At 37.4% G+C, this 144,179-nt stretch overlaps 1 protein-coding gene across 3 annotated transcripts; it reads left to right on the forward strand.

Annotated features, from left to right (window-relative positions):
- The first annotated feature begins 13,228 nt into the window (after positions 1–13,228).
- On the forward strand, positions 13,229–107,897 carry TBC1D32 (TBC1 domain family member 32). 3 transcript variants are annotated; one of them, XM_087972643.1, is made up of 34 exons: positions 13,229–13,403; positions 16,215–16,369; positions 17,872–18,033; positions 22,647–22,824; positions 25,602–25,673; positions 29,784–29,909; positions 32,056–32,134; positions 32,225–32,328; positions 32,421–32,482; positions 33,574–33,721; positions 36,174–36,233; positions 36,712–36,811; positions 38,147–38,284; positions 43,409–43,498; positions 44,553–44,695; positions 45,849–45,979; positions 46,750–46,951; positions 48,258–48,340; positions 53,599–53,737; positions 54,344–54,431; positions 57,363–57,481; positions 60,128–60,244; positions 61,078–61,166; positions 67,060–67,182; positions 68,054–68,162; positions 70,829–70,922; positions 74,112–74,237; positions 79,871–79,954; positions 89,517–89,583; positions 93,406–93,521; positions 94,754–94,908; positions 98,274–98,414; positions 103,685–103,873; positions 107,154–107,897. In XM_087972643.1, the coding sequence occupies exons 1-34, from the start codon at positions 13,401–13,403 to the stop codon at positions 107,271–107,273; spliced, it is 3,912 nt and encodes a 1,303-aa protein (XP_087828769.1). In that variant the 5' UTR covers positions 13,229–13,400; the 3' UTR covers positions 107,274–107,897. The 3 variants fall into 3 exon arrangements, with proteins under 3 accessions (XP_087828769.1, XP_087828779.1, XP_087828774.1); XM_087972648.1 differs by lacking the exons at positions 13,229–13,403; positions 16,215–16,369; positions 17,872–18,033 and adding an exon at positions 24,415–24,447 and having other exon boundaries at positions 22,696–22,824; XM_087972653.1 differs by lacking the exons at positions 93,406–93,521; positions 94,754–94,908; positions 98,274–98,414; positions 103,685–103,873; positions 107,154–107,897 and adding an exon at positions 89,919–90,070 and having other exon boundaries at positions 13,230–13,403.
- Positions 107,898–144,179: the final 36,282 nt, after the last annotated feature.

Raw genomic sequence — 144,179 nt, forward strand, 5'->3', positions numbered from 1 at the left:
CATTGTTCAACATAGGCAATTTGTGTTAGATAAAATTCCCATAGACTCTCCCCGCCCCCCAGTCCAAACAGTGCATTTGACTGATTTCTACTGGGCTGAGATTGCAGTGGGCACAAAATATTAAAGTTCCTTCCATATGGATTAAGATTCCAGTCTGGGTCATCCCTTGTACACCTCTGATCTATGTTGAACTCAAATTCCTTGACTGATGTCTTAGTTAATTTTGTTTTCAATTGGGCTATTGAAACTTCCCTAGTTAGTATTTGCAATGCAGATTGCCAGGAAACATTAAGGTTGTAAGTTACACAGGATGTTGAGAGATATCCTAGAAGAAGGATATGTAAGTAAGTAAGGAGATTTGTACCTTTAAGTACCTTGTTGCATGCAGGCAACCTTTCTCACCTGCATGAGACAAATAGACATTGAAACAGTAAGTTGATAATTGTCCAAAACATTCAGAACCAGGAGAAAAAAGAATGAAAGAGAAAATTAAAGCACCACTGCCCAAAATAGTCTCACATGATGAGCTTTTCCCATCAGCTGCACATTTTACAAACATTAATGTGGCATTAGACACATTTTTCTAACCTTATTCTGCCACCTAGTGTTTATATATTTTACAAGTATCATTGCAGCGTATTACATATAGTAAGAAATACTGTACTTATTAAATAGCAGCAACCCATTTTGGTAAACATGGAAATATAAAACATTTCAGATTTGTCTTTAAAATATCACATATGAAACAACCTTAGAATAAGATCTCAGATTTCAAATTATTTACTTTTTAAATCTTCCAAAAAATTCCAGGATTGTATTTCAAGAACACAAATCTATGCTTGTCTTAAACCAGCTGTACCCAATTTGGCATATAAAAACACTAGGACTACAATTCCCATCATTTTGAGCCTGACCCATATTTTGATACCAGAGTGGGGAAGGTTAGTCTTGAAACAAAATTGTGAATGGGAAGAAATGATACAGGGCTTGAAGTACATCTTTCCCCTACTATTTATATTTTATTTTATTTTATTATTTTATTTTATTTTATTTTATATTTTATTATTTTTTATTTTATTTTATTATTTTATTTTATTTTATTTTATTTTATTTTATTTTATTATTTTATTTATTATTTTATTTTATTTTATTTTATTTTATTTTATTATTTTATTTTATTTTATTATTTTATTTTATTTTATTTATTTTATTTTATTTTATTTGGTTTGTCAATTGCTTACAAGATAACAGGTATAAGTAAAAACATAGTTACGAATACATGGATACATATAAGAAAAATAAAAAGAAACAATAGGATAGGGACGGTAGGCAGGGATTGGTGCGCTTATGCACGTGCCCTACAGGCCTCTTAGGAAAGGGATGAGGTCAATAGTAGAAAGTCTTAAGATTTTGATGGAAGTTCTCTTTATAGCAGCCAAAATGCACTAATATTATTAGCTTTATCATAGCCATCTCGATTCCTACCATAGGAAAGGACCTCATCCACTAGACTCACTTCCTTTCCTTCTTCACAGATAGAATTCCGGGTTATCCCAAAGTCTATTCTCATACCTGTGACAAATGGTGTGAAACAAGGAGAAAGCTTCTCCTTCCCTGTCCCTCTTTCTCTCTTTCTCACACACATACGTTTGTGATTCTTAGATCACACTGTTGCTGCCCACTATCCTTACAAAGACAATATCAGAGTTCTTTCTTTCTGGAGTATTTATGGAGCAGAATATTTGGGGAAATTTAACCTGTATGTCTTGATTTCACACATCCACTTGTACTCCAGGTTTAATGACAGGACTGCTAAAAGAGCTGTTCCTAGCCAGTAGAGGGCAGGTCCAGTCTGTCAGTGTTGTGTCTGGCCATATTTCTATATTGTTCTATATTCTAATGAGGTTGGGTTAGGAATCATTCTAAACACTGAAGTCATGATACTTTTGACAATGAAGGTGGTTCATATATGTTTTCTACTCATACATCGAGACTTGCCAGTACTTTCAAATTATAGGGCTAGCCAAAGTTGTCAGCTGTTTATGAGCAGTATGACACCTTTCAGTTCTGGCTAAAAGAACTGATAGTTGTAAAGAGAGAGTTCCTAAGAACTAAGATATGAGACCACAGGGATTATAGACTACCCTAGCAGTCCTACATAGTCATTTGCGTTTCTAACCTACTGAGCTAGATTGGTTCTGAAAGCTAGCAGCAAAAGCAGAAAGCTCAGTGAGAAGACTTCACTGTATTGTCATGCCAGTAGGAGTCAGAATCCAAGGAGGAAGCTGAACAGCTGACAGGGAGTGGGAGTGTGGCTCTGTTAGCTGTGGAGGAAACTGGGGAAGGGCAAAGTCTGGCTGGGCAGAGCAGAGGTGAGGTAGAAGAAGAGAGGGAATTCAGAGGAAGACCCAGGCCTACCCCTTCTTCATCCTAGGACACGCAGGGAGGAACGGAGAAGAGAGCAACGTAGGTTGTGTGGCTTATGGGGGAGGAAAGGGCCCCAATTCCCTTCATTAGCTGCAGCTGTGAACAGAGTTTATTAAAAAAAGGCAAGCTGCAAAAGGCAGGCTGTTGGGAGCAAACGTGACTTTATCTTGTATTATCGTGGCTTATCTGTGTTCATGGCATCTTTCCAACTGTGTGAGTTTTGCCATGCTTTCAAGTCTGAAATTCTTACTCCTGCCATATCAAATTAATTACTTTAGTTTGGCTTGTTTGGACTTTAAGTTACAGTTTGTGTTTACCCTGTTTTGGACTGAATTTTCTGCAATCAAAGGTTGTTCCTGGAAGGTTTTTTCCAGCCAGAAGGTAACCTGGACATTGGGGGCAAAGTTGGAGCTAATAAAGGCACTTTTATTGATTTTCTGACTGTGTTGCCTTTGTGCCACACCCCGGGTCATCACAATTGTGTTCAAACTTTACATGTCTAGCTCATCAGGTATGTTGACTATGCAACTGCACCACAATTGCAATACCCAGGGATGGCCAGTCACAATTATACTTCCACTGGCCAATTAGCTCTTGCTGCTTGCCAAGCCCAATATTTTGCTGAGCTGCAAAAAGCAAGGGATGTGAAGCTGAGTTATCCAACACTCTGAACTTTCTGCTTATTAAGTACTATTGTTAACATAAGAGTCTGCCCAAAAACAGTTACAATTATCTTTCTAGGCATTGTACGACTCCATGACTTGCAACCATATGATTCAGAAAGTAACACGCTTGAACGCATCTGTAACCCAGGATTTAATCTTTATGAAAATGCTGGTCTGGCAGAAAAAAAGAGGAGGAAGCTACATCACAGGTTTCTTTATGAAACAATAGATTTCAAGATTGACGAGTGGGGAGACAATGTGGCAGTGTCTACAGAACTTTAATTCTACCGAGAAGGGGTGAATTCACAAATAGATATTGGAGTGGTTGAGCAACCTTACCTTCAGGAAACTGAAAAACTCAGAAGAACTTAAATGGATAGCTTTACCCCTTTCTTCTATTTTTAAAAAGATTTTGTTGTTATTTTCCCATTTATTTTAGTACCTAAAATATACTCTGAAAGCAAATGCATCGAAACAAATTAACTTACATTGTGTACATTAAAATACAATGTGTACATTATATTAGGAAAAATGTCCTAACAGTAAGAGCAATTCAAAACAGAAACTAATTTCCCCAAGACGTAATGGGCTTCTCACAAGTTATGTTCAAACCGAGGCTGGATAGTCATCTGTTGAGGATGCCTTAATGTGAATGCCTGTACAAAATAACACGTGGGCTCAGTAGCCCCAAGGGAGCCTTCCAGTTCTGAATCTATCAGATTTTGAAAATACCCTCTTCTTTCATCCCAGTTTTCTGTAAAGCAGCATTGGAATTCACCCATAAGTTTCAAATGTGTAGTTCACTTTTCCTTATTTCCATTTCAGTATGTCACTATTTTATTAGTTGACAAGCTGCTACATGTTGTGGATCACACTGTGGCAGCACACTATAGAAATTACTGCTGCAGGACCAGGCCTATCACTTCATCTTTATGCACATGCTGAGACAAACTGAAGGGTGACAGAGTACTTATTTTATAGGCAATTTCCTCGAATTGAATTTCAAAGCAGGATCTTGTATGATATCCACTTGCAACTTTAACCAAGCCATCAATCCAGCTAATTTGAAAGTGTAGATACACAAATGGTTGGTTGACTGATGACTGAAATACACAATGAGATTATGATGGAGGTGGTAATAAATCAATATGCAACAGCTTACTGCCCTCAAACTGCCCCATAGGAATTCAGGAGAAAACTGCTCCTTGATGCATCCCCAAATGGTGAACTTTAAATCTAAAAAGATAATGCACTCAATGCAAAGCAAAGGAGCAGACCCACTAGCTGGCAAAGAACTTATTCAACATCAAAATTCAAAATGACCTACAAAAAATTGCACAGATCTTTTCCTCATTATTAAAGCACTTCAAATAAGCACAGCAACTGAAAGTGGCATTAAAGAAATATAGTTATTATGGAAGAACACAGTATCATTATAAAGTACATAAGAGTACTGCATGGGCTTAGCCATTGCAGTTTCGAGCTCCTAAGAGGGAATCTTCTAGCTGCTTTTAAAAATTGTAGCAACATCAACTAATTCTCCCTGCCCCCCATAAGTTACTCAATTTGTCATGTTTTAACTGAAATTTGTTAAGCTATAACTAATTAAAGTCAAAACCAGAAGAGGCATCTTATAATCTAGCTTTGTGCAAGACTCTATGGTCTCGTAACAGAATGTTCCACTGTTCCCTAGAATGCTCTATCTTTCTTTTGGAATGCACTGAGAAAGCAGTTTGCTACACTATTCTGGAAAATGAACTGCTACTGGAGCAGCCAAAATGATATGATATGGCAGAACTCTTGTATTACCAAATAGTTTTGGGCATCTTTATTGCCAATTCAATAAAACAAGCAATCTCCACCCATCTTTGAGGCTGATGCACAGAGGGAATTGGAATGATGCAGTGGAGATGATTTCCAGGTAAGGGGCCATTGTGAAATAACACACCCACTACTGTGTCATAACAAACTGCTGCTATCTCCATTCTTGAGAATTGGACTGGAAGAGATGTCCATACTCTGATGCACATCCAAGCCAGACACAAGAGGAGATGCAAATTGATACAAATCCACGTCCTTGGGGCCATAGCTCTTCCAGTCCACTAAATATTGCAGATGTCCCTGGCAAACAGGGGAATCCACAATGTGTGCAAGCTCATATTCCAACTATCCTGCACTATCACTGGTGCAGGTGGTGGTTCTGACATCTGGTGGGAACTTGGTGGTGCCACAGGTACCCAACAGGGAGTGATGGAATACTGGGTGGACTTGAAGCTGGATAGGGTAGAGTCGATTGATAGGCTATCGGGTTGACAATGGCTTCCACCAGAAATGGGCTCAGGAACCGGTTGTCCAACTGTGAGGGAAGATGCTGGGTGGAGAGCCAAATCCTGTCACTGACCACCAGGGGAGGGACATTACATTGGTGCTGGTCTGAGAATTTCATGTAGTCCCCTTTGGTGCAATTCAACTGGTCCTGCAGCACTCAATGTGTGGCTGCAAGTTCCTGCAGAAAGTCCGATGGTGGCCAGTACTAGAGAATCTGAAGGCACCAAAGGGAGCAAGTGCAATGGAAGCCATATGTTGCCAGGAATGGGAACATACGTGTCAAGGCGTGGTGCACATTATTGTTCACAAACTTCGCTAACACCAACAGGTCCGCCCAGTTGTCCTGCTGAAAGTTAATGAAGCATTGCAAATACTGCTCCAACACAGCATTCAGATGTTCTCTACTGCCATCTGTCTCCAGATGATGCATGGATGAGAGGCACCCGCAGAAGTTATTTTAGGGTCTCACAGAGTTTAAGGACCCCTCAAATAATATTCTAAATGAAAACCCAAACTTTCTGAATGCTTCTGTAAGTTTCTTTATAGACCTCCATTTGTTCTTCAGACTACTAGCTCACCAACGTGCCTTCCGTCCCTATCCTATTGTTTCTTTTTATTCGTATCCATTTCATGTATTCATAACCATGTTTATACTTATACCTGTTATCTAATACTTGCTGGACAAACAAACAAACAAACAAACAAACAAATAGATAGATAAATAAATAAGTAAGCTCACTTATAAGAGCTCTATAATGCAGTTGGAAAACAATTCACCACTCAGTTTCTTTACTGCCTTGACCAATTCATCTATTATACCTAAGCTTAATTGTCTTTCTGTTCTAATACTGAATTGGAGCTTGAAATCGTCAGCAATTTTCAAACAGATTTCAGTGACTCTGTTCTACATTCTTGCTGCCTGCTGGGATTTAAAACATAAAACTAATAAACAGCACTCGCAGCATTTGATTAGTTAAGCAGACTTCTGCAGAAAATAAATATAATTTTAAAACTAGGAAATAACTACCATCATGCCTTTCTGACATTTAACAGCAAACAACATGCCTCAGATTCAATTTTCTTTAGTCCTTTGAAATTGGCACAGCTCAATAATATAAAGGTATTGAGGGAACAGGCCTGCTGTCAAAACCTTAAACTCAGACCGTGAATCTCTGTAACGCATTACAACTGCTGAAAATTGTCCTCAAAACATTTAAAGCTACTACACACATACGTTTCTACATCGATCTCGTGGAATAGAAACAAAGAGACTGGATTTATTGCACCTTCAGAGTCAGCTAAGGCTGTAAGAACAAAATGATTTCAATTTAATAAACTCTATCATTCTTAGGCATACTGGTTTACAGCTTTCCTTATGCTACTCATTTCCAGCTTACACAGTGAAGATCATTTGCTAAGGATTAGTTTTCTTTAACTACCTCGTGATAGGTACAGCATGGTAGAATAATGAACACATTCCTTGACTTTGTTATTAAAACTTGACAGCTTATGAATAAGCGTGACTAAAAGCATCAACTTGTTGAAGCATGTTTTAATGCCGTATTTACAAAAAGCTTTCCTTGGATGTGCAATAGTCTTCATTATCTTCTTTGAAATATTTGTCTCGGTTAAAACATCAGCAGCACAAGCTGTCAAAGTGAGAGAACGCCAATCATTCTTACAGACCCAGCCCATCTGGAAAGATATAAGATTAGAGTAAATGATTCAGTGTGGTTTCTTTGGAAGAATACGACAAAGGATTTCCAACTTAAATGAGAGAATGATATAATTGATATATCTGTATTTTGTTGTCCTGGGTGAAAGCTACATGGAGCCATTAGAACGTGCCCTGACTTCACCATCCATTGATCTGATGATGCAGATGACCAGAGTAGCAGGTCAATGCATATGAACCATTTCTGCTTGCCTTTCAACACAATAAAAGAGTTTATAGAGGACTTCACCCCTCAATACTCTTTGAAAGCAACACAGGAGTGGGTAATATAATCTCCACCCTGTTTCTCTTGTTCTTGATCTCCCAAAATATTTTGGGCAACAAGAAAGTGGGGGTGGGGGGAGAAGAGAGGCAATTTGGCAGTATTCGGCCCATGAGCAATTAAAGAGAAATACTTTATATGCTTGTGCACACCCAAACACCTGCAAAACTATAACAGAAATTAAAAGCGCAATAACAGACTATGGCTCAACCGGCTTTGGAAAACATTCCCACTCAGCAGGGATTGATCTTTGAGACAGAAAGGAGGGGGGTGTAAGGGAAAAAAATTATTTAGGCTACTGTATGGCTGGCTGGGTAGAAATAGACAATTCAGCCAAAGGCTTTAATGGCTTTAATGACCTCACAGGTTTAATGACAACTTGGTAAAATGAAATGCAGCCTAATTCCTTTGTTCTGAATCTTGCTTTCCTCCCCATTTGCTGCCGCTTGCTAGCTGGGGTTCCTGTGTGATGGTTCAGCCCTTAATTACAGAGTTTGAAAACAGAACAAGCGAGACTTGAGGCTCATCCATATCTTGCTTGCTCTGGTGTGAGGACAGGTCACTTACTGTTTTGTAAAAATAGCAACACACATTGCCTTCAACCCATGTCAGACACCATGAAGGGAATCTCCATGCATCTTCCATTTCAAAAGTGTTTTCCAGCTGTTGCAAGTGTTGGTCTGGCTGCTGCATTCTAGCTTACTGAACAAGCTCTGGTTCCATTGTGGTGGGTGGGACTGTGCTGCTACTATGTTCTCTACTCCTCCAGCATTTGCTGCTGGATTTCCATGTGTTCTCATGTCTCCCATGTCTCATGTCTGGTGCTCCTAGGTTTTCAGCAGACACAGAAAAAAATTGAAGACTTTTGTGTGACCTATGAACTTTCCACCCCTACTCAGTGAAGACCTGCCATCACCCTGTGGCTTGTCAGGCAGTTGCAAGCATACCATTTTAGTATTGCCATGTGCAGTGTGATGGATGGAAAAGTCACTTGCTAAGATGGGTGGCTATTATGAATGAAGCTTGCATTGCACAGAATGGAACGTTCCTGAAGGTCTATGGGGATTCTCAGTAATCCAGGCCATGGTTGTCCCAGAGATGGTTTTTCAAGAGGCAACTGGACTCCCTGTTTTTTTCACATTTTTCACATTTCACTTCTCATCCAAGAAGCTTCTTCAACAGAAAAGCTGAAGAAGCTTCTTGGATGAGAAGCAAAATGTTTTCAAAGAAAAATCAGAAAGTCCAGTTGCATCTTTACCTTTGGGACAACATTCCTGAGGGCTCATACAACTCTGCCCACAGATGATAACAAAGCAGCCAAAATATATCTGAATAAAGATGGTCAGGGAAGGAATAGCACTACATTTGCACATGTAGCCAAAGTAATTTCTTGTTCAAGAACCACAAGAGGTATTTATTAAGTAGAGAATATCCGGAAGAAGTACTTCTAGTGAATCTTTCCTCAACATTGGTTCCATCTTTTGGTATGCAAAAGTAACAGTAGATAAGTGTTGGATATCAGCATATAGATCTTCATGGCAGCAGTTAATTTTACACTGTGGTACCATTTGTGGGTGGTTTTGTAGCAACAAAATTATGCCTCGATAATAAAAGCAAGGAGTGAACAGTTAAGGACAGTAGAAACTAAGAGTGAAGCAATAATCCTAACATTGTCCTTAATAGCAACACTCTCTTCTCTTCACAAACTTTGTGTTAATATAGCATTTCATATGTTGGTTATTGGATAGACACAAGCCTATATATACTCATACCCAAACTCCCACACATAGTGCACAGCTTCAGTAATCAATACATGATCATGGTATGCCTAGTAAGATGTCCCTTTTAAATGTTTAACTCCATAATATTAGGAACTAGAAATTGAGGATGCGGAAAGAGAAACATTAACCTTTGTTATTTGTTATGGTTGAGACCTGGAAAATTTAAAAACAAACCAACAAATTAAACTATATGGTGAAAACTATGTAAAAAGCAAGGTTTCCATGGTATATTATTTCCATTATTTTTATTTAAATGTGTATGGCTAACTAATTCACCTGTGGTTTTGGTGGCCCAACAATCAATTCAAATATTCGTAAAGAAAAACAATTTCAAAACAATTATCCTTACCCATACCATTTTTCTTTAAAGAGCAGATTATTTACTGGGTGTCAAGAATAAATTTGGCAAGTTTACTTGCAATGACTGAATTAGCAGTTGTGCTTAAACCAGCCTGAGAGAAAAGGAATAGTCATTAACTAACTACAAGAGCTATCACCTGAATTAGTTTATACTCATTTTAACTGGGAAACAGATGGAATCTTAATTGGCTTGCTTTTAAAGTATCACTGCAATGGCCTTAAAATGTGAATGGATTTATGGGAGTCAGACAAAAGTAGGCTGGACCTTAGCTTTTAGTTGTGTGCAACGGTTGCATATTTGTTTTATCCAGAAACAGACAAAAAAACCCTGTTTGACTGCATAAAATTAGAATTAGAATTTTACCAAAGAGCAGTGCTTTAATATCTCAGGGACTGCCACAAAAAAGGGAATCAAACTATTCTCCAAAGCACCTGAGGGCAGGACAAGGAGAGAAGCAACTTAGAACTAAGGAGAAATTTCCTGACAGAACAATTTATCAGTGGAACAACTTGCCCCTAGAAGTTGTGAATGCTCCAACGCTAGAAGTTTTAAAAAAGATGTTGGATAACCATTTGTCAGAACATTTTGGTATTAAGTCAGGGATCCCCAACCATGGGGCCATCGACAGGTACACATCTGTGGCCTGTTAGGAACTGTGCTGCATAGTTAGAGGTGAATGGCGGGCAAACAAGCGAAGCTTCATCTGTATTTGCAGCCACTCTCCAGTGCCAGCATCACAGCTTCAGCTCCATCTCAGCACCAGGTCCTTATAGGAGCGCAAACTCTACTGTAAACTGTGTATGTGAGGGATCTAGGTTGGAGCTCCTTCTCCCTCCTCAGCCCGCAGTCTGTGGAAAAATTGTTTTCCAAGAAACTGGTCCCTGGTATCAAAAAGATTGGGGACCGCTGTGTTAAGTGAAGCCATCATTTAAAAAAAAAATTCTGCACTTCCCTAAAAGAAAAAAAGTATCTGAATTTAAGATAATCCTCCCACACAAAAAGGAACATTAGACTGAAGAAAGTTCATCTGTTTCCACATTCATTATTCTCAGTCGAATATAAACAAACACTTCCATTTAAAAAGTAAGTTATTTGGGGGAGAAACCCAGTCTTCTTTTTGTGTAAATAAAAATATACCCATCACCCAAATCTACGCCAGAAGTTGCTGCCAATAAGCAGAACAAGATTTTGGGGAGGAAAAGGGGTGAGATTTTGTTGTTTGGACACAGGTTGGATTTCACACTAAATTTGGCAACATGCATTCACATATAGAAATCAGTTTGATATGAATAACATTGTTCAGTTTGCTGATTTAAAAAATAATTTTTTAAAATATCTTGGATATCAACATAGTATCAAAGATAATTAGACTTCCTAGCTCTCAAATTTTATTGCTATGAGACTTTACACAAGCAAAAAATGAAATAAAAACTAATGATAGATAATTCAATACCTGGAATGGAACTGTGTGCTGGTAAGATATTCAATTCAAAAGTCTCTTTGTGAGCCTTAGTTTATGTGTCATTCTAAGTTCACGTGATTACCAATAATTATCTCTTGATAGAAGACAGACAGAAACATACATGGAAGTCAGACAGATGTGGATATACGCCTATAGGCAAGCATAATTTTTCATAATATCCACATCCCCAGTCAAAAATTTTCATTCTGGATTTCTCAAGTAAGCGAATTTTAGCTCAGGAGTGACTCATTGAAAACAAGTATATTAACAACACAGTAGCAAAGCAGAGTTCTGGATTATGCTATTTCTCCATTGTTTAGGAAGAACAGAAAATACAGAAACAAACAATATGGCCATAACATTGCACCATCTGTTGCAAATTTAACGGTGAAAACTCACAAAAGACATGGAATTCAAACATGCATTGCCTCATTTTGGTACTATTTGTAGTTAATATATCCGTGAAATGAGGGTAGTCGTTGCATTCTGTTCTTCCTTCAATACATGTTAAAGAAGAAATATCAACAATTTACAATATTTTGCTCATATCTTTTCCCATATGCAACAGAAACATCTGTTTAAATGATGAAAATCAGTAGCTTGGTATTATACTGAGTTATATGCAATCTAATATCTAACACCACCATAAGGCGAATAAACAAGAAGTGAAATGTAGAAGCAATATAATTATTCAGTGATTTAGCAAAAAGCAAAAGCTAGAAAAATAGAGAGGCAATATAGCATCTCATTAAAATCTTGTAAAAGGAAAACAGAAAAGGAATGCTACTTTTGCTAAAAGTAGTTTTCTTAGCATCTAATATAGTGTTTTACTTTTTCAGAAGATTGGGATATTTTTAATCGACATTTAATGTCCAGAAGCGTCTTGAGTATTTTAAAAATACAGCATATTGCTCTCAACAATCTGGGTCCTTATTTTACCGACCTTGGAAGCTGAGTCAACCTTGAGTCAGGGTGAAATTCCAGACTTTGGGAAGAGTTAGCCTGCAATACAGCATTTGAAGTATGCTACCAGGGTTCCTCACTTTTTGAGACCTATCTATGTTTCCTGGTAAAATATATGGGAAAATTCCATTAGAAGGCCAACATACCTAGGATTGATTACATGATCTCGGAGAACAAAATGTATGTTGCCAATGGGTTCATAGCACATCGATATGTTTAAAAGGGCACACTTTCCAAGCCCATCCTATCTATGTTTCCAGGTAAAACATTTGGGAAACTTTCATTGGGTCACTTAATTAGGATGAGGAGCAGTGGTGGGATTCAACCCTTTTTTACTACTGGTTCTGTGGGCGTGGCTTGGTGGGCGTGGCAGGGGAAAGGGACTGTAAAATCTCCAGAGAGAGGTGTTATTTGCAGGTTCACCATTATGCTTACGAGGTCACTGACTTTTTGAGCATGGCCATCTACATTTCCTGCAAAAATACATACAAATATCCCATTGGGGGCAAACCCACTTAAGTGTTAGGTTTAGGTCACCATGAACTCTGAGCAAAATGGATGTCACCAATGGATTCATAGTGCATCAGTATGCTTAGGAGGTCTCGTTTTTTTGAGCCAGCCCTATGTTTCCTGGTAAAATACTTGAGAATCCCATTGGCGTGCAAATCCACTTAAAATTAGGGTTAGGTCTCTTCTGAATTCAGAGAGTAAAATGGATGTTACAAAATATAGTATTAAATGAAAACAATTCACAACATAAGCAAAGGAGCCCAGAAGAAAAAAAACAACTATTAAAACATGAATGGTTAAGAAAACCTTATATGGAAAATAAAATCTATATTTTGTATACTTTCTGATCACTACCCCGCCTGGATAAATTGTGTTCTACCCAGAGTTGAGAGTCAGGTAGCATACACTGTTACATTATCAGGACGAGCATTTGGCTAAAGAGGGAGGGAAACCTAGAAACTTGCGCTTACCGTGGAGTAAATCCACCATAGTTTCAGTAATGATATAATACGCAGGATTTCTTTTCGAAGGGGGTGGGAGAAGCCTTACTATTGCACAAGACCGCCCGCCACACTTAACATTAGCTACCCAAACCCTTAACTCGCGGTGTAACAGCATCCTTATATCCAAGTTTTATGGCCACTCCCCCACTCTGTTTGGACCAATAGGAGACCAGAGGGGCGAGGCGTCTGTGCCTGCGACTCTGGCGCGGAAGCACTGCCCCCGTTTCTCCTTCCTGAGTGCCTCACTTATTTTCTCATCCGTTTCTGTTGCCGCCGCCGTTGCCGCCATCGTCGGGTCCGCCCAGCCTCACATCCCGGGCATTTTCCTGGGATCTGGACTGTCGGCTGCTGGCTGGAGCGGTCCCCCTTTGAACAGAGCTTCGGCCCGGCAAAACACAGATTAATGGTAATCATAATTCCCCCCTCCAAACCGCTTATATATAGGTTTATCCGTATTACAGAGATTTTCAACATTGTAGTCCTGTTTCCCGTGTCCAGGGCTCCATAACCCTACCGCACCTGAGATGCTTCTACATCTACGCATTTAAGAGAGCGGCAGATTCTCATGTGCCAGCGCCTTTTTACCCGATCTCGCATTTCTTGCATTTGTTCCAACGTTGTGTTAACGCCAAGCCCATCCCCTTAAAATCAAGAGAATGTCAGCACATTATTTTGATGCTTCGTGCATGATTAGGTATCCTTGGAAGGAAGTTTTATTGAGCTCGATAGGATTTACTCCAAATTTAGCTTTGCCCCTTTTGTAAGAAATACAAATTACGGATACTAATTCGCTGGTTGATGGCAGCAGGTGGCAGTGACTAGTCAAAGGTGGCTGATTTGGGAAAAGCTAAACGGGATTAAGCTTGATTAAAACTCGGATGGGAAATCATTCCTTAAGACTGAATAGTAATATCTCCAAAAAATGAAAGGGCAAATTACTTGTATGTTGTTGCCACCAATACCCATCCCCATCCCACAACATGTATGTGTCACAGTAGTGATCAGGAATCAAACTCAGATCTTCGTAGAATTTACTATTTTTGTACTAAGTGGGTTCACAAAGAATGCCCATAGCTGGTTATGGTTGTATGGCTTTACTCAAATAGGAATTTCATTCTGTGAAATTAAACTGTCTTACTGAAGTTTTTATTCTCTGTTAAGTGAATACTTTTTGTACAACATATGACTTCAGCTCCTGTAATTCCTGTCAATTGGGGCAGACTGTAAAAAGAGTAACATTCCAAATGAGGTTCCTATAAAATTCCTTGGTCTTGCATAAAAGTTTTTGCTCATTTAGGATATACAATACAACAAATCTGAAACAAACATTGGTGGATGTACTCTAATTATCCATATCCTGTAAAAACAATTATACTCTTAATTGTTTCCCAGCCAGAGGCAAACTGAGATCATATATTCCAGTTATTGTACTACATATTCAACTACATTTTTAAGGAAGAGACAGTGTCCTTTTTTCCATTTAATAGTTACAAATGAGCAAAATTTGATAGTTGATAAGTGAAATCTTATCAAATTATTTTCATCCCACCTTTTATATTTATTTCAAGGTGGCAAACATAACTAATACTCCTGCCACCTACCCACAATACTGTATTTTCTCCACAATAACCCTGTGTTGTGTGTTGGACTGAGAGAGAGAGTTTCTGGCACAAAGTAACCCATTGGGTTAAGAGAGGCTGAGAACTCATATCTCTTGATTTCTAGGCCAGCACTTTTAACTATTCTACCAAGCTCTCTTAATTAATTAGCAATATATTTACAAAAATGCAAAATAATAAAAATAATGCAGGCTTCAAGAAATCAATTGGCTAGTGGTGGAAAGGAACCTCAAATTTTACTTTAATAAGTGAAAAGAGGCACAAGCAATCTTTAGTTGGGATTCCTCCCTATTAGCCAATTAAGAGAATTTGGTACTCTAATAGTATCTGTGACATGTTTGAGAACAATCTAAATTTTTCATGTACTTGGCTTGTCAGGCAGTTGCAAGCATACCATTTTAGTATTGCCATGTGCAGTGTGATGGATGGAAAAGTCACTTGCTAAGATGGGTGGTTATTATGAATGAAGCTTGCATTGCACAGAATGGAACGTTCCTGAAGGTCTATGGGGATTCTCAGTAATCCAGGCCATGGTTGTCCCAGAGATGGTTTTTCAAGAGGCAACTGGACTCCCTGTTTTTTCACATTTTACTTCTCATCCAAGAATCTTCTTCAACAGAAAAGCTGAAGAAGCTTCTTGGATGAGAAGCAAAATGTTTTCAAAGAAAAATCAGAAAGTCCAGTTGCATCTTTACCTTTGGGACAACATTCCCAAAGAGGCACAAGCAATCTTTAGTTGGGATTCCTCCCTATTAGCCAATTAAGAGAATTTGGTACTCTAATAGTATCTGTGACATGTTTGAGAACAATCTAAATTTTTCATGTACTTGTTAGGCAAAATTTAAAGTGTTGGTTAAGAATCCCAAGTTTATTTGTAAATATTTGGTATTTTAGACATTGTGAAGCAATAAGTAAACTCATAGAATTTTGGCTTAGAATTACCTGGGAACTACATCAATTATATTAGCAGGCAACATTTTGAATTCCATTTTTTCACCCTAAAGTTGAACACATGGTTCTTTTTTTTGCCTTATGCTCCCTTGCTGCAGAAGGAGGTAGAATATCTGAGGTTAGAGATAGTCCATCGTTGTGACTTCCTTGTTAATCTTTAGGATATTATTCTTTCGTTTGCCTTCTATGTTTATACACATAGTATAATTTAATTCTTTACTTCATTTTTATACCTAACAGACTACAGAATATTTATAGCGTAAGACAAAATATAACTAAATGATAAACTGAAAACCATATATCATTAAATGTACTATTATAATTCTTCAATATATGTCACAAATTCAACTGTCTAAAGTAGTAATTCTCCTGAAGAATCACATCTTTAACATTTTCTTTGATACCAAGAGAGAGTACTATTTATGGAATTCTTAGACAGGATATTCCAGAGAATGGGGCCCTAAATTAAAACCTGTAATTTCTAGTTTCTCTCATCTGACTTTTTAAGAAGGGGTAGAGTGTAGACTTTCAAGATCCCCACACAGTATTTACAAACCAACAGATAAATTATGTTTACTTTATAGCTGGTTAATAAGATCTTGCAGGGGTCGATCACTCATATTTTGCTTCTGTGTTTCTCTCTGTAGATGTCTCATTTTTCTATTGAAGATGAAGCTCTCTTGCAACCTATGCTCAGACAGTTATTGCAAAGTGTCAAAGAAAAAATCACAGGAGCACCATCTGTAGAATGTGCCGAAGAGATTCTACTCCATTTGGAAGAAACAGATGAGAACTTTCATAAGTAATTTGTTGACATGATTTTGTGATATTGTGGTAATTTTAAAAGGGAAACTCTTCCTTCAGAACTCTTCCTTAGTGGTTAAGGCACCAACCTAGAAACCAGGGGCCCACAAATCCTAGACCTGCTTTAGGTACAAAGTCAGTTGGGTGACCTTGGGCTGTTCATTTTCTCTCACCCTAGTAAGCAGGCCAGGGCAAACTACTTCTAAAATTTTGTCAAGAAAACAGGACTGTATAATTATTGTAAATAATGTGCCTAATAGATATTAATTGCACTATTTCAAGCTTTGGAATATGGCATAAAGTGGGTACTTGTATTTACTTCTTCTGTTATTCCAACCATCAGTTTCTCTAATCTGGTGGCCCGGCAGGTTGGGGAAGGGGAACTGGGTCACTGTTCTAGGCTTCCTAGGCTTCCTTAGAAAGCATAGAACACAATCTTCATCCCAGCAAAACCTTTTATTTCACAGCTGTGAATTACGTTCATTCATAAGACTTCACATACAGTCTTTCAGGGAATGTTGATAAACACCCACTTATCACACTTGGAATGCAGCCAGAGAACTAATTGCCAGAAGCAGGGCAAACAGCGTCAAACAGGATTTTTCAAAGTGTGTGTTCTGGGCAAACAAACTAATTGCTTCCTGCAAAAGCTCACGTCCCGTTTGCTCCTCTTTTATGTCCTATGGGAGGGGCCATTCATCTCTGAAGTGTGGCCTTACTCCTGAGTCAACCCTGCTTTCTCAATTGTTCTTGTCTTCTACTAGTTCTGTGCATTTGCAGGCTGGGAACCGGTTCCATAAGCTCCCCCACCTCACTGCTGTCTGAGTCTGAAGGCAGCTGCTGACTTCCAGCCTGCCCTGGCCCCATCTCTGCCTCTGATGCAGCACCCTCCTCCAGATCTTCTTCATCCTCTGGGCCAGGGCCAGGTTCCTCCCCAACCTCCTCACTACTGTCTGACTCTTCTGCCAGCTCCATCAGCTGCTGGCAGGCCACAACAGTCGCATGAGCTGTGGGCTGGTGTGTGTACGTGTGCACACATAACCCTTGCATGAGTGATGGCCCGGTGTGCATGTGCACAGCTCAACTTGCACAAGCAGCAGGCTGGCATGCACAAGTATGACTGCCTGCTGTCCCGCTGCTTCTACAAGTTGAGCTGCACATGCGCACACACTGGCCAGCCACTTTTGGGCCAAATCTGAATAGGCCACGGCCTGGTAGTGGGCCATGGCCCAGAGGTTGGTGAACTCTGCTTTAAGCAATCATTTTCTTTAATTAGGGGAAAAGACATTCAACATTTTCAGTTGACATACAGGTCTCAGATGCTATTTGGTGTCTGAATTTAATGTCCAGTTTCACTTAACCTCTAAAATTCTTCCAAAATGTCCATGTAGTCTTTACCATAGTTATCGAATATACTTATAGTTGCTTGATGAAATATGTTTATTATTAAAAACAAATTGACATTAAGCATAATGTTTTACATTTTAATTGTTATTACAGCTATGAATTTGTAAAGTATCTTAGAGAATATATAAGTAACATCTTGGGGTCCGTAATAGAAGAAGAAACTGAAAAATGTACATCAGCCCAAAATCAGGGGGAAGGTTCGAATTATGACACTCTGGTACAGCATGTTACTAAAAAGACCCGGGAATCAAAGGAGTAAGTATATGTAGAAACATATCTAAAACTCAATTTCCAAAAGCAAATGCCTAATTACAGGTAGTCCTCAACTTATTACCACAAGTGAGCCCAAACTTTATGTTGCTAACTGAGAAATTTGTTAAGTGAGTTTTGCCCCATTTTACAACTTTTCTTGCCACATTTTGTTAAGTGAATCAGTGCAATTGTTAAATTAGTAGCACCATTGTTAAGTGAATCTGGCTTTCCCCTTAACTTTGTTTGTCAGAAGGTTTGCAGAAAGTGATCACATGACCTCATGTCATAAATGTCAGTTGTCAAGCATCCAAATGTAAATCACGTGACCATGGGGATGCTGCAGGGGTGGGATTCAACTGGTGTTAACTACCGGTTCGGTGACTGTTTTGCTGCACGCGCGTGTAAAAACACTTTAAGCTGTGCCGCCCGGAGAGCTGAAAAGTGCAGCGCACAAATGCGCAGCGTTTGAAAAGCCTCTTTTTTCCTGCTTTTTCAACCTCAGCTGTGATGCGCAAAGCAGCTGAGGTTGAAAAAGCAGGAAATAAAGGTCAGGTAAGAGCCCAAGCGGGCAGGTGGGCCAAACAGCAGCAAACACAGAACCAGTTCGGTGTCTGCTGCCCTTCAGAGCTACCGGTTCTAAAGAGCAGGGCAGAACCAGTAGCATCCCACCCTGGTGCAACGTTCATAAGTGTAAAAAATGGTCATAAGTCACTTTTTTCAGTGCTGTTGTAACATCAAAAGGTCCCTAAGTGAGCTGTTGTAAACCAAGGACTACCTGTAAATTATTCCTTTCTACTTGTTTTTGAGTTTGAGTGTCTTATAACATTTCTTATGGTGTTTTTTTTTTTTTTTTTTTGAATAATGTAACCACTCTTACAAATTTCTTGTTTACCTTGCTCCTTGTTTTATCAGATTATTGTTCATTTTACATATTTGGAGAAAGCTGCCTCTTCAAATCAATATGTAGCTCCTATTTCTCTCTCTCTCTCTCTCTCTCTCTCTCTCTCACACACACACACACACACACAAATAAATAAAATATTTGTGTGCTTTCAAAATAACATTCTTAATTTGTGAACTTCAGGCAGGTAGGAACTACTGAAAAGTGACACGGCTCTGGCCTTCAAACTTGCCATTAGGCAATGCGATGCTTTTCTGCACTGAACAAAGGATTAGTATTGATTGTTAAAATAGCCCCACACCAGTTTACGATTCTATCCCTGTTTTCCTCTTAAGCAAATTCCAATGTTCAGCTTTACCGTTCTTTATTACATAAAATACCTTTAGGAAAAAGCAGTGTGAGAAATATAGTCAACTTATGCGATACAAGATTCCTTCCAAATAGTAGTACAAAGGAAGGATGTGTTCTGAATATAATCCCCTCTGGGTTGTTAAGCAAACATAAAAATGTCTTTAAAAAATAACAGAAGGACAAAGATTAAAGCTCACTGAATACTAATTTTTCAACATTAAAGTTCTGCCTGTCTTTAACAATTTTATAGTGCAGGATATCTTAAAGAAGTACAGGATAAAATAATACTACAGGTCATCCTCAATTTACAATAGTTCATTTAGTGACAATTCAAAGTTACAACAGCGCTGTAAAAAGTGATGATTTATTATTTTTCATACTTCCAATCATAGTAGCATCCCTGTGGTCACATGATCAAAATTCAGATGCTTGGTAACTGGCTCTTATTTATGATGTTTGCAGTGTCTTGGGGTCATGCGATCATCTTTTGCGACTTTTTGATAAGCAAAGTCAATGGGTAAGCCAAATTCACTTAGCCATGTTATTAATTAAAGAACTGCAATGATTCATTTAATAACTGGTAAGCAAGGGCGCAGAATGGGGCAAAATTCACTTAACAAATGTCTTGCTTAGCAGCAGAAATATTGGGCGTAGTTGTGGTTATAAGTCAAGGACTATTTGTACTAAGGGAGATTTTCATTTCTGAAGATAATGCTAACGGATGTGCTGTTGTTTTCTGAGCTTGGCAATACAGGCCACACATTAGTACTTTTGCACACATAGATAATCTTTTGATTAGAATTTAGATTTTATGGTTTTAGTAATATATGGTAGCCATTTAAAAATTGAAACTGTATTAACAAATTGCTACAACTGATAACAGAAAGAAAACAAATATGCTTAATGAAATGTTTCTTTCCCAACACGCGAGGAAATATTTGTGTCAGACAAAATATAATGGGAAAGGTGTATTGTTTTTAGTAAAATCACATATAAAACTGTCAGGCAGTAGTTCATATGATAGAAAGGCAGAAATATCAAGAGCGAAAGGAACGCTGTGCAGGAATGTTCAATGTCCAACTCTAATGATGAGATCAATCTTACAAATGTTTTAATAGTTAATTGCAGTGATATATGGATGGCCACATTCCGTAAAAGGAAATTAGAAATGTCATTGTGAAAAACTCTGTTACTTAATCAGTACTTAATTGCTTTTATAAATTAGCATGTGTGGCCTGCTGTATTTTTAATAAGCCATTTATTTACATTCAGGAATTGAGCTAGCTAGGCAAGGTTCTTTTTTTTTTTTAATTGAAGTCAGTCCTTAAAAAGCATAAATATTATTTATCTTCTAGTCATGCAGCATTCATACCTGTGTGAGGGCCTCTAATTATTCAATATCCAAAGCAAAACCTAAAGCCTCTGTAAATATATATTTGTAATTTTTAATTCCTTCCTTCCTTCCTTCCTTCCTTCCTTCCTTCCTTCCTTCCTTCCCTTCCTTCCTTCCTTCCTTCCTTCCTTCCTTCCTTCCTCCCTCCCTCCCTCCCTCCCTCCCTCCCTCCCTCCCTCCCTCCCTCATATTCTACACTTGAAAATGATATACAATATCTCAAGCTTTCTGTTCAATTCATCATTTCATAAGAGTCTTTGACAATTTCTTATGTTTTACATAATCTCACCAGAATTATGCAAGTGTGATGCATTCATACATTTCTCCTTGGTTTATTAACACAACATACCATTCTAAGAGGTGGAAATGTTGTTTAGAGAAATGCATAAATAACAGCATTAGAATCTGCTAGAGCATAGTAATACAGTTGTAATCACAAGTTGATATAAACAGTAATCCCAACCAAAATGCACAGATGATTACAAGTGCTGAATACATTCACCTAAGAATTACAAGAATTGCTACTAAAAATAACCTTGATGTTTTGTAATGTTTAGGTATCATGCCTGTATTCTGCTAAATAATTGGGAATCTAAAACGTTGGATGGTGTTCTTCCAATACTAATTTGGATTTTTGAATAAAGCAGGGTATTTTTGTTTAGGAAATGAGGTATTCGGGTAGTCCTTGACTTACAACTCACAACTGAGCCCAAAATTACTGTTGCTAAATGAGACATTTGTTAAGTGAGTTTTGCCCCATTTTACAACCTTTCTGGCCGCAATTGAATCACTGCCATTGTTAAGTTAGTTATTAAGTGAAACTGGCTTCCCCATTGACTTTGCTTGTCTGAAGGTTGCAAAAGGGGATCACATGACCTCAGGACACTACAACCATCATAAATGAGTCAGTTGCCAAGCGTCTGATTTTTTTATCACATGGCCATGGGGATGCTGCAATAGTCATAAGTGTGAAAAACTGTGATAACCCGAAGTATAACACAAACGTAACAAAATCCAAAACGTAAATAAATGTCCTTTAATGCCTCCAACTTGGCCCCACTGTTCAATAATTCTCAGTTGGAGATAAAACATACTCAAAAATAATCTTCAAAAGAAAGCAATACAGTCTGAATTTAATGAGCAGATAGAGGTGAAAATAAAAACCAAACAAACTACAATGATGAAATTTCCACAATGGAACAGAACTATTTACTAAATTCAAGGAGATAACAAGGCACAGTCTGTTGGAAGGATGCCAACCAAGATAACCTCAAATCAAAATAAAACACGCTTTGTCTCCAGCGTTTGCCAGAACACAGGTCCAAACTCTTATGCAGTTCTCACACCTGCAGCCCATGAAGAGGATCAAGGCCCTCTCCTCCCGAGTAGACCACGTCTCTCCCTTATCCTCTCCTCCCTGCGTGCCCTAGGATGGATAGGGGATGGGCCTGGGTCCTCCTCTGACTGCTCAGCCGGCCTCTGCCCTTCCCCAGCCTCCTCCACAACCTCCAGAGCCACACTTCCACTCCCTGCCGGCTGTTCCTCCTCTCCCTCAGAGTCAGTCTCCACCGGGCATGACAAAAACAGTCATAAGTCACTTTTTGCAGTTCTGTTGTAATTTTGAATAGTCACTAAATGAAATGTTGTAAGTCGAGGACTGCCTGTAATGTCCATCTTTATATTATCTTGAACTGGTCTAGTGGAAAATAATATTTTGAATTCAGAATGACTTAGGATGCAATTCTGAACTCATATATGGTAATTAATCTTGCTGGATTCAGTTGGACTTGGTTCTAAATAAGTATATGTGAGATTGCATGTTTATATCTCAGTGTATACTTTTCTTTAGACAGTACTCATCAGTTTCAGTAACATTTTCTTCCTAACTTGGAGTGTTAGGAAGTTACTTTGTACATGATACAACACATGAATTTTAATAATTTGTTTTTTTAAATAACTTTTTAACTGAAGGTATAGAGAAATGATGCATTCGCTGAAGAATGTCATGATGGTTGTAGTTGAATCGCTAATTAACAAGTTTGAAGAAGATCAAATGCGCTACAAAGAGATGCAAAGAAAAGTGAAAACAGAACCACCCAACAGTTATTATGCAGATAACTGTTCTGATAGCGATTCTTCCTTTAACCAGGTATGCAATTATACAAAGGAATGGATGGAGAGGGGGGGAGAGAGAGAGACTGACTGACTGGGACTATTTGGAGCTATGCAACAGTCTTAAAGATAATATTTTCACAAATTAAGTTTCTATCTCCTTTGCCATTTATTTAACCTTCTAGTTCTTCTGATCCCCTTCTTATGCTTCTTTTTCTTGTTGTATCCCAGATAACAAAAAGGAATCAAATGAAGCCTAGACTTTGTTGTCATAGCCCAGCAATAAGTTTTTCTCTAGACTCAGAGTTAGTGTTTTGAAGACTGTAAAGGAGAAAAAGGGAATTCACCATTCAGTTTCCAAAATGTAGTCCTTTTGAATATGGACAAAGCGGTTGGTTGTTTCTTTTTTTAGGTCATGGTTGTTTAAAGCTGGAAAACAATTATCCTGAAAAACCTGCTTTGAGTTGCAATTATATTCTTAACAGGAAAGGATTGGCAAACTGATGTAGTCTCATACTGAATACAAACACACATCAACATTTTAAACTTTCATCCTTTGCTCACTTGTATATCAAATTAATAAACTGCATATATTTCAGACAATGAGAAAAATGAGTTGTCAAAGACTACACACTACAGATTCATGCTGTATTATCTCCACGGATGTCTTAAGTTATCATTCATAACCAAACTTGCAGATTTTATTTCCAACACGTTCAGAAGCATCTGTATTTCAAAAGAGAAAAATGGCTCAATTAATATATTTAGTTTCTATTGCTTGGACTGGTATGCTGTTTTTTTCATTGCCCTCCTAGGGGAAAAAAAAAGATGGGTTTAGAGAAGAATGCATATGCCAAGGAATGAGGCAATGTGGAAATGACAGGGCGCTCTAACCAGTAAAACTAAAAGTACATGCGCACACAATTAGTTTGAAAAATAGAAATTTTGAGAGGAAAATGAACAATAGGGCATAATTGTTGAAATTATTGTGATTGATAGTAAGGAGAACAGAAAACAGGTCCCAGATAATTAAAAGAAATGTCTGGAGCATAGGTTGTTCATTAGATTCCCGCTGTTTATCATTTTAAAAATTGGCAAACACTTCACACTTCTTAGTCAAATTAGAGTACTGTATGTTCCCATTAGATTAAGAGATGATGTATCTGAATATTCTGAGACAAAAGTTGCTTGTGAAGACAGGAACAATCCAAAGCTTAAAGCTTTGAAAGAACTAGAGAACAAAAAAGTTGAGAACTAGAACAGAAAAAACAATGCTAGGAAAGAGTAGCACAGATCTTAATTACTAGACATGACCATACTGGCAAATGCCTCTATAGAAAAGAAAATTATACCAGTATCGAAGTGGCATGTGGATTATCAAAGGGAGATACAGCTGATCTATCTTGGAGAGGAGAAAAGATTAATTCTGAAACAATGTTTTCAGTTCTATACTGAGTGTAGTTTCTTTTAATCCTATGTATGGTGAAGGTACATGCTTTTCTTTATTAGTAAATAGATCTGAATTTCTACAAGTACTTATTTATATTGGATGAAAGTTATGCATCTGCAGCTATGCCTTATGATTGTTGCTATCAATATCTCCAATTTCATCCTTTGCCATTTTCAGAGATAAGCTGGCATCTTGAGGCAGCGAGTCAAGGTACTGTCGGGAAAATATGTGAGGTTATGAGTGGATTGCTTCTGATTACAGTATAAATAGTTTTTTTTGGGGGGAGGGTATTTCTTACACTGTAAAATCAAAATGAGCAGAAATTGGGATGTGATACGGAAGACTAGGGTGGTCTATATCATACCAGGTTTTTCACTCACATAAATTTATGTCAGCATGATAGAAGATTTTGCACCAAAGTTAGTGGAAAATAGGCATTTCTTTCTTTGTGGTTCTTAGCATTTACTGCTGACAAAGGCAGTGAGAGATTGTTTTCTCTAATTTACACTGCTAGACTTAAAGTTGTATTTTCTTGAAACTGTTATGATAAAATCAATAAATAAAATCTATTCCATTTAAAGTGAAGTCTAGAGGCCTATTGATTTTTAGAGACGTGCATTTTCTTTGGCAGAAGACAAAATACATGAGAGTGCCTTACAGAAACTCTAGGGCACACACAATATTCTCCCATTTAAAGATTTCTCACTAACTGCAGTGCTGAAGGGAATTAAATTGCATATCTTCACTATAATGTAGAAGAGGCATCCAGATTATCCATAGCTCTTGCCGCCATCAACTGCAGTGGCATAAACAGTTCACAGGATAGGAGAGGAAAAAATGGACAACTGGGAGAGAGAATGGAAAGGAGTGAGTAAAAGATGATAGATAGATAGATAGATAGATAGATAGATAGATAGATAGATAGATAGATAGATAGATAGATAGATGATAGAGGTCCAAAGACCCATAGAACAAAAGAGAGGCCTACAAACATTGGAGATATCAACTCTTAAAATATGGCTGCAGCTAGCTCACCAGCTCTCTAAATAACATGGGTGATGGTTTTACATTATATTTATAGGAGAGTGCATAAACTGAATTCATCCTGGAGGAAAATGTAGCAGTTTATGGCTGCTTATGGATCCATCCATAGATGTGGAAGTTCAGTAATTGACTTTGGGCCCATCACTTATCTAACCTATTTCTTAATGGGGTTATTGTGGAGGAAGAGACTGCTTTAAATCATCATATCACTTTTTTTAAAGATTTAATAATTAAAATGTTCTCTTTCTTTTTTAAAATCCTATAAAGTCAGTTTCCATTGATTGTATTTGGTTAGTGAGCACTTTTACAATGTATTGCAGAGTTACACATTTATGAATCAAGAACAATTACAGCTGCTTGTAGAAAGACTCGATCCGGCGCAACCTAAGGAGGTAAGTTAAAAAAAAAATTGGGAAAAATATCTTACCCTTTTGCGCTTGCATGGACAAATTAAGTTTGGTTTTGTCACGTGTTAAGCTCATATTTGGTGAACTGCTTCTCAGTCCAGTAAAGCAGTTTCATTTTTGTAATTTAAAAAACATAAAACTCAAGGAAAATCAGAATAAAAGGGGCGGAGATGTGATCAATGATGTGAGGACACTTGACAGATGGATGGAAATATGTCTTCTGATCTAATGGGACAGAATCTATTTCCCACTGGATTAACTGTTTCTCTTCTCAATCTTATACTTTAAGCATAGTCTATTTCTAATCCTTTCTCTGAGATGGTTCTTCATAAGTCTCACTAGTATCAACTGCTTTGATAAAAGTTTTCAGCAGAAATGGGAATGTAATATAGCAAAACTATGTGCATACATTTGAGACTAAAAACAGTTCTGTATTTTTTCAAGAACATCCCTCCCCCTCAAATCACATAGCATTGATTTTAGTTTGCTAAGAACAACTCTTTCTTCAATTCCATTTAATGAAATAAACATTGCAGTTACCCAGTTTGGAAACAGAGAACTGCGGATGTTCAAAACAGATACAGAAGACAAAGAATGACTAAAGTACATGATATTATCTCTTTTTATTTTTTATTTTTTTCCCAAAAAGTTTTTAATTTTTTAATTTTACACATCTCTTTACGTGGGCAACATGGTTCAGATTATAACACTTGTACATAATCATACTTTCATTTCCACCAATCTTATATAATATCATCTCATACCATTGTCCATTTCACTCATCTTTAAATAAGTTTCCGCTTTATATTTCAGTACATTAATTCAATATCAATATCATTTCATCCACATATAGATTCCCAGTTCTTTATCCCCTACTATTTCCATTTTCAGCTTACCACCTATTTTATTCAACATTACACATCATTATTATTCTAAAGTTTTGCTAGGCCAATTATATAATCAACAATCTAGAAAGAATAAAAATAAAAACCAATATATTTAGGATCCACATGGTATGTCCCCTCAATCTATCTGATTTAATAATTCATTCCCCGACTTTAAACATATTAACATTAAATAATCAACTGTATATTTTAAAACATATATATTTTAAGGTACCCCCCCCCTGAAGTTGCTAAAATAACTTCTTAATAGATCTCATTTTTAATCCTCCAATATAAGGGTTCATAACAGCATAATTCACATACAATTTATATATATATATATATATATATATATATATATATATATATATATATAGTATAGTTAGTTAGTTAGTTAGTTATAGTTATAGTTATAGTTATAGTTATATATAGTTATATAGTTATATAGTTATATAGTTATATAATCCTAAAATAATTTCCAGCAATTTTAAACTAAGTGCCAGTATACATTCCCATGTGAAATCCCCCTTATACAATCCCTTATCTCTAAATCTCGTAACTTTATCATTTCTTTTAATTTTGGCTAGGTTTCCCTTTTCTAAGTTTCCCCAATCTTCCTTCTTTTTCCCTTCTAATTTTGTTTTTGTTTCCCTCTGCCTGTTAGCCATGTTTTCCCCTCCCCTTTTCAGTTCTCTTTTTTGGGGTTTCTTCTTACATATTTCCTTCTTCCTCTTAATCTTGAGTGTCTTATCTCTTTTGTTTATTGTCTCTAGTGTCGATGTCTCTGTTTTAAGTCCTTTTATATTCTTGACAATGGTCCTTGTTCTTCATGCTCATCAAGGCTGTTATTTTCATTGTCTCTGAGCTTCCTTTGTTCTTCTGCGAGCTGTGACGCCATTACTTTACTCAGCATTAACTCCACCAGTTTCATTCTTTCTTTAAATATCTCTCTCACATTTGAAGCTCCGACTTAAATTCTTTACTTATTTCTTCCATTTCTTTGGTCTATTGTTATTCTTTATTTTGTTAAAAGTCAAGTTTTTCTGTTATAGTCCTTGTCAAAAGTCTCCTTTTATCTCACTTTCTCTTTCTTTTGTTTTCTTGTCACAATCAACCTCTAACAGTCCCAAAGTATTGCATTCTTTTATGTTTAACTGTAATTCCCCCTTCTTTTTTTTATAAAGCTTCCAGGGATCTTGTTATATTAATAATCTTTTATTCCATTTCTTCTCTATACGACCAGTAATTTCCATAGAAACATAAAAGAAGGAAGTCTTTAACCCTTAGGTGGTGCTCTGTGTAGCTTTCTTCTTAAAATTCTTTTATTTTTAATTCACTTTTCTGTAGTATTAATATTAAATTTTATCAGTTCCAAATAAGTCCAGCATTTTATCCAATGCCTGATTAATGTCCAGTTCTATATGTTATTTCAAATTTAGTCTCTAATCACATATAATTCTTTATTTCCGGTTTTTTCTTTACCTTATATTTTCCTCTTATTTCTCGTTTGCCGCTACCTCTCTTCCAAACGAGGACTCTTTCTTTCCGCTTTTCGAGGTTATCAAAAAAAATGTTCAAAGTCTTTTATCTGGTTACACGCCGCTCACCACTTTCACTCTCCAGTACAAACTTGTGTCCCGGCAGCTTCCCGCCTTCAGGGCAGCCATTAAAGACTGCTGCTTCTCCCTGTCTTCTAGGGGAGTTTGTCAAGCCAGGGAGGGGAGATGCGGCTCCCCTCGATCCAGCTGGCAGTCTCCCCCTCTTCCCCCCACCCCTACGAGGTGGGTCAGATGGATCCGGTCCTTTAAAGACCCCTCCAACAGGGTAAGCACAGATCAAAGCCGTGCACAATCGCGGTCTCCGATCCGTCGTCGACAAGAACGCCACTGGAAGTCGATATTATCTCTTTTTAGAAAATATGCTTTTTGGGTTTGAAATTTATGTATCAGGACCTTTCTTACAGCCTGAATCTCATTTGTTAAGCATTTATGTACTAATATATGGGAGGCTGTAAAATTTCACCTTTTCTATTTTAAACAGGTACATGATTTATTTCATTGACTGCTGCACTCTACTCCACTTTATTAGAGCCTACCTGCTTAATTTTATTTTCCATAAAAAAGCAGAACAATGGTTGGCACTGCATTCTTAGATTGAATTGAAATTGCAATATTGAATCTTCCCAATGTTGGGAAGAGAATGGGAAAGGATAGTCCAGGTAGCTTACTTGACAAAAGCATGGCTAAGGAAATGGTCTGCCATTGACTTCTTGGATGCTTTTTGACTTCCCATTCTACCCTACAATCTTGGAATCTTCCAGTGTCTGAGCTTGATTAGGATAGGATAGAATAGAATTACAATAGAATATAACAGAACATTTTTTATTGGCCAAGTGTGATTGGACACACAAGGAATTTGTCTGCAGCAAATTACCACTCAGTGTACATACAGAGTAATATAATCATAAGATACCAATAGAAGAAGGTAATAGGAAAAATGAGAAGGATAATAGTAATACAACCCTACTATATGAGTTTTCTTTAGACATAAGACAGTGCTGTGGGAATTACATTTTCAGCCTAGAGATGGCACAAGGGAAAAATTATTGTGTCTAGTTGTGTTGGCATGTAATTCCTTGTAGTGGCATCCCCAGGGGAGGAGTTGAAACAGTTTATGGCCAGGATGTGAAAGGTCCGTAGATATTTTCTCAGCCCTCTTTCTGAACCATGCAGTATACAGGTCCTCAGTGAAAGGTAGGCTGGATACAATCATTTTTTTCTGCGGTCCTAACTATCTATTGAAGTCTGTGCCTGTGCTGTTTAGTTGCTGTGCCAAACTGGACAGTTTCTGAGTTTGATTAGCTTTATGAAATCAGACCAAGGTCTGTATGACAGGAGAGGAGAGGAGAGGGAGAGGGATGGGGTGGGATGGAGAGGGCAAATAAAATAACCTGTGACAAAGACAAGCTGTGCAGAATTTGGAAGGACAAGCTGAGAGGAAAAAGAGTCTATAATAGAAGGCAAGTAAAAATTATAGCAGAAGTTAGAGGTGTATAAAGGAAAAAGGTAAAGAAATAGAGATTTTTCCATCATTCTTAATGATTAGGGTGATGATGGAGAATTAAATTTTTGATATAGCCTTCATTGTAGGTTTATATTTCAATTTTATTCTTATAGTGCAGTTTTCTTACTCAGTTCTCCTTGATTTTTAGGTCCGCCAAGAAGCCATTCAAACCTTGTGTTCTGCACCCCCATCTGATATTTTAAATTGTGAAAGTTGGAGTACCTTGCGTAAATATCTTGCAACAGCACTCTCAGATCCTGATTCCAGTTTCAGTGTAAAGATACTAATAAGCTTTTTATTCTTAACCAATATTTCAATTGACTGTAATTTATACAATATATAAGTTTCAAACTTTTTTATCATCTGCCTAAGAAATTGGTAATTCAAAGTATTTCTCACTAGTTGGTTAAAGAAGCAGACGTACTGTTATGACTTTTTCAGGCATTACTCAAAAAATATTAGTTTCCTGAATAATGCCTGAATAAATAATGCTCGAATAACTCCTGGATAAATGAAGCCAGAAAAAAATGTTATTCATATATGATAATATAGAATTTTCTTTGAATTAGAGAAGTGTAACATGCCAAAGCTCCAGAAATATTAGATGCTAAATTATTAATCTGTTAGTAATATGAAATAGATAATGCTTTCTGTATACATAAACTTGAATGTAGTTCTAATTAATTCAATGTAGCTGATACATTTGCACAGTAATTTTCATTTCTGTCATTTTCAGCAACCATTGGACAGTATTTAATTTAGTTTTAAAAAATATACTTTATTTAGGTTTTAATAAAGATAAATACTAACAGAAACTAAAATTTAGAAGAAAGGAAAGAAAAAATTCAAAATCCAAAGTGCTGAAAAAAAGAAAAAAAAAAAACACATAGAGAAGTAGCTTCTCAGCTTCTTTACAACAGTTATAAATTGATCTCTTATTATCTATTTTATTGTTAATTACACCATGACTATAATTTTTTCCTATAACCTTATTTTTTCTTATAAAAACCATTATAATTTCATTTTTTCCCAGAAAATAAATTTAGATTATTTTTTTTTGTGGTCAAATTCTGTCATTTTCACCAACCATTCTCCATTGTAGGAAATTTTGAATCTTTCCACCTGTGCACATGGATAATCTTGTTACAGGTATCCTGTATAAAAAGAACATTCCATGACTTTTTTCCAACTATTAATCAGGCTTAAAAGAAAAGCCTCTGGTTTTAATTATATATTAATTTTTAAAATCTTCTGAATTGATGTGTGTATTTGAATCCAATTTTTTCTGGTTTTGTTGAACATCCACCGAGCTTGATAAAATGTCCCGCTTCGTTGTTTACTTTTCCAACATAAATTTGATCTTGTATCTTCATATTTTGTTGTCATTTTTGTCTTCTGTTTGTTAATCTTAAAACTTGCTAATGTGCCAAATTATTTCCCATTAGTGTTTTGATTCCCTTGAAAGGATCTTCCAAAACCACCTGCAAAATCCCTTAAGTTGTAACTCTTTTTAAATTTTTGCTCCCACAATCCTCTCATCTTATCTTATATCTCCACTCAGAATTTCAAGAAGCAAAATCAACAGAAGGGAAGACAGTGGGCAACTTTGTCTTGTTCCTTTTTGTATCGCACATATATTTGTTAGATCTCCATTAACAATTTTTGTTTTCTGTGAAATATAAATCAATGTTACCCATTTTATAAAATTCTGTCTAAAAATGTATATTTCCCAAGGCATTAAATAGAAAAGTCCAATTCAAACTGTCAAAGCATTCCCTGCATCTAATTTTTTTTTTAATGCTTGTTTTTCCACCATGTTGTTCCAAATATTCTAGAATGTCCAATTCTGACATTGTCTTTTAGGTGAAAATCAGCATTGCTCTTTGGGAATAATTTTTTTGCAAAATTAGCAAGGATAATGTAAGGGAGAAGAGGCTGAATTATAGGATGGGAGGCACACATTCTAATACATCAGCTAGGGAAGCTAACTGGATAACTTTGAATTAAAATCTATTTCAGCTCATTCTAGCTTGGAGGGGTTTTGCTTCTGAAGGAAAAGAACACAATCAATCTCAGTACGGTAATAATAAAGATAATAATTTAAGAATCCTCACATTTCTTGAAGGAGAGTCAGGATATAAATGGGGAAAATAATTAAAGAAACCAGCAGTATATATTGTGGTACAAGTTTGGTTTGGATTATATGAACCCAGTAATGCAGATGAGTTGCGGGACCAACAAAAGGCAAACAACTAAATGTGCATCACAGTTGTTACATACTTGTACATAGTGTCGTGACACATGTACAAAATGGTGGAGCTTGACTTCGATATTACATCTCAGATGTCATCATTTTGAAATCATCAGTGTTAGCTGATGTCCATTCCTTGTAACTTGTGTTTAATTCATTTTTTTTACAGGATAAAGTCTTGAAATTTTATGCCAAGACATTTTCCTCCTCTCCATTAAATATGACAAGAGAACTCTATACAAGCTTAGGTGAGCTCAAATTACTTCTTTTCAGAAACAAACGACCACAATTTTCACTGGGTCTCTTAAATTAATTGGCAATTATTTTTCTCTTTATAGCAAAGTACTTAGAGGCATATTTTCTTGCTGAAGATAATTACATTCCTAGTGTGTCAATGGGTATTGACATAAGTAACCCAGACATAATACGTTTACTTAAAAAGGTACAATATACTTATTTTCCAATGTTATTTATTTATTTAAGATGTTTTTGATCAAGGATTTTAAAATAGAATAATTATCCTTTTATTCATAGATGCGACTCCTGAATGAGTACCAGAGAGAAGTATCTTCTTTTTGGATACGTCATCCAGAAAAGTATATACCTTTTTTTTTAATGTGGTTGTGTTTGTTTTCATTTGTGTTTTCAGTTTCCTTATACTAATTGATAGATAGGGATGATAAAGTTTGCTTAGGTTATCTTATGCTTTGCCTTTACCTCGATATAACTGAAAAAGCTTTGTACCTGAAGATGCAAAAAGCTGTCATACTTTTATATAAAATATGATCATAAGTAAGGGGAATAATAAGAGTCTTGATTTCTTTTTCCTGCCTCCCCCAATTTTTCTCCTTTGCACTATTTGTCTATTTGCAACTTGTTTCACATTACATGTTTGAAGATTTGGACGCAGTTTTGTGTTTTACTTAGGAATGTATCCCATTGAAATTTTATGTACCTATTTTAATCTTATGAGATTGTTGTCTGGATTCCGTCAGTTACTCCAATTAAATCATGAGCCTCGAGCCACACTCCCAAAACTGAAAAAGATTAATTTGAAGGTAACATTCTACATCCGGCATTTACCTGGGTGTAGCCAACTCTGAGATACATAATTCACTGTCACCCTTGATCCTGCTTCCCCCCCCCCACCCCTCTGGGTGTATCATCCAACGAAAAACGTCCATAGCCAAGAGTCATCAATCATGCTCTCCAATTAGATTTTTGTGCGGCAGAAGCTTCAATCATCTAATCAGTGTTTGAAGAAAATATGAATGGAATGTACTTTTGATTCCACACTGCCTCCTGCTCTTTGAAACTCCCCCCCACTTCTTTCTTTTGTCAACTATAAAACGTGTATACAAAATGTTTTATGAGTTTACAATTGTGCAGTTAGAATCAAAACTGCTTTTCTTTTGGTTTGATGTTAGGTTTGTTTCAGTTTGAAATTATTTTTCTAGCCTAACTTCATACATTATATAAGCACTCTTTCCCAGCAAGCCTCACAATATTCCAGTTTTTCATAAAGCAGTCTACATTTTTTAATTCTCATTTGGTGGCTGGTCCAAGGTGTAATGAGAGAGTTTCTAGAATTTTAAATTATATTTTACCGGAAAGCTTAGGCACAAGTAGCACCCATACCAACATTGTGAGAGATCTATGAAGCTGTTTTTCTCCCCAATTTATTTAGGTACATGGAAGAAATAATGGAGAGTACTTTATCCCTTCTGGCTGTAAAGCATAATAATTTAAGTCAAATGGCTTCTTCTGAATTTTGGGATCCACTATACTTTTTGGCTTTGGTTGATCTCAAAGCTGTGTGGTTTAAAAAATGGATGGTAAGGAAATGTGTACTTTTTTGATATTCAGACTTATTATTTTGTTACTTTTTCAACATTCTTACTTTGGTGCAAGTGGACCGAGCAAAATGCATTGAAATTTGTGTTTAGCTTTATACGATGGAGAGGTTATACCAGCTTTTCTTCACTTATGGATTTAATGAAAGATTGTTCTGATCCAACCGGCTTCCTAAAGAACAAATACAGACAAAGGCAGCAGTCCCCACCTTTTAAGGTTTAATAACGAATTCTGTTCTGAAGGCTGCTTTCCACTAATTAGTTCTGACAAGAAAACGCCTTGCCAAGTTGTTTGTCAAGACTGCCAAAAACCCAGAGATAAGAACTAATTTACAAGATTCTCCAAACATGAACTCAGATGTCCACCAGTTGAGCTTCAGAGCTTCTTTGCTTTTATCTGGCTTTTATCCTCTTGAGGGAGGGGCCATTACTTTACAGCCTTATTCCTGAGTCGCCTGTGCTGTAATTGTTCTTTCCTCCAAGCAATCCTTCGTGCACGTGCACTTGGCACAGGCTCCTCGGGAACCTCCTCATCACTGCTGCCATCCCCCACAATCTCTGAAGGCAGCAGTCAACTTCCTGAGTTGACTGCTTCATCAGAGTCCTCGCTCTTCTCAGCCATCTGCACCTGCTACCGGATAACCACAACAAACATGCACTTTGTCCATGCAATTGCATTTTGTACAATTATATGAAGATATTTATTAATCTCAACACTTCTGAATGCCCTCAGGGAGGGTAGCATCCAGATCTCCAAGGATAAAATGTACTGGAAGGAGCACAAATTGGAAAATTTTGTCCCTTCATCTCACTTTCACTAGCCACATTCAAGACAAAAACAGGTAGTCCTCGACTTACGACCACAATTCAGCCCAGAATTTCTACTGCTAAGTGAAACATTTGTTAAGTGACTTTTGCCCCATTTTACGATTTTTCTTGCCACAGTGGTTAAGTGAATCAGTGCATTTGTTAAGTTAGTAACACAGTTAAATAAATCTGGTTTCCCCATTGACTTTGCTTGCCAGAAGGTTGTAGAAGCTAATCACATGACCCAAGGCACTACAACCACCATAAATATGAGTCAGTTGCTAAGCATATGAATTTCGATCAGGTGACCATGGGAATGCTGCAATGGTCGTAAGTATGAAAAATGGTCATAAGTCACTTTTTTCAGTGCCATTGTAGCTTGGAACGGTCACTAAATGAACTGTTGTAAGTTGAGGACTACCTGTATGCCAGAAAGGTCCGTTTTGTCTGAGAGGCAATTCTGTAAGTACCAATGTCCAAGTCATAGAGGGCTAAAGACGGTGGGATTAAAAAATTTTTTACTACCAGTTCTGTGGGCGTGGCTTAGTGGGTGTGGCAGAGGAAGGATACTGTAAAATCTCCAGTCAGAGGTGGTATTTGCTGGTTCTCTGAACTACTCAAAATTTCTGCTACCGGTTCTCCAGAACTGGTCAGAACGTGCTGAATACCACCTTTGGCTAAAGAGATATAATCAATGTTTTGAATTTAGCTTCAGTATGGCCACACTAGGCCCATAACTAATCCCTATTGATGTAGATCTTTTGGGAGTGCAGCAGAGGTGGTATTCAGCAGGTTCTGACCAGTTCTGGAGTTCCACCGGTAGTGGAAATTTTGAGAACCGGCAAATACTACTTCTGACTGGAGATTTTACAGTATCCCCTGTAAAATCTTCCCCTGCTATGCCCACCAAGCCATGCCCACAGAACTGGTAGTAAAAAACATTTGAATCCCACCACTGGAGTGCAGCAATGCAATTCGCTTGCCACAAAGCAATGCGGTTTGCCACCTCATGTTGTCTCCCTGAAAAGCTGAGTAGCTGACATAGCTTCTCTATGACACAAAGTTAAAAGCAAATTTGCGTATCCATTAATAATTTATGTGTTAGCAAATTCAAAAGAAAACAGTGGCTAGCTCAGAAACTTGCTAACAAAGGTATAGTTGCATCCATAGGAGACTTTGGCTGAATGCAGCCAAATTGATTTGTAAATCTGCAGTGTTGACTGGAAATAGTATCAGTGACAACAAGAAATAGGCATGAAAATAAAAATAGAACTTTTTGGGTGGGAATTTTGCACAATCTTTTTAAGCAAATGTGAAATGATCATTTTTTTAAAAATGGAACATTTAGAGGAAACAAATCTTTTGTTATTGATTTCAGACGTAAACTAACTACTAGTTTGTGCAATTGTGCAATATATGTTCATTTGGCTTCCTCTAAAGGTGAGAGTTTTCGTTAAAATGGCTTGTTTTCTCATCTTGCACTGAATAGAATTTATGTTAGAATGTGCTACTTCCTCTTTATACAATGTTGTTGCAAAATGTATCTTAATAATTGAAGAAAGAATTGAATAATATTTTGTTCAGAAACAAATGCTAACTGTATTATACCTTTGCTTTGTGATATTAGCATGCCTACTACAGCAGAACAGTAGTGTTAAGGCTACTTGAAAAGAAATACAAATCTTTGGTAAGTCTGTGCTACCCAAATTTTCAGATATTGTAGCTTTCAAAAGTTCTAAGTATTTAGAATGCTACTTCATTTAATCAAAATGTCTTTGCGAATTATGTTTTGCGAGCATTTTGGCACTGGATTTAATGAAACCCAGAGTTAAGGCATTTTTGTATCAATAAAAGAAATAAGATGTATATGATACCAATTTCAATGGAACTAAGAGATACAGATAATTCATCATTTCTATTTGCATATCAATGTGAGCCTATAGGCAGTTGCCACATTTTAGATATAGTTTTTAGAGAGACACTGTATATTTCATCTTATCACTCATATGCATCTTTTATATAAAAATGTATCGGAGTGAAGCAAACCTACAGTAACTTTGCTAATGATCTAAATGGAGTGAAATATTGTTTGGAGGGTCTACAAATTTGTACAATACATGGTCTCTGTGGTGAGATTTGATATGATTTGTTATTTTACGTTTTAGATCATTGCAACTGTTGAGCAGTGTGCCACCTATTTGGAAGCTTGTGAGTCAGCAGTGAATGGATCAAGAATGTTTAATCTATTTTCCACACCACATAATAGTACGCACTATTTCTATTTGCTGTATAATATTTTCTTTAAATCCTTTTATTATTTACACTGTTCTAAAACAGTGAGTAGTGCTATATCAACAAGACTTTTAATAGCAAGTTTTATTTCTTTTTTAATCATCATTTCTAAGCCATCCTAGTCCTGAAAGTCTCTATGCTGCTCATAATAAAACACCCACACACCCACAAATTGTAACATTAAACCAAAAATGTGGAAACTGCAACAAAACTTAATGAGAATAAAGAAGCTAAGATGTAGAAAATAACTAAGATAGATGCTCACAATTTGATCAGCCTGTGTCAAAGGCTCGCTGGAAAAATACTGATTTTAATCATTTATAGACTACTATAGATAAAGCTACTATAGAAAAGCAGTGTGGTGGCTGAGTGGTAAAGAAGATTGAGAGCTCAATCCTAGGTAGCGGCAGATGTTTCCTATGTTGCAAAGATTAAAATATCTGCTATGAACTCAGGAAGGGCATCCGGCCAGTAAATTCTCAGCTCCATCCAGTCGCCCCAACTCTGCCCTGAATTAAGGGATTCCAAGGTCTTAAAAGGGACTCAGTGGCTAAGATGCTGAGCTTGTTGATCAGAAAGGTCGGCAGTTCAGCAGTTCGAATCCCTAGCACCGTGTAACGGAGTGGACTCCCGTAACTTGTCCCAGCTTCTGCAGTTCGAAAGCATGTAAAAATGCAAGTAGTAAATATAGGGACCCCTTTGGTGGGAAGGTAAAAGCGTTCCATGCGCCTTTGCCATTTAGTCATGCTGGCCACATGATCACGGAGACTTCTTCGGACAGCGCTGCCTCTTCAGCTTTGTAACAGAGATGAGCACTGTCTCCTAGAGACGGAAATGACTAGCACGTATGTGCGAGGGGAACCTTTACCTTTTAAGGTCTTAAAAAGGGAGGTTTTTATAGGCTACTACAGGTATAGGGGACTGTGAGGGCTACTATAGAGTAGGCCTGTTGTTTCCCTGCATGTCAAAGGATGTAAATCTTAACCAACCCTCTATATAGTCCTTGACTTAACAACCATTTGTTTAGTGACTTCAAAGTCACACTGAAAAATGACATGAATATTTTTTCATCGTTACGACTGTTGGGATATATTCAGTTTCAAAATTCCTAAATCCATTTTTCTGATTGTTTTTCTCTATTTTTTTTTAACGGTTTCCTCTTGAAATTTGAAACCAGCTGTTGCTAACAGATGTATTTTGTATAAAATTTATAAATTTATAAACTAATGCTAATCAATAGGAGCGTGGTACTCTATGCAAGGGGAGGGAAAAAGTAAGCACTTTTACTGATGTTTCTTTTCTTTCAAGGTAATAAACAGAAGAATTTCTACACAGGAAAAGAATTGCAATATATTTATTTTGTTCATTCCCTGAGCCTCTTAGGCAGCTTATTAATATATAAACAAGGCAGAAAACTCTTTCCTATTCAACTGAAAAACCGAAAAGGTAAGGACTTAATGAAAAAGATTTGTCGGTGAAAACAATTTGTTCTATTTTATGACTGCTTTTCTCAAATGTTTCTCATTTGGGATATGTTAAACTCATCTTCTGTTTAAAAAAATGAATAGATAATACTGTGGAAGAGAATGGAAAACTTAAGTTTTATGGACATTCAGGAGACTGCCAGTAGCAGAGATGGAATGGCAGAAAAAATAATTCAGCTAACAGTAAATCATAATATTCATATATCCATAGCAAAATGTCTTGGATTCCTGTATTTTCCTTTCCCTTCTCCAGCATGACTGCAAACAGATCGTTTCATTTTACAGTTTACCGGGGCAATCATAATATATACATTTGTAAAATCTGCCAGTAATGTCAGTGTTCAAACTAACAACATCCAAACCAATAAAAAGTCACTAACCCTTCCTTTCCCAAAGAATTTAGAAGAAAAGTGCCATCACTTGTATTATTAATAATCCTTAATATCCCCCGCCAACATAGTAGAATCTGGATTGCACTTCAGAAAAGAAAATACTCTTTTCCAGAACTACCCTTTAATCTGTTTAAGAAGTATGGTATTAAAGTCTCCCCATTTGATGCTGGAGGTGCCAATATGCCTACCCCGTCCATCCACTTAAACAAACATACTTAAAGATATCTGTCTGCCTATCATATTTAGCTCATAACAACGAAATATGAGAGACTTACATTCTCCATGGCAAAATCCTAACATAAGCGTCATTGTTATTTCCAAAACGGCTTCTGGACTTGAAATAATAGAATACTACAGTTGGAAGGGACCTTGGAGGTCATCTAGTCCAGAGGTCGCCAACATTTTGAATCTCAGGGACCATCAAAATCATACTTTTAAATCCCAAGGACCACGAATACGAATTTTTTTAAAAAGCTAGTTTTCGCGGGTACTTACATGTATGATATTCAGCTTTGCTCGGGTATTTTCCCACGTCATTATAGTTGTGCTTTTAAAGTTGTAGCAACGTTTCGGCAGAATCTCATCTGCCATCATCAGGCTTCTGTATTGTGTTCGTCTGAAAAAAAAAAGCACAACTAAAAAAAAAAAAGCACAACTACAATGACGTGGGAAAATACCCGAACAAAGCTGAATGCCATTCATGTGTGAGTATGTATGTATGTATGTATGTATGTATGTATGTATGTATGTGGATCTTTGGTTATTCGGGCTTTCTCCCGCGTAAGATTGGAAGTATCTAGGCAACGTTTCGATGAAGTCTCATTCATCATCTTCAGGCTTCTGTCTTCAGCTCTGTGCTTCTCAGAGTGATGTGAGCTTGCAGCTGCTTCTTCCTTTTAACTGCTAGTGGGGGTGTGACTTGATTGGGTGGGGGCTTGGCTGTGTTCTGATTGGGTTTGGCTGTGTTCTGATTGGTTGGGGGTTTGGCTGTGTTCTGATTGGTTGGGGGGTTGGCCATGTTCTGATTGGCTGGAGGTGTGTTCTGTTCAGGTGGGGGCTTGGTTGTGCTCAGGTTGGTCTTAGTTACTTAGTTATATATACACACTCACACACACACTTATTTAATTATAACTAAAATGTAAATGCTTAATGATAACAAAATAAAATATTCCAGGCTGGAGGGTTCCCCCCACCTGGCACCTTCCAAAGAGGCAGAAGAGCAGGCGGTGTGTGTGTGTGTGTGTGTGTCTGAGCTGAGGGGCCTCGGGGCAACTGCTGGGAGAAGCAGAGGCAAAAAGGGGGCTTTGCTCTCCTTGGGGGGCAGCGCCACTTGGCTGCCACTTCAGGGGCTTCTCAGCAGGCATCTGCCTGCAGAAGGACTGCCACTCTTGGTGATTAATTGGGGGAGGGGAGGGGGAGAAAGTGGGAGCTGCTTTCAGATCCCGGGTGGAGGATTGAGAGGCTTAGATCTGTGGCTGAGGAAAAGCTGGGGGGCTTTTCCAGCGTCACCTGGAGACAGGCAAGGAAAGGTGTCCCTGGGGGCACTTCAATCACTTTAGCACTTCGCTGCCAAACCCAGCCACAGCCAGTGATTATTTGGGAGTGTGGGGGAGAAAAATCATCTCTCGCATTACCCAGGGAGGAAAGGAGGTAAAGCAAAACTCACTCTTTCACTGAGACCTACAAAATGCCAATCTACCGTGTTCCAGGAGTTCTTTGAAATCATCAGATGCTCCCACTTGCAGTTCCCGTGCCTCCTGGCTCAGGTCCCTGAGATGGACGCTCCCACACGTGGTGGCGGCAACAGCAGTCCCCTCCCCCAGCGCCCGCTGTCAGCTCTTCCCCATTAGTTCTCTAGCTTTGAATTGCTCCTGGCTCTCTCTCTTTCCTCCCCCCCGCCCACGTGCAGGCAAGAAAAGAAAGGAGATGGACCTGTGCACAGCTCTCCCCTTTTCCAGCCCTTGCTGCCTCTCCCAACATCGAAGCTTCGGAAACGCAGGCACAGGAGCAATTCAAAGCTAGAGAACTAATAGGGAAGAGCTGACAGCGGGCGCTGGGGGAGGGGACTGCTGTTGCCGCCAGCGCCAGGTGTAGGAGCTGGTTGGCGTGTGCATCTCAGGAGCCTCAGAGAGCTGGGAGGAGCAAGAACTGCGCAGCCCAGATTAATTGCTTTTGGGGGCCATTTCTTCTGCGACCCACCAAAAATTTTCCATGGCCCACCAGTGGGCCACGGCCCACCTGTTGGGGACCGCTGATCTAGTCCAATCCCCTATTTGAACAGGAGACCCTATATCATTTCAGACAAATGGCTGTCCAGTCTCTTTTTAAAAGCTTCCAGTGTTGGGGCACCTACATCTTCTGAAGGCAAGCTATTCCACTGGTTAACGGATTTCACTGTTATGAAATTTCTCCTTAGTTCTAGATTGCTTCTCTTGATTAGTTTCCATCCATTGTTTCTTGTCTTGCCTTCAGGTTCTTTGGAAAATAGTTTGACCGTCTCATCTTTGTGGCAGCTTCTTAAATATTGAAATAGTGCTATCATGTCTCCCCAGTCCTTTTTGCTAGACAAGACATACTCAATTCCTGTAACCATTCTTCATATGTTTGAGCTTCTAGCCCCCTAACCATCTTTGTTGCTCTTCTCTGCACAAATGAAAATAATAGATGGCTACAAAGTCAAGGGCTTTGTTTTGAGATATGCTCTTTGGGTCAAAGCAAGGGAAATAATCAGGGAAAGGCCTATGGTATGGTAGATAAGAGAATGTGATAGGTAATATCCTCCTGATAGATTCTTAATTTTGTAAATGGCAGCCATTTTCAGGAGCACTCAACATGCTCCCAAAAGTGGCAATATGCCCATCAATTTATAAAGAATGGAGATTCCTGGTTGGCTATATAAATAGACCATTCCACGAGCTATACTGTACAATGTAATCAATTCAACTTTTCAACTCAATTCATTTATTAAAGAATCCAGCTGAGAAGAGCCAGAAGTAATGAGTTACTGTTTAACATAAACCAAATCATAGACTATATTAAGTAAAACTTCTCAAACATAGCTACCTAAACACATTAGAGATTTTAACCTTTGAGAATCCCTGGGATTTCACAGCGTGGCTGTTATTCTCCATCAGTCGCTTGATTAAACCCATTTAAATTAATGACTACTTCTAGGGAAATGGGAATAGTTTCCAAAGATATATTCTTTTTCCCTGATTGGATTGAATGTTTTCTAAATGATTCTTACAATGTCAGTTTCACATAAGGCTGAGTCATCAAGAAAGTCATTTTCCTAGTTTGTACATAGCTACAATTAGTTTTTAAATGTTGCCCTGATTTGCATAATATTTAAATCAAAATGTGACAAGTCTTAGTGTGTTAATTCAACCATGTTCAAATGTGTATATCTTGTCTGGCCTCTTCATAGTTTTTAGCTGGAGATTTTATGACCAAAAAGAAACGCAGTGAGGATTAACTTTCTCATTCTATACAAACTGACCCTGATTGGACCACCATGTCTCTCTCTCTCCCTCCTTCCCTCCCTCCCTCCCACTCTTTCTCTCTGTCTCTCTCTCTCTTTGTTTTGAGTACTACAAAATAATTACAATTGAATTACTAATTGTGGTATAAGATATTGGCCAAGGATGAGAAAAGCGGCAAAGTGCTGTCAGGGGTTCTTTGCCATGTCACTTTATATTATATTTTCACTTATACATTTTTATGATTATAACTTCAGTTTTTTCATGGTTTTTTCATGGTCATTTGGTAGACATAATTTAATACACTTGCTTTTGAGAGCGGGCACAGAATTTCATTTTTAATGTGGCCCAATGTGCTTACACTAAAAAATAACTTATCTCCTCTTCCCCAACTCCCCTCCCATCTCATCTCATCTTACCTCATCTTGTGGTCATTTATGTACAGTAGTATGCATGTATTTATTTATGTTGTATGTGTAGTCTTCAGCTTATAACCACATTTGGGACAAGAACTTCCATCCCTAAGTAAGTGGTTATTAAGAGAGTCATGCCCAATTTTGCTATGGCCATTAAGTGAATCACCACAGTCATTAGGTGAATGACAAAAAAACAAAGCTGGCTTCCCCCATTGATTTTGCTAGGAAAGTTGCAAATGGTGATCACAAGACTCCAGGACACTGCAGTCATTATAAATACATGCCAATTCCCAAGCACCCAATTTTGATCATGTGACTGTGGAGACACTGAAAAGGTCATAAGTGTAAGGACTAGTTGTAAGTCACTTTTGTCAGTACCTTGTAACTTCAAATGGTCACTAAATTATTAATAGTTATAAGTTGAGGACTGCCTGTGTGCAATATTTCCCTGCACCTGTGTCAAAACACTAGGAAAAGATCCTAGAAAATAAAGATGGGATTTGTTTATATGGACTCCAGGCCCCGTGGCTGTTAAAACAGCAGCAAACCTTGATTAAATTATTTGGAGGAATAAATGAATCTGACAAACTATTTTGACCTTGCTAGAAGAGCACTATACTTGAAATTAGATAATTATGGTGAATTTAATGGCTTCAGTTGATTAAGCCGAAAGAAATGGAAATGCAGCTTCATTTGTTTATATTAAATCTGTACAATAAATATTGTTCCACGCATTGTTACTAAAAGCATTTTACATTGCTTTCATTTTCAAGTATTCTCCCCCTTCTGATTTTCCTAGATCTGATGACACTGAAAGACCTCATCATAATGTTTACGCGTCTTATTTATTGCTCCCCAAATTGCCCCAAACCCCTTACTGTGCATTCAGGTAATAATTCTCATTTATATGCAGTTATTTTATAAACAACTTGCTTTGAAAAAAGTATGTCTGCTGAGGGTTAATCTATTCTGTAGACAGATGAATATCCAATGTGCTAGGAAGCTGCGGTAGCCGTTATTATCTGGCTTGGAGGAGAACTGAGAGAAGGAAAAATAATAACAGGAGCAGGTTATTTGAAGGGCTACCTCACCTTGAGGGTGTCTGCCCATCCTACTACGTTAGACAGAGTAGTCCCTTCCTTTAAATGTTTCACCCAATGCAGGGGTCTCAACCCCTGGGCCACAGTTCACTACAGGGCCTTAAGCAGGAGTGGGATTCTACCTGTTCTGTCCACTTCTGTAGATCTGGTTGCTATGAAAAGCAGCAAACAGAGAGCATACATAGAACCGGTTCTATGTCTGCTTCTGTTTTGGCACACCTGCCCGCCCAGGCTGTTACCTGACCTTTATTTCCTCTGTTTTCAACCGCAGCTGCTTTGCGCGACACAGCTGTGGTTGAAAAAGCAGGAAAGTGCTTTTTCAACCGCTGCGCACTTGCATGCAGCGCTGCTCAGCTGTCCAGACAGCTCAGCAGGTCGTAAATCGCACTCGTGCGAATGACGCACGTGCGACGCAGAGCAACAGAACCGGTAGTTATACTGGTCAGATCCCATCTCTGGCCTTGAGCTTTTCGGAACTGGGCCGCATGCGTGCGACCCAGTTTGCATTCGTGCAAACAGCAGGCAAACACTTGTGCATGTGCTTGACCACTCCACACAGTGAAGTGGAACCATCCCTCTCCACCCCTCAGTCTGTGAAGCCTAAAAGGTTGGGGAATTCTGACCCAATGGGACCTCAGAAGTATATCTTCTTTGGTTACCATTGTAGCCCTTTGGAAGAGCTTCTCACATGGGATTTGAGGGATTTCTATCCTCTTAGCCTTCCATAAGACTGTGAAGAATATCTGGATCTTCCACTGAGCATTGACTAGAAAGGGGTTGAGCTAGAAAGCTGTATGCCTTGCCACTATTTTGAAACAATTTGGTTTTTTTACATTTTCTCAGGTAATTATTCTCCAGCTGGCCTCATTACTGATATACTCCGGGTCCTTTGTGATGGAAAGGAATGTGCAACTGAATGTCTATATACAAATACAGTAATAGAAGAACTTCTTCAACCACTACATTACTTACTAAAAGGAACAGAGGTATCTTTCATTTTTATGCAATTTCCTGTTTGGGGGCGGGGGGGAATGAGGAAACCCCACAATGGCAGTGTTCCATCTAGAGTCTGGTCAAAGTCATGGCTCTGATATAACTGACTATATCTGAGATATTGAAGTGAAAGAGAATACATATTTTATTTGGTTTGGAAAACACAAAAAACATGAATCTTTGTTCAGATATTTGTGGGAGCTTCACTTAGAAGTGTTCAATTCACATCTAATTGCTATCTTTATCCAGAAAAGGATGAACAAGCTGGTTTCAAAGCTTTACAGTATGATCTTGTGATTTCTATTTAAAAATAAGATCTGTTGAATTCTATGGGCCTTTTGCACCATGCAATATAGAATTGCAATGTGAAATTGTCTTTATGCATCAGGTTACTTGCTTATAATTGCGCATTAGTGCTAACAAGCCATCTGGGAATGGGAATGGTGTTATTTTTGCTTGTAAGTGAGCACTTGTGATGACTGAAGCCAAGCAAAATTCTCAATAGTTTGGCAAGAGAAGGACGTATTCCCAGAACTTGTTTGCATCCCAGATCAATGTGGAGTGGCATAGCTGTCAGTTGTTTTGGTTTAATTTATCTTTACCATGCAATGTGCAGTACCACTCTACTAAAAAAAACTCTGTAGCCTTCTGTTGAGGCTGGGGGGGGGTGGGGGTAGAGGAGAATTAGCCCAAATAGTCTTCACTTTTCTCTGCGGATGTGTACATTCAGTTTTTAGAAACTTCTTCCTGTGAGCTGACTGATATGTATGTATACATATGGAAGATGGCTTGATGTTTTTATGTTTTGTTTGCTTATATTTGTTTTTAAAAACCAATAAAAACTTTTTTTAAAAAAAAGAAAAGATAAAAATAAAAAAAATAAAAAAATAAAGATAAAATGAAAATAAATAAAAAATACAAAAATAATAAAAGAAAAAAAAAGGGTTTTCAGAAATGATGAAATTAATCTAAACAGAAGGATTTCACTGAGGAAATGAAAAAGAAAGGAGAAACCTATAGCTTCATTGACAAAACTGGTTTATAGTCAAGGTAAAAAAAAAGTTCTTGAAAGCAATTTATGTTGTATTAATTTGCTATTGGCTATGCTTACGGATTATCTTCAGACATTTTTAAATATACACACAGGTGAATTTGAATTGTCCAGAAACAACTCTAACACATATAGCTGATATTTTGGCGCGAATTGCTGCTGCAGACGATGGTCTTTCACTACTTCTTTATGGAGGAGAGAAGTCGCCTGCCACAGAAAGCACAAGGTATGACAACATCCTTAAAGACTGAAAGCAGTTCTCTAGCGATCTCACTAATAAACTGTTTTTCTTTATAGCAAATACCATGGTTGAGATTATGGTATGATTTCTTTGTATCTTACGAAATTTATGAACTGGTAGAATCAAGGGCACATTCCATCTTCAAAGCACTTTGTCTAGGAGTCTCTTGAAAAGTCTTCAGGCAATTGTCAAGTTTCTTCATGGATTAATGTGTAATTGTGTTCAGAGGCAACCATGAATGAGTTATATCAGGTGAAGGATGAACATGCAATTGCTAAAATGTACAAACTTCCACTAAATTTTGAAACAGAAAAACAAGTGCAAGAGTATATGGTAAAGTAGACTAAATTTTTGGTTGCAATATACAGATGTGATAATGGGAAAAATATGATTATCATAATATATTGACTGTTTAGCTAAGTAATTTGGATTTGTAAGCTTGGGGGATTGAGATAAGGGATTTCCTTCATTCATTTTGTTGAAGTATGTTTTTGTTTTTGTTTTTTGTTATGAAAAGATTCTAATAGGAGTGGAAGACCTTTCTATAGTTGGAAATACACTTAGTAAATCAGTTTATCATAACAATGATGCAATCTTATTTGGCTGATTTGATGATCTTGGGATCTCTAGGGAGGGACAAAAAAGCTGGAAGGTTGCACTCTCTGTCTTTTCTATAGACACTGCATCAAATTCATGTATCCATATTATGTCAGCTAATTGATCACTGCTTTTTAAAATTGTTGTCTTGTCTCTAGCCTTAAGGGTGCACATATTATTGCCCAGTTTACAAAGAAGCTTCTTGATGAAGATATTTCTGTTTTGTCTGGGTCTGAGATGTTACCAGTCCTCAAAGGAGCTTTTATCTTTGTATGCCGCCAAATGTATAGTACCTGCGAAGGCCTAGAGGTGCTGCTGCCTTATCAGTTACATAAATCTATTGCTGAAGCTTGGAAAAAGGTAGCTTTATGCTTGTTCTTATAGAGAAGTTCTACCATGGGTGCATGTATTCCAAAATGTCACTCTTCACATAAACACATTGCAGTATAGACTTTAGAGTCAGTTTGGTGTAGTAGTTAAGGAATTGGTCTAGAAAACAGGAGATCCTGAGTTCTAATCCCACTTTAAGCACAAAGCCATCTGAGTGAAGGGTCAGTTACTCTCTCTCAATCCTAGGAAGAAAGCAGAGCACTTCCAAAATCTTGCCAAGAAAATTTGTCCAGGCATTACCAGGAGTCAAGATTGACTCATAACTCTATCCCACCCCCATCCCAAATATAAACATTATCAAGGGAATAAAATATATATTACTTTTTGCCTGAGGCATGATTGTCCTTTAAAACAGGGAAGGAATGTATTGTTAATCACTTTATATAATTGTGGCATAAAGCAATGGATATAGTTTGCAGCCATTTTTGTATAATAAACCTCAATTTATAGTATCTAGCTACATCTTGCTTTGAAAACAAGATACCCAATGTCCATTGTTAGCCTAATGATATTATTGTGCAACTGTCACAAATCACCATAGAGACATGTTTTCTAGTTAAACAGAGAGTTGTGAATAATAGGCATCAACTCCTCCCAAATAAATTGAGTTTTAAAAGCATGGATTTGCTATTGTGGTTATAATGTGGCTTTGACAAGATTTTAAAAAGTTACAACTTTTTGTTCAATTGTTAAGTACCCATTTATTTTATGGTAGTCATAAAAAGCAGACAAACCCAGAACAATATTTTCTAAATACAAATACAGAATTTAGTTGATTTTTTTTTTAAAAAAGGTAAAGAAGTCCCTGTGTATTTTATTCTGCTAGTCTCTGCTGACTACAGAGTTAGTGCACATCTCCATTTCAAGACCTTTGAGCCAGTGCTGTCCAAATATGTTTCTGCACTTATGTGGCCAGTATGACATCATGGAGCACTGTTACCTTCCCACCACAGTGGTACCTATTTATCTACTCACATTTGAATGCTATTGAAGAGCTAGATTGGCAGGACCTGGGATGAGGATGGGAGCTCACCCCATTGCATGGCGCTTGGGTCTCTAATCTGGGTTGCCAGCATTCCAGCCTACAAGCCCAGCATCTTAACTGCTGAGCATCCGTGGCACTCTTATTCAGTTGAATAAAGGGTACAAAAATTTCCATTTTAAAAATTATTTCTGAGTGTTTTAACTTACCATGCTTTATTGCTCATTATCAGTACTTAAAATTGTTCTATTCTTATGACCCAATTTCTGCATTTTTTTTTTAATCATTCAACAGACTAGTTTGCTTTTAGATAGAATTCCAACACCTATAGCTGGGGTAGACACTGTTTCTTCAGTAAACCAAGAATCTCAGAGTTGGTAAGTGATTTTATTTCATATGTTGGTATGTAGTTAGCATTTAAAAATTGACATTGTTGCTGATAAAGAGTTTTTAGTGTAACTTGTTACTATGGCTGCAGATATTGAAATATTGCATGTGATAGTACAAGGCTGAGTGTCACAGATACTTTCTCTGTTGCTTAGTTGTACTTGTATCTAATACTTCTGGTTTATTCATATTTAGTTTGGGTTTATCTCTTATTTCTCTTGTTTAGTTATTTTGCTGGTACAGCTTCTATTAGTTTGATTTTCAGCTCTCCTCTCATCTTTTCACTTACAACTTTTGCTTTTTCTCACTTCCTTTTTCTTGATCTCCCAGTTAGAATTCATTTAGTCCCTTTCTTTTTTTAATGTCTTTCTCATTGCTCTTAGTTCTTATTGCTTCTCCTTTTCACCTCATGCTGCCTGAAGACTCAGCTATGCAATGGATGCATTGAATTATTTAGGGAAGAACAAGGGCAAATTTGACTTGTCTTCTTTAAGAGTGATGCTGCATTGCTTACATAATGATCAGCCCTTGTGCTGTGATGCTTCAGTGTTTTCCGGAACTCATGAATTTTATATGTGAATTCATAGGACCCTAAAAATTGCTATAAGCACTGCTAGTCATTGTTCATGTACAGTGGTTCTCTTTTCCGGTTCCAGTTCAGGGGGAGATGATGATGATGATGATGAATGTTATATCCCAACTTGATGCACTTAAAAGTGGTCAGGAAGATGCCAGGGTTTGAGCCGTGTCCTTCTTTGTCTATTTCCATATTTCTACGAATCTGTATAACTTTCTCACAATGACATTAGCAGCCAATCAAGCTACTTACTATGTATGCGTATACTGATGCTTCATTTTTCTTTTCATTCCATTCCATTTATGATAGATTTCCAAGGAAGTCCCAAAGGTGCTTTTTCAAGAGGCAACTGGACTTTCTTTGTTGTTCCTTGAAGACGTTTCGCTTCTCATCCAAGAAGCTTCAATTCAGGATTCAGTTCTGACTGAATGGTGAGGAATGGAATAATTTACATTCCTTGTAGTTATCTGGTCATTACTCTCTTTTGGAGAGTCTTGAGGCCCCTCAGAGGTTCATCTGTGCCCTCAAGGTCACTTGAATAGTACAAATGGGTTGGAACATTTTTTGAACTGCCGAAAGCACCATGTTTATAATGCGTGATCTACAACCATTTGCACTATTCAGGTGACCCTGAGGACACAACTAAAACCTCGAAAAAGCTTCTTGAATGAGAAGTGAAATGGCTTCAAAGAAAAACAAAGAGAGTCCAATTACCTCTTGAAAAAGAACCTTTGAGAAAACCATGACCTGGATGACTGAGAATCTCTATAGACATTTGCCAAGACAGTGATCTGTATTCTACACTTAGGTTAAAGATGGCTGATTCTTCCCATTGTAATTGTAACCACTACTTTTTAATTTTTTTTTTATAATGTCAGCTTTGTAAGTATTGTCAGCTTTGTAAGTAAGTATATAAAATGTGAGAATCATATTACTGCCAAACTATAGGCCAGAGGTTATATTGCTTTTTAGTATCTTATACGAAATATTGGTGCCAAGAAAAAAAAAATCATTATATAAAGGTACTTTAAAAAAAACATGCTTAATTTTTAAATCCTACAAAAAGCACTTTTAACGCCTTGTTTAAAACAGGTTTCTTGCCCATATGCTTTCAGTATAAAAACATTTGCAGGGTGAATTTTGTCTATTGAAGGTCAAACCAATCCTCTTGTCTGGGTTTCCTGGGAAATCTATTTACAGATCAATGTTTTTCTTTAGATCATAATAACTCATGTCTTTTCTGTATAGTTTGCAATAACAAAAGAAAAAAAATCATGAATCTTACCTGGCTGTGTTTACATTTAATAATGAGTCAGATTTATGAGGTATGAGCTGTATGTTTATAATGGCTCTTCCTTATAAGAAGCAAACAAGTCAGCTTTCATGCGAATCAGGGACTGATTTATTATTCTCTCAATAATTCAGAATAATAAAACATTATTTTGTTCTGGCATACGCTTTTGCTCTGCTAGGGGAAAAAGAGACTAGACTTCTCTGTTAACACATATAATGAAAACAAATCACAAATGAAGCCATGAGAGCTTCATTTTTTAGGGGCCTGCTGATAGAAGGAACCCAGCAGTAGCAGCATAGAAACAGATAGAAAGAAAGATAATGAAAATGCAGTTCATGCTGAAAGTACATCTCTAGATTCTGGCTTATCAATGGGTACAAATCAGGGGTGAAATTCAAATTTTCCCCCTTCCGGCTCTGTGGGCGTGGCTTGGTGGGACTCAGTCTCTAAAAGGAAGAAGGCGGGTGGGCATGGGTGGGGCCAACCAATTCAAATCTTCCCTACCTCTCCAAGGTGCTGTGAAGTGGTTGAATTTCACCTCTGGTACAAATGCCAGCAATATGCTATAAGTAGTTTGGGGAGATACAACATGTGCTTGTATCCATGGTGGGGAGGATTATAACGGGCAGTGCTATACCATAAGAACATCACATGAATAAGCAGAGCCAATATTTTCTAGGGTTTCATTTGTTTGTTTTCCACTTCAAGTGTCTTAAGCTTATCCAATGGATCATGTCCCATCTTTTTGTTTTGTTTTGGTGATAATTGTCAGAAAATTAATCATAGGTAATTTATTTTATTTCATATATTCAATTTATATGCTGCCCATCTCACTGCTGTGTGACTCTGACGAACTTGCCACATCATTAAAAAAGAAAGAAAAATATGAAGATTAAAATGTTAAAAATATTAAAATTTAAGGGGAATTGGGTTAACTGGGAAGCAGTATACACATGGAATTGTGGATGGGATATTTTTTCTTAACCCAAAAGCTAACCCTGACCCAAGTGGGTCAGCAGAGCCAGGCCCTTTTGGAAGGTCAAGAAAGTGGGATGGATCTCACCTCAAATGGCACAATGTTCTAGAAGGCTGCAGCCATGGTAGGAAAGGCTCCTGTCCTGGACTTCAACATCTGAAATTCCTGGACTGACAGGATCTGCAGCATGCCCTCTTTGCTGGAGTGAGTGGGGCAGGCCAATCTCATTGGGATGAGATAGTTTCTCAGGTAGCCTGGTCCCATGCCATAAAAGGGCTTTAAAGGTGCTAGCCAACACCTTGAATTGAATCCGGAAGCAAACAGGCAACCAGTTCAGTCATGTAATGGTGATGCTACATGGGCCATCTTCAGGAAACCCTGAGTGTGCAGTTTTATTTGTTGCTAGCTCTAAGTTCCAAGTACTCTTCAAGAGTAGACCCATGCAAAACATAGAATATTTATGCCGAACTGAGATTCGGTCAGGGGAAGGCCCAAAAAGCATTGGGACTACATGCAAAGTGCAGGTTGTTTTTTAATTTGTAGTTTATTTTATAGTGCTTCATTATCTTGAGGATGAAATTTCTATGCAGGTTTCAATCTAACTAGCTAGCCTCGTGATTTTGTAGCCCTGACTGAAAGTAGATTAACTGTGAATTTTATAGTCCAGTTTACAATAGTAGTAAATAATAATATCATTTAAGAGGCTACCCCAAGAAGTTGAAAACATATTGCACAAGACAACATTGACAAACTATTTTCATATAGTTGCCTAGAAAGCTGTCTGGAATCAGTTGCATAATCAGCAGAGATCCAACTCAGCTCTACAGAATGTTTATGAGCATTGCAAAATGTGGCTCTGGATTTACAGACCTTAGTTTGCTACTGGCTCAACAATATAATTCTCCGCAAACGTAGGAGTAAATTCTGTAGATTATTTAGATTATTAATGTGATAAATTAAAATCTAGAGATTGGTACAGGTAGTCCTTGACTTAGAACAGTTCATTTAGCGACAGTTCAAAGTTACAATGCCACTGAAAAAAGTGAGCTATGAACATTTTTCACACTTACAACTGTGGCAGCATCCCCATGGTCACGCGATGAAAATCCAGATCCTTGGTAACTGGTTCATATTTATGTCAGTTGCAATATCTCGTGGTCATGTGATGACCTTTTTTGACTTTCTGACAAGCAAAGCCAATGGAGAAGCCAGATTCGCTTAACAATTTTGTTAGTAATGTAACAACTGTGTTGATTCACTTAACAACTGTGGCAAGAAAGATTGTTAGATTGAGCAAAACTCACTTAACAAATGTCTTGCTTAACAACAGAAATGTTGGGCTCTATTGTGGTCGTAAGTTGAGGACTATCTGTACTATGAATGCCACCAGCATTTCTTCTTCATTGTTATTCTGAAACAATGAACTTAGCTGTGGGCCCATACCAGTCTCACCTAAATTATACCAAACTGAGAATTGACTTGGGTGATTCATGCTTTGTACCCATTTTACATTCTAGGAACCTTCTTTTCTTGAATCAAATCATCATCCTTATCATCCTCATCATCCTCATAAAAACAAAGCTTCTGCTCTTGAATATAGGAATGAGACTGTTTTTAAAAGATCCTGCTTTCTTATTGTACAGAGTACAATTCAGATGCCCCAAACATTTTTTTCCAGTTAATCCTCAGTAATATCAGTGTCTTTGAGAAAGGTCCTGCTCCTTGTGATTGAATTTGCAGATTGCTACTTGCCAGGGACAAGGAAATAGGTTTTCTCTGTGGAATAATATAACATCGCGTAGATGAGCTGTAGTACTTATGAGTTCTAGATGTCTTTTTTCAAAATCATTATTAAATAGGCCTTCTTTCACTAATGTTTAATTTTACTGTATTGGAATTTTTTAAAATTTTAATTCTAGGGCTTAGGGCTTAGGGCTTAGATTCCTTTCAGTGAAGAGAGGTACAAAGTTGTTTTCATAACCATAAATAAAATGTCTGAGTTGAAGACATGGGGAGTTTTGTTGCATGGGCATTGGAGAAAAATGTGCTTAGCAGAGTTAATAGCCAAGCCTATTAGAGAATGTTGGACCTTCAGGGGAGACAGCTGCAGTGTAGGTAGAGCAGACATGGATATGCAGATGATTTTGCACATGAATTAATTGCAGCCAGATGGTGGATTGGGCAATAGAGGCAATGTGGAAGGGAAACATTTTCGTAACAAATATTATGTGTTAATAGAATAGCATATGTCTTTCATATTACAAAGACGTCCTTCGTATAAGAAAAACAAAACAAAGCTTTAAGTGCTATTACAGTTTTTATAGGAGAAGGAAGTGTTTGGTTTATTTTGCTGTTTGATGTACTCACAGAACTGTATTTGATTTTTTTTTCTCTCTCTCAGTATTGTATTAGAAGAAACGTTGTTGGATGACTTGTTAAATTTTGCCACCACCCCGAAAGGTCTTCTCCTTTTACAGAACACAGGAACAGTCACTGAATGTGTCACCTTCATGTTCAATAGGTTCATGAAGAACCTCCAGGTTGGCATTATCATTTTTAAATGTATGTATGTATGTATGTATGTATGTATGCATGCATGTATGTATGTATGTATATATATATATGTGTGTGTGTGTGTGTGTGTGTGTATATATATATATATATGTAGGTCTAGGTGTGTTCGGGTCTTTTCCCGTGTAAGATTAAGTATCTTACACGGGAAAGATTAAGAGTATCTTACTCTTAATCTTACATGGGAAAAGACCCGAACACACCTAGACCTACATACCTGCACCCGTGAAAATCTACGAAAATATATATATATTTGTTTTCTTAAGTTTTATTTGTTTTATATATTTATTTTATATATATATAAGTTTTATATATATTTGGAACAAAAATTAATAAAAACAATTATTTCGCTTACCCAAATAACTTGATTGCTTGTACTGTAACCTTTTCTTGTCAGAGCTATTTGTTGGTCTCAGAATGCTAATTAGAATCTAATGATGCATTTGATTATCAAATCCAAACAAACAAGAGATGTATATGCAAAAACCCACTACTAATTATTGTCCTCATTAAGTTGTGCTCATTCTGCGAAAATGATATGTTTGGGGGCTAACATATTCTCTTGTTTGCACCAGGTGAGTGGATGTGAAAAGTTTGGCTATGGAGTAATTGTTTCACAAGTAGCTGCAACTGCCCCTGGGGCTGCAGCTCTACAAAATTCGGGTAATTTTGTTTTGCTTAATATCATTTTATTGTACATCATTGTAATTAAAGCTCAATAATGTAACTCTGATGTCTGTCTACATCAGAACATCTCTCCCACATTGATAATTATATTCTATGTTTATTTATTCGATTATCCTTTGATTTTGTGCTAGTCCTGAGGGTAATTTCTGGTTTTGTGTAGAAGAGGAGGAAAAGTACCATGAGGGAAGGGAAAGAGGGAGTTCAGCAGCCCAAGAGACCAAGGAATGTGAATCATGTTTTGTATATTTGCAATTATAGGCAGTATTGCACTGAAACAGATAAAAGATTCCCATAGATAATTCATAGATGCATGGGTATCATCCAGTTGGTTATATGTAATCAGAGATGTGCAAAAAAAAAAAAAAAAAAAGGCAGGGTTCCTTGTATGGAACTTTCCAGTATTCTCTGGAATAGAGGCTTTAGCACACAACTGTAGTTAATGTCATATAAATTATTCTGTACGTGAAGAAGAAGAAGATGCTTGCTTACTCCGTTGGTGTAATCTGTAATGGAATCTTCACTGTCTTTGCTGAGCTGTTCTTACGAGTTTTTAATGTAGTGGAGAAAATAAACCTAATAAAACAAAATGGCGATTGCACATCCCACAAGTCTTTTGGATATGACCATGGTCAAACCCAGTTCATCTCTTTCTCAATTCCCATCATGCCCAAACTGACTCCCGTCCCAAATACACCTCTCTGCTATTCCACCTAAATCAAATAGAAGCTTCCTCACCAGTTGCAATCTAATCTAGCAGTTAGATACCTCCACATCCATATCTCCTGTAAAAATGAACATCTGCCCTCCTGAAAGGCCCATTTTGCCTAACAGTAGGAAAAACTCCAGATACACTGACAAATACCTCCTTGGGTTTCCCAAACTGTCCAGCCAATCAGATCTCTAGGATTTCCCATTTTATAGAAGCCCTCAACTTCTAAAAAAATCTTTGTTTTTCCATTGTCCAGGATCCTTCTTTTTTTTATAAAGCAGACACCCAACACTTTTTGCAATAAACATGATTCTTCTCCTCAGTGCTATACTCTTTCTTCATACTGAATTCATGACAATCCTATAGATGCTTCAGCTATTTTCAAACAGCAGGTCTTCCATGCTTCCAGCAACCTATCAGATATCTTTTTTGAACCGCTTATAGCAAATAAATGCTGGAAAGGAGCAAGACACTTGTTAAAAGAGGACCTTTGTTTGCTATATATGTCTGGATGCAGCAGCAGCATATAGACAGTGTCAGTCAGGGATGGTTTTAATCAATTCTTATCAAGCATTCTGCATGTGCCCTTGTCCTCTCACAGAAAGTATGGGATAATAATATTTTTTTTTAACTTAGCTGTCTTGGAAAGATCTATAATTAAATAACAATATATTAACTGATGGAAATCAAGTACACAACTTTTTCCTCAATGCATGTCTGTACACTGAGTTACTCAGAATCTATAACATTTATTTTGTTAAACCAAGGTTTTTAAATGATTATGAGATTTTGGCTCTCCCAGAACTCATCTTCAGGGATAATGATTGAAGAGGAACATATGAGAAAAAGAGCCTTTGATGATTTTGCATCATGTCTTATTGTAGTTTTAAATGCAGTGAAGGAGAGTGCCTAGACACAGTGGTGGGTTTCAAAAAAATTTCCTACCGGTTTGGTTGTGAGTGCACACTTGGCATGTGCATGCACACTTTGCGTGCTCACGGGCCAAATGTGTGATTTGCACACATGCAGCATTTGCAGCTCACATTCTGCTGCAAGCCATGTGTGTAAAACAGCTGACACGCTGCAATCAGCTGTGCCATGCGAAGCAGCTGAAGTTGAAAAGCAGGAAATAAAGGTAAGAATAGAGCTGGGACAGGCAGGGGGCCCCAGCAGCTGATTGTCGGAGCGAACCGGTTCCCTCACAGATGATCCTTGGAGTTACTGGTTCTGTCGAACCGGGCCGATCCGGTAGAATACTACCACTGCCTAGACATAAACTCGGGTCACATCAGATTTATAAGTGGCATTTGATTGCACCAAAGACTGTCTCAACATTTGCTGGGGGAAAAGGGGGAAGCTAATAATAACTGGATGCCTGATTTCAAAATATAAAGTCCATCTGAAACTGCTATTGCAGTTAAAAGGCACTTCTGATAGATGGAAGAGAACAAAGAACCAATTATTAATAAGATACTGAGTCTTCCAGAACAGACACATGAAAATGTGTGTAAAGTTATCATCTAGAATATGGAGTGGTGATTGGGTGGGAAAATAAACAAATAAACAAGTACAAGTCTAAACCCACTAGGCTGCTGTTACAAATAAAACTTTAGCACTTAGCACTTAGACTTATATACCGCTTCATAGTGCTTTTACATCCTCTCTAAGCAGTTTATAGAGTCAGCATATTGCCCCCAACAATCTGGGTCTTTATTTTACCGACCTCGGAAGGATGGAAGACTTGAGTCAGCCTTCAGCTAGTCAGAATTGAACTGCTGACAGGGAGCAGTGAGTTAGCCTGCAATACTGCATTCTAACTGCACCACCATGGCTCAACATTAGGAACTTAGTATCAAATTATGCATATTATATTGTTCTGAAAGAAATACAATGGTATTTTTAAGGGTTATAATAGGACAGGTGGATTAACATTAATAAGGGAAAGCGTTCCAAGAGATGAGGCAAATATTCTTGACAATATCTGTTTTTAAGATTTTTGCCTAAGTTCCATGGCCATATTTCAAGATTATACAAGTATTCCTTCTGTTGCCCTTCTTCCTATATCTTCTAAGTATATCCTCAAAGGTCATGCATGTCCCCCACAGTAAGCGATCAAGAGTGAAAAGGAACATTTTTCCTCTTTAGCAGATGTAATACTTTAGTAGATAACTATCATGAAAAAAAAAATTGTTTCCTAGGATTTATAAAGGCCCTTATTACTGAGTTGTGGGGTGTTCTGGAGTGTGGAAGAGATGATGTCCGAATGACTCACCCTAGACCAACACCAGTAGATCCAATTGACCGAAGCTGTCAAAAGGTAAAATTATTTATTTTTTCTCTTCACAAAGACTTATGTGAATGTTCAGTCTGAATATATATTATGTATAATGTTTTTTTTGAGGAAAGCCTTGGGTAGTTTGACATTTCTAATTTTCTTAATTTGATACTAGGACATCAAAAGTTACTAGTCCATGTATGAGCCTCATTTCATTAGGATTCTTTCCATAAAACTGAAAAGCATATAAACTAACTTCTTTTTAAGTATTGGGTTTTAATCTTTGTCCATTGCCCAGAGTCACTTCTGAGAGATAGGTGATCATATAAATTATGTAAATGAACAATTAAATAAACCAATTAACTCAAAAATATTCAGTTCAGGGTTCATGTTTTCAAAGTACAGAATATTAAGGTGTAGAAACAAAATTGTTTCAAGAAGAATTATGTGTAATCACTTCAGGATATTTTTAGCTTCAGTATGTATCAGTCAATCCTGTTTTATTATCTCAGCCAGAAGCCATAATACCAAATGCCTTTACTAACAACTACAAATAAAAACAATTATCCAGATAAAAATGATTCCCATATAAAATCATGATTGCTTTTTGTTTTTACAAATATTCATCACTCAGCAAATAATACGTTCTTTGTTAGAATGTAAACAAGCATACTTTGCAAAGTAATATTAAATGACTACTCCTGCGGTAAAACGAAATTGCTGTTGCTTTGTGAAGCATCAAGTTCTTTCCTGCATTCTATTACAAGCCTCACTTTTTATTTGTATGCAATAGAGCAATAATTTTCTTCGCTGATTTTTATTTGGCCAGCTTCTATGTTGAGTGTAAGAATATGTATATTTTGCTTCATTTTGTTTTTAAATTGGTTCTACAAGCTGAGTAAAAAGAGTTTGGTTAGTTTATTATGTCCTTAGACTGTTCTGCAAGAGTTCTGGAACAGTCCATGAGGGAGGGAGGGAGGAAAGGAAAGGAAAGGAAAGGAAAGGAAAGGAAAGGAAAGGAAAGGAAAGGAAAGGAAGGAAGGAAGGAAGGAAGGAAGGAAGGAAGGAAGGAAGGAAGGAAAGACAATACACGGCCTCTTGGTGGCATTTGCCACCTAAGGAGCAAATAAGTGTTATATGCTATCAATTTTTGTCAGTGTTATTACCAGTATAGAAGAGTCTGTTTAGTCCTCTTTAGTTGAGACAAGAGGTAGCTGGATGCACTAACATTTAAACTTTTGGCAGCCTCTGTTGTTACTGTTCTTCATTTACTACCTAATTGCAAAGTTGGCTTTAAATACTTGATCTACCATCCATTTAAGTTTTCCCTCTAATTGGTAAATTTAATTTGAGAGCCTGGACTTCAGAAATTGGGAAATAAAATGCTCCTGACCAGATTTACAGTTTAGAGGTTCTTCCGGAACCAATCTTGATATTAGATTGGCACATGTTGGTAAGGAGGACATTTATTACCAGTTGCATCTATTTGTGAATGGGCTGAATGCTAGACCTGGTGTTACATATACTGGTAACCTCAATTTACAATCCATTCTTCATGGGATAGCCCTGGAAGATGTATTTATCTGTCTATATTTTAAACAAATTATGAGGCCTCCCACAGAAGTGATTCCGGGCAGCATAGAAAATTAAAGCCAACAATTAAAACATAATAATAATTGCCCAGTTTCACAAACAGCAAATTCCAGTTTATAGGCAGTCAGGAGAACGTAACCTCCCAATATTAGGGAAGGTTAATGAACACCCCCACTCCCCCTGGCCAATGTCTGGGGGAAATTGTATGGAATGTGGCATCTAGATTGTGTTGTACTTTCATAGTCCCTGTGTTGAAACAGCAAAGTGGGTTATTCTTTACTTTTCAAGCTCACTAAAATCTTAGATGTCTTGGACCCAGATTACTTACAAGACTGCCAGAACTAGGGATGGGAAACCTTAGCCCTTTTATGACTTGTGGACTTCAACTCCCAGAATTCCTGAGCCAGCATGGGCCTCATAAAAAGACTAAGGTTCCCCACCCCTGGCCTAAACCATGCAGCCTGCCACCTTTCCTACCTTTTCAGGAGGGTATGTTTTTGCAGGTCTACTGCCATACTCAACAGTTAATTCTGCTAACTCAACGGCTAATTTTGTTTTTTATATGGCAGGCCTTGAATATAGAATGGCTTGCTGATGAAGCCGAGACTGGTTTTGTCATTACAATTAAGGGAGTGATTTCTTATCCAGGTCTTTTGAAGATATTTTAACCAGATTTTTATTCTTTGGGAGGGGTGGCGTTGTTATATCTTCATGCTTGTGTGTCCCTTATATGAAGTGACCAGCTTTTTAAAAATCTGTTTTAATTTTAGGAATTTGCATTAATTTCAGAAAGTTAGACTTCTTGTTGCCTGATTGGTGTTGGATTGGATTCCTCCTACTCTATAATCCATGGAAGGCACCCTGTGAATAATTAATTCATTAATAAATAATTACCCATTGTTAGTCTTGCTCTTTTTTCTTTTTGCTGTGTGTGTGTCTCGAAAGCTTTAATTGAAACTAAGAAGCCAAAAGTGGTGTGGTAAAATTTTGAATATATTATATATTTTCCCCAAAGTAAATGGTAATGCTCATGTAAAAAAGTCTTTAAATGAATCACCATTATTATTGTCCTGTCAACTATACCACTATCCTCAGTTTTTCCTAGCACTGATAAATTTGCTGTCCTGCCCTGCTGTTTATGAACTGATAGGTGACCAAGAGATACCTAATAAAGCAGAGTATTCTCTTCGTGAAGTTCCTACAGATGTTGTTGTAAGTAGTGTTTTTTCTTATCCTCTTAAAAAGATACTTGGAATGATTCTTTTGCAAGGAATGATAAAAATATAATATTTTGATTTTCTACTACATTGGCAATAAATCTTGAATATATTTTTGGTAGTTTTATTACATGCAGCATGAGGGCAGTCTGTGTGCAGATTACACTTATACTTTTTTCCATAATCATAGCAAAAATTTAATTTGCAAAAGCTACCTTCTTTTGTGTTGGTACAAATATGCCACCTAAATTGCAGGTATGATTATGGTAAGAAGTTATTTATATAATATAAATCATATATGTGAGGAAGCCTGTATAACTAAATAAATATGCTTTATAACTACTTTCCAGCTAGAGTTAGAAATCCTTGGTTTCTTTTCATTGGTCTTGGCAGGCCAAAAATTGTGATTTTAGTTTACTTTTTGAAGGGTAAAGAAGTGTCTGCTTGAAACTTGTGCTTTGGTCATAAGTAACTCAGCTGGAAAGGTCTTTCACATTTTTCTTTTTTAAAAAAAAGCAGCTTTATTTCTCGACCTAATATCAGAAGGGAATTTGTGTGTCTGTGTGTGAATGTGTGTGTGTATCGGACTGTCTATCATCTATCAATCTGTCATCTATATCCATCTGTTTGTCTGTCTATTTAATATGTCTGTCTGTCTGTCTGTCTGTATCTATCTATCTATCCATCTATCAATCTATCTATTAAAGCCTAGAACATCTAAAGGTATTTTCATCAAGTATTCATATACTTTAAACACAGCTTTTAAAGACTAACAGCAACTGAAGCATTGACGATCAAAAGTTGGTAAAACCAGTTTTTGTATTTTAGGATATAATTGACAGGCTTATAGTTGTTAACACTGAAGCTAAAATCCATTCATTATTCAACTATGAGCAGTCTCATATCTTTGGACTGAGGTAAGATACTTTCTTATCTGATTTATTTAACAAGGTAAAATGTATAACTTTTTCTCCTTCTTGTTATTTTTTATTGCCAGTGCCAATTAAAATGAATTCTTAAGAATCCAGGCAAAGTGAGAAGGAATACGTAGACAAGTAAAAAAAATCTCACATTGATATATAATATGCATATAACTATGATATTCAGTATTTGATTAGCTAGAAATACACAGCCAGCAAGTATTTCATTTTTTGAGAGATCTCTTTTCGGAGCCAGATTCTTCTGAGACTTGCAGAATCATGATCTGAGAATGGAACTTTGTATGACTGCCTTTTTCTCATTTTAATTACAAGCTTTCAGATCGTAGGTATTGTCCTTGGGTGTATTTCTCAACCCTTCAACATAACCTACATATCATGCCATACACTTGGAAAATAGATCACAACATGCACCTCAGCCTCTTGCAGCTGATGTCAATGTTGTGTAGGCCAGATGTTTTCTCTAATAGGCATGAGGATTTATAAATCTTACTAATGTCCAAAGTGTCAATTTTCTGCTTAGAGTTGGCTACACCTAAGTGAACAATGTGTTCTGTTCTTAGAAGAACACAGGAGACACACGTTCAGATACCTGGCAATGCTGCTTAATCACTGCAATTGTCTAGGGTGTTTGTTTCACAAAATCGTTATCTGCAGTATTATGAAGGAACATGGGAATATGCATTTCTTCTTTCATACTGCTTATCTTTTCCCCAAAGCTACCATTTTGAGGGACGGCTGCGCTTGGGGGAATTTGCAGCAGTTTTATAGATAGATGCCTGTTTGATAAGATTGCTGGGTAGTCTTTAAAAAAAAAAGATTTCCCCATAGATTTCAGTTCAGAAATCAGCAGTTTCCCAGTCTCTCTGACAGCAGTTCATTAACACTCTTGAGAATATGTAGCATTTCCCCAAAGTAAGTAACTCAGCATGTTCTCAAGTAAATGTGCTAAAGTAATTGTCATTCAGTTATATATACATGTCCTTTCTGAGCATAATGATAAGCCCCAAGTTAATTTTAGCTTTTGATTTGTACCTGAAGTGCCACAAGGCTTTCTCAGTGCATAAGGATTTTAAATTGGATTCTCTGTTTTGAAGATGCATTATCTGGATTAAAACCATTATTCTCTTCCAGTAATCTTGCAACCCGTCAAGACTAGTTATTAATATAGTTGTTTTAGTTCATTTCCTATATCAGATATTTTATTGTTGGTCTTCATTGCCTCTCTTAGGAGAGCACACAGTATGGAGAGTTGCTGCAAGGGAGTTGCAGACGGTACTTTATTTGTGCTCCCATGAGTTTGAAAACACATTTTTGGAATTGAAACGGAACCGCTGTGTGGCTTTAATAATCAGCCATCTTATTACCTCTATTTTTGTTTTATGTTTGTTGGAAATTCTACTCCAGTCGCTCCATTTTTATTTAAAAAAACAAAGCAAGTGTGATTTATTCTAGTTTCCACGTTTAAGTGAACTTTTAAATATATTTTATAGAACATCTTTTCCAATAGTTCTGAAAAGCATTTAAAATATCCTAGAAAATTGATACGTTGTCACTTTTATTGATAATATACTAATCATGCAATATGCCGGACTTTAATGAATAACATTCTATTAGTTTCTCATTTGATTTTTCTCTAAACAGCATTTATGGGGGGAAAATATGCCTCTGAATACATATAACCAAGAATGAAATAAAGCACCTGTTACTAAAATTGGGAGAATTTAACAAAAATGAATTTGGAACAGCATAATAATTAGAAATGGTTATCAACAATTTTCTTGGTATTTAAATTATACTAGTGATTTAATTTGCCTACAATTTTTGTACCCTGCTCCAGTCCAAAGACCCTGTTATTCAGTGTTATTTACAGCAACATATTAAAATTGTTAACACACCCCAATGAGCACCCATAAACTATTAAAAGCATAGTGGAATAATGTTGTTTTAATTGCTTTATGGAGTGCCAAGCGTCCACAAACCATTGAAGAAAACCATCTACCCATGCTCCATGTTATTCTTGTGGGTGGGTTAATGCCAATATTTACGATTTATTTTTGGTGCAACCGATTAAATTGTCAAAGATATTATGGCTGTAAAATGCCATTGATGTATTTTTTGTTAAAGTTTGCACTGATTCCTGAGTACACTATAGCACTGTTTTCCCCAAAAACGTGATTTGTTTTAAATAATTCATACTTAGCTTTTCAGAGTTGAAACATTATAAAATGACATGGTCATAAGTCATATACCTATGAGGGATTATATTTGTTGCATAAATATTTACATACACATTGAATACCTAAATATTTATTAAGCTTACAGTATCACTCCTTGAGATATACCAACAAATGAATGATGTTTCTGAAGTTTATGGAAAATAACTTTATGAATAAAACATAAAACATGTTGTTAGGACAAAAATAGTTATTTTTGTATTGCCTGTAGTAGCTTTGTGCTATTATTTACACATAAACATAGATATACAAGATCTCAAAGTTTGACTTGACTCCTTGCAGTTACTTGGGCATGTCCATACAATTTTCTAGGCAGCATTTTCAAAATTTTGCCATTTTTAGCAGCAAACAAATAAGACGAAAAATAATCTATTGCCATTTCCCCATGAAAATAGATTCTTGGTAAAATAGCATAGCTAAGATCAAGCTCTATGATACACATTAAAGTGATTTTTTTTTAATTTTCAAAAAAGAATAAAGATTGCTTCCAGTAACCATCTCTTCCCAGCGGCCTGCAGAAACCAGAAAAGTTTTTGTTCCATAAAATAATAAGTCCTTTCCTTTCCTTATCCATTTTTCTCAAAGATATGGGTAACACATTTAAAAATTATTCAGTCTGGGGTGTTGCACAATTTCTTTTTTTTTTCACCTGATTTTGACTGATTTAAAAACTAGAATTGTAGCAGCACCAGATTTCTGTAGCTACATACAGTTGGCTAAAGTTACTCAGGTCACCTCTGCTTTTAATTAAAAGCTTTCTACTTGCAGATTCTATTCTTTTTACAGTTTTCTATACTACACATGTACTACGTCAATTCTGATGAATTTCTTTTTCAATACATAAAAGATTGATGCTTGAAAAATGATAGAAAGAGTTCACATTTTTGTGGGAGTAGAAACTTAAAATAGGATCCTGGATCCAGTTGATAGTCTTCTTGAGAGAAAGCACCAAGAAACAATATAAGTCAATGGGATTTTTATTTTTTTATTATAATCAAATATCGCAGAAGAATTTTGACCACAGAAGGCATTGTGTTGACTTCAAGGGTGGGGTTCCACCAGTATAACAACCGGTTCGGTGATTGTGTGCTTCACGCGCGCACGTGCGCTCCACATTTAGAAAAGTTCTAATACTTAACCTTCTACAGCAGTCCCTGTGAATAAAACAGCTGAGGTGTGGCAAACTGCTCTGCCGCGTGAATCAGCTGTGCTCTAAACAAAGGAAATGAAGCACAGAAAAGATCAGGAGCGGGTGGGCGGGTCCTCATGCTCGTTGCAGCGAATCAGTTCACTGCCAGCTGATCTTCGGAGCAAAGGATTCGCCCGAAGCGGTCTGAACCGGTAGAATCCCACCCCTGGTGGGCTTGTGGTTATGGTTATGACATATTAGTATATTGAGGACCTCTGGAACATGAAATGATAGAACTGATGTCTAGTGTGTCACTGGAAGAAAACAAAACAAAATGGATCTGACTGAGCTTTGGAGCTATGTTATAGCAAAAAGAGATAAAACACTTTTATTTCTGTCTTACATCCTGCATCGTCAGGTTGCTTTCCAATGTTTTAGGATAGGAAATTCCCTTATGGGTATAGTCAAGATCAAGAATTGACACCTGGTTACAATGGCCCGTTGGTAGAGCATTTTGATTACAAAGTTATTCAGATTCACTCCAGTCATCTATGGAGATTCCCAGTCATCCAGGTCATGGTTGTCTCAAAGGTGCTTTTTCAAGAAGCACCTGGAGTTTCTTGTCCAGTGGCCTCTTAAAAAAGCACCTTAGGGATTCACTCCAGTCTTGATTCCACAGGGCCAAAATAGAAGCAAGACCTGGGGCACTCTCTTGTCACGTTATTCGGAACTTCTGTGTCCTGGTGTCCTGTGATTAAGTGGATAGGATGTTTTGTAAGTTTGTTTTAACATAGGAGCTGGACCTTTGCCCTTCTTGGCTTCTGCAGACTGCTGGGAAGAGGTGGTTACCTGAATCTCATTGTGGGAAGGGTTGTTGCTCACAGCCTTGAAAGAAGCTAAGTGTGCCCATCATTAAGATGTTTCTTCTTGAATCCATAAGTGTTAGATAACTGCTGCCTGGTCTCCTTTCTTTTTTAGGAAAGATTGTCAAAATGATGGTGGGGCCAACTCTGAAGGAAGCAAATTATCAGAATCCTTTGCATGCAGGGTTAAATTCACTCTAATGGATAACTTTTGTCAAAAGTTGGAGGAGCGAATTGTATCTATCCTTGTCCTCTTAGACTTCTCAATGGTCTTGGATACTATCAACATGATATCCTACTGGATATGAGGGGATTGGGGTACAATGCTACAGTGGTTCCCTTTCTTCTTTAATTCCATTTAGTAGTAGTTTAGAAAAGAGATTGGTGTAGAGTCCACTTCATTTGAATCAGTTTTCGTCCCCTATTTTTTAATATTTATGTCAAGTTGCTAAGGGAGGTAATTCAATATTTTTTATATTAGTAGTAGGGTGACGATACCTTGCTTTACATCATGACCTTGGATTGTAGGAATAGCAATAGCACTTAGACTTATATACCACAATGTTTTACAGCCCTCTCTAAAGCAGTGTCAGCATATTGCCCCCAACAATCTGGGCCTTTATTTTACCAACCTCAGAAGGATGGAAGGATGAGTCAACCATGAGCCAGTGAGACTCGAACTGTTGAACTGCAGTACTGCATTCTAATCATTGTACCATCACAATTATGCTGGAGATGCTATTGAATTCTGGTGATTGAAGTACACACATTTTAAGTTGCCAAGTTTGAATATAGACTTAGAACAAAGCTCTTTCATAGAGTACCTGGGGACTGGTGCCATTTATTGTTTCTTTCCTGTTTCTTTTTATTTTTTGAAATACAGTTTTTACAATCAACATTTTAATGTCTATAACTGTAAACCACTGAGATTCCTTAACTGGATTGCAGTGGGATATGAATATAAGAAATGAGTAATTACTGGGGGGGGGTGCTTAGATAATGTAATTAATTTTAATTAATTTATCTTATCTTTTTAATGGGGAAATAGTTTTTTATTTCTGCTTTAGTGAAAACCAGGGCCTTGATGGAGTGGCTAGAGCAATGTCAAGTAACTTAAAATGTGTGGACATCAGCATGGATAGCTGGAGAATTCTGGGATTTGAAGTCACCAAGGTTGAGAAATATTGGGCTAGATAAACTTTATTTAATGTATTTATCAAATTTATATAGCCACTCATCTTTACAAGGGGTAATTTCAATAATAAATGAAAGGTTGAAAATAATTGCATCAATTGATATCTTTGTGTGGAGAATCTGTTATAGTTATCTTTTGCCTGGTGTGTATTCAAATCAGTCCTGGCATCTTAGAAGGATCACACACAAAAAGGAGAATACAAAGCTGTTCATCAGAATAGATGATAATAGCTAAGTGGATGAATAGCCTGACTGACTTACATGCAATGTTTTTCCAGCTCAAAATGCATAAAAAATTAATTTTTATACCAAGTGGGGATAACAAACAATATTAACCTTCCATATCATGTTACTTCATCATATGTAAAGAACAAGCTGAGTGTGAAATTTTTAACATCTCTGTATCACCAAAACTTCTAACTGTCATTCCTATATATTGTGCTTTACAGGTTATTAAATGTGCTATGCTGTGATCTAAATACCCTTCTGCTTCTAGAATCTCAATACAAGGTATCAGAAGTGCTTTTAGATGCTCAGAATGAAAATGCCATCAGTATTTCTGAAACTCCTCGGTAAGAAACAATAATTTAAAATGCTATGAATCTAAAACCTGGTTCTCTGTATTCTTCCTGGTCCTCTGTGCATATTTAAAGAGTGCCAGTTTGGAGTAGTGGTTAGGTTCTGATCTAGAAATCAGGAGATTATGAGTTCTGAAACACCCTTAGAAATGAAAGCTGGGTGACTTTGTGTCAGACACACTCTTTCAGTCCAACCCATCTTACAGGGTTGTTGTTCTGGAAAAATAGGTGGGATAAATGTAGTAATAATAGAAAAGTACTGACTTCTATGAATAGACATTCCAATATTATAGCTTACTCTTGTTTTCTTAAAGCTTGTCTCTAAAGGAATGATTAGCATCCATGCATCTGTCCATCTGTTATCTGATTGAAGATGTCAACCACTTCCACTTTTTATCTTCTGTTTTATAAGACGCTCTTAAGAAGTAGTGTTAATATAGCTCAGAAACCAGATGATTAATCTAAGTACTATATAGCAGGGGTCCCTGGACCAGCACCAGTTCACAGCATGCTAGAAATGGGCCACGCATACAAGCGAAACCCCATCTGGGTTGCAGACAGCACACAAACTACGCCCTCTCCAATCCACAGAAAAATCTCTCTCCATGGAACGGTCCCTAGTACCCAAAAGGTTGGGAGCCACTGTTGTACAGTATAGACCTGTAATAACTCGTGTGACATTATTGTATTGCCAGATAAGGAACCTTATGTAATGGAAGGAATAGGTGTATGCCTATTCCCCATTTTTGTAATTGTAATACCAATACTGCAAATGGATGGGAGCTGTTTTGTGGATGATTTGGATCCCAAGTATTACATTTTGAGTTTTTCAGTCATTTCTCAATTCAGTTTTGTTTTGCTGCAGGCAATTTATAATTGATGGCTTATCGGTTGAGAGAAACCATATTCTCGTTAGAATAAGTCACGTCGGGGGCCCCACCGAACGGATCTTGCCTCCAAGAGTACTGCATAAGGTTGTAAATGTATTTTATGTTTTCCTTTTCATCTAGCCTCACTAGGTAATAGTTGCAGTTGATTACTTTCTCTTTTATTTAATCAATGATTTGTTTAAAACTTCTGCTGCTCTTCTTGCCAGCTGTAAAAAAAATCCCTCAATGTCATCATACTTCTCATAACTTCTGAGTTTATGGCCCTGATGCATTACTTACGCAGTGTTCAAGTTTATTCCCCAAATATATGCAAGATATTAAACTGCCAAAGTTGAAGATCCCAGATGCTGAGAATCTATAGCAAACCCGAGCTACCACGACTCTGAGTCTACATCAGGGGTGCTTAAATTTGGCCTGTGGGACCACCCGGGAATCAGCAAAGGACCGGCCTGCAGTGCCTCTGCCAGCAAAAGCGGAGCTCTGTTTTCATTGGCAAAGGATTGCAGCAGGCCGGAAAATGGAGCTCCGGAAGTCCATTTTCGCTAGCAGTGGGCCACCACTGGCAACCCTGACATGAGTGATGTTGAGCTAGCCACGCCCATGTCTGCCCCCTGAGGTCAAACACAACCCTGATGCGGCCCTCAGTGAAATTGAGTTTGACGCCCTTGCTCTATCTACATGGATGCATTTTTTAAAAATTTATTGCACTTCATTTCATTTTAATTAACTCTGTGTTTAATTTTAATTAATTAGCTATATAATTATAGGCTGTTTCAATCTGAAAAAGACAATATGAACAATATACCAATACAGTAATTATAATAAATAACCATATACAGATAGTCCTTGACTTACAACAGTTTGTTTAGTGACTGTTTGAAGTTACAACAGTACTGAAAAATACTGACCATTGCAGCATCCTCATGTGCGTACGTTTGGATGCCTGAGAACTGACTCACATTTATGACAGTTGCAGTGTCCCAGAATCAAATGATCCCCTTTTGTGACCTTCTGACAAAGTGAATGGGAAACCAGACCCAGCAAACAGTTGTGGTACTAATTTAAGAACTATAATGATTCATCTCACAGATGGGGCAAGAAAATGGGGCAAAGCTCACTGAACAAATTTCTCACTTAGCAACATAAATATTGGTCTCAATTGTAGTCGTAAGTTGAGGACGGCCTGTAAGTTATAAAGTATAGCAACATCCGTCCATTTTTAGCAGCAACAAAATTTCTTCAGTCTCTGAAGAAATCTTGAAACAGCCAGAAGTTGTTCGGCCTTCAGAAGGCCACGACAACAGAGCAGCCCTTGTTTCACGGGGTTTGCTGCTTCAAAGGAAGGCCCTCTGAAAGAAAACTCTGTTTCTGTCAGTCCTTCGTTGACATCATGATAGGTAGCAGACTTTGAACAGGCATTGTCTATGCACTCTGATGGGCCGGAGGGAGAACCGTGTGGGAAAGGGAATCTTGGAGATACCCAAGCCCTGAGCCACATAAGACTTTAAGGACCGGCACCTTGATGGAAATAACACCGACAGCCAATGCAGCTCCCATAACAGTATTATGTGGCAGTAGTGAGACTTTCCCATAAGCCCAAGGGCTGCTGCATTTTTCACCAGTTGAAGTTTTCGAATGGTCACCCATGTAAAGTGAACTGCAGGAACCAATTGTAGTAGTCACTCCACCACTTTCTCAGGCATTTTCTCCTGAAAGGAAAAGTTGAAAATAGGATTATAGTTGTCCAGAGCTAAAGGATTTGGGATACATAGTTAAGGAGGGGATAAAATAATGCCTTTTAAAAGATCACTGGAATTTTTAATTCCTGAAGAGAAGTGTTGCTTGTATACTGGGTTCAAATTCTTGCTTCATCAGTGGCCAGATAACTAGCCAGAAAGATCAGGGACCAAGTCCCTAGATGGCAAAACTAGAATGTTGTCCACTTTCTCATAACACAAATATCAGGAAACCTCCAAGTAACTCCTAAAGATGTCAACTCTTGTCATGTCGTTAGATACTATCCACCCTGTTTAGCCTGGAGCTATGTGAGTGATTTTATTCACCAAACCATCAGCTAAACAATAACAAGTTGCTCTTACTGGGTCTTCCATCCAGAGGTGGTATTCAGCAGGTTCTGACCAGTTGTGGAGAGCCGGTAGCGGAAATTTTGAGTAGTTCAGAGAACTGGCAAATACCACCTCTGATTAGAGATTTTACAGTATCCTTCCCCTGCCACGCCCACCAAGCCATGCCCACAGAACCGGTAGTAATTTTGTTTTAATCCCACCACTGCTTCCATCCTGTCCTTTCCAAGGTGGATTAACATCATTTTAAAGAATTTAAAGAGTAAATAAATAATAAACATCACTTTAAAGCGTATAGCTGACTGACATCACATAGATGTAATATGGATAATGAGTGTCTTGGCTATTTCACATATTAATTATATCTGTAAAACACTGATTTGTAATACTTCCATTATGTAGTGTTTGTTTTGCATATTCCTTTATTATCTTTCATAATTATCTATGCATTTTTTATAGACCAACATAGTCTATTTCTGCTTGTCAACTCAATGTATAAAATTAGGAGTGATATGCTTTTTAATAATAAAGTTTAAGTGTAGCACCAAGAATAGTATGTTTAAATTAAGATACTGATTCTTTGTTATTCACTGAGAGCTTAAATTAGTTAAATGAGTTGAACAAATTATATCACATAATTTTCTTCTTCTCTGTGCTCTTCCTTAGGGTGATGATCCATATCCTTGGCCAATGTTTTCGTCATATCCTTTGCCAGCATGCTATCTTGCTGAATTTCCTAGAAAAAACCATTCAAGAAAAGGTACATTGTGATTATATGAAGCACTACAAAAATATAAAGTATCCACTGTTTAATGAGGGTGCAATTTCATGTTAACTACAGTAGTATATATTCTCTGTAGTTCTTTGGTAGTTCAGCGATCTTTATAACTTCATATTTTTTTTTACACATTGAAACCACTCCTTAGGGGAAATTCCTGTATGTGAGATGAAATATACACATTGTTTATGAGGTAATGGAAGGTTTTTGGATTCACTATATTTTCTTTTATCTTTTGGCTTGTATGTTGTCATTGAGATGCAGCGTGATTCTGTTTAGTGTTGAATTATACACTATCACAAACGTAGCAATCACACCAAGCACAATTTGAATGGAAGGAAACAGAACATGTGGAGATACTTGTCCAGACAGATACTGCATTCAGTTCATAGATTCTAAGCATGTAAGGTTTTTTTAATAAAACAAATACATAAAATATTTTCTTTGTTAACTCTGCAAAGCAAGGAATTTTCCTTCACTTGATTATTGTTCCAAGATTATTTATTCCCTGGAGAAGATCAGAATCGAGTTATCTGTATCTATTATACTTTTGTTTTAGATTGAAATATAATTATTCTTTAGGTATAACATCTTGTTTTCATACTTAAGTATGTTAATAAGCATTGGATCAAGAGGAAATAACTTTGTTATTCTCTGAATTTAATATGAACACAGCAAACATTTTTAAAATATAATTTTACTGAAAAGTTTAAAAACAAAAGTAAAAACTAATATAAACTATTAGAATAGTTTAAATATGAACTATTAGAATAGAAAAAAATGAATATTTTTTGTTTAATAAAAAGTATTATCCTCATTTGCAAATTATTATTTTATTTGGAAAGATCCATTTGAAATGGGGTAATAGCAATCTGATATTAGATAAAGGTAGAAATATGCAAACTGTAGCACAAATCTTATCAATATAGACAAGAGGAAAAAAAATCTTGATCACTGGGAACCCAATATAAGCTCATTTCTAAACAATAGATTGCTAAACAAACTTTTAAAAACATCTCAAAGGAAATAGTTTTAAACTAAGGGGGGGAATTGTGCATGTGTAAACAAACCATCTCAGATAGTATAAATGTAAAAAGAAACTCAAAAATCCCTCTCCTACTATATATTACTCATTTAAGTGTATCCAGAAGTCTTTTCCTTCCAAATCTGAATGAATTAGCAGCATGCTGTATTGATATGCCATGCTTTCCTCCCTCAGTGTTTATCAGATTTGTAACTATGTGGATACCATTTTAGTTACTTGATATTTGGAAGCAGCTATGTAAATATTGTGTCAGACTAGAGATTGCAAAGATGAATAGATAGATAGCCTTTATAATGACTCCCATAGGGGGTTATGACATCTATCAATGAAATACAATATGAGGTGACGGCTTTTCATCTGGACTGCAGCTAAAACAGGCCCCAAGGAAGCAAAACGATCACTTTTATATGCTTAGAGGAATCTTAACTTTTCGTAGAAGTAGAATCAGCCTTGGGAGGGAATACATCCTGAAAGTAGCCCAAATTAAACTAAGAATAAACATTCTCAATAACCACAGAATGCTAAATGTTTTCTGAGATGAAAAAATAAACTAGGGGGAGTGATATCTGAGTGGAGTAATATGAGAAAGTACACCGTGCATGGAAAGTGCAAAGGCTGAAGCGGGGGAGTATCTGAGCTGGACGGAAGTATTGTGTAAACACTGAGCAAATACCTGCCAGACTCTCAGTAAAGGATGGCCATAGATCCATTGATTTGAAAGGGTAATAGGAAAGGGATATGATTGATATGTACAACCTGATTGTTATGTTCTGCAGTAGGCTAGTCTTTAAGTAGATAGGTAGGCAGGCAGGTAAGTATATGCATTTTTTTTTCTTGCTTGCAGTAAAGCATCTTATCAAGTTGCATTCAGCCAGTGAAGCTTCTGCTATTATGAATGCAGGCTGAGTTTCTGGAGAACAGCCATATATTCCTGTCCCTGTGTAAAGCTTGACAGATAAGGACACACCATATTGCAACTATCAGAATAATCCTAATTGTGAATACTGTAATATTACCTAGAAAAGCTAGCATATCTCTCTGAATAATTACAGGGGACAAATGGTTAACTCTAAAATCCCAAAACCCCAATTATGATCCCCTGAATAAATTTAGCATATATTAGTCATAGAATCAATGCTCATTTCCATGAGGAAATATTTCATTCTTTGATGACTTAGTGATTTCACAGTGACTAAATATTATATCAATTTGTACAGACTATAACTCCTTTTTCATCTACGTGTAGGTGAAAAATCAATCTAATTCCAGTTGCTAGAATTGGACCACTTTCTTGAATTTCATGTTAAAAGAGTTTGACTGTTTTTCATTTCCGAATTAAACACACTGACTTTGATGCCTTTGATAGGAGATATTCTATCAGTCATACCAGCATTGAACTTGACTTCTGGTGATAACATCACCATTGCAATGGTGCTATCATTACCAGATGCAAGATGGGGAGTAGGCAGTTCAGCCTTCTCCCTGTTGCCTGTCACCATCTTGCCATCTTCTCCAAACAGTGGACTAATTCTTACTTGAACTTTCCTCTTTTTGTGCACATGTCCAAAGGATCCTTTTCTGTTATTTTTGGCATTCTTAGCAAATTTTAAATCAGATGTATCCAACCTATGGTCCTAGACAATTATTAATGCAGCCCCACAAGATAGTTAAAAAAAGATTAAAAAAAATACTAGTTTGTTATTTATGTACTTTAACTATATGATATATTTTATATCGGTGTAAGACAATTTATCTTCACTCATTGTGGCCCAGGCAAGCCAAAAAGTTGGACACCCAAGCTTTAAATCATACTAAGCCTTAAGTTTCCTAATTCTTTCCTTGCAAATTTGGGTTATTTGGAAATTCTGCCTTTATTATATATCCTTCTTTCCCTTTTTGAAACTTATCTGCTGTTCTCAGTTTATTGGAGATACTTGGTTAAAAAAAACTTTGATAATTATAGCTGTACTTTCCCAGTTTCAAGTTAGACCTGATTGCACAGTTAAAATAATTGTTTAAATGGTCTAGAAACCCTTTTCTTCAAATTTTAGGACAACAGAATAGTCCTAGCAAGAGACCTTTTTACCACTTTCAGAATTGCAATGGTATTTTCATCTTTGTTTCAGATGACGATGTTAGCAAACTTTTATCTGTATTAAAAAACCCAAATAAACAGACAGGATGGCTTGAAAATGTTCAAAGGCAGTTTTGTGAAATCATGCAAAAGAAACCAGATGTCATAAGTGGAGCCAGTAAGTCTATTTCTTTGTTTATTTATATACAAATACTCTTTTCAGGTAAAAGTTCAAGGAGACTGACAGGATTTAAAAATTAAAAAAGAAAATGTAAAAACAAACATTAAAAGCAATGTCACTACTAATACTGAAATAGATTAATAAAAAAAACCCACCCCTTTAGATGCACCTTTATGAATCTCCTAAATATCAAGAGAAAGGAGGCTGAAAAAGAAGTCAGAAATACATTTTGTAGTCCATAATTCCATATTTTTATCCAAAACCACTAACTTTTCTTTGTTTACTTATATTAATACCTCTCACAACACAGCGTGATATGTCTGTAGGATTTTAAAGAGGAAGTCTTGATATCCAAATGTTATTTATCTGATGGAAATTTATTTTGGAGGTTAGTGTTACGTTGGGAAGGATGTAGAAGTATGGTTGGTTCCAAGGTCAAAGGTAGGGTGCATAAGGATTCACTTTGTGTGAATGTGAATTTTGAGGGGAGGAAGCAAGAAGCCCAGCTGGATTTACTTTCACTTTTAAAACTTGGTTGCAGAGAAAAATGAAAAGAGTTTAGTGAGACATATCCAGAGTAGTAGTATCAAAAAAAGAGGAGGAAATGCACTGTCTCTACTAATTTGATTCTGGTGCTTGCATTGCTTCCAGTGTAGCCAGGAGTTTGGTTGCCTTGCCTTTATTTATTTTATCATATTTTTATCCTGCCTTTATTTATAAATAGCTCGCCAGTAGTGGTGAACATATGTAAGTTCCCTTCCTCCTATTTTTCCCACAGCGACAATCCTGTGAGGTGAATTGCGCTGAAAGAGAATTATTGGGCCAAAGTCACCCAGCTAGCTTTCATGCTAAGATGGGACTAGAATTCACAGTCTCCTGGTTTCTAAGCCAGTATCTTAACCACTACACCAAAATGATAAGCATACAAGCTTTTAAACCTACAGGGGGAGAATTGATAGAACCAAAGTGCAAAACTTGGGACTTGAAAGGCCCTCCAAGGCAACTTTGCACATACACACTCCCTATCTCTGACATATCTATCACCTCTCAGTTTTGCCATAGGCTGGACTTCACACCTGATCTTCAGCCTACTACTGCCTTCTTTCACTCCCAGCTGCTGTTTCCTTTTCTTCCTCTTCCTTCTCTCACACTCTGCTGTGTTTTCCTGTCTTTTCCTCGCACCCATTAGCCTGTTGAATGATATCCCTTCCATGTGCAAGTTCTGATTGTATAAGAAAAATATCCTTAATGTAAGGCTTGCATTATAGCACATTTCTATTTTTAATCCTCTTGTTTGTCTAGCAGTTCTAAAAGTGTATTTAGGCAAGCTTTCAAAATATGTTAGAGCACAGTGTGCACCGCTAATTTGTGTGTTCATAGTATAGCACCAGCCTACACTTTGCCTTGAATAATGTCAATCAAGTGTAGCCTGACGAATATAAAAACATGTAAGCCTTTTCAGGGAAAACATTTACTTAATTTTTTAAAAAAATGAAAATCGCAACTCTTGGTTTTTAAAATTAATTAACTGAAAGGAAATCAACTCAATTGGGTTTAAAATAGGTGATATCAGTTATCCAAAAGACTTTTCTGGGATGACAAACAAAAACAGTTTAAGAATATTTACTCATGTTTACATCAAAATGTGAAGGCTGATATATTTCTTTGCTCGCAGCAGCAACTAAAAGAAATGACAAAGAAATACTAGTTGAGAAATAAATGCATGTGAGGACCGTGCAGAAATCCAAATTTGAAGGGCAAAATGTGATTAAGAGCCAGCAATGGGCACGCACATAGTATTTCTAAGGAATTTCTTAAAACAGTTGCACCTTTCTCTAAGATCCAGCATCTACCCTCTGAAACGGCTATAGGATTTATTTTATTTGTTTATTAAATTTATATGCCGCCACTTCACTGTCAAGTGGCTTTGGGTGGCTTACAACATCCTAAAAACAAGAATATAAAACATTAAAATGTTAAAACATTAAAAATTAACAAAAATTGGTTAATTAAGAACCGATGCACAGTGGGGTGAAAGTGGGACTTTCTTTAGGGGCCCTAAGCCAATTGGCAGAGCTAGGTTTTGAGAACCTTTAGGAAGGCCAAGAGAATCTTGGAAAGAGTCAGATTTGAATTATGAGGTAATTGACAGGGATTATGTGGGTGTTCATCCTCATGGTCTTCAGATTGAGATCCCCGCAAAGCAAGGGTGAAATTCAAAAATTTTCCCTACCAGCTCTGTAGGCATGGCTTGGTGGGCGTGGCTTGGTGGGACTCAGTCTCTAAAAGAAAGAAGGTGGGCGGGCTTGGGGGGGTTGGACTCAGTCTCTAAAAGGAAGAAGGCAGGCAGGCATGGGTGGGGCCGATTGATTCAAATAGTCTCTACCACCTCTCCTGAGGGGTAGGGAGGTGGTTGAATTTCACCACTGCCACAAAGCCCTCCAGTCTTTAAGCAACATTGGAAAGGAAGTTATAATTCTGAAAAAAAAAGTTGTGTGCATTTTCATCTTTAAAGAAAGTTTGAATCCACTAAGTATTTCTGGGTAACTTTTTATTCTGTACATACATTCAATGCTTAAAAAAGGACTAGCATTTTCCAAATGATTACACTTTTGTATAGATATTGGACCAGTGCAGGGTAACTTAGATTTGCCTCGCGAGAAAGGGAAAAAAAGCCCTGTTGTGGCAACGAAGTTCTCATTCCTGAAGCAGATGTGCCTACCCAAACCAGAAGTATCGTCTGTTTAGGCATTGTGTGTTCCAGCTTTGATAAGGATATGTTGGACAAGGCAAGCATTTTCTTTTTCAGGAACTCCTTCATGTAGGCCTTCTTTCCATTTTTTTTAAAAAAAATTGCAAACCCCCATGAGACCAAATTGCACGAAGGAAAATTATATTACATATAGCAACATTGTGCACTTAAGGAAAATTGTTTAGCTTCTAAAATGAAATGTTCTGTGACAACTTTATTGAGTTATTGTATTCAAATGCTGTTTGTCAATGTTATTCATATTTCTCAATAATATATCTGGGAGTTCACTTTGGGGTGTGAGAAATTGATTGATGATTCATTCCTGGAACCACTTACATGATTATTATTTAAAGAATACTTTTTAAAAAATTAATACAAACTGGTTTCCCATTTTTGACACTTTTAAGCAGAAATTCTGTTGAATTTCAGGATTGTACTAACCATCCTGTAACTTATCCATCTCTTGGAAATGTAGGCATAACTTAGGACAAGGGCCATATGCTCCATCCCATATCTGGATAGACCAGATTGCCCTGATAAAAAACACTTAATCTCTTCCCTGGTATAACTGACAAAACCAGGAAAGCCCATGACTTAGAGGTTAATATAACTAATATGCAAGGAGTCTGGGTTCAAATCCCAGGAGGCTAGCTGATGAGAGCTAAATAGCTGAAAATAGATCTATACTAATCTCTCTTTATTTTTTTGTTAAATATAAATTTAACATGAATGTGTCCTCAGTTATGTGAAGCAATAACCCCCCCAAAAAAGTGAACGCCCAGATTATTATTGAGAAATATGAATAACACCGACAAACAGCATTCAAATACGATATCCCAATAAAGTTGTCACAGAACATTTCATTAGAACATCAGGTGAGACTAATTTGATTTATTTCTCCATCTGATTCTTAGATTGGCTTTCCTATTATTCAGTGAGAATAAATATAGAAATAGAAATAATAGATTAGCAAAAGCTAGAAATTGTTATATTTCAATATTGAACCATCAGTAAGCGGTAAAAAGAGCTGCTGGAAGTTTGCCTTGTAACCTCATACCGAATACAATCTCTAAAGCTAATTTCCTCAGCCTGAAGTTCTTTTTTGAAAAACACTGGAAGCATGATCTACTGCAGAACTTGGACATTTTGATTACTTTCCATCTTTTGATAGATTGGATATGTTCCTATCTCCCAAACCCTGTTTTGCTGCATTTGCAGAAAATGCTTATTTGGTTCCTTCTTTTCAAGTACAAAAACTGGATGGGCTACAATCATGACTTCCATTTCAGGGCATGTTCTGAGTATCTATGTCTTTTAACATATGGATACCCATTGTAAACTGCAATTTGTAATACATTTACTCCAATAATATTTTATGTAATTAAAGTTTTATTAATCATTACAGATCTTTGTATTTTATTGCTGTACTTTCTGACAATAGATCCTAATAAAAGTTTGAATTGATCTGGATATCCATTGTAAACTGCAGATTCTTGGCCATTATTTTTATGAGATTATGTGAGAACCAGAAGAAAAATCTAGGACATTCTTGAGGTTACATTTAACTTGGTCACCTAAGTGAAATGTAATGTTTTTCCCTGTTTAAGCATTCTTTAGGGCAGATCCTGGCTTTAATGAGACTCATCAGATGAGTTGCCTTATAACTCAAACACATAAACAAGTGTTTATATTTGAATGATTAAAGCAGTTTTGTTGTTTTCAAAATACCTTGTAAAAGATATGGCTGCCTTAATGATTTGAAGAAAAGGCCTTAGCATTTCTGCCTATTACGAAGTGCCTTGTTCAAATGTTTTGGAGCATCTACATCAGGGCTGTCAAACTTGCGGCCGACAGCCCAGATGCATCACAGGCTGGCCACCCACACGTCTGGTTTAGCGAAGGGGAAAAAGTCTCAATACGTCAGCTGACACCACCATAACGCCACGTGTTTGACACTCCTGATCTACATCTATATATCACATTCAATTTACAGTAGAATATATAAAGATTGGTGATTCATTAAACGCATCACACATCTTTTTATAAATAAAGAGCATATATTTCTTTAAAAATGAAGTTGGCTTGCCATATTATCAGTATCCATATTCACATTTTTTTTAAAATGAAAACATAGAATATTTTAGTACATTTTATGAATATCTATTCCTGGTTGTCTATTAGATTTGGTGATTATATATGAGAATAAGCAGTGATCAGTCTAATTGTCAAACTTTTGTTACTACCATTCATAATAAAGCCATATTAATGGGACAATCAAAGGATCTTGCTTATACTGAAAGAAAATATCATTGCAGATACTCTTTTTTTTTTTTTTGCCCTATAACGTTTAGCATAGAGACATTACTTCAGGCAAAAATTCATATGGAATTTATCGCCTTTGAGGTAATCTTGCTCAATTCAAAGAACTCTGTCTGGAAAGTTACTTTTTATGAAAAAAGATGTGGATGGCTGACCTAGAGCTGTTTATCACAAACTCTGAAATATGCTGACCTTTATATCAAAATGAAAGCTAAACTTTTGTCCTCAGTAGACAAACAGACAGTGAATGTAATTACAGCTAATTTTCCTTATGCTAAAACTGTCTGAAGCAATCCTTGGAGAATCTAAGCATAACAAATGTTTCGCTTTCAGTTTACACTGAATAGATTGTCAGTGAAGCCATTAAAATTTTAATTTAAATTGGGAATATTATGAATACAAAACTAGATGTAAGTTTTGAATGGTTTTTGCTCTGCAAGTATGAATAAACATGCAGTTCAAATTGCTTTATTTACCTATATGCTTTAATTTAGTTGTTGCTTTGGTTCTGTTTTTTATTTTATGGTACTCTTGCTTTAATCATTTTGTCTTACTGCAGATTTGGCAGAATTAATTGAAAAAACCGTGTTGCACCTCTTTGAAATACCATCAGAACATTATTTCAGCAGCAAGGTATATGAAGGTAATTTTCCAATATTATTATTTTGCCTGCATTAGTGAACTAAAAGAAAGACATTTTCCTGTTCAAGCTTCTCTCTTGAAGCTAAATGGAGCTGTGGAGAGAGCATTTCTGGCTTAGGTTGATGTGATTGATTTATTTAGTGCCTATATTGCTTTGGCTGCTTTTAATTCTTGGCCCCCAAACCAAAAATATAGCATACAAACATAATGTATAAATATATATTAACAGAATGATTATTGTTTTGAATGTTAATTTTATATGAGTAATATCACCTGAGCCAAAAGTTCAATTTCTAGATTACCATAAAACAATACATTTCAACTAAATTTATTAAACAGTTATTAATTAGATACTTGCAATATGTCTGTCTACTCTTCCCTATTAAAGTATAGAAATACTGAATTGTTTATTGCAGATACAAGAAATAGCAGATACAAGAAACCCAGATAGAATAACAGAATGTAAAAAAAATCTTAGAATGACTTACTATTTTTAAAGAAATCTGATAGATTTGAGATTTGCAATGTCAGCAGATTGCCTAGTACAGCCATCTCTCAAATCCAAGCACATAAAACACCTTGGCTAAGTATCAAAATGCAAGGAGCATGAGAAGACTTGAGTTTAGCATTCTGGGGAATAGAATCAATCTGATATGGAAGTGGGTTTCAGGACAATGCATTGATATTCTATGTTATCATGTTTCTGGAAATGAGAAATTGATTACCCTAAATTACAGTGGCTTTCTAAACCCTTGGGTGATTAAAATTAAAATAACACTGTTCATCCAGCTGTTCTGAAATCTCTCGGGATTTGAATCCATTAAAATGTGCAAATCACATTAATTTTGGTGAGAGTTTTAAATGTGAAGGAAGCTCATATATTGACATTTATATAAATGTAGTTTTTAATGGTAATAAAAAAGAGTTAACTCAGGATTGCCTGCCAGTATTGATCTGGAGGAGTACTCTTGTATCCAACTGAGTGAGAATACAGCTTGTTACCATGGGAAAGTGTATAAATGACTTGGATGACTTACCTTTATATTCTGCCCAAATAAAATATTGAGCTGCGTATGATTTTGAGCATGTCTCCTAGCTTCAAATAATGAAAGTTGCATTATGTATATATGGGAGGAAATTTTGCCTTTTTCTATTTCTATTCCCTCAGTGGTATCCATCTGGCTTCTACCTTAGTATATGGGGAAATTAGTGAAGCTAATTTATATCTGCCAGTTTTAAATTAAAATATTTGGGGTGGGTGGGAACCCAGGTGTGGAACTCTGTTACTTCAAAAATGCTTATTAGGTTTACATGTCTTACTAGAGTGGCAGGAAGAAGTAAACTGGAGCATACCTTCCTCATTGGCTGATTTTTATAGACACACACACACATGCACACACAGAGATGCATACATACATACATACATACACACAAACACATCAACACACAAACATCACATACACAAAGAGATTGTATTATTATTAATACATTATTGAGTACAGTGGTTTTTATGTAGTACTGACTAAAGATTAGAGGTACCCCTTGGTTAAGAACCATTCATTCACTGATGGTTCTAAGTTGCAATGGTGCTGAATAAATGGCACTTCTAACTTCTAACAGCAGTTCTAACTTCTAACAGCACTTCTAACAGCAGCCCCACCTTCATATGATTGTGATTTGAGTGGTTGTCAACTTAGAATACTTGCAATGTCCCCATAGTCAACTGGATCACCATTTACAGTCTTCCTTGCCAGCTTCCAAAAGCAAAGTCAATGGGGAAGGTTGCAAGTTGGTCCTGTAAGTTACTCGCACTGCTTCTTCTCTTCCTGCTCTGGAGAACTCCGGGATCTTGCACTCAGTAGTATATACTTGGTTGCAACACCTCACATATATTCTATAGCACGCACCTTTCTCCTTGTGTAGTGCCACAGCACCCCTTCGTTACTTGCTACTACTCAAGTAGTGCTGTAGCATCTCATCCTCTGTTCACTTATACTGGTGCCACTGGACTCTACCTGCCCATATTCATATGGTGCTGCAGTGCCCCACCCACCCATCTGGACTTCATAGTATTCACCTGCCCACTAGCTTGCTTGCAAGCCCTCCAGGACTTACGATTTTTCTACCACCTTCTCCATTGACTTTGCTTGTTGAAAGCTGCAGAAAGCTGCAAGTTCCAGTCACAGGATGTCCTCAATTAAGAACACTCAATTCCTGCTTAGCACTGGTAAGTGATTACTATTGCTAAGAGATGCCACATCGCTCAGTGATGGATATTCCAGACCCAATTGCCATGATTAAGCAAGAAATTGTATTGAAACTAGGTTGAATTAGATAACTTAAGCCTTTAACAATAAAGAAAAAAATTAAAAAAGTTATATCAATATTAACTATGTTTCCTAAAATGTTAATGTTTATAAAAATAATGTTGCTTAAATTTTACTTCTAAAATTGGATATAGTATTGATAAACGTGTAAAATAATTTGTTACATAATAATGCCCTCTATTTTATTACTTAATACTGAGATCTCTACTGTATTTTTATTATTACTTATTGTTATTTGTGCATATGTACTAATATTCTGTATTGTGGAATTATTTTTACTTTTATAACTGTGAGATAACGTTAAATGTTATAGTCTCTATTTCTATTTTAAATATATGGTTTGAACACCAGTTTCACACTTAATTAACCAATTTATTTGAGTTGGCACGTTTTCTCATTCCTTATCAAAGGATATTTAATAAGTAGTTTTCTTCACGGATCATTACGTTGCAATGGTGAAAAGGCTTGTGCGCTGCAGTGACACCATGAGCTATAGTGTTGACCGTATACATTCCCTGAAGAAACCTATGATGAATATATTATAGAAAAGCTAAGAGGGAAATGGCAACACATTCTGCTATTCGATAAAAGGGCCAAGTGGGCACTCTAAATTAAGTCAAGGCCAACATGACTTCCCCCAAGGTTGAAAGGTCTCCAACAAGCAATTGAAGAAGAGCCTGTATATATGAGCAGCACTAGTGTTTATGATATGGCTGGATTAAATCCAAAAGAATGTCCAGCTCTTGACATTCCAAGAGAGAGAGAGAGAGAAAAGTTTGAGGTTGCAGAGGTAAGAGCATTGATTCATGGAATGTCAGAACTGTAAACCAAGGTGAACTTGTTACCATCACAGCAAAAGTATCAAGACTGAAATGGATTGAAATAGGCAATATAGCAGTGTTCTCTTGCATTAGTTTCTTACTCTGATATATCTTGTAGGGCTGACAGTACTGCAGGAGGGTGTTCAAATATGATGTACACAGCTCATATCTTGAAGAAAATGACACTATATTTTTATATATAGTTTTGCAAATACATTCTTACAATCTGATGAGCAAACTGTACCAAATGGATCATGTGAAATCAAATAAACAAACTTAGTTGTCCAGTACTTATTTGAGTTCATCATACACAAATCTTTTAAATCCCTATCTATGACTACAAGAGTAAGAAATGTAGAAAGATTCACCATAGTATATTCAGATTTCAATACCAATAAACTAGGACCTCATGATAGATCACATAAGCTAAAATACTTAAAATGTAACATAAATTTTAAAATCACATATGATCAGTATAAAGGACTTGCTGTAGAATCATATCTATCATATCACAAAAATCACAGAAGAAGTGGGATAGCCATCTTTATTAACAAAAAAGCGCTCAGATTCAGCCCCCAGAATGAATCTAGTTTGAGTTCAAGGCAATTAATTGCATTCTAACCATTGAAACAGAGGAAACAGAAGTTGAACAGCTCTATGGCAACTTGTAGTAATGTCCTTCTAATTATAATACTGTTAACTCTGAAAGGAAAATAGCAACTGGAATAACAGGAACATTTGGTCTCAGTATACAGAACAATGCAGGAAATAGAGTTTGGCATGGAAATTGAGTAGCAGATATCTAACAAAAGATAAAAGAGAATTCAACATATTGACATCATTGGATAGAGAGCACTGAAATTAAATTGTGTTCTTTTCAAGCAAAGCTACATTTAGGTAGAAGATTTGTATGATATAAGTATGAGCTCGTAAGAATGTGAAGAATCAGTTAAAAACCACTCTGGTTAGAGTATGTGTATGAAGTCACAAAAAGTTAAAAGTGACTGAATGAGCATCAACAAAATAAGAAATTAGGAAATAAATCTTCCAAACAATGAATATCTGAATATCTTGTTTGCCTATCATTTATTAATGGTGCTCCTTGGTTGGCATATGAGGAGGCTGGGAATGTTTTAGTGCTGCGAGATATCCCTGGCAAAAGTTATTCATGGTTTTATTACCTCAAAATTGAAGTATTGTATTATATCACTCAAATTTCAGCTAATATAGAATGCAACTCTGCAACTGGTGGTGATTGGTGAAAGAATTTTTAAAGTGCCCCAGTCTTGTGGAAGAAAGGTATACATGGCCACCTCCTTCCTAGACCAAGGCTTTGGGGAACCATTAAAGTAATGGCCTCTTTTTTTCCTGAGAAAACTGAGGCACAAGTCAGTGAATGAAACAGCAATGAAACTGCTGTTGCTTTTAAGCAGACAAACTCCTTGTTTATCATTTCATTTTATCACAAGACTCAGCAATAATCACATACTTATAAAATATAATGCTTTTTGCCCTTTGGAAATTAGTTTTTCAGAGTATTTTTTTTCCTTTTGTTGACTTCTACAAGTATTTTCATTTGTATGGTTATGACTTGATTGGTTGGGATTAACTACATTCTCTAAAGAAAAGATCTGCACTTTTGGTGTTAATTCCCCCCACCCACCCCCGTCCTTGAAACAGTCTTGCCAAAGACTTATTTATATCACTGTGAAGAGAGGTTTTTATATGCTGGCTAACTTAATGCTATGTTAGTATTCAAGCTGAATATGCCTTATTTATATCTAGAGTAAATCATACATATTATTTTCCATTTTAAGGTAGTGATAACATCTAAACCATCAAGCATAACCTACAGTAATTTTTTAAAGTTGTGAAATGCCTTCAGCTTTGCCCAAAATAGTGTTCATCTGTAAATATCATCAAAAAAATGTTAGAGTTTGTAATTTTTAATTCTTCAGATATGATTCTACAGCAAATCTTTTATACCGATCATATGTGATTTTAAAAATTATGTTTAATTTTAATTATTTCACATTATGTGATCTATCATGAGGTCCTTGTTGATTGGGGTTGAAATCTGAATATACTATGGTGAATCTTTCTACATTTCTTACTCTTGTAGTCATGGATAGGGATTTAAAAGATTGTAAAAGTTCTTGCACTATGAACTCAAACAAGTACTGGAAAACTGAGTTTGTTGATCTGTGTTGATTTGACACAATCCATTTTGTACAGTTTGCTCATCGGATTTTAAGAATGTATTTGTAAAACTATGTATAAAAATATGACATCATTTCCTCCAAGATATGAGCTATGGAAACTGTATAAACTATATCTTGCTGAGTGCTTAAAGACTCTGCTGATCAGTTGGCTAGAGTCTTTACCAGGATCTTCAATCGGTCTTTATCCCAGTCCACTATTCTATCTTGTTTGAAGACTTCCACCATTGTTCCTCTGCCAAAGAAGTTCCCTATCAATAATCTCAACGAATACAGACCAGTGGCACTCACTCCTATCATCATGAAGTGCTTTGAGAAATTGGTCTGCCAGCACATCATTTCTGGTCTTCCACATACATTTGATAAACACCAGTTTGCATACAGAAGAAATAGATCTACAGAGGATGCTATAGCCATTCATGCTGCTCTGACTCATCTAGAACAACGGGGGGAGGGGGGGAGTTATCTGAGGATGCTTTTTGTAGATCTTAGTTCTGCATTTAACAGAATTCTTCCACATAGACTAGTGTCTAAACTTCTGGATCTTGGACTTTCTTATTCAATCTGCCTTTGGATTATGGATTTCCTGTCTGGCCGCTCACAAAGGGTCAGATTAGTAATCATACCTCTTCAGCCCTTATTCTTAACACTGGTACACCACAGGGTTGCGTGTTGAGTCCCTTACTCTATATACTATTTATGTGCATGACTGCATTCCCACTCACGCTAGTAATACTATTACCAATTTTGCAGGTGATACAACAGTGGTGGGATTCATCTCCAGAGGGGGGATGAGTCTGCCTACTGAGATGAGGTGGATCGGTTGTTTTTGTGATGTGGAGACAATAACTTGGTCCTCAACACCAATAAGACCAAGGAGCTTATAGTGGACTATAGAAAGAACAGATCAGACATCCAGCCCTTGCTTATCAATGGAGACCAAGTGGAGCAAGTGGCCAGTTTTAAGTTTCTGAGTATTACCATAAAAGAAGAACTGACCTGGGGCGCTCACATTGCAGCACTGGTCAAAAGGGCCCAGCAGAGATTATACTACCTGAGACTTCTCAGAAAACAACAACTGAATGAAAAACTGCTGGTGACCTTCTACCGCTGCACCATAGAGTGTATCTTAACTTACTACACCTCTGTATGGTTTGCCAATTGCACAGTGGTAGATAGGAAAGCACTCCAAGGGTTAACATCATTGCCCAGAAGATCATTGGTTGCTCTCTTCACTCTTTGGAAGAGCTTTATAGCTCCCACTGCCTTAAGAAAGTTCAAAACATTCTCAAAGATCCATCTCATCCTGGGCACCCCTTTTTTGAACTATTACCATCTGGCAGACGGTACAGAATAATAAAAACAAGGACAAACAAGCTGAAAAACAGCTTCTATCCCAGAGCAGTAGCTCTGTTGAATTCTATTGTGAAGTTCCTTCTGCACTACTGTCAGTCCTACAAGGTAGATCAGAGTAAGAAATTGGTACCATATAGATCAGGATTAAATTTATTGTAATAGCTATAGTAACAACATCTTGCAAGTGAATGTGCTTCCCCACTCCCACACTTTATCTTAATTTGAACTAGGGGAGAGCTTGTCTGAGTTGTTTTCTCAAATTATTTACTTGGTCTAGGCTCAAGTTCCACTTATCTGACTCTTGCCATAGTACAACTCTTCCTTCTGTCCTTCAAGGCCATTCTCTCTGCTCTGTAAGTTACAGACTTTGGAAATGTGTACAACCTACAGACTTAAATGTCTTTATAGCTTATGATAGTCAGGGAAATTCCAATTTGGGTGTTTTGCTATAAAAAGTGTATTAAATTTCACTCTACCCATCTCTAGCTGAACTTTGTCAGGAAAATCATAGTTGCACTAGGTATCCAACACTGTGAAATGGACTTTCTTAGCATATGAAAACTTCCTTCTTTTACATCAAAATGTAGAGCAGGGGTGTCCAACCTTTGGAACTTAAAATTTGTGGACTTCAACTTCCAGAATGCAGCATGGCTGGCTGTGGAATTCTGGGAGTTGAAGTCCACAAGTCTTAAGGTGCCATGGTAGGATACCCCTGATGTAGAACTTCCTTACCATTGAGAGAAGTTCCTGGTATTCCATCATAAATACCCTTTAGTAGGAAATGGACAGAGCAGACAAAAATGAGAGAAGGTTGGCTTCCTTTAAATCATGTGAAGAAGAGATAATTCAATTATATTTTTTGCTTACTACTATCAAGCTTGCAAAAGAATATGAGGAATATTCTTGTTGGTAAATTCTCCATGGTAATCATATGATTGATTGTAAGGAATAAGTCATTTGTCCTCCGTTTCAAAGAAGCCAATTGGAGCCTGAGAGAAATTGTTCTTCAACAGTGTAGGGAGCTTTGAAGTTTCCTAGGTTTTGAAAGGATATTTCATTCTTCCCTTTTTGAAGGTACACCAGTCTCTGCCTGAGGCAGAAAATAGAAAAAAATATTTCATGGTTTCATTTTATTGGACTGTATTCCAGTGAACTTTGGATTTGTTTCTTAGATATTGCTGTGATATTCAAGGTTGAAGAGTGGTTTAATAAATAACATAGTTTCAAGACATTCGGCTCCATTCTGCCAAGGTCTAGTTCAAAAGTATTTCATCAAATGTAATAAACTGCTTTCGTGTAGGACAAGTAGCCTTCCCTGCTCCCTTACTCAGAAGAAGATCCTTCCTATATCCCAGGAGTCCCCAGACTTGGCAGCTTTAAGTCCACAAGTCTTAAAAGTTGCCAAGTTTGGAGACCTGCTATATCCAAAGAAATGTCTTTGGGTAAATCAAGTCAAGGAATTAATAATAATGTATTGGTATCAACATCACCTGGTATACACTTCTGACTATCAGATTACTATTTATATAGCATAAAGGCAGAAGTCAATTCTGACTGTAAAAAGAAAATGAAGCTAAATGTTACAATGCATGTCAGTCAGGCAGAATGCCTTCTTACCTTGCTCAGGATTTCAGAATTAAGGAGGATTAGGGGTTGTTTGTAAAGGCACAATGATTATTAAAAGGTTTGTGCATGAGTTCTTAAGAATATATCTGAAATCCTGGCAGTTATCACTTTATAGAACAAAAAAAATCACTTTTTTTCTTTTAAAATTGACTAATATCAGTTTTGCATTATTTTATTTCATCTTAAACTAGGTTCATTGACTTCCTCTTTAAATCCTTTTCTTGAATTAGACAGCTTGGGAGCTGCTACTGTAGGGCACACTATTTATTCTGCTTTATTGTTTCACTTTTTATTCTGATAATTCACAGGTACTCCAACCTTTGTTCAAGAAAAATGGTCTTCTTTATGAATCTTGAAACCTACAGTAATTTGAGACTTCTAATGAAACTAATCTCACATCAATTTTTTTAAAATCAAGTAACATAGCACAAATAAACAAAGTATGTTTTCTATGCATCATAACTGCAAAACAGTTGTAGGAGGTTATGCTGGTGTTCTGACCATAATAAAGTTTTGATTGGTTGTAGGAGGGCTTCTTCCTTGTATAAGGGCCTAATTTCTATTGTTTTGCAAAAGGATAAAGAAACAGTAAGATTAACAGGGCCAATTAAAAGGGACATGTTTTGAGGCTATTAAGAATTGTATTTAAGTATGACCCATGCTGGAGCACGGATTCAGTCATAAGATCCTATTATATATATTTAATTGTGAAAGTTCTCCTTCAGATTGTTTTGATGATTTAAATTACAAACTTTGCAAAATGCAAACTGCATACAAAATGCAACACAATTAATAACAGCATATACAGCATACAAATATTTGCTCAGAATACATGACTGGAATAATAATCAAAACATTGTTTTGCACATCCATTTCTTCCACGAGTAGCTTTGCTCATACTGTTTTATATAGTTACTCTGGGAGAAGTAAACTGTGATTTAATAGTCCTTTATATCTAACTTAAAATTGGAAGTTGTACCGAGTACAGTTGTTAAAAGTAAGGCCAAAGGTAGTTAAATGTGTATTTTACTGAGATAATAAAAATTAAATTTCTCTTCATGCATAATATATAAAAATATATTGCTTCCTTGCTTTCTTCCCTCTTTTTAAATATATCTTAGCTGAACATTGGTAAGTGTACTTATATTTTAGTTAAAATGATTATGATAATTTTTATATAGCCTTTGTATGTTTTTCCCCCTCTTTGTTTTCAGCTGATGTAAATATGGAGATTAAAAACCTTACAGCAATTCAGCAAGTTGGAATTAAAATGACAATCAGGTAATTTTCACTGGAATATTTCATATGGATATTTATAATAAGCTTCATTTTTCTCATTATTCCATGAGTTGATGTGAAAAGGCATTATTTTAAAGATATTTATAACATTTGGGCAGAGCCCTGCACCTCCAAGAAATCTGCAAATTGTGTTCCGTGAATGAACATTGCGCTCAACGTGGTATAATAAATACAGTCCTCCAAGTCCTTTGAGACAAGCAAGCTGAATGACTAAAACAACTTTTTAATCAAATGTTAGTAGTATGTTGTGTTTTGATTAATTAATATAAGTGATTATATCACTGAACATCGTAAAATAATAGTCCAGTATTTTCCAGGGAGGATCTGCAAATAAACATTGAATATTGACCGTCTTTGGTACCATTATTGGGGCTGATAAAGCATTCAGTAGGGACACCGAGCAAAGCATAATGGAACAAAGAACTCTCGCTGGAGCATGAGAGTAGCTATATATATCCTTTGGAAAATGTACCTGAGTTTCTGGATATGAAAAGCCTTTCTACGGGGTCTGCCTGCAAGGCAACTGTGCATACATATATAGATTCAGGCAGCTGTTGAAGCAGCTCTGCAAGAATTCCAGGTAATAGAACAAGAATACTTTTATGGAAGGATTTGTGATTTGTGGCTATGTATCTTAAGACGATTTTCCCCTTTGGGATGCTTTGCACAGCCCTAGCCAAAATATTTTTTTCCTGCAAGTAGGAACCAGAATAAAACATGTACCTTTTCCTTATTTTTTAAATTAAAACATAAGTTAAAAGGAGGAGGAGGAAAAAGAAAAGTAAATGAAAGAACCAGCATGGTGTAGTGGTTAAGGTGTTTGCCTCGAGTAGGGAGGCAACCTTAAGCCACAGAAGCTCAATGGGTTAACTTTGGGCCAATCATTCTCTCCTAACTTTCCATACAAAGTTGCTGTTAAAGTTGCTTAAATTATTTAGGGGTCAATAATTAAGATGGAGTTGGGAGACAGTATATACATTGTATTGTACTATGTTGTATTTATTATATCGTATGTTATTACAATGCAATATATACACAAGTTGCTGTTATGGGGAAATGGCCAAGTAAATTAGGTAGGGGTACTAATGCAATCAAGATGGAGTTAATACATTGTAATATTATAATCTAATGTAGTGTATTTGGAGATTCCATGTACTGTACATTGTTATATTAATAATATAATGTGTGTGTATAATAACTTTTTACAAAGTACAAGGTTGTTCATACTTAGTAGTTCTACCAAATTGAGACCCAAAATTGATAAAACATTCCTTATCTAAAATTTCTTTAAGCCTCTGACCAGCTGTTAGCACCTTGATGCCAGGCCAATCTTACTACCCCTCCCCTCTCTCACAGACACAGCCACCCACCTCATTGTCCCTGTTCTCACCATGGAAAAATATTATTACGCAACCTTCAACCAACCAGCCTCTACCTCTGCCTCCTGTCTCTCATCCCTTCCAATACCTTGTCCCCAAACCAACTAACACTCCACATCCTAGTCCAAATACAGTCTTCCAAGTCCTTCGAACGAGGGCTACCACAAGTTGCCAATTGAACAAGCACGGCAAGACAAGTTTTGAAAACTTCTGTTCCAGAAATGGGATGTCTTAATGGTCTAGGAATGTTCTGTTTTCTCCCAAGTATCTGCTGATACAACTATTATAATAGTGATTTCTTGGAATTAATCTGGACATGTGTAGAAGGAATTTACAAACTATTTATCCCCAGTAGCCACATCAGTGTGCTCTAGGAGAAAGCAGGATACCTAGAGACATTAATAGCTTTCTCTTGAAACCCACAGTTTTAAAGCCCACTGGAGACCATTTATTATTATTTCATTGTGCAAAGGCACTGTATGAAGTATTTGTCCTTGTCCTCTCCTTGCTCTGGAGAGGATTTCTAAGGAGCTGATCCATTGTCCAGCTCCATGTTCTGTCATAATCAGTTCCACTCTTGCAGAGCCATCTTCAGTCCAGCTTTGCTTCCCCCGTTGCTTTAATCTTGTCATAAAGAAATGTGGCAATGACAGCAATTTCATTTATTTGTTCATTCACTTATTTATATATCATATTTATATGGCTGCCCAGGTCACAAAACATGACTCTATGGATATACAATTTAAAAAAATCATGAAATGACAATATTAAAAAATATTCTGCATTTAAAGCATTAATACTATTATTAAAAGCTATGAGAGTGCATTAAATGTTATGAAAATAATGAACAATGAAAATCATATTATTTCTCAGGGGGTAAGGTAGAACAATAGGAAATAATTGCACAAAAATGTAAGAACCTTCTCCAAAGCTACAAAGCTAATTTTTAAATTTATGAATATGGCAATAATCATAGAGACCATAATTTTTGTGTTAAGAAAAATAAATTCAAACAACTTAGCTAAAGCAGTTCTCCGAGTCCAGTCTTTTAGATTATGATTAGATTAGATTAGAAGGTTATGCAGCAGGATTACTTCAGGGATGGGATTCTGCTGGTTCGGACTGGTTCGGGCAAACTGGATTTTAAAGTTACAGCTGGTTTGCCAAAACGGTATTTCAAATGACTGGCTGGCCCTTCCCCTCCCACCCCTCCCCTCCCAGGAGTCTCCACGGAGCCCATTTTCGATGGAGGTAAGTGCAGGTCTGCGTGGAGGCTCTGGGAAAAACGGGCCTTCTGGAAGTCCAGAAACGGGCCTGTTTCTGGCTACTGGAGGGCCTCCAGAGGTTGGGGGAGGCTGTTTTTGCCCTCCCAGAGGCCCAGGGGAAGCCTCTAGACCCTTGGGAGGGCAAAAAAACAGAAGTAGCAAAACGGGCCTATTTCCGGCTTCCAGTGGACCTCCAGAGGCCAGGGGAGGCTGTTTTCACACTCCGAGAGGCCCGGGGGAGGCCTCTGGACCCTCAGGAGGGTGAAAATGGCCTCCCCGGGATCTGGAGGCCCACCGAAAGCCGGAAATGGGAAGTTCTGGGAGGCTGCACCCAGAGGTGGTATTCAGCAGGTTCTGATCAGTTCTAGGGAACCGGTAGCGGAAAAGTTGAGTAGTTCAGAGAACCGGCAAATACCACCTCTGACTGGAGATTTTACAACATCTTTGCCTGCCACGCCAACAGAACTGGTAGTAAAAAAATTTGAACCCCACCACTGGCTATGCCCACCATGGCCACTCCCACTCAGCAACCGGGCAGCGAACCAGTTGCTGGGATTTTTGAATCCCACCCCTGATTACTTATTTATAGTCACTCTTTATTTAAAGCCTTTTAACCATATTCTTTATCTAAAATAATTCCCAAAATAGCTTAGGCGTTCTTAGAAGTCTCACAAGAAAAATTATATGGGAAGGGAGGAGGGGTTAAAAATGAAGATCAGGCACTTAGATGTCAGTTCATGTTACAATCTCTTTGGGCAAACACTTCAAATAGCCTAATGGACTTGTTTAATGGGACAGCTGGTCCCTCCAGAAGAAATCATGGGCTAGGGAGGAGGTAGAGAATAGATGGGGGTGAGGCCAGTCAGAGGTGGTACTCCAAACTACTCAAAATTTCTACTACCGGTTCTCCGAACTACTCAAAATTTCCGCTACTGGTTCTCTAGAACTGGTCAGAACCTGCTGATTACCACCTCTGGGTTGGTAGTATAAATCCAAGAGATCTTGTCAAGGCTGTTCTATAAGCATAATACAGATTGTTTCTTCTCTTAAGACATTTAGCTGTGGTCAGCAAATGTTAACATTAATATTATATACTTCTTCTGTTTAAAAAATAATTTAAAAGTATTTTGTTTCTGCTTAAAAATTTATTTCTTTTAAAGCTATGGTAAACATTTGAATCTGTTGAAGGAGAATGCAGAAAATGATCTATATCAAGTACTAATCTACTGTGAGAAATATTTGAAACAACAGAAAGTACCTTTAAAGAAATCATTACGTATCCTTTTGCTGTTAAAAGATAGAATTCACCAAGTGTTTTGTCAGTAAAGGTAAAGGTTTCCCTGTCCAGTTGTGACCTACTCTAGATTGCAGTGTTTATCTCCATTTCATTGTCTGAAGACATTTTCCATAGTCATGTGGCCAGCATGGCTATATGCTAAAGGTGGAAGGAAAACTGTTACCTTCCTATCAAAGTGGTACCTATTGATCTACTCGCATTTGCATGCTTTCAAACTTCTAGATGGACATTAGCTGGAGCAAAGAATGGGAACTCACCCCATTGTGCAACTCTTGGGTCTCAAACCCAGACTGTTGGCTTTCCAGCTGACAAGCTCAGCATCTTTAACCGCTGAGCCATCATGCCTCCATTTTGTCAGTATAATTGTCTAAATCATTATTCATTTGTTTTGTTTTTTAATTTTAAGATAGTTGTTTATAATTAATTGATTTGATTGACCAGATGATTATATGCCATCAAGTCATTTTCAGCCTTTAGAAACCACATAGATTTTCCCTATGGAAAAACAGACCTAGTTTTTATGAAATACATTCATGTTGGAAGGAATTATATTTCTTTTTGAGAATTACATTTTTTTCACTCATTCCTTTGTAAAAAATATAGATATCTACCTGTTCTTCAGATTTGGATTCATTATTGGAAAGAATGGGATGCCACATACTTATAAGATGTAGGTGATCCTAATTTGATCTGAGTTCTGCAAACAAGTTCATCATTATAGAGGCAGAATCAACGAAAAAGTGTTTTCTTTTGTGTTTGGGACAAAACAGCTTTGATATTCCATTGTGTTTCTTTTGAAAGAACAAAACTTAAAGTGTTTCAGGTTCCAAAGATGTCATTTCTTAAAGCATTTCAAATACACCAAATTTTCCAATTTCAAATTTACCATGGGAAACAATTTAAATTTGAAAGAAGCTTGTTTTTTGTTTCTATAATTGGAAGTGAAAAAAGAATGGTGGAAAGCATTTTGGCTGCTCCCAATCTATGGGTGGGGGGGAGGCCAAAGAATATGTTTTAGGGTGAGATAAAACTGTTGGAAAATTCAGACCAGGGTGTTCAAGCTCCCAAAAAAGCCATTTGTTTTTCTTTTTGCCAACAGTCTATATTTTGTCACGTTGCCTTTTCTTTTTCTAATCAATCTATTGTCATGTTTCTCAATTGTCTACAATGGACAAGACAAAAAGATTGGAATTCCTTAGTTATTCTTACAGATAATCAGCTGGACGGATACGTATGCTATGACTGGTTTGTATCTTCTGTGTTTCTAATAATGATGGGAAATCGAGAGAAGACATTAACATTCCTCCACCAGTTCTCTTATCTTCTTGTTTCAGCCTTTCTTTGGGCACCACGGCTGCATAATTCTGTAAGATTTCAAAAGAAACTTAACCTTGACAAATTGCTTTGAGCATTTTTAGTGAATGCTTATTAATTTAGCCTCTTTAAAAGGGCACTCACTTAAGGACTTTCTAACTGGATATTTCATCCGTAAAAACGTTCTCCATGCCCCAAAAAAAAAATGTGGATTTGACATCAGTTCAGTTTTCTAACAGGAGGAGAAAATAGACCAATATCAAGTGTAGTTATTGGATTTTAAAATGAGAAGTAAGATACACTTTATTAGCAGTGTTAAATTGTGTGCAGGCAGAGAGAGAGCTATTCAGTACTCTTTTATTACTATTGCTCTGTGTATTGCTTTCATTCTTTAGATTATTAATTTTTGATTTATTATACCAAAACTAGATACTGTAGGTGGTCCTCAACTTATGACCACAACTGAGCCCAAGATTTATGTTGCTAAGTGAGACATTTGTTAAGTGAATTTTGCATCATTTTATGACCCTTCTTGCCAGAGTTGTTAAGTGAATCCCTGCAGTTGTTAAATTAGTAACATGGCTATTAAATGAATCTGGCTTCCCCATTGGCTTTGCTTGTCAGAAGACTGCAAAAGATGATCACATGATCCCAGGACACTGCAATTGTCATAAATATGAGTCAGTTGCCAAACATCTAAATTTTGATATATGATCACAGGGATGCTATGTGAAAAACAGTCATAAACACTTTTTTCAGTGGTGTAACCTTGGTCACTAAATAAACTGTTGTAAGTCAAGGACTACCTGTATTCTTGATAGTAGAAAAGCTGGACAGAAGGGGAAAAATCAGAATCTATACTCAGTGTCTTATCCTTATTATTTTGGCATTTAAAATAGTGAGATTTCTTAAGTTAGTATCATCAAACAAAATACATAATGTTTCAAATTTTATCGCATACTTTGCCCCAATTTGGAAAATTAAGGATTTTCTTCAGTATCCCCAGGTTTTAGCATATTCTGAATGCAAAATGAGAAACAAATGAAGATCCCCCTACTCCAAAACATATAAAAAGACATCTTCTTAATGGCAGGTCTTCTAGAAATGTCCCACTACATCACGGGTGTCAAAACTCACTGCGTTATGTTGTTGTCACGTGATGTATCGTGATATTTTTTCCCCCAACGGAGCTGGGGTGGGCGTGGCCTACGCGTGACGCATCTGGCCTGCGGGCCGCCAGTTTGACAACCCTGTACCATATAGTAGACTTAATCGACCCAATGTTCTTTCCCATTTGTGATGCCTTAGCATTTTAGAAAAGCATGTTCTAATCCAAGGCTTCTTAAGCATTAAGAAAATTCTAGGGTTAGTATTTAAACACCTGCTACACTTTTCTGTAGTTGTTCAATACTTTGCTTCTGTTAAAGTTGAAATAAAAAATAAAATCTAATGTTAAAATGAGTTGTAAGTTGGGAAATCCATAACCGCATTACTGTTATCCTTTCTTTGGTTTAAAAGCAGGTCTCACTATGTCTGCTTGCATTGGTTCAGCTCTGCCCTGAGTTGATTTCTGGGTTAAATCCTAGAGATGAAAATAGAACAGATGGTACCTAGTTCTCTCCCTATCCCTTTAACTCAAAGTAACTTTTAATAGCTGAATGTCTATGGAGATTCTCAGTCAACCAAATCGTGGTTGTCCCAAAGGTGCTTTTTCAAGAGGCAACTGAACTTTCTGATTTTCCTTTGAAGATGTTTTGCTTCTTATCCAAGTTGTCCAGTTGTCTCTTGTTCAAGTAGCTGAATGTTTAAATTGGCCCTCTTGTATGGATAGGTGGGTGGGTAGCAGTATAAAGTCTTCCTCCACATCATGGCTTTACGCAAATCTATATTATTATTGGCAGCAGCCGATTACCTTCTGTCGGCCTGCTTGCAAGATGCCTGGGAATTGCAACTTCCAGCCAGTTACAATTATCTGAGGGAACGTCTCTTGCCGGTCACATCTACCTGATCCATTAGAGCGGGAAGGCAGAGAATGCTACGGGTCCCATCCCTGAGGGAGATACACCTGATGGGACCCAGAAGAAGGGCCTTCTCTGTGGTGGCTCCCTCTCTCTGGAACATCATTCCCCCAGAGATTAGAATGGCCCCTTCACCATTCCCCCAGACATTAGAATGGCCTCTTCCGGAAGGCACTGAAGACCTGGTTCTGCCAGTGGGCCTGGGGAACCCAGAGCGGGATGGATCCCATCAAATGGCTCGTGTGATCTGCTGTCGTCAGGGTTGGGGGCGATTTCTTTTAAATTTATTTATTTTTCCAGATTTTGTTCTATTGTACTTTAATAATTTATTTTATTCTTTTTATTAATTTTTACTGTTTTTATTTTAAATATGGTTTTACGTTCTGTAAGCCACCTTGAGTTTCCATGGGCGAATAGATGGAAAAAATAAATTAAATAAATAAATAAATGCTTGCTTGCTTGCTTGCTTGCTTAACGACCCACACTTAATGATGGCAGTGGGGATTGCAGGGATCCGTTATCGCTAAGCAATGTGGACCGCGTCACTTAGTGATGGAAATATATGAAAGTGTACAAGTAAAAATGGCACTGTGGTATCATGTATAACTTTATAAGGAATTCGGGGGCAGGCATCTTGGAATTGGCAATCATTTGCTGATGGCCAGTTAAATGGCCTGGTCCTGGAGTTTTACTCTGGCCCTGAGAAGGGATAGAAATGGGCCTTTTAATTTCCTTTCTATAAAGGGGGAAGGAGCAGAGATGTATTCCTGCTGTTCCCTCCATCTAATTCTCCATGTCTGATAACTCATGCTCTGGGATTTTCAGGAGACTACACAGGGGATCAGAAAAGAAAATTAAGTCATGAGTTGATATATGTGCATCTTTGTTTCAATTTATTTATTTTTGACACATTATAATGGCTTCAGGTCTTAATTGCATATAATATGCAAGACAGTCCTAATGCCTTTGCTTATCTGAATTTGGAGTAGAAAACAGCATGGAGTGCTTACCCTTCCCTGCCAAAAAGCTCATTCAAAGCAACTCTCTTTTTTTCCCCTCTGGCAATAGAGGGATTCATAGTTGTTTTGCATATTCATTTGCAACCTCTTAACTACCGCTGCAGTAAATGAAAGTATTCCTTTACTGCCAAGTAAATTGAAAATCAAATGAAGGAAAGAATGCTCATGAACTAGTATCAATAATAATTAAAAGCTAGAAAATATTGCTATCATTTGTCAGGTATTATGGTGGACGTTTCTGATTTTTCCTTGAACCCAAATGATTCCTTTTGAATTCTTCAAGAACTGAGCCAGTCTGTGAGTAATAGTAACAAACTGCTCCAATTGCTGTCTAATAAGGAACCATTTTGTGTGTGTGTGTGTGTGTTTCCAATGGTTAGATACATCTGCCTGTGGACACAGCAGCATCTGGCATCCATCCAGTCTACTTCTGCAGTGCTCACTATGTTGAGATGTTGCTGAAAGCTGAGTTGCCACTTGTTTTTTCTGCTTTCCATATGTCTGGATTTACATCATCACAGGTAATAAGAAAAAATAGCCGGAGGGATTGTCTTAAATGTGCCACTGAAAAAGACTTTTACATAACTGTAACCAAAGTGATACCCTTTTCAGTAATGTAATCCTATAATGTTACTGAGTTCAAAGGACCTTACTCTTTTTTAATAGTAATTTTATTAAAAAAATACGTTTGCAATGATAAAATCTAATGCAAACTAAAAACAAAAATAAAAAGTAGAAGGTGCAGAAAAAAATTGAAAAGAAAGAATAAGAATATAGTAAATACAAAAAGTAATGATATACAGAAATGACAAAAACATATATAAAATACATCATATTCCTCCCATATTCCATCTCTTACCTATGAACCAATCCTTAAAACTTAATTTCAGTCCTGATCATCAAATGTCCATTCAGAATTACTAAAAATAAAAAATACCTATTTTAGCCTTGATCAAATAAACTGACTTCATATTACTTCTTTTAACAATCTTGGTCTTTAGTCTCTTCAAATAATGTCCTAGAACAGTGATGGCTAACCTTTTTAGACTCCTGTGCACGCTAGCGTGCCAGCACCCGGAAGGCAATATGCGTGGGGGGCACATGCCCCCTATGCATGCTCACACGTCTTCCGCACCCCTGCCTCTCACACATGTGCGCCAGATACCCGATAATCAGCTGTTAGGCAGGCAGCGTGCATACATGCGCAGTAGGCCTGCTCTGGGTGAGGGCTTGCATGCCAGCAGTAATGGCTCTGCATGCCACTTCGGGCATGCATGCCATAGGTTTGTCATCACAGTCCTAGAACGTGATTTCTTTTCATTTTTTCTTCGTCCCTTCTCACAAAATTCTTCAAAGCATTAATAAGCCTCTCTTGTAAATCCAAAATTACCCAGGTCCTCTTTTGATATATTACTTGTAGGTTTTCAACTCGGCCTCCACCAAAGGAAGCCCCACCATGTTTTTTGGCAAAAACAAATAAGCCCTCCCACAAAGCCCCATATAAACAGGAAATGGGGGAGAGCAGGGGGCTTGCGTTAATAAGCTTTGTTGCACCGGATGGTGCTGCCCGTGGTGGGGCCTTCCGGGGACCTTTCCCATTCTTTCTTCTTTTTTTGGCTGCCTGAGAGGCTAACTCCCGAGCCGGGGGGTCGTGTCTGCCAAAGACGCAGGCGGTCTAGAGCAACGGGGGCGAGGAGCCGCCAGAGGGCCGGCCCCCGGTCCCCCCTCCCCACACCCCCCCAACCCCCCCCCCCCCCCCCACCCCAACCCCCCCCCCCCCCCCCTCCCACAAGCACTGGGGCCCCCGCGCCCAAACCCCCCCCCCCCCCCCCCCCCCCCCCCCCCCCCCCCCGGGCCGAACCCCACCGCCACAACCCCCCCGTACCACTATGTATTTTTACATACAGGTTTTAGGTATGAAAGCATCAACTGATTTCTTTTGTATATCCAGTGTAGCATTTTTGTCATATGATTCTTGTAGCCTGTCATCTTTAAATACATTTTCAGATCAGGCTCAGTCTGATCTGATAAAATTTGTTCTTCTTCCATAGCTTATTTTAAATGCAGTCTATCTAGTAGAGGCAACTTCTCAGTCCATTTTCAAAAATATCCTTCAGTTTATCCAGTGTTAAAATATTTTGCTTTCTTCTGAATTAGTAAGTCAAATTTAACTGTTCTCCTTTCATTGTAATCTTTAGTTTCTAATTCTCTGTAGTGGAAAAATCCCATCCTATCATGTTATTTTTAAAGTATTCAAAACAAAAACATGTTTCCACAAAAAGGATTCTTATAATTAATTCCAAAATCTTATTTCAAATCCACCTGGACTCTTACAGTCCATTTGATATCTTTCCAAAATGAAATTTGCTTTGTTATTTATTCCAAAAGAAAAAAAGAATTAAGTCCTTAAACTTGTAGCTAAACTTCTTTTATTAAGATAGAAGAAAACTTAGCCTGCTATAGCAATAGCATTTAGACTAATATACCGCCCCAGAGTACTTTACAGCAGTGATCCCCAACCTTTATGCCGCGGTATCCCAACCTTTTTTGGCGGCCCGGTACCGCATCAGCTGGGCCGCCATCTTTTTATGAACCAGGCTTCCGTGAGCTTTCTACCCGGAAAGCTCACGAGGGCGCCGCCATCTTGTTTTGATGAAAAGTGCTTCCGGTGAGCTTTTACCTGGGAAAAGCTCATCGGAAGCACTTTTCATCAAAAAAGATGGCGGCGCCAGCAAACCAGCTGCCGGGTAGACTTGTTCCATCGGTGGGACCGGGCGCGGACGAAAGGTTGGGGATCACTGCTTTACAGTACTCTGGGCGGTTTACAATGTCATCATATTGCCCCCAACAATCTGGGTCCTCATTATACTGACCTTGGAAGGATTGAAGGCTGAATCAAACTTGAGCCACTCAGGACCGAACTCCTGGCTATGGGCAGAATTAGCCTGCAATACTGTGCCACCACGGCTATAAAATGTGTTGATCCAAAAAGTTCCTACTAATTGAAAAACAGTTTACGAGCAATTTCTGAAAATGATAGGAGTAGGAAATATTCTAACTACAGTCAATACTTTCAAAAGGATACTGAGTTCCAATACTACCTACTCCTATCATTTTCAGAAATGACAGCATTTGAGATTGCCCAAAAGTGCCCCAGACAGTTGTTCCTTGTGAGGAGAATAGCAGTCTCCTGTGGGTTTAAACTCTGGGAGACTGCTATTCTCACAAAGAGCAAGTGTCTGGAGCACTTGTGGGCAATCTCAGATCCTCTCCTTGTCTGGAGAAGAATTACAAAGAGCTGGTCTTTGTGGTTCTTCATTCAGCTGCAGTCATCAGATCCACTTTTAACAGAACTGTCATTGTTTCTCCATTTCTTTCTCAGAACTGTCAAAAGAGCTTACTTTCAAGTAAGTAAGTTTCAGTTTTAGAGCTGAAATCACTTTATGCCTGAGATTGTAGGGGAACCTGAGCTGGAAATTATAAAGAAAAGAACAGTTGTACAATAATTTGCCGAATTATTAAATATACATGTGGGCACGGTATAAATTAAGCTTATTTCTGGTGAGTAATCAGCAGGGAAATCCAACTGTGAGCCTCCAAAGTAGCATTTTTTTGCTTGCTTGAAAATTAAATATGTATCATAGCTGAGGTTTTTTTTGTAATATTTTGCTATTACAAAGCAGCAGGCAAAATTAATCTGCATTGTTTGAATCTCCCTTTCTCTGCATCCTTCTAATATATTCATATCCTGATCTATGCCCACCTCAGCCCTAAAATGTCTTGCAGAATATATCCTATGAACTCACTATACTATTTATATACAGAATGATTAGTTACACTGAGATGCAAGTATGCATGATTAACGTTATCAGGGAAATTATGGTCTAAAATTGAGTTAAATCAATATTAGGTTCCTTGACAACAAATATATTTGTCACGGTGTCATTTATTCTTATGGGTTGGTTTTTTCCCTTTCCCTTTTTGGTAAACCACTCTTAACTCAAAATTTATCTGAAAGTTTCTTTCTGCAGTCAAATTAAAGTATTACTTTTGGCTGTGAATATGTAAGGCTGATTAACCAAACAGCAATAGGTAAAGAAAATGTATTAGAGTTTAAATATGGAAAAGAACAATTATTAAATGTGTTCTTTTTAAATTAGTTTTTAAGCAACTGTTTGTCAGATTTATTGAAAAAGTATAGAACTCATCTTCATTGAATGAAACACATGTTAAACTGATACAAATGCTATTATAAAGATTCCAAACAAATAATGTTAGCATAATGTAGAAGTTTTTTGTTCTAGCTATGCTTTAAAGGGATAGTAACTGGTTTTTATGCTAAGGTCTGTGTTTGACAGAAGGGAAGGATGCCGAAAATTGTAATGTTGTTGTGGTTCATCGACTGCCAACAGAGATGGCAGATGAGTCAGAGGAGATGCCTGGGTTACCATTGGGTTACCATTGGAGCCGGCAGAAGGCTCTGAGGAGCAGGAGGTCTCAGAACCACTGCAGAGCCAGGCCCATCTACTCAGACTCAGGCAGAGAGACAGCTGTTTTCGGTGCCTGAGCTGAGCAAGGGGGAGGAACAGCTGGGCCCTGTCCCAGATGTGCATATGCGCAGAGAAGTGTGGAGAGGAGAGCAAGGTAGGACTGAGTGCCAGGGCCAGCTATCCAGGAAAAGAAGGAGACGTTAACAAGCCCTTCCCTGGCTGGGATATAAGGAGGAGGGGTGTGGGAGGCATGGTTGTAGGAGACATCCAATCATGCTCCAGGAGAGTTCCCTCTGGTGGATTCCTTGCCAGGATTTCCTTGCCACTAACCAGGTTGATCAGGACTTTTTGTGTTGGGATTGAAATGCTAATTGAGGCTCTTTGCTGGGAATTCAGAGACTGTTATGGCTTGTGAATCACCTACAGATGTGTGACCTGGACCTTTGTCAGTGAATGTCATGTATTCCTGCCTTTCTAAATAAAAAGGGGTTTCTCCTCACGAGTAGGCTCTTGAGTGGGGTTCGTGAAGGCTGGGTTAGAACAGATGCAAATGTCCATGCAAGCCTGCTCAATGGCAAAGGAATCTGTGTGGACAACAATAAATGCAAATCACAGAAGATGTGCCTCCTACCTCTGAACATTATAGGATGGCTATTATAGGGAGCTGTGCCTTCTCTTAAAAGTAATGGGACAACGTAGATCCTACCTGAGCCTTTAGATCTACCTTCTCATCTACCTTCCTTCAAAACTTCCTCTTAGGACCTACTTGGTCCCTCCCTTCAGTCATTACTAAGGCTTTTCTGAGGAAAAAAATACACACACACATATATTTTCATTATTTATTTATTTGATTTTTTTTATCCTGGTTTTATTACTTTAAAAGTAACTCAAGGTGAATATATACTATATACTTCCTTCTCCAATCAGTAAAGGAACATGAATTATTTTCTTTACATTCCTGATGCCTTGTTCTCTCTCTCACCTCCAGGAAAATGGGGATGGGGAGGACAACCTACAAGAGAGAGTGAGGGAAGGTGGTATTTAAACAAATTACTGTCAGTAGAGATATGGCCAGTAGGGAAAAAATATTTCTTTTGGAAAGAACCTATTCTTGACTAAAAAAGAGTAAAAATACTGTGTCACTATAATTGGATTGGATTAGAATGATCCACATATGGAATGTTTAAATAAGACTTAAATGAATAGTAGATTACTGAATTGGTCAGAAATGTTAAACTTGTACTATCATAAAATACGATGAAGATAATGATGATGATGGGTTTTTTAAATTATTGTTCTAGATCTGTCAGCAGTGGCTCACACAATGTTTCTGGAATTATATGGACTGGAGAGAGATCTGTCATTATATTGCTATTTGTATTTTCCTTGGCCCAGATTACCAGATATATATGTGCATATCTGTGTTCAAACATCTACAACAAGAAATCCTTCAACATACCCAGGCTCAGGATCTTCAAGTTTTTCTTAAAGTAATCACTTCTTTATCTTTTTGCATGACTTGGACAGTCTTTTGGGGGATTGGTGTCCATCCATGGTTGGGAGGGTTCTGTGGTGGAAAATGGCCGAGTTGATGTTACCAATTTTTTTTCCTCAGTAGATTAAGGAAAGCACTTTTTAAAATATTATTTGGATTAACATCTTACAAATGTTTTGGTTTTTTCTTCCTTTAAACTTCCTTTAAGCTATTGTTCGGTTGCTGTCTTTGGCAATCAGGCCAGAGGGGGACTTCAAAAGGCTTGTGAAAAACAGGATGCCCAATTCTCTTTTTATGGTTTACAAGACTTTGAAATTAGTCATTCAGAGACATCAAAAGCAAATGTTTTATAATGGTCATTTTCAGCTGGTTAATTTTTACTTATATGCTTCTCTATTGACAAAAAGAAACATATCAGTGCTTCACAGAAAAAAGTGTATAAGATATCTATATCACGTGGCACAGATTCCTGTTAGTTTATTCTACCAGGAATGAGCTATAGATCCAAAAGCCAAACATTGTGACTGACAGATATTGAATCAAATTATCTCCTTGTGGAATTTTGGCTGACTCCATTAGAAATAAAACATTGGATTAAATAAATATTTGAACTTCTGATCCAACAAAACAACTTTTAATGTTCCTAATGCATTTAGACCGTGCATCAACTATGCAAAGAGAGGGTGTGGTACAGAACTGATAGAATTTTTGTCATCTTTTTTGTAAAGAGCTCAACCACTTGTATGGGTATGGGTGTGTGTGGAAGTGGAGGTATTGGTCTGTTTATTGAAGAAGAAAAATCACAGGTCAAACACTTTTTAAAAAATAACTGGGTTAAAAAAAATTGGAAAAATGTTTTTTTTAAAAATGGAAAGTTACATTTGTATTTATACTGAGTATACAGTATGTGTCTGTATACATATAAATGTATGCATGGACGTATGGAGAAATATCAATATCCCTGTTCAGAATTTCTGCCCAGTTTGATGATTGTGGCTAACCAGTAGGACTGTCTCAAGAAATTAGATTGAATTGGACACTCGGTTAGTGCTCATAGTCTAAGACAACAGCAAACATCTTTCATAGGGTTGCCAAGCCATTGGTTTCAATACTGAGCATTGCTTTAAGGGTGACTTTACCCTTTGTTCGATAACTTTATCAAGAATGTAATTTGTACAGATGGAACTTATATAAAGAAAAAAAATTGTTTGGGTGGGGAAGAGATGATTTCTCTCATACAAACTACATGGTCCATCCTTGAATGCATTCTCCTCCCCCTTCCTGGAATGCACTGATCTAAGAATTTCCCAACTGATTTTCCTGGTTTTTTTCCATAAATTCATGCATCTATAGAAAATAATTTCATTGAGCAGGAAGTGGTTTGTCGCCCTGAAATAGATTGGGCAGTTTTGTATACCCCTGCTTGTAAGAAAACTGGCTTTCAGATTTTTTTTCATGTTACAACTGAAGGTATTTGAAACTGGAATAAAGGCTGTTAATGGGAAGATTTCATGGAAATCTGTGCATCTGGTTAAGAATTTTCAAAACATCTGGTGAACACCTTGAAAAAAAAAATATGGTCAGGCATTTTGATCATATTAGAAATAGTGAACCAGCCAAGAGGAATTCCCTTACCTAAGGACTTTTCTTGAGCTCATGTATTGTCATCAGATGATATCAGGATTGAACAGAGATTTCCTGTTCCATAGTTCATTCTGCTGTGTCAATATCAGCTCAAGAAAGGAATATGAGAGGAGATACTAATTTGTAGGACTATTGTCTTACCAAGAGCTTTTTGAAAATTCTACTTTAGTGCTGACCTATTCTAGAGAAGAAGTCAATATATAATTTTGATGATTGTTAATGTAGGTAGTATATTTTTTCCTAATCTATTTTCTCTCCTCTCCTCTTCTGAAAATCAGTTTCCTAATGTGGGAATGTATCTTTTATTATCTTTTAATTAAATATAAAACTAAAATTCCAAGCTTGACTATTGTGTGTGAAAAATAAATGACTTTTGACATTTTTGATTAGTCCAATTTGATATCCAGTATATGGTAATATTTTTAAAATAAGAAAAATCAAATTAATTGTTAAAGCACATTATCAAGCCTCTGTCTATCTGTAACAGCCTTTTCATATGAGTGCCCAAGTATTCTATTAATTTGGTATCTTTGACATTAATTTTAAAATACAGTGGCAGAATTTATAGTTCTCATCATGTAATAGGTGACAACATACCAGAGCAACTCTCCTTATGTTAACATCTGATGACAAGCTGTCAAGATTTCATAGTTCTTAAGATACAGAGGCCAATTATAGGTCAAAACTTGCAAAGCTCTCATTAAAACGTACGGAACACAACTGGGAGGAGCAATTTTTATAATCTGTAAGAGAACAATATTTGAAGAAAAAGCCTAGAATCCTGATTTAATTGACTTGGTAGGGTTGACGAGTCAAATCCACAACATACTGATTCCAGCTGAGGCTTAATTAAACCACTCTGGATTTAGCTGGTTAGGGATTACACTCTTAAGAATATAATATTTGTATTAAAATAAACAATGCTAACTATATGAAAACAAACCAATGCATCATTAAAATGGCTATTTAATTAGCTCTAGCTCTGGATAAGAACTGGTTGCAAATGAGCTTGTCTATCACTATCTTAAGCCACTCAGCCATCTTCCCTTTTAATGGAATTCAGATGAGCATTGTAACAAAAGAACATCTGTATCTATGTTGGTGACTTCCATTATACCTTGGTTTTGCATACAGATTTCCCATGCCTTATTGAAGCAAGTGACTGCAAACCTGTCAGATAACAGGAATATTAATTGCTTTATGATTTTAGGGAACAAAAACTTTCAGAAAGGAAAATAATCCTGCTTTACCTATTATACCACCGTTTCTAAGTTTTACCTATTATGCTATTGATTCGAATCCTTATTTGTTCCTTATTGGAAGTCTTGCATAGTTCCCTTCTCTCTCTCTCTCTCTCTCTCTCTCTCTCTCCCTCTCCCTCTCCCTCTCCCTCTCCCTCTCCCTCTCCCTCCCTCCCTCCCTCCCTCTTCTATAGGACCGAAAGGTCTAGCTTTCTCTGTTGATATAATGTACATTTAGCATGTTAAACTTTCCAAAGTACCAGGTAAATATTAATAGGAAAAAATAAAATTAGCTAGTTTTGAAAAATAGAATTCCTTAACTTAATAACACATTATGTGGTTTTTGTTTTTCCCTCCGCTAACAATACTTTTCTTCTGTACAATGTGCAGGAAGAAGCACTCCATGGATTTCAGGTGAATAATTATGTTGAGTATATGGAAAGCTTGGCTCAAACCTACAGACCAATTCTATTAAGAGACATGAGGAATATTGGAGTGCCAAGCACGTAGATCAAGCAGATGAGCACATCATTTCAAATTTTACTTATGTACTTTAAGGGGACAGTGATTGTTTTATTTCCTTCTCCATAAAAAATGTATTCATTGTAGCTATCCTTGCAGCCAAATCAATAAGGTTTTTCAGCATACCATTTTCACAAGACAACATCCTCTAAATTGGATCATCTGAAAAATAATGTGTTTTTTTAGCCAGGTGTCATTGTTTGTTTACACTTGGTTTCAGAAATTAGTTTTGAATTACTTAAATGTTCTGTTTATATTTTCCAAGAAGCAGTGTCTACACTATTAAACTTTGCTTCCTAACATTTCTAAATTGCTGAAGGTTCAGTAGTAAGGAACAAGAATGTGCACATAACTTCTGAGCGCTGCAAAAATTAGCTTGGGAGGTCAAAAAATAAAATATACTGAGTGGTCCAGTTTGAAGTGTAATGAAAGATTTGTTATTGGTTTTTGCTGTAAATATTTTTTTAAAAAATAGTACTGTACACTCTAAACCATTTACTTGAAGTTGTAGAAGGGAGTAAATTAACACTTCTGTAGATTTGTTAATACAAATGTAGATTTTATTCTGCTTTATTGAAACTAAATGTAAAAAAATAAAACTTTGGGAACATACATGAATATTGATAACATGTTTATTTGATCTTGAGTTATGCTCTCAACAAATCTGTTGAGAATCATTATTGTTGGAAGAAAAATCCATCTGGTTCACTTCCAAGCACTTCCAAAGGCACTGGAGATAAAATGGAGGCTGGAGGCTGATTGGAAAGAAAGGTTCTCTTCATTGATGAAGCAGAACCACCAACCACATGTGATTCTGGGCAGCTGACAAAATGGAGTTTAGAGTGGGTGGGTTTTTATAACTTCTGGATTCCTATGGGGGTCATGTAAGGGTCATAGCTGGCTCTATAGGCAAAAGAGGAAATGCAAATCCTAGCTGTTTGAGCTAATTTTATCAATCTTTTGTTCGTTGCTTTTCTGAGTTTCTGTTTTAACCCAGACTTTCTGAATGGATTATCAAATCTGCATTTCTAAAAGCTGGCCTCCTCAGTTTCTCCTTGGGGCAGGGAAACGGGCTGGTTTTTGCCTCCCTTAAGATTTTTTTTTTTCATTTCTCCTTTAGGGGGATATTCTATCCTGCCTTTTTAATATTTCCCAAAATATTTCATTCTTGGGGTTGGAAGTCCTTGGAAGAAGTTAACTTCTTTGTTTTCCCATCCTCTCCAGATTGAGTGAGAAGTTTCAGATGAGTTCTTTTTTGAACCCGAAGTTGTTTATAAGAAGCAATTAACTAAAGCAAAACCCTAGGTAGATTCTACAGGCAGTCTCAGGGCAAAGTCTTTGGACTGTACAAAATATACTTGACTCAGATCCCCTAGATCAGGGGTCGCCAGCCTTTTGGACCTCAGGGACCACCAAACTCATAATTTTAAATCGCGCGGACCAGAGACCCTGGGAAAATTCCCCAAAAAGTCTGCAGGACTGTTTTTCTATTGGTCGATCATTCTTTATTTGGGATCACAGGATACTATCTCCAGTTCTGTTCTCGGGGGGGGAGAGAGAGAGAGAGAGACTTTTGGCTTCATGCAAGGAAAGCAACAGAAGCAGCAGAAGTCTTTCTTTCTTTCCCCCAAACTCCACCAGAAATTAGTCTTTGTGAGATTTGTCGCACCGGCGTAGCCTCTTGGAGCAGGATGCCTTGCACAGTCCCAAAGACTCATTTCTGGTGGAGTTTGGGGAAGAGAAAGAAAGACTTCTGCTGCTTTCCTTGTGCGCAGCCAAAAGCAGAAGAAGAAAGAAACAGAAAGAAGCAGCCCAATGGCCAGATGAGGCGCATGGGGTGAGTGGGGCAAATTCCCCTCCTCCATCCTTTCCCCCCTCCGCTCACTACCTTGTGTTGTTCACAATGCGAGCAACACAAGCCTTGTGTTCCCATGGGCCATGTGGGCGGCGCAGCCTTGTATTCTCATGCAGCCTGGATTAATTGCTTTGGGGGGGTGTTTTGGGGGTGACATCTCTCTGTGGACCACCAAAAAAAATTTGTGGACCACCAGTGGTCCCCGGCCCACTGCTGGTGACTACTGCCCTAGGTTATCATATGAGGCTATAGTTGCACAGAAGACCTACCTTTTGAAAGCAGTGGTTCACAATTCCAGTGGATGACAAGGTCCAGAAAAAAACAAAAGGCATCAATCTGCTTTGTATCAATTCCTTATCAGAGATACCATTGACCATCAAGAGTTACTGAGTGTGGTTCTTTTATCCTAATTTACCTGGGTTTGGCAAGCAATCTTCAGTCCATTTTGGATTGAATTAATCATATCCATTACTTTCAATTTATGCAGCCCTAATGATAAAAAAAGTGCCAGATAGTATTTGTCAACCCATCAATTATGCTGTCATCTCGCAACATGAGTGATTATTGCACAGACCCCTGGATGCTTTTTCCCTCCTTTAATAGGGAGATTGGCTAGAGGAGGTGGTCTGTAGTAGCTTTACAATGTGGTGGGAAATAAGTCAAATGCAGTTACGTGACAGTTCGTGACTTCATTGCTTAGTGATAGAGTTGTGAATCCCAATTGCGGTCAGTAGGTGAGAACCTCCAGTACATTAGGAAGTCAAAAGAAAACCAAAATCCTATGAAGTTTGCCCTACTTTTTATTATGAAGAAAAGTACATGGAGATCTGTAATCACTAGATTTTGAGTATGAATTGGAGGAAATGTTATCTTTTCTCAATATTTCAAAATTTAATAGAAGTTGCATATATATATAAGAAGATGCCACTATTCCTGTCTCATGTTTACTGAAGCAGATATTCTATGACTATCTTGACTATCTGATTCTTCTTGAGATCTCCCTAATGTTTCTTGAAATTACCCAAATGACTCCAGCAGAAATTCTTATCTCAAAACCCTCTAGTGATTTGTGTATGTACCATTAATTTTCTTGGGAATCTGTGTATCAGATTCTTCCCAAATAAATATGCTATACTGAATTATATATAGTATAAACATACCTATATATTTCTGACAAGACAAATATGTATCGCGGAGTGATGCAAAGGCTTTCAGCTACAGCCTCTTGAACAGCTAATTTGCGCCTAGAAATAATGCTCATGTTAGGAATGATAGTCACCTAACAGTTGGGTTGGCAATATATAAACCAGGATAGTAATTTAATACTGTATCTTTAAGAGAATGCTGTAAGTGTGATTGGCTGAGGGTCCTCCAACAGCCATAAGATGGAGCCAGAAACCTGGTTTCTTTCTCCTTGCATTTCCTGTTTTGCCGTATTGCCTGATCGTCGTTCTGTTTGGATTGCTGTGAGTCTTGCAACTGTTAGGAAACTCCGTTTACAGAACTCTGTTTATGATACTTGACTTCATTTTTGGATTATCCCTGGACTGATACTAACTGCTTTAACTGTGTATGATTTGGACTGTTTGTTGGACTTTGTTTACCCGTTTACTGGAAGTAAAACCTGCATTTTACTATTCAGTGTATCTGTATGCTGGTCGTGTGTTATTCAACATCACTCTCACTACGTTTCCCTGAGTGCACTAACAGGGAATACCTCAACTGCTCAGAAGATTTTTCATTCCTAATTGCTGCTTTCTTTTTACTTTATGCCAGAGGCTGATCTGTAAGTAAACTGTATTTGTGTATTGTCAGCCTCCATGCCATGACTAAGATACTACCCACACACTTGATCTTAGCTAAAGACTGAGAAGCAATTAAGAAGTCAGTGTGCTTTGAATATTTAAAAAAGAAGGCTTACAGTTGTAAACATATTTTTATGTACAAAACCAGGGCTGTCAAACTCAGCCTTAGAGCCGGACTTGTCATGCCCGGTTTAGCAAAGGGGAAAGTCACAATACGTCACATGATGATGCCGTGACAACATGAGTTTGACACTGATTCAATTTTTTTTTACTACCGGTTCTGTGGGCATGGCTTGGTGAGAATGGTGTGGCTTGGTCGGTGTGGCTTGGTGAGCCTGGCAGGGGAAGGATACTGTAAAATCCCCATTTCCACCCCACTCGTGGGGAAGGATACTGCAAAATCCCATTCCCTCCCAACCCCACTAACCTGCTTTCTAGCTCCGTTCTCCTGTGCGGGGCAACAAAAGAAGACCCAGCCAATCAGCTGGGACTCGGGAGGCAGAGAATAGATGGGGGCGGGGCCAGTCAGAGGTCGTATTTGCTGGTTCTCTGAACTATTCAAATTTTCTGCTTACCAGTTCTCCAGAACTGGTCAGAACCTGCTGAATACCACCTCTGCCCTATACTACGCCATCATTTACTGCGTACCCTTGAATGAGACTTCCAAAGCATTTAAGGACCCAAGCCATAGCTATTCTGAAAGGAGAATGGTAAGGAAAAAAAACCCAGCTTTTATTTACCTAGAAGTGGTTTTGAAGATTCTAACCTAGTAACAATCCTAAAGCAAAGGAGTCAATGCTTTTGAAGAAAGAAACAGCAGTAGAATACAACTTGGAAGCAAGAAAAAAGGAAAGGGACATTCTATTTTGTTTCTGTTTTTAATGTCTATTGTAGCACTGTCTTCAAATATATTTTGCAACACTGTTAAATTTGCAGTCTGCGGTGGTATACATGCATTCAAAATACCTAATTTAATGTGCTAACACACACACAAAAAAATAGCCTGTTTTGGAGGAAGAGTTTTCCCAGCATTTAAATTCAACATTGATTTAGAAAGCTCAAGGTGTTCAATATTTTTAACAGCATCTAGTTTAAAATTTAATTCTGTGTGGAACCCGACTTGCTGATATCTTATATTTGTTCTTTGTGTTAGTTCAGCGGTCGCCAACTGTTGGGCCGTGGCCCATTGTTGGGCTGTGAGAAAATTTTGGTGGGCCGCAGAGAAATCTCACCCCCAGAGCACCACCACAAAAGCAATTAATCCAGGCTGTGCAGAAACACAATGCTGCGCCGCCTACATGGCGGCCTCTCTGCCCACTCACTCCTTACCCGGTAAACTTGCCTGCTCAATTTCTATTTTTCCTTTTTCCGACCATCATCTGTTCTGCTGTGCCAGAAGATTTAGATTAGCTAGGAAGCAGGAAATGGTTGGATTTCTTGCTTTCTAGCTAGTCTTTAGATCTTCGGCTCAGCACAGCTGAACCTCCCTTAGGACTGAACATTTGCTTGCAAGCAAATTCAGTGCAGACTCATGGCAAGCAAATTTGAGAGACTGAGCTAGCCGATGGCAGATAGATCACTGAATGATTCTGTGAGCAACTCAATCTGCCTGCTTTGCCTGATTTTGGGTAAAAGTTGCTCTTTTTTATATAAAAAAATCAATATTTACATGTATGGTGTGTTGTGAGTTAATTTTGTGAGTGCTTGCTAGCAAATTTTATGAGTTTGCTTGCAAGCAAATTTTATGTGACAGACTGAGCAAGCCAATGGCAGATAGATAGATCTCTGAACAAATCTGTGATTCTGTGAGCAACTCAATCTGCCTGCTTTGCCTGGTTTTGGGTAAAAGTTGCTCTTTTTTTATAAAAAATTCAATATTTATATAAATATTTATAATATTTACATACAAGCCATGCCCAGCCAGTCACATGACCACCAAGCCACACCCACAAATTAGGCCACACCACAGAACCAATTAGTGGTCCCTGGGATCTAAAATTATGAGTTTGGTGGGCCCTGAGGTCCAAAAGGTTGGCGACACCTGTGCTAGTGGACTAGAGACATACCAATTGCTTGTTATCCAATTTCATAACTCTATTAAACAAAGCTGCATATTTTAGATGCATTGAAGCTGGTGGCTGTTGTCAGCATGTAACCGATGAATGTTGTGGCTGCACACAAGATTGTTGATCCAACTGGATCACCTTCACAACTGTGAAGTGCCCTTAGAAAATCCCAGTGCCAAAGCTGCTGTCTATATTTCCAATGACTATCACGTTGCCAGTTAAGGTAATATAGAAGTGACTCACTCCAGAAATATTTCAGTTAGTTCCAGATGAATAAACTCCAAGTAAAGATATATATTGCACCATAAAAATATTTCAAAGACGTGTATGATAAGTGTGATATAGAAATGCAGTCACTGGAAAACCTGGAGTCTTGGTGGCTATACAGTGAGATAATTTAAACGCAAATACACAAATTATCGAAATGGTACTTTTATTTTCTGGGGTAAAATATATTCTGTTAGTGTTCTTCATTACTTGCTAGGTTTCTCTGGAGACAATAGCATGCGTAAAATGAAACCTTATTCAGAATAGGGTATAATGACATGAGAAATTGTGACTGAATGTGCAATTATTAGAGAGCAGTAAAAGCTGCTTCTACTGTACATTAATTGCATAATCTGAATTATAAAGCCTAGTGCATATGGAATACTGAATATAACAATAGTTTCAGATTTATTTTCTATGAAAGCACTAGTTCTTCTAAGCCTCACGAGAAAATAGTTTTTTAAATTTCATTTTACTTTTTTGCAGAGATACTTCAGGTTGTAAAAAAAAAAAAAAACCAAAATGGTGGCCCCGACTGCAACATAAACTCTCCCTGGTTTTTTTTTTTTTTTTTGTAATTTGTGACACATATAAAAAATTTCCAGAGCTTCAATCTCACTATCATTACAGTGAAGTCACTTGAGACTCTCAAGAAGAGATTGGACTGCCATTTGTTAGAAATGGTGTAGGGTCTCCCGCTTGGGCGGGAGGTTGGACTAGATGACCTACAAGGTCCCTTCCAACTCTGATTATCTGTTAAACTGTTATCTGTTATCTGTTAAGTGGATATATTTTGTTCAGCTATTTTATTTTGGCTGCATTGCATAGAAAGGCTAATCCTAATGAATACATAGATACCCAGTAAAATAAAATGACATTCACAATTTCCATGTTTACACCATTTCCTAATACAAAAACTCATCTCAGATGGAAGAGCACATTAGAATATTTTAGAGCTGATAGTGGACATCAGTCTGTGGGAAGTATATAAAGTATGCAGCTTAAGGGTATTTCCCACAAAATCAGTGGCATGATGGATGCTCATCAGTTTACAACATGCTAGAATATCCTGATTGTCCAGGATTCTTTCCATTACCCCAGCTTAAATGTCAGGTTTTGTTTTTTTAACATGCAGATGGGCATAATTTGAAAAACAAAACAAAAACTCTGGGCTAGAGGTTCCTGTATGGCACAGAGACATTCTGCTCTTCTCTTTGTAGCATGTTGGCTTCCCATTTATGTTCACCAGAAGAATCTAAACAAAGGATTTGAGCAATCAGGTGTCAATTTCAAGATTTTCCAGGCATATTGGTGCCCTTAGAGCCATCTTAACTTAATTGTTCCACCAATTCCATTTGGAAGCCTTGAACATACTTGGAAATGACGATTACAAGTCTTCCACATATTTAAAAGAATAGTACAGACATTATAAGCCCACATAAGAAACATCTTTGCCAATAGATCTATTCCATTCAATGAGTACAAAATGAGGATTGTATCTTCTGATGGGTCATAACTCTCAATTTATGGCAGCGAGGGGGCCTGAGAATCCATATTTCTGTGCAATATACCCTACAAATATGCTTGATCTATGGTGTGGTGACATGGGTCCTTTATTAACTCCATTTAAAATGATGATTTAAGGCAGCAGAGTAGATTCTGCCCTGCATGTTGACCCTGCTTTTCTTTCTCTCTGGGAATTTTCATTCATGCTGTAGAGAAATATCCGCACTATTTACATTTTACAAATGCAAATAATCAATCTGGGGAAGTGGAAAACAAAATAAACAAGTAAAGAGTTTAAAATGTCTGAAGGAGATCATCTGATTTTTCCATATTAAATCCGTGCAAGTTACTTGGGATTTGTTTCAAAATAAGAAATAAGCAGGTTGCAACCAGGCCAAACTGGATAAGACTGAGTTAGTTTGAAATGTGATTAAAAAAATATTTTACAGCCAAGGGAACTTAGGGAGGATCTCTTCTGCATCCCCTATTCCCTGCCTCCGCCATTGTGGGCTATGCTCTCATATCTGACAGTTTCTTAGGCAGTATCTCTTTGCCCCATTTCCCAAGATCTTTTCCAGAAACCATTAGCAAAGTTTGGCTTTTTCTGGATAGGACTTAGCTATTTCAGGATTGTGGTTTGCTGTCCAAACACGGTTAGCAGGGACAACAGAAATTGGCTGACCTAGCTGACCTAATATCACAAGGATAGGCAGCCACAGGGGGGGGTGGAGGCATAGCCTTCCTATGGCTTGGTCTTAGAAGCAACAATCTTCAGGCCAGAATCTGGCACTCATTCATTCACATTCTAGTCAAGCAGAATTTACACATTTCACATTCTAATCAAGCAGATTTGACCCAAGAGTACATATTGGACTACTCAACATTGGACCTATATTCAGAATTCTGTTAGCCATGTTCAACTCCCAGCAGCTTTGATAAGAGGAGTACAAAATTGTATTGCTCCCTTAACAAAAGACTTTGCTTTGCTTTATTGTCATTGTACTTCGTACATGAAATTAAATGCCATCTTCAGTGTACATTATAACTTTAAAAATAAAACACACATCATTCACATTCTATACAATTGAATTGAAAATCCGATATTGCATTAATATTGCAGTATACAGTAGAATTCAATATCGTTACTGCGCTGGGATAGAAGCTGTTTTTCAGCTGATTTGTCTTTGTTTTTATTATCTTGTACCGTCTGCCAGATGGTAATAGTTAAAAAAAAAAAAGGGTTCCCAGGATGAGATGGATCTTTAAGAATGTTTTGAACTTTCTTAAGGCAGTGGGAGTTATAAAGCTCTTCCAAAGAGGGGAGAGAGCAACCAATGATCTTCTGGGCAATGACATTAACCCTCTGGAGTGCTGTCCTATCTGCCACTGTGCAATTGGCAAACCATACAGAGGTGCAGTAAGTTAAAATACTCTCTATGGTGCAGCGGTAGAAGGTCACCAGCAGTTTTTCATTCAGTTGTTGTTTCCTGAGAAGTCTCAGGTAGTATAATCTCTGCTGGGACCTTTTGAATGCTGCAATTTGAGTGTCCCAGATCAGGTCTTCTTTTATGATAACAACCAAAAACTTAAAACTGGCCACTTGTTCCACTTGGTCTCCATTGATACGCAAGGGCTGGATGTCTGATCTATTCCTACATTATAAGCTCCTTGGTCTTATTGGTGTTGAAGACCAAGTTATTGTTTCCACGCCACAAAAGCAACCAGTCCACCTCATCTCAATAAGCAGACTCAATAGCAGAGATGAGTCCCACCACTGTTGCATCATCTGCAAATTTAGTAGTATTACTAGCGTGAGTCATGCACATAAAGAGTAGCAGTCATGCACATAAAGAGTATATAGAGTAAGAGACTCAACACGCAACCCTGTGGTGTACTAGTGTTAAGAATAAGGGCTGAAGAGTTATGATTATCTAATCTGACCCTCTGAGAGCAGCCAGACAGGAAATCCAAGAAAAGAAAGCACGAGGTTGAGAATTGTGTCTGGCTCTGAAAAAGTTAATGAAACCCAAAGCAAAGGCAAATTGTCTAGAAAGGGTCTGATATGTACGCCACAGTGAAAATACCATTCCCAAGCACTTAATAGGCATAATGGATTTGATCCATTGCACCCAAATGGTTCTCTGCTTTGTCTGATCCACACATCAGCTTCAGTGGGGTGATTTACTTGAAAGTTGGCCCAAATGAAGAATCCCTGTAAAGCAGGGGTCTTCAAACTTGATAGCTTTAAGACTTGTGGACTTCAACTCCCAGAATTCCTCCTCCAGTCATGTTAGCTCAGAAATTCTGGGAGTTGAAGCCCACAAGTCTTAAACTTGTCAAGTTTGAAGACCCTTGCTATAAAGCTTTGATCAGCTCTGATCTGTATAGCTGGGTCATCGAACAGAAAATGGCCTCTATTTTGAAACAAGTCTGCTTCCATTTGATTAGGAAAAAAATACCAGTTTGATTGATTCTAATTCCATCAAAGTTCAAAAGCCAACACTACACATATATCCTGAAAGCACTGATGTGCTGAAAAATATTTAAAAGTCAGCTCAGCTCTTAACTGGCTGGCAAAATTCCAGAAAATGTAACAATCGGCTATCATGAGCCCAAGCACATCACTGTTCAGAAGTAACATTTGAAAACAGTTCTCTTTTGCTCGGTGGGGATAAAAGTGCATGTTTTTATTCATTTAGAGAATACTCAGCCTTTTAGAAAATACCGTATATACTCGAGTATGTCGACCCGAATATAAGCCGAGGCACCTAATTTTACACAAAAACTGGGAAAACTTATTGACTCGAGTATAAGCCGAGGGTGGGAAATGCAGCAGCTACTGGTAAATTTCAAAAATAAAAATAATTAATTTGGGAAACGATCTCACTATCATGAAAGGTTTAATTGATTCACTAACCCAAAAGAAGAAGATGATGATGACAGCGGGAGGCAGGAGTCACTCTCTTCCCCTCCTCGGAGGCCCCTGAGTCAGGAGTCACTACCGCCGCGCGCCCCAGTCCCGCCGCCTCGGGAAGGGAAAGGCAAAGCGCTTTTGCCTTTCCCTTCCCGGCTGGCTGTTGGGAGTCGCTGCCGCCGGAGGCCGCGACTCCACACCATTTTTTTTTTCAGAGGGAATCTGACTCCGAGTATAAGCCGAGGGGATTTTTTCAGCACAAAAAATGGGCTGAAAAACTAGGCTTATACTGAGTATATACAGTATCCATGTTTTTCACGTAAGGCAGAAAGTTAGAATCAATTATTTGCAAAAAGAATCACTAATGGAGTCTGTGCATCTGGGCAGATTAAGTGTTCTGAAAAATGGCAACAAAGGTATTCAATCTATTTTTGCTTTATTTATTTGCTTTTTTAAAAAAAGGACAGCCTCGAAGACCTCCACAGTAACTCAGCTATTACTCTGGATGGGTATGAAATATTAGCAAGGAGCAAATGCATCCATCTTTAACTAGGAGGCTTACTTCTCATTCTCCTCACCCCGCCCTGTCTCATTCGCCTCTCCTTCAGTTTACTCTTGACCTAGTTAAGGAGTTAAGTAGGCATATGTGTACATGATACCACTCTCTGAAACAGCATCCTTCACAGATCAGGATGATATCTTCTCTCCTGGGATTCTGGAAAGCTTTCAGAATCTGGCTTTGGCCCCAGACCTCAGGTTGACGTTTACATTTGTTTGAGGTTTCTGTTTTGTTTGGTCGTTTTTGTTGTTTTTTAGATTTTGTTTTTGGTCTGGCCTGACTATTTGATGTAATCTTTTTAGCTGCTTTTTGTGTTTTTCCTAATTTTGTATGCCTTGGAAATTCCCTGGAAATTTAAATGAATGATCAAATAAATGAGAAAGATAGAAAAGAATGAAATTTGTTTCTCAAAGTTGGAAAGTTTCCTTGAAGTCCAATGCTGTGATCATAAGAACAACAACAGAAGGAGTAGCCATCCTTCTTTTGCCAAATATTTTCATCTGCAGGTGGATCTTGTGTATAGACTGAATGCTGCTCATCTCCTTCTGAACTTCATATTGTGGCATATTGTGGCTGATGCAGTAAAATAGGATTCAGAAAACAATCACCACTTTTAAGGTGGGGCAGGATATGAGGGGAGTATTTCCCCTGTAAATTATGTAATGTGACAGCAAGTGGGTGAAGGAGATACCTTCTCTCCTTGAATGCATTCATTTATTTTTGGGAAATGATCAAACACCCAGGACAACAGGAGATTCAGTTAGTTCAAATGAGTATAAAGATTTATTGCAAGCTTAAGCTCTCTACAAGAATCTGTCCAACTGACCATTAAGGGAAATGCATGGGAGATAAGAGAGGTATTCAAGATGGGCTGAACTTAAAACTCTTGTGGGCACAAAGGGACTCATGACTTATGACATGTTTGGCCTCTCCCTCAGGCTCAGCCTGGTCATCTTCTACAGAAATGTATTCTTCATAGTCCTAAATATAGGAAGCATTTGAAGACCATGTTGGAAAAGAGATACAATGATTATTGCACCCAAACAACTTAGATCCAAAAATATACTATAATATATATAATATACTATTAATTTTACAATTCTTGATTTATTATCTTCATTCAGTATATCTCAACCTCAGAAATTTTAAAAATTGATTTCATTTGTAAATATTTTGATTGATTTAATATTTTGATTGATTTATAATTTTAGAATTATAAGATGTCCAGAGTCACTTAGTTGAATTGGCTGTCTAAAGAAATTGAATAAGAAATAAATAAAATGTATGGGATGCATTTACTATTTCTTAACACGCTGGCTGGGAAACTCTGGGAATTGAAGTCCACACTGCTTAAAGTTTCTGAGGTGGAGAAATACTGCTCTAAATGCAGGCAAGATCTAAAGGAATATTTTGAAACTACACACTATAAGGTGATAACCATCATTTTCAATTTATGTTTGTAATAATCTTGTAGAAGCTCTTATGCCTGGTGGTCATATCATCTGAATTTTTGATCAGTACAAAATGTTATTTAACAGTAGAGTGTGCAAGCTTTATTTTACGTAGGGTATCACAGATTATAACATTAAAAATGACTATAAACATGAGACTGAATTTATCACATCTAGAGTGATTCTTTGACAGTTGACCTTAGTTCTCCTTGAGACTGGAGAAGGATCCTTGATGACAACAAACTAAACTTTAAGATATTCAAACTCTTCTTTCTTTTAGCTCCCTTGTCTTAGAAATGAGCACAGATACTTTCCCATTGTTTTTGTCTAAAAGGTTTGTCTTCAATTAGCAACTCTTAATTTTTGTTTTTTTTTCTTTGCACTACTTTTGTTTTGTTCTTTGTGAAGTGGTATATAAATCTTAAGTGCTATTGCTATTATTTAATAGCACTACTTTAATCCATTTAGACCAAAGACTGAACATGCATAGAGGTCAGTGGGGCAATTTTCTGCACTGTAATAAAATGATTATAGAGATTAGAATTATCTCTACATTTGATCTCTATATAGAAAATGAGATGTGAAAAATTAATGTATGTGGAATCCATATTACTTTTTTCTTAGTGACAATGATTCTAGTAGAAACCACAGTGATTTCACTTCCATCATCATGCAAATGAGATGTGCATCTGACATGTTATGCAAATGATGTTCAAGTATAATTTTAATAATTTGATGACATCATGATGTAGTGAGACCCATGGATTCTCTTCTCTCTCCCTCTCTCTGTGAATTGGCCATTATCTCAACAATGAAAGCCCAGCTCTCTCTAGTAGAAAATTCTGATAGTTATAAAAAGGCAACCAATTGTTGTCTTTTTAATGTGGTGATTTTTTTTTTGTACCTTACTGCCAGAGACCTGAAGATGGGAAAACTTACGGAGTTTCTATCTCAAATGAAAAAAAAATAATGTGGTTACTTTTTGGTATGTATTTTGAGATGAATTTATTGGGAGGAAAAAAAAAAAGAGCGAGCAGTGTATTCTCCTGTACCTCAAGCAACAAAAGATCTTCTATGGGACCTGAGGCTAAACCACTGATCAAGCACACATTTGTGATTGTTGTTATTTCCTTGTTTCTCAGGTTTCTTCTTTTAGGGATGCAATCTTTTATTTACTTTTTTCCCTGAAGAAGACCTACTGAAATGAATATAGTAGAACCTGATCTCAAGAAAAGATCCCACTGTAGAAAGACTTGACTTGAAGGCAGCTTCTTCCATCTCCATTTTTTTTTTTTTTTTTTTTGCCTTCCAATCTGAAATGCTGCTCAGCTCTGTAAGGCTACCCTTGAAATTTACACTAGTAGAGATTTCAATGTATTGTTTCTTTAATTGTCTTAATTAATTAAGACAATAGTAACACATAGTATGAAATCTTCCTTCCCCTCCCCTGGATTTCAGAAAATCGTATGAAATGAACTTCAGATAAATAAAAGAAAACCTTATCTGGGGTATTATTGTTCACAAACACCAAGACTCAGGTAAATATACTGGTAAAAATGAGAGATGCAGAGGTAAAAGAACACTGAGAATTTTCCATTGCATATTTTTATAATTAAATACAGAATTTGCAATACTCTACATCTGGAACAGAACCTGAAAATCTGCAGAAGACTTCTCATAAAGCACTTAAAAAACTTTCTTTCTTGATTTTCTGATGCTTCATGATGGATAGTGGTGTTTTTTTTTGTTTTTTGAGAACAGTCTGGTCTCTAATTATGCCTTTGGCAGCACCAGCTCACCTTTTAAATTATGGTCCTCTCCCCCAACTCCAAATTTATAAACAGAAACTGCCTTCTATCCTAATAGTTTTAACATTTCAACAGTATCAAAAAAAAGACTCAGTTTGATCCAGATATAAAAGTTTTTAATCAATAAATTATTTTCTTTCTGATTATATATAAAGACATATAAGTGAGCTCTTTTCTCTTTGAAAAGCAAGTCTTACTTTCAAAGGAACAAATACAGGTCATACAGCTCTGCAATGCAGAATTTTGCCTATTGCACATTTAAAATGTACGCAGCTATAAGAATTCAGCCAGAGGAGAAAAAGGCAAAATCTATAGACCTCAAATATGATTCAATATTTAAAAATTCATGTAATTACCCAGGTTGCTTTGAGTTTAATTTTTGAGGCTTTTTCATTTTTGATCTGATGAAAATTTCCCAATTAAAATGGTCTAATATTTGCCTCGACTTGTATTAACAACCTGTCTAGTTAAAAGCAGGAAATAGTAAAAGTATAGATTGAGGATTTGGCTGGAAAAAGTAATTGAGGCTTTGAATAGCAAGCATTGGTTAATTCTAAGAAAGATCCAGTCTGCTGTTTACCAGAAAGCAAAAAGTTGTTGCCAGAGTATCCCAGGTCAGTACATACATTTATTTCACTGAATGCTTGAAAGATTGCAGCACAATCTTTCTGAGTGTCAAGGGCAAACTTGCACAAATAATGAAAGCATTATTTGTTCATTAAAAAAAATAAACCCTGAGATTTTGCAAGCTGTCAGAAAATATCATGGGATTTTGCTAAGAAAGTGTTAATAATGTCATGGCTTCATTTACTCTATTGATCTAGACCTTTCACTGTGACATAGGAACCTGCTGTCCATTGGTTTATCTAATCTGGGGTAGCTTACACTGACAAGTAGCAATTCTCCAAGGTTTCAGGATGAATAATTACTGCAATGCCAGAGAAATTTGAAATATTTTCCGTTCAAAACATTTCTTCTGTCCTTGAGCTACAGCCATTCCCTCCAGAACAACTAGTTGAATGAATATATAAGATTTGGTGTATTTGAGTGGACACAGATGCCTGGATTTGACAAATGGATGTAATCTAAAAGAATCTACAGTTCAAAGAGTTCCCAGTGTAAATGGATCATCTCAGATAGAACTTGTGCATCCCTTCCAATGAAATTCTGTGGGATAATCCAATCATGGATTCAGAATTTCAGCCAAGCTCAATTCCATTGAGTTGGTACTTTGTCAAATTCTGAATGTTTTGGTAATCAAGCCTCAATGCTTTCCATTGGTGCTGATCCTTTTTTGGACCTAACTGCAGTATTTGAAAGAACCATTTCATATTGCTGTTGAATAACACTTTCTGGACTTCATTGTCCAGGTGCATGATTGGCGCAAATTTATTCTTTCACAATATTGCATGTTAGAGTTTATTTACTTTGGAAAACCTCCCATTCCTAGATTAATACTGTTTTATTAATGTTGGTGTAGTGGTTAGAGTGCAGTACTGCAGGCTACTTCTGCTGATTGCTGGCTGCCTGCAATTTGGCAGTTCAAATCTCACCAGACTCAAGGTTGACTCAGCCTTCCATCCTTCCGAAGTGGGTAAAATGAAGACCCAAATTGTTGGGGAAAAATATGCTGCCTCTGAGATGGCTGTAAAAAGCACTGTGAAGTGGTATATAAATCTAAGTGCTATTGCCAGTGTTATTTTTATGATGTCCCTGCACTCAGTCATATAGTGTATTGTTTTAAATATAAGTGGTTTTGCACTTGGTTTGTTTTACTGTTAGCATTTGGTTATTGATTTACAGTGATGACAGTCTGCAATCACTGTATTTTTCAAAATATTTACAATACCTTTATACAGGAATCATCATCATTATCGTCATCACATCATCTTCTGCTTTTGGTGTTTTATTCTCTTTTTTCTTTTTCTTCCTCTTTTTTTCTATAGTATGGTTTTCTTTCTTCTCTGTGTATTCTAGTTAAAGGCAAAAATATTAAACTATTGAAATATAATAATATAGTATTTTAAATATTTTTATATTTATGATTTTACTCATAATTTGACTCATAAGTTGCAAAGTGTGATCAGTGCATATACATTTAATAAATAAATAGCTACCTTATTCTTCAAGTATCTAATTGTATCTAAACACTCTGCTCAAAAAGCTTTCGAACAGAATGAAAAATAAACCTAGTTTCTTCTTTTAAGTCGGAGCCTTTCCTATCCTGTCAAATATCAGCAAGAGCTACATCCATATGTCTATCTTTGGCTAGAATCAATAGCAACATTAGCAACAATCTACTCTTCAGTTTGTCAGATGCAAAGGTTTGAGCAAACCTTTGGGGAAAAAGTGGCATGCTTTTGCTATAATCTAACCCAAAGGACTATCACTAATTGCATTGATTTTTTGGGGGTGGGTGGGGGGAAATGCAATGTCCAAATTAGAAATGGATTGTTATCAGCATTTTTTCACCTTTGCTGAGTCCTCTGACCATGTATCAGTGTCCATGTTCCAATAAAAGTAATTAAAAGATTCTAATATGCTTGAATCATCAGAAGGGGCTGTTTGAGAGAAAGATTAATATTCCCATCCAGCTTCATTGCTGTTGCCTTAAGTGCTGAACACTGACAAACAATTGCCTGCAAAGACCCTGTCGGACCTTTCCAAGCTATTTAATGCTTTGCTTTATTTTAATGCCATTGTTGATGGATTTCACTTTGCTATCCTGCCTGGAACGATTAGGTTCAGGCCAGTGCTGAGCTGTAAATCCAACATGCCTGATCAAGGTGAACTTTTTGCCATAGATGTGATATGTGGAGGCATTATGTTTTCAAATTGTTCTGTTGGCTCAGGCCTTTACATCTTACCCTATCTGAAAGACGTGACACCAACTAATGTGGTACCACTTCTACCACCAGAACTGTGTGCCTCCTGGTAGATTTCCATGGTTCAGAAGAAGACTGGCATTTGGATTCATGTGATTAAGGGCAGGGTGGATTTCCACTCTCATGCTTGCAAAGTAGGCTTGAATATGTATAGATTAAGGAAATGCTGTTTCCCCCTCCACCCATCATGTTATCCTTCTGATTAAAAAAAAGGATCAAATATTTTTATTTTAATAACCCAGGCTTCATTAATGGGGTCTTTTGCAACATGACTAAAAGAAGTGGGGCGGCCTTGCAGCCTCATATATTTTTACTGAGGATAGGGAAGACACATGGTGTGCAGAGGTTAATAATTCACTGCTCCATACTGATGTTTTCCAGCTTCTTACTTGCTACCAAATGATTCATGTCACCTCTTGGGCAACCCTTGCTTGACAGCCTCATTCTCCAGATGCTATTATTTACACCTGATTGTCTTTTCTCTGTAAAAAGCCACCTTCTCTGAAAAAAAAATCACATCTCAATCACAACTGAAGAAGATTTAAGAGATTCTGCCCAGGAACACAATTTACTTTGCTGTCTATTTATTTTTTTTAATCTCTACAATCAAAATCCATATTCTTCTGTTTCACAAGGAAACCGGTGCCTGGACATATTTAAACATTCTGTGAAGAGGAGTTGTTTGTCTTGTTTTCAGCAAAGATGTTTGTGTGCTGCTGTCCTCCTTCCATCAGTCAAGTTTAACCAATTTTAAAGAGGCCTGACCAGATAATTCTTCTTCTGATATTTGGAAAGATTAGAACGTTACTTTCGATACACATCTATCATTCATTTGCAGATCTCCGTCGAATTTCCTTCTCATCTTATTATAGCTGATGAGATCTTGCTGGTTTTTTGTTCACTTCAGGAAAGTAGAAGACAAGAAAAGAAGAAGATAAATCTTCTTTCCAACCTCAAATATTTATAACCTGAGCCTAGTCAGCATTAATGTTTTGGAGAGGTGTTGGTGGTGGCATTTATTAAGATTCTGCAGCTCTTCAGGGAGTTACTTTAAAATAGATATGATTCTGTGATAATGAGAGAAAGCAGAAGCCCTGGAAGCAAAGGTCATTCCTTAAACTTTCCATCTTCAGGGTTCTGGTGGTGCTTTTCCCCCCATACCAAAAAAATCAATTATACTTTCCTGTTGATGCTGAAGCACACCTCCCAGGAGTCTTTGCAAACATAGCCAATTATGTAAGAAAATATGATTTAGCATTCCCTGCAAGCCACAAGTACCCACAGACATTTGTTTGGATGATTGAGTGGTGCAAGGGGTGGATGTGTGTGCCCTAATCCCAACAATATACAGGTTGCTCTTGAGATCTTTGTATGATGTCATGAGCAGGAATGTCTGGAGAGATCTCCAAAGCATTTTTCCATGAATGACTTTATAACATCCTGTAGAGTTCTAAGCCTTTCATTGATGTCATTGTATGAACATCTTAAAAGAAAGCATCCACATGTGTGGGAATATGGAGAAAAAGGACTTGTAGCCTTGCACATTCAAACTAATTCTTGAACTGGTACCTAATACTTATTTCATGGGTCTTGTTTAAGAAATTTAATTCTGTAATCCACATGACCAGATTAAGAAATCTTCTAGAATGAGTGAGACAAAATGACTAGTTCTTTAGGAAAATCAAATCCAATGGTTTGAATAATGAAGTTTTAGAAAACTAAAAGATGCCAGCTGCCAGGCACAGAAATTTTTGTCTGATTCTTTTGCCATCTCTTATGCTTTCTAGGTCACAATCTTTGCCTGAGGCATAGTCATTCTTTGTCTCTTGATGTATAGGAGTTATTTTACCATCAATAAGATGGGCATAGTTTATTGATTTAGAGCTCTATCCTATATTTTGGCCCAGGAACACTAAAGAGTTCTTTGCTGTGGAAATGGGAATAGCATTTTTCTTTCAGCAAAAGGCTACAACATTAAAAGTGCAAGGGGCCTGATTGGTCCATATATGCTTGTTTCCACTGTACAACCAATCTCTACCCTGGAGATTTTCTTCAGATCAACTGAAAATTTAATTTTACAAGCCCTGCTTTAAACTGGAACTTATAAACATCTGCTACTTGAAGTAAGTTAGTATCTCTGTTGTTTATTTATTTATTTAAATTTATATTGTTTATATTGTTTTCTAATGTTTCAGGGGGTTCTTTCACCTGGAAGCAATAAAATGAAGGATCCTGGTTAAATTGTGTTGCCTTCTATTCTGCTTCAACCATGAAAATTAGGACTCCTGTCTAGATAAGAATGGGAAGAAGAGAAAGTCAGATAGAGAATTCCTGCATAAGTGCCATACAGTATATTTGACTGTTGGAAACTCTCTTGCTAAAGTGAGGCTTGGACAAGACTAGAAAATTTGGTTAGGCAGGAGTGGGGAATTGATACCTTTCAGGTGCCTGCAGCCTGAGTAATAAGTCATTGATTTGTACAGGAAATCTGACACACAATTTCTGGACAGAAGTCTACTAGTCTTCTGAAACCCAAGTAACAGCAAGGGTGATAAAGTTGTCTATCAATAGACCAGTCTTTTGTGAGACTGGTAAATGTTCCCAGATAGTTGGTAAATTTCTCAAAATAGTTCAACTGATAGCTAGGAAAATGAGGGTCTAAAAAGGATTAAAATTTAAAAACCCCAATTCTGGGGCTGCAGAAAAGGCTCTTACAAAGTTATAGGACATAGACATATCTAGGCATCTTACCCTTGAATGTTGAAAGAAGATTTTTTAAAATTGCTCTTCCTAACTAACATGAAAAGTTGCACTTCCCCTAGACCTCTCATAAAAGCACTCTGATATTGAACAAGATAAAACCAGCAAATCATGCAAATGATCTCAGTGGATCGAGGGCAGATCGAGGATCTACGTCTCTTTATTTTCCAACCATGTATTATTGTAGTGGATGAGGAATATATTTAAGAAGGCAAGTAGGATTGCCTGCCAGGAAATCTAGTTAATTTCTTGTGGATACTTCACTGCAAAGGGATACCTTTACCCTCAGCCTCTCCCCGCCTCCCCCATTAAGATGTTAGAATTGTAAATGAAAATATGTTCCAAATATATATTTTATAACTAAATCTCTATTGACAAATACAATGCAAACAAATGCCTCCCAATTTGAAAGAAATAATTATTATAATGAAATTCTCCTGGCTTCTCTCGGCAGTGAAAACACACAACACACACACACACAAACACACACATCAACCAAAGTCCTCACTTGCCATGATGTATATCAATGTGAAATAGAACAAATCAATTGAAAACTGATTGTTTTAAAGGGGCAGGGAGAACAAAAGTCATATTTTACATAGCCCATTCTGAAGATGGCACAAAGTGCATGTTGGAACTTTTGACTGAAAGTTCAAACAGCATTTTAGTACTGCAAATGAGAAGTTGGGCAGGAAAAAAAAATGCTTATCTCTCCAATAGCCAACCTCACATCAAGCTTTTTACGTAAGAGTTTGGGATTCAATTCTGTCTCACAAATTGAATTTAAGAGATGTACCATTTCTGCCCTCTAAAAGTCTGTCCATTCTAATAGCTGGAAGAAATCTGAACAACTAATGAAACACTTTCTGCACAGTTCTGTCCAGTGTGGAAACTGCCTCTAACTCTCCAAACAAAAAATAGCAGAGGTCCTTGTGTTCTTCGTACAGGCTGGAATAAAGTTGGCAAGGATACAGTTACCTGCACCTCTGTTTCCCGTTCTGTATAGAACCTTGGGAAAGGAGTGCAAACACATCTATTGGCTCTGCAGTGCATATAAGGAGAAAAAGATAGGATGCCACAATAGTCTCATATTCATTTTTCAAAAACATTATGCATTCTTTCTTTTTGTACATCAATAAGTCCGATTGATTGATTGATTGATATTTATTGATTATGCGCATTAAGCTGGTGTCAACTCTTAGCAGCCACATTTATAGAACATAAAACATAGAATAATAGGGTTGGAAGTAACTTTGAAAGTCTTCCAGGCCAATCTCCTCTCAAGCAGGTGACCCTATATCATTCCAGACAAATGGCTGTCCAGTCTGTTTTTGAAACCCTCCAGTGATGGAACACCCACAACTTCCAGAGATAAGCCTCCAGGATATACTATATATTTCCTCTATGAGCATAGATATTTTCCTCTATGGCAATCTTTCTTTAACCTGAACCTTATTGGTCTTCTAATGGTAAACCATCACCATAGTAACTGAGTCCATCCCCCTTGTTACTGGTTATCCTCTTCTTCTCTTTCCACCTTTCCCAGCATTAGAGTTTTTTCTAAAGAGCTTGATCTTTGCATAATGTATTCAAAGAAGGATACTTTGAACCTGCTCATTTGATCTGGGGTGAAAACTCTAAGCTGATTTCTTTGATGATCCATTCCCCACCCCCCCACCCCTCGGCTCTTCATGGTATCTCAGAAGTCTTCCCCAACCTCAAAGTTCAAAAGCATCAATACTCTTCCTCTCCTACTTCTTCAAAGTCTAGTTTTCATTTCCATAGAGTGTCACAGGGAATACCTTTGCTTGCAATATTGTGATTTTTGACGGTATAGATAAATCACGGTATTTGAATATGTTTTCCAAAACCTTCCTGGATGTTCTACCAAATACTAGTCTGCAGCATATTTCTTGACTGATTATTCCTTTACTCTTGATGGCTCATCCTAAAAGGCACTACTATCTATGACTGTGATGGCGAACCTATGGCACGTATGCCAGAAGTGGCGCCCGCCCACTAGCTGATTGTTGGGTATCTGGTGTGCATGTGCAGGGTGCGGGGGTACACAGGAGACATGCGTGCATGCACAGAGATGCATGGCACACGGGGGGGATTGCATGCGCATGTGCAGGGGGCATGCCCCCCGCGTGCATTGCCTTCTGGGTGCTGCCACACAAGCGCAATTTTCAGCATGGGAGCCCAAAAACTTTAGCCACCACTGATCTATGACTTGAGTATCTTTATCATCAGATCTAAGGCTAATTGTTGTACCTGTCGTCATTTGCTTCTTCTTTTCTTCATATTCCATTTTAGTTCCATTTGTTCATCATACTCCTTGATTTCTATTATTACACCGTTCAGATCCTTTGCAGTTTGGGTTATTAAAGTAGTGTCATCAACATAGCAATAATAATAGCACTTGGACTTATATATACCTCTGCACAGTGGTTTACAGCATTCTCTGAGCAATTTGCAATGTCAGCATATTGCCTCCAACAATATGGGTCCTCGTTTTACTTACCTTGGAAGGATGGAAGGCTGCACCAACCTTGAGTTGGTCAGGATCGAACTCCTGGTGTGAGCAGGGTTAGCCTACAGTACTGCATTCTAAACACTGTGCCACCATGACATAGCACAGATTATTGAAGTTTCTTCCTCCAGTTTTAAAACCACACTTATCTTCTTTTACTTCAGCAAATAATCCTGAATAAATAAGAGGAGAATATATAGCCTTCCATTACTTCTTTGCCAATGTGGAGCCAGCCTGTTTCACCATGTTCTGACCATACTGTAGCTTTTTGATCTGTATATAGGTTCTCATGAGGACAATCAAATATTCCAGGATTCCTGTTTTTCTAAGCACATTCCATAGCTTTGTGCGATTGATATAATTAAAAGCCTTTCTATAATCAATGAAGCACATAGTGATTTCTTTCTAATATTCTTTGGCTTTCTCCATTATCCAACATGCATGAGCAACAATGTCTCATGTTCCTTAGCCAGCTTGAACATCTGGCATCTCTTTTCCCATTTAGGACTCTAATTTGCAATCAGATGATCTTAAGCATTATTTTGTTAGCATGTGAAATGAAGGATATAGTAGAATACTTTGCTCACTCCATTAAGCAGGTGGTTTTTTTGGCATTGGAACGTAGATTAGAAAGTCAAAGCCCTAGAGATACACAGCTGAACACACTGAAAGGAATGCTCTGTTATGTTTGGGGACATGGGGAGAGAGCAGATATAGGAAAGTAAAATCCACTGGGATTCTCCAATTCAGCTTCCATAGCTCTTCAAGCATCCATTTTGTATTATCTAGTGAGAGAGAGCAAGAACAAGAAAAGGTGTAATAGGACTTCCACACTAAGAGTTATGCAGCCATCACAGATGTAATATTTTTGCAGATGAGTTGCCTACGAAGGCTGGATAAATCTTTTAAAGTGAGTCAAAACATGATTCTACTGATTCCCTCTTAAGGTGTAAACATGAACACAGCACTGACACAAATAATAATCATCTGGATTACTAGCAGGACTCTTTCCTCTTTCCTATCTGAGGACCCAGATTATTGGGGGCAATATGCTGACTCTATAAACTACTTAGAGAGAGCTGTAAAGCACTGTGAAGCAGTATATATGCTATTGCTATTGCTCAGGAGCTAACACCTTATTTTAATGCTTGAAAAGTTCATTTTCTCTCCATTTCTATTCTGAGCTCCACAAATGTGTTGTATTTCAGCAGTCCCCAACCTTTCTGGCTCTTTGAACCAGTGGCAGTGTTGATGGGGGGGGGGGGGAGAAGAGATGGTTTTGCGCACATGTGCTGCTTGTACAAATACAGCTTTACACACTTGCCTGCCACTTGCGCTACCCGGCGAGTGGTTCTGAGAGCTTTGTGTACACAGAAGCCACTTCTGGTGAAAGAACTTCTTTTATAACTTCTTTTATGACACTTCGACCAGAATGGTTGGCTTCAACCAGAATGGTTGACTTTAACCAGAATGGTTGAAGCACCATATTAAATTGAACCGGTCTTTCAATCCACTTTAAGATTGCTCTGCAAAGCAACATCTGCTGTGTCTATTTGTAATTATAATTGTAAATAAACAAGCCAATGTCTCTTCCCACTTTCTCATTCTCATATGAACTTATTTATGTTTCAGGATAAATTCATAAACGGAGGATAGTTTTGCGAGCACATAAGAGATGCATGTTTTTGTGACCTTTTGCTTTTGCCTTTTTCTTCTTCCTTCATTTATTTCTCCTCATGCATAGAATAATACATATTCTTCTAAAAAGAGAAATGGGAAAGTATTCAATATATAATTAGAGGCAAAATGATTACATTTATCCAAATGTATATTAAACAAATTTAAGTACCACGGTTGTCCTTGTCTCAGTCATTATTTTTTGGAATGTGTCCTCAACATGGGAAAATATGTTGCAGTGAGAAAGGCCATCATTTGGAATGAAGGAAATTGCCATTGGCTAAATCAGACCATTGAGTTCTCTAGCTCAGGGATCCCCAACCTTTTCGACGCCGCGGCCCGGTTCCGGCGCCAGCTGGGCGCCGCGCCTGGTTCGGCGTCAGCTGGGCGCCGCCATCTTTTTTGACGAAAAATCACTTCCGGTGACATCACCGAAGTGATTTTTCGTCAAAAAAGCGGCGCCAGCGCTCGGTGAGCTTTTTCGGTAGAAATGGCTTTCTACCCGGAAAAGCTCACCGAGCGCTGGCGCCGCCATCTTTTTGACAAAAATTTGCTTTTTTACCAAAAAAGATGGCGGCGTTCAGCAACCAGCGGCCCGGTAAGGCTTGTTCAGCGACCGGTACCGGTCCGCGGACCGGCGGTTGGGGACCCCTGCTCTAGCTGATATGCTCAACACAATCTCACCCTCCAAATATTTCCAATTACATTTGTCACAATTATTTGTGAAAGGATATGCTAGATAGGCTAGTGGCTACTACATCCTACATCTTTGGAGGGGTAGAGATCCAGAGGTGGTATTCAGCAGGTTTGGACCTGTTCTGGAGAATCGGTAGCGGAAATTTTGAGTAGTTCGGAGAACCGGCAAATACCACCTCTGACTGGAGATTTTACGGTATCCTTCCCCTGCCATGGTCACCAAGCCATGCCCACAGAACCAGTAGTAAAAAAAAATTGAATCCCACCATTGGTACAGATGATCTAGTTTTGCTATATCCTGATAGCAGAAGCTTTTTGAAGATTCTAAAAGAATTCTTTTTCGATCCTATGAAAAGATACAGAGGACCAAGTCTGAAATTTTCCATATCCAGAGCGTTTTTTTCCTACTACCTCACTTAGTTTGAGTGATGTATCTTGAAGTACTTCTGCCCGGACTGCAGAATGAAAATTGAAGAGACTGCATTTCTTAGAAACCACTGTCTTAAAAAACAGCCGAGGAAAGGTCCATGGGAGAAATCTATTGATGAAAAACAAAGCTGATCTCTTCATTGCTTTGACCCCTCTGGTTCAAAGCTCTCAGAAGTAATATCTAGCTCTTGGAAATGTAAGATGATGAATCAATATGAAACTAATCTTACTTGAGAACGAAAAGAGGGAGAATGGAATGTCTTGTTTGGCTGCTTTGCTAAGGGATCCCATTCCACCAATCTCCCGCTTTTGCAGTTAATTTGCTTTTTTCAGACTCATGGAAAAGTCTCGGGTGAGTACTCTATTTCCATCTTAAAGATTTTCATGTCAGGGTGAAATGCAAAACCTGCTGAAACTCATCAACCGGTAGCTAAATTAAATGATGAAGGAGACCGTGGCTTTTCATCTGTCACTTGATCTGGAAACTGCCACTGCCTATTATTGTTACTATGTCATCTGATACAGGTGATAAGCATGTTAAAGAACCCTTAAGAATGAAGTGCCAGAAAACAAGATGTGGCATATCATTAAATGCATGGAGACTTCCTTTGCTCACCCCCTATTCTCCTTTTACTTGTCATGTATATACTGTATGTAACAATGTCTTGAAGACAAGTCTTAAGTCAAGTATGTCTCCTGGTGAAGACATAAATGTAATATTTGTTTGCACCAATCATGGAAATGGTTTGCCATTGCCTTCTTCTGGGATGGTTTTTCCAATTTACCAATCTAATCTACATCCCTAGTATTTCCTGGAGGTCTCCTATCCAGTGGTGGGATTCAATTTTTTTTACTACCAGTTCTGTGGACGTGGCTTGGTGGACGTGGCAGGGGAAAGATACTGTAAAATCTCCAGTCAGAGGTGGTATTTGCCGGTTCTCTGAACTACTCAAAATTTCCGCTACCGGTTCCCCAGAACTGGTCAGAACCTGCTGAATACCACCTCTGCTCCTATCCCAGTAAAACCCTGTGTAGCTCTAGACAAGCCAAGATCAATATAGCCCCAGGCAGCAAGCATTGTTCCCTAATGCCAGATTCAACATAGATAGTGTACGGGAAGAAGCTATAGCTCAGAGCAGTGGTGGGATTCAATTTTTTTTACTACTGGTTCTGTGGGCATGGCAGGGGAAGGATATGCAAAATCCCCATTCTCTCCCCACCCCACTAACCTGCTTTCCAGCTCCATTCTCCTGGGCAGGGCAACAAAAGAAGACCCAGCCAATCAACTGGGACTCGGGAGGCAGAGAATAGATGGGGGCGGGGCTAGTCAGAGATGGTATTTGCCGGTTCTCCAGAACTGGTCAGAACCTGCTGAATACCACCTCTGGCTCAGAGGATATCATTTCAATGAAAAAAAATGGCATGGTTAAATGTTTACAATTAAACAATTTATATATCCAAGGATGCTCTAGAACAGAGTTGAGAAAATCTATCGAAATATGAAATTCTGTATAGCTGTTGCTATCATAACAGACAATTTCTACAGGATTTTTGCCAATTTTGGATTGTTAATATCAGTTGCTTTGCATGTTCAATCATGGCATAACAATAGGTATATTGTTGGTGCAAAATTCAGCAGCCCACATGGTTTTATGCAGACCCTGGTGTGCACATGTATCAACTCTCCTGCAGGAGCTGCATTGGTTGCCAATTTGCTTCCGAGTGTAAGTCAATGTGCTGGTTGTCACCTTTAAAGCCCTTCATGGCTTGGGTCCGGGTTATTTGAGGAAACATCTCTTGCTAGTGACATCTACCCAACCCATTAGAGCGAGGAGGCAGGGAATGCTGCGGGTCCCACCCCTGAGGGAGATGCACCTGGTGGGACCTAGAAGAAGGGCCTTCTCTGTGGTGGCTCCATCTCTCTGGAACATCATTCCCCCAGAGATTAGAATGGTCCCCTCATTAATACTATTCCGAAAGGCACTGAAGACCTGGTTTTGCCAGCGGGCCTGGGGAACCCAGAGAGGGATGGAACCCATCAGATGGCTAGTGTGATCCGCTGTTGCTGGGGTGGGTGGTTGGGCGTTGGTTTTTGGTTTCATTTTGTTTTGTTTTTTTGTTTTCTCAAATTTTGTTCTATTGTACTTTACTAATTTATTTGATTCTTTTTGTTAGTTCTTATTGTTTTTATTTTTATTTTTTGTTTTAAATATGATTTTACATTGTGTAAGCTGCCTTGAGTTGCTATGGGCAAATAGGTGGCAATATAAATCAAATAAATAAATAAAAAAATATATTCATATCAGAAAGTTCAGAAAAGTTTAGATGAAACAATTGTTTGAATTTGCAGAAGAAGCCAAAAGACATAGAATTGAGTAGAGAAAGTAAAGAAATTTTGAGTAGTTCAGAGAACTGGCAAATACGACCTCTGACTGACCGTGCCCCCATCTATTCTCTGCTTCCCGAGTCCCAGCTAATTGGCTGGGTCTTCTTGTGTTGCCTTGCATAGGAGAATGGAGCTGGAAATCAGGTTAGTGGGGTGGGAAGGGAATGGGATTTTGCAGTAACCTTCCCCTGCCATGTTCACCAAGCCACACCCACTGAACCGGTAGTAAAAAAAAATTGAATCCTACCACTGGAGAAGTTAGTAGCACAGTGTTATCTTACTCTTTTCAGGACGTGATGAACAGCAGTTGACAGTTCTGCCTCTTTTTTTTTAAAGAGCATGTGATGAAATGTACACCTGGAAAAGGAGTGTGTGGGGAGACTCAGCAAGAGCACCACTGTTTCCAGGGGGAGGAGGCAGCACCTTTCAGACTGGGATCCAAGATAAGAGACTGCACAGTCTTGAGCGGGATGGGAGAGGAAGGTTCAGAGTAGCCACCCCTTAGAATCTTTTAGGGTATATGTACGAGGTTAAAAATTTAAAGCTTTAGTCTGGCAAGAACCTGTCTCTTAGGTGTAAGCAAATATTTGGACTCAACTGGATTTCACTGTCTGCTCTTTGAGCTTGATAGAATTGCACTAAGTAAGCCTAATTTTATGGTTCTTTTAACCAATCAACAAAGTCTTCAGGCTTGTGCATATTGACAATGAATCTTTTGATCAAACATTATTGCTGAAAACTGAAAACCATAACCAGTTACATTTCAACATTATTGCTGAAAACTGAAAACCATAACCAGTTACATTGCTATATGTTCTCAGAAGGCACACTTCAGAAAAGATGGATATTTTGTCAAGCTTTATCTTATTTCCAATTTTATTTGTTTGGAGGTGGCTAGTAATGCATCATTATCCCAGGAAATATGAAATGTAAGTGCATATGGGTATAAAAAATAAGATAAGGTTTAAAAATAAAACAAACAAATAAAACCCCCTAAGGCCTAAATAACAATGGTTGAACCATTGCTATTTAGGACTTAGAGGTGTTTTTTGTTTTAACCTTACCTTACTTTATACACACACTTACACACACATATGCACAAGCATGAAATATTAATATGCCAACTCAAATTACATTTAATTCATTCAAAAAAATTAAATTTCAAAGTAAACTCTCCCAAGGTAATATACAACAAAATTATAGTTATAAAACACAATAAATCAATTACTTCATGGCTGCCCGCCTTTAATAATAAAAAGTGTGCGGATTATATATAGATGAAACAGAATTTTTTTGTCATTTTAAATGGTAAATGTCATTGCAATATTACTTCCAAAGGGGGAACAAATGTTCAAAACCCTATGGTACTAAAGGATTTGGAAAAGAAAATAGTTGGGTCTCTTGTTTCAAATTGCTCAGAGGTTATGGTGTTCCAACATGGAGGTGTTGCAACAAAAAGGCACACTTCCTGGGTACTACAAAAGGCACTGTTTTATAGATAGAACCAGAAGCATAAGTGGAGCATAACAGAGGTGGTATTCAGCAGGTTCTGACCAGTTCTGTAGAACTGGTAGTGGAAATTTTGAGTAGTTCGGAGAACCGTCAAATACCACCTCTGACTTGCCACACCCCCATCTACTCTCTGCCTCCTGAATACCAGCTGATTGGCTGGGTCTTCTTTTCTTGCCCTGCACAGGAGAACGGAGCTGGAAAGCAGGTTAGTGGGGTGGGGAGGGAATGGGATTTTGCAGTGTACTTCCCCCAGGAGTGGGGAGAGAATGAAGATTTTACAGTATCCTTCCCCTGGAATGGGATGGGAATGGAGATTTTTCAGTATCCTTCCACTGGAGTGGGGTGGGAATGGAGATTTTACAGTATCCCTCCCCTGCCATGCCCACCAAGCCACACCCACCAAGCCACATCCACAGAACCGGTAGCAAAAAAATTTAAATCCCACCTCTGGAGCATAAGTATAACATGAGATGTGGCCATAAGTGCCTGTGCCACTGCATTCTAAACTAATTATGAGTAGTTCATGGGCAGCCCCATGTTGAATGAATTTCAGTAACTCCCTTGGTGACCATAGCATGAATGTGAACAGTGTCTTCTGATCCAGGAAAGGGTGTGATTTATGCTCAACCGCCATTTCATTTGCATCATAATTTTTAAAAAGTGTAATATTTCCCCCTTCCCAACAGATGGATTAGGGTTATGCATAGGTTTCTTAAAGAATGTGTTGGGATTGTATTAAGGTATAGGTTCTTGTGATGAGGACAGATTCATTTCTAGAAACAATGAAACAGTGGAATTCTAAGACTAAATAAATAAGCAAATGAATGGATTGGTAGACGGATGGATAGATGGGTGGATTGCCCAGAAAAGCAAATGGAAATGATCTTTTTGAATACAATTATTTCTAAGAATTTTAGTAATCAATTTTAATGACCTGTTTAAGCAAAAATAGATGAACATGTACTATTAGGCAAGAGATGGCATCAAATTGCAAACATTTGAATTGAGTAATTCATTTCATAATCCTAAAGATGTGTAGTAATGGTTTATGTATAACTGTAATCTCCAGAATCAGTGGCACAGTTTCCAGCCTATTGAAATGGGATTTCTGTGAGAGGAACTATAAGAATAGGTATTATAATCCTAAAATAGACTTGGCCCAGAAAAATATCCTCATACTCTATACAACCCAACCTTTACCCCGCCCGCACCTGGGCGCCGCGGCCAGCGCCGGCCACTTTTTTTAGCCGCCGGCGGCGTCACGAGCGTCCCACCCGGGTGACTTTCGGTGATGGCTTCACCGGGAAGCTCCCGAAGCCACTTCCGTAGCTCCCCCCCACCCCTCTCTAATAGATGCAACACAGATCTCCCTTCCCTCTTGCTGCCTTTCTTAATCTGTTCCTTAGTCTCCCCGAGAAGTTGCTCATCTTTATTTTTAGATTGCTTGAGTTTGGGGAGTCTTGTGATATCTTTAATTTTAAATACTATAAAATGTATATAAATGTTTTATTTATATTTAAAAGCCATATAAATGTTTTTAAATAAATAAGTACAACTCAAGAAGTGTTTGCTTTAAATTCAATGTGTTATCCCAATGTAATCCCTTTTCACAACTGGCAGCAGAAATTGAACTGGCTGGCCCTTTTGGATATGAAGACAATGATCCATGAAGGCAGAACTGTTTTCCTAAGCATTGTGCTTTACTGGATCCCAACCCAGGACATCAGAAATAAAGATTATGTTATAATTGGTCCAGACAACATGCTGCCTCAGAAAGGAAGCTAATTTCCAGTGACTTCAAGCTTTATTTAACACCTGCAACAAAATGCCAATGCTTGGCTTCCTTTGGGAACTTTACAATATGCTCTGAAAGGGTTCACTGTTAACCAGCTCTGGGGATTGGTAAAGGTAATGTCAAGTCACAGTCCAACTTCTTTCCTCCAAGGGAATAGCTTATCAGATGCAAATCAAATGTGGGGGTGATTGTCAAGGAAATGTAGAAATCCATAATGATTATAAATGCAGAATAAATGCTCAATAAAGTACTATCCAGAACTTTTAAGAGCACCAGCTGGAAAAGATCCAAGTATTTATAGTTAGATGAGACAGAGACATTTGAGTAAACCGCAATGAAACCAGACATTATTTCATACCACTAATGATGTCCACTACTCTTTCTGTTTTACATAAACCAAAGCCTTATTGATGCAGTTTTAGAAGTCTATAAAATCTTGAAGGGTTGTTAAAATTGTGCTCAAAAATACCCTGTCATGAAAATTCATCCTTAATGAAGAAACCATTCTGCAATAAAGGTCTTCCATCATCAAAGACAGATTGAAGGGACAGGATCAACTTTTTATTCTACATTGCAGATAAAATGTTTCCAATTTTGAATAAATTGCTCCAAGGAGCACAATAACCTGACATCGCTCTAAAAATGCTGACCTATTTAATCCGACCCTATTGGCCAAGAGTTGACAACTGTCCAAGTTAAAATGAACTAAATTCTACTTTCAGTGCTTCTCTGTGCAAATTGAAGTTTTTATGCTTCTGCCTGCAAACCCCAGCAAGCCTCAGCTCCTAGTCTAATGTCCAGAATCCCATTACTATGGATGCAGAAACAGATTTTACAATTTCAAATGTAGGTGCTGGGGCTAAAATCTGCATAACTCACTAGTTGGCAATAAAGAATATTAAAAGCTGTGAAGTTCTCCTGCAATCCAGTGGGCATCCAATTTTTTGCAGCTCATATATGGTACCTTCTTCAAGTGCCAAATTCCTGTGGTTTGGGGAAGATTCCCCCCCACCCCGTAAGCCAGAATTAGACTAGTTCTGATGAAATGCAGCTTTTTAAAAATGAGCCCTTATTAGTAAGTTAGTGAAACTGATCTGGGCTTACTACATAGCACTTTTTGAAGGCTTAAAATAATTACAATTAAGAATGGTAGAGGACAAGTCATATAGGTGCATTTCAAATCCCAAAACAAGATTGAATCCACACTCAAAACCCCACCACGTAAAACCAATGGGAGATCAGCTTGGGGACCTCCTGGAATAAAATCTCTCTAAGTGGTCATTAAGAATTGACATTGATTTGATGGCACATAATCATCAAACATCATCAACGATAATAGGATGATAGCAGCTTCTCTGATTAAAAAAAAATACTGATTTTGTATTGCCAGAGATATTTTGCTTTTTTATGACAATTAATCAATGCACCATATCTCAGCTGTAAAACTCCAGATTTGTGAAAGTGAAAGGCAGCACCAAGAATTAAAGTTTTCAGTTTCAAATCTTTGCAGCTCAAATATGGTTCATTTCACTCAAATATGGTACATTACTGTTGAACTATAGAAAGATAGTTCAGTTACAGAGGACCTCATGTAAAGCTGTGTCAGAGCTCCTCAGTGACAGCTATTTATAAAGGAAAGCAGTATATCAAAAGCAGTAAGAGAAGGGGAGTGGAGGAATAGAGACTGCCTCAAATTGCCTTGCCCTGAGGGACTTTGGGAAGCTTGTTATCACATCTGGAGGGTTAGATGACAGGAGAATTTCATTTGCTTTTTCTATTTATTTATTTATTTTAAAAAAACCAGCATTCTTAAATATTTGTTTACTTATTTACAGGGCTTAAAGCCTGCTCTAATCAGCAGCATTTTCAACAAAAAAGAATGAAACAAATATTGAAATGTGGGGAAAAATAAAGCTGACAGATTCACCGATGCAAGCAAATGGCTTAGAATGTTTAGCTTTTAAAGGACTGCATTAGAATTCTTATATATTCCACCATGTTTGCGGCAATGAATCACAGCTGCCACTTCTCATATTTATGCTACATGGAAAGTGTGTTCAGTGTGATGCTGGAACAGATTGATGTATTGAATTTGGCCGTGGAGAAGGGCATGGATTTTGTTCATGCTGTTTTTTACCCAAATTCACATATTTGTTTCTCAAGATAAAATAACGAATAAAACTGGAAATAAGAGAAAGTTGAAAAGACAGATCCTTCCATGTTAAAAAAAATATGTTTGTTAGGAACATGTACCAAACCCTAAAATGTAACTGTTCATGCTTCTTAGTTGTTTGCATAAAAGATTACCAGTTATTCACAATACTGTGGACTGTTCAAAGTAAAAGGAATCAATCCCATGTTATCCTAAAGAGCATTAGAACTAATGTGCAAGGCATACGAACTCCCAATCTCTCCCAATGCCTGCAACATTTATAATTTTTTTAAAAAATATTCTGGGACACACACAATCAAAACCATGTCTCAATTGTATGGATTAAATATTTCAGTGGGAGACAATTGCATGTATTCCAGCAATATGCAAAGAGTCATTACAATGCAGCAATTGCTTTTGCCTCATGAAGAAAATTCCAGGGATATTTTAGCCATGATCTGATCATCTTTATTGGTTCTTCTTTGTATCATCATTTCAAGTATGTATTGAAATCCCTGATCTCAATATCAATATTTGAAGAACTGAAAAAAACAAACTAAGAGAAGATGATGAAGACACGATGAAGACAAAAAACAACAAACAGTTTTCCAATACTATGAGTGAAATATAGGCTAGCGCAGGAACAACATCTTAAATGTCCTGCACACCTGGCTTTTCTTTTCTAGGGGTGACATGATAGCAGTGTTCCAATATTTCAGGGGCTACCACAAAGAGGGAGTCAAGCTGTTCTCCAAAACACCTGAGGGACGAACAAGAAGCAACAGGTGGAAACTAATCAAGGAGAGAAACAACCTAGACCTAAAGAGAAATTTCCTGACAGAACAATTAATCAGTGGAACAACTTGCCTCCAGAAGTTGTGAATGCTTTAACACTGGAAGTTTTAAAGAAGAAATTGGATTTTGTCTGAAATGGTATAGTGTTTATATTAAAATTCTACAATCAACCATGCAAATGGGGAGTGTGAGGATGTTTGAATAACCTTCAATTTGAAAGTCAGTCTCAAATCCTTTTAAATATAATTTAAATTATTGCTTAGAGCAGTAGTCTTTAAACTTGACAGCTTTAAGACTTGTGGACCTCAACTCCCAGAATTCCTCCTCCAGTCATGTTAGTTCAGGAATTCTCGGAGTTGAAGTCCACAAGCCTTAAACTTGCCAAGTTTGAAGACCCTTGGCTTAGAGTTAAACAATGAACCAAATTTAGGGTGTCACCTGGGGAGAGAGGAAACCAATGCAACAGTCAAAGTTAGCTATTCAAACTATGAACTGAGTTGCATCTTAGTCATTTCCCAAAATCTAGAAAAAGTCATCTTTTGACTCTTTTAAATAAAAATTGGTTCATGGCTTGACTAGAGTAAAGCTTTAAGCCAAACTGGAAGTGTTGTGTAGAGATGGAGTGGGGGGGGAGATATATGAGGTAACCTAGTTCTAGCATTAAAAAAAATAAATCATTACACCTGTATATATAAGGAGCCTATGTAACATCTTTCCGTAGTGCTGATCAGATATTATATGAGTGAATGGTTTTGTGGAGGTTTCTCTTGTAGTCAAAGCCAAAAAGGCTATGGAACTTACTGCCAAGAAACTGGAGGAAATGGGCTGCTTGCAAAGTAGCCAATAGGAACTGGGCAGGTTCAACTTATAAACTGCCCCATCAACCATATTATCTTAAATGGTGGCTCTGACAAAAACTGTTTTTGAGAAGAGGGAAAACAATGTTTTAAAATTAGAATAGGCAAACATGACTTTCAGTTGCTTCCAAAGTTAATCAGGGAATGAAATAAAATCATCATTGTGAGGACAGGATAGCATGCAATTTTCATGCCACAATTAGTATGGCATGAAGATGAACTCTGAGAGAATTCTTTACTTATTATAACTTTAACTTATATATAATTTAAAGCTAAGTCATTTTCCTCCAGTTTGGTGCCCTTTAGATGTAGTGAGCTGTAACTCCTGCAGTTCCAATCCACCATGCCCCAATTACAACAGCTGGGGTCCAAACGTCTGGAATGCCACAGATTGGGCTACATTACACTACATCAATTCTGGGGGCAATAGGTAGGCTGAAACTCCCTCATTCCATTCTCTTTTTATTTTATGCCAAAATGCAAAGTAAATGTGGAACTGAAAGCTGTGCTTTAATTAATGCATCTCATTTCATAAATCCAGACAAATGCTTGTGCCAAGGTTTCACACAGAGGCCTAAAGAGGAAATCTCTCATCTGGAAGAGAAATGCAAAAGTGGGGTCAGAAATAAGACAAATAAGGAGCACAGCAAGCAACCAAGTGGATGAGGAAATCTTAATATTTTTGATTCAGAGAGGATAAACATAATTTGGAAGGAACAAAGTTTACTATGGAAAGAAGGAATGACAGCACCTAAGAAAACCTCTGACACAAAGTTCTACTGTTGGTGTTAAGACTTGAAATATACTGATTTGCATCAGAGAAATTGTATAATACCCCTCTTTCATCCAGGAATTATATGAATAGTTAATCATATTTCTATATGAGCAAAGTTGTAGGAAAATAGGACTCCATAAGAGTTGCAGTATGTTATTGCCAACAAAGAAGAAATGTATCATCAAAAGGGAAGATGGAGTTTTATATAAATTTGCATGCAATTGTTTATCTTTAAAAAGTCAAATTTGGCTTCTTCTCTTGCCCTGTATGGTGTGCTTATTTACATTTTATTTCTGATTGACCTCATGCAGGCTGAACAGGCATAACCAAAGAGCCAGATGTGGCCTGAGGCTTGTGAAATGCCCAGTCTGCTATACACAATTGTTTCTTGATTTAAACTTTGGTAAAGAACAAAACAGAAAAGAGTTTGTCAAAATCTCCAAGGTTCAGTAGTTCACTATTAGTGAAGAGTTGAAGCAATTACCTTAATTTGGGAGATGGTAGAAACAGTTTGAGTGACTATCTTGAAGTCACACAAAGAGGTCAAAGGTGCCTTATTACTCACAACTCTGTGGCTCTTTTTTCCATGACTAATTTGCAGCATTACTCTACAAAATTGGAATTATATTGGTTTGACTACTTGCCAGTTGTTAATTACCGAAAACAAAAATTCTAGGCTGTACAAATGGTTGTTTTCCAAACCATATGACTGCATTGCCCCTTTTGCATAATGCCTCTAATGAGTCTAAGATCAGACGAGGCAAAATGTCACAGGCCTCCAAGACTTTGTTATGTTGTTTGGTGAAAAAATTATATGGAGGGGGATATGAGAGAGAGAGAAAGAGTTTTTATAACACATCATTTCTGTGCACTTGATTATGAACAGGCAAAGTGCACAATAACCTCATTTCTATAAATAATGTAAAAGGACAGTGTATCATAGTGTTTTAGGTATTCTAGGCAGACAGAAGTGCATAACTTAGAGATGCATAACCTGGAAACTATACATCGTCTTTCATTTGTTTTTATTCATTATTTTTCTGGAGGCTGGCACTACTGAGCAGCAATCTCCATCTGTCCCTACATGATTGTACAATGAAACCCAAAAATCCTGTCCTCTCTGAAAGTTTATCCAAAACACTAATACATTACTGGTTGCTGGACTATGCCAAGCACCCAAATATATTGGTTCATATCTAAGTGACTTAGAGAGAGCCAGTTTAGGATAAAGAGTTAAGATATCAGGCTAGAAACCAGGACACTGTGAGTTCTAGTCCCATTTTAGGCATGAAACCAACTAGGTGACCTTGAATCAGTCACTCTCTCTCATTCCTAGGAAGGAGGCAAGAGCAAATCTCTTCTGGAAAAAAAAAACCCTTGCCAAGAAAACTGCTGGGACTAGTCCCGGCAG

Source organism: Notechis scutatus, chromosome 1, assembly GCF_049901735.1.
Source record: "Notechis scutatus isolate UNSWTSFEM ecotype Mainland chromosome 1, rNotScu1.2, whole genome shotgun sequence".
Classification (NCBI taxonomy): Eukaryota; Metazoa; Chordata; class Lepidosauria; order Squamata; family Elapidae; genus Notechis; species Notechis scutatus.

Bases quoted from the DNA above. Each gene is read 5' to 3' on its own strand.
- TBC1D32 (XM_087972643.1), top strand. The intron at 18,034-22,646 runs GTAAGTATATGT...TTTTAACTGAAG, and splicing joins AAGACCCGGGAATCAAAGGA to GTATAGAGAAATGATGCATT. The intron at 98,415-103,684 runs GTAATAAGAAAA...TTATTGTTCTAG, and splicing joins CTGGATTTACATCATCACAG to ATCTGTCAGCAGTGGCTCAC.